Here is a 128199-nt window from a genome sequence, read left to right on the forward strand (position 1 = left end):
CACAAACACACAAAGACACGGCCAGCGACACCTTGTGACTGATCGTATGAGTGTGGATGTGAATATGTGTGTGATTGTGTGCATGTTTGCGAGTCTGTGTAACTGACTGACTGTGTGTTTGTGTGTGAGTGAGTGTGTGATTGTGTGTGTATGTTTGTGCGTGAGTGTGTGATTAGGTGTGTATTTGTAAGTGAGGAAGTGAGTGTGCGATTGTGTGTGTGTGTGTGTGTGTGTGAGTGTGTGATTGCGTGCATGTTTTTTGATTCGGTGGAATTGACTGGTTGTGTGAGTTTCTGTGTGATTGTGTGTGTGTGTGCGCGTTAGTGTGTGATTGTGTGTGTGTGTGGGTGCGTGAGTGTGCTTGTTTGTGTGTGTGTGTGTGCATGAGTGTGTGATTGTGTGTGTGTGTGTGTGTGAGTGAGTGTGGGATTGTGTGTGTGTGTGTGTGTGAGTGAGTGTGTGATTGTGTTTGTCCTTGAATGTGTGTGTGTGTGTGTGTGTTAGCATGAGTGTGTGACTGTGTGTGTGTGTGTGTGTGTGTGAGTGAGTGTGTGATTGTGTTTGTCCTTGAATGTGTGTGTGTGTGTGTGTGTGTGTGTTAGCATGAGTGTGGGATTGTGTGTGTGTGTGTCTGTGTGTGTGTGTGTGTGTGTGTGTGGTGAGTGTGTGTGACATGACACGCCGTGCCTCATGACTCTCCTATAGAGTGGCCCAGTGGCTGCCCTGCTGCTCTCCTCTCTATTAAATCCCATTGTCTGCGCCCCGCGTACATCCTCTCACATTTCTTCCTTTCACAGGCCGTGTGACCCCTGGGGGTGGGGGTGGGGGTCAGGCGGGGAAGAAACCTCCACGTCTTCCCCTTCTATACGTCCACTCCCCCCTCCTCCGCCTCCTCCTCACTCACCAAACTCAGTCCCTTCTTCCTTTTCAGCCACCCTCAGGGCTGTGCATGTGGCCATTGTCTGCTAAGGACAATTGCTGGAGCTGATGGGAGTGTGTGTGTATGGTTGAGGTGGGTGGGGGTGGGGGTGGTGTGGTTGCCGGCTGTGGCAGGCAGGCAGTGGTGGTGCAGAAGGCAGGTGGAGAAGCCTGTCTGAATGCTCCAGCTGCATGCACCAAAGGGACCATCTGCTGCTGCTGCTGTGGCTGATGATGATGATTGTATCTGGATAGAGATGAGCCACCAACCCCACCCCCAAGTCTGGTGCAACGGGATGAAGCAGGCCATCAAGCTCTAGATCAGCTTAGCCCGGCTAAGCAGAGACGACCACTCCGGCTTGAGCTGGGAAACTCTGAGCCGCCGTCGACACACGGCGGCCGAGCCCTCAAGAACAGCCTGGAGATGTTCTGGTGCGTTCCATTTGAACTGGGAAGCCAGAGTTTTGTGGGTTCCCGGTCAGAGGTTTGAACTTCAATGGATTTTCGACTTGGAAAGTTGGATGAACCTCACCAATCCAAACTTCAGAGTCCAAGATGGCTCTTCCATGTATCAACAAAAGTGAAAGCTGTTGTAATATACTGTTTATTTGCACTTCTGTCTTAGTTGGGTTTCATGAAATCAAGGAGGGGTATCCTGGAGTTTTAGGACAAAGTAAATGCCTGTCGAACCCTGCTGTTTGGAGGACATGTTAATTTTTTAGGAACCCACCTGACCACAGTCGTTAGTTGATGGCTTGACGTTTCAAATGCTAATAACAGTCAATGGTCTGAGGGGGGTTTGGTACCAAATTACTGTCAAACCTCTATCTGTGGACACGTTGCTACAGTGTTTTTATGTTTGAAATACCTTGAAATGCATTATCATCAACTGCTATTGCTAGCAATTGTCAACAATGATTGTTTTTTTCAACTGGCTGTACGGAAAGACGGTCAAGTTGGGTGCCTGGTCTTTCCCATCTCTGACCTCCGAGGTAAATGGAACTCAGCATTAGAGCGCAAACCACCCATGGATGGTACTCAGTCCCAAACTACTGAGGAGTAACATGTGGTCCTAAAGTGCTAGCCATGGCCAAAACAGAAGCTCAACAACATCTGTCCAAACAAGTGCATGGCCTAGAGAGCATTCCATTATAGCACAGCCTGCCATTAAACTGCCTAGCGCAGTAGGATAGCCTAAATCAGGGTAGGTTCAACCAATAACCTCCCCCTCTGACCTACAGACCTCTTTTGTGAGAGTGTTTGTGTGTGTGTGTGTTTGTGTGTGTGTGTGTGTGTGTGCAAAGGGGCATCTGATCCATGAGGTCGTGATGACATCACCACACTCAGAGGCACAATGGCTGTGCTCTCATTGAGGGGAAGAAAAGGTACTCATAGCTCTTATATCCTCCAGTCACCCTCCATTTATAGCACAGTGCATGCACCGCAACAAAGTGTATTCACACCGCAGCACTCTGCCTAAACATACCAGCTATCAAGCCACGCAATCCTTTCTCACTCTCAACTATGGTGTGATTACGTTTCGTTTCCAAGACAGTAAACGGGCTCCGTAGCCAGTTGGAAAAGCGTTAGCTTTGATGTACATCTTTAATGTAACACGTGTCGGAACATCCAAATATAGAAATGAGAAAATAAAATCAGCTGACTGCGGTCATGACCTAGAGGAGAATAACTGCAGTTCTGCAGACTCCACTAACTGTATTTTTTTTTTTTTTTTTAACAGACAAAACAGCTTTTTTAGTCTGGCTTATACAGTATGTTAAGCTTGGCTTTGCCATGACAGACAGGCTACATTATAATTGCTTAGCTGCATAATTTGGTATGAGCTTGATCATCTCAACTGCCTCTTAGGTCTGCACTATTGTGATGTGGGGTGCAATAAGGGGGTGTGCGGACCCACAAAACTGTTTACTCTGCGTCTTTCCCTGATCCCCAGCTACCACAGGCTCCGGGTCAGGCTCCCTGGGCTGCAGGGCTCCAGGGTCAGGCGGGTGAGACTGATCCCTGATCAGGAAGCGTAGGGAGACGAGGGACGGAAGGAGGGTGGGGGTGGGGGGTTGGGGTCTGATCCGCACCCCCCGGCGGTGCATCCATCTGGATAGGAGCTCGCTCATCGCTTTGACACTCACAGCAAGACTCCGTCTGGAACCCCAGAGATCCTCTGCTCTGTGAAACACCCTCCCTACCCTCCACTCCACTCCTCTCCTCACTCCATACCTACCTCCACTGCAGCCTCTAACCCCCCCACCACCACCTTGTTCCCATCAACTCCAGGCCTCCAGCTGAGGCCCCCTTGACGCTCCATGTCGTCAGCAAACAGCGCCTCTGAACTCTCTGGGGCCACAGAAAGGGCTTTTCTCTGACTCTCTCCTCCAATCCCCCAAACAACCCCTCCAACCCCTCGCCCACCTTCTCCCAGTGCAGTGAATACACATTGTTGCATTGTTCCCTGGGCACATACGCACCCGAGCTCATTTAGTCATCCAAAAAGTGGGTTAAGGGGGTAAGAGATCCAACAGTGGGCCGTCACTCGCTGTCCCCTCACCTCCCTCCCCCTTCCGCGGGGGTCAGGGCTGGGGGTGAGTGTAAATCTCCACGGGAGATCAGGATAACCCCATGTTTAAAGTGGGGTAGGGCAAGGGTAAGCTTAGCCCTATTAATGTTGTATGGAGGTCTGTGCACTGAGGAGTGAAGATGCCCGTTTGCACCTCGAGTGGCCATTTCTCATTTGAAAAAGTTTACAGAAACTCTCCAATTGAGTCATGTGTTAAAATGTCTTGAGTATGAGAAGTATTGGAGACAAGAGTTAACACTGACCAACCTCCTGCTTCTGTGCGCCCCTATCAGGTATAAAAGAGAGTTTGTAACACTTAACATACATTTCATTCTTTAAAAAACAACAAAAATAAGCTACAAAGTCCCCCCCTGTAAAAACGGACACAGACAGTCCTTTTGTTAGTGTTTTATGCTTTTAATGTGACAGGACAAGACCATAAGCACACCCACATTCAAAATATTCCTGTCCAGCAAATGATATTTGCATGGCCCTACACAGGCCCTTCTGTATGTACAACAAGGGAGACTAGAAACAAGTGACGGAGGTGGGGGTGAGGGAGTTCAGCACCGCACCCACACACCAACGTCCACCCGCTCTTCCAGAGCTTAGGAAGAAATGAAGGGGAGCATGTCTTAGTGCACTGCTTGCATATATTTTTCTTTTTTTTCTCTTCTTCTTCCACAGGGCTCTGAGGGAAAGATGCAGAAAAAGGCACAATAGCACGCCCCCTTCAGGTCAACTGCATCTCCTACATTTCATAATAACAGTCATGGTTTTATTTCTTAAACCCTTCCTCCTCCTCCTGGAACACACAATCCCAGAACCGGTTTGTAAATGTTAATGGCCCAGTCCCTGGAAGACACAATCAAAAGTCTTGATCGTCTGTTAGGATCAGCTCATAATTTCTGTGTAAGTATATAAGGAACAGGTTTGTGTATAAAGCGCACCCTTCCATGTGTTTAGTGCAAGCATTCTGTGCATTAGGTAAACAAGTAAACTGAAGAACTCTGCTCTACCTCCTCAGAGGGGTGTGACTCTTTTGTAGAGTGATTGTTGGTGTTGTTGTGCAGCTCTTTAAGGAAACCAGGTTATTTGTTCCATTAGATTTGAACTGTGTTTCTTTCACAAGCACCTCCTGTAAATGTAGGGGATTACAGTACAGGACGGACGGGATCAGCCATGTTAAGAAAACCAAAACAACCCCCAAGCAGATTTTGGGTTAATTTGCCATGTAGTTAGACATTTTATATTTGTTACACACTTAAGATTTACTGAGATTGTCAGGATATACGTTTGATCTTTAATCAGGAAAGCACCAGTGTATACAGTTAATGCAGCATGTCAAAGCAGAGCACCTCTTTCACCACATCAAGACTCAAATATGAAATGTAATGAGTATAAGTGCATTCCCCCAGTGGGAACGACCAAAAGTAAACTGCATGGAAGGTGTCTCAAATGGTGTTGTGAAGGTATGAAATGAGTATGTGAGGATATAAAACTAGATTGGTTTCCACCTGTTTCAAAGGATGCCTTCAGTTCAACAGAGTTGGCAAAACACAGATGGCCATGCTTGTCTTAAAATAGTTTTATTTGTGAATTTACACAGATTAGCAATACATCTAAAAGCAACTCCATTAGATAACCATTTATATAAGATTTCACATATCACAGATAGGCTTGGCTCCAAGTTGCATGCCAAAGCTAATTTGTATTTTTTTCTCCTTTAAAACAGAAACAAAAGTGATGGAAAGAGAGGCATTAGTAGAACAAGGTGCAAACGATAAAAGAAAAAAAAAAGCGAAACGGAAAAATGAAATAAAAAGAGAGAATGCAATGCACATTCATTCATCTGCCATTTTGTGCTCGTAAATGGTGAGTAAAAAGCTTTGTGCTCTGTAAACTATTTTAAACATACTGCAGTACAAACGGAGGACTGAAAGCTTAAAATAACTTGCAATAGGGAAAAAACATGGTATGAAAGAGAGAGAAAGAAAAAAGAAAGTAGTACAACTGGATCGATTTTAAAACATGTTAATGTCAGGAACGCCTTTCTTCGCTCCCAGACTCGACCCAACGCTCGTCCCACCCCCACCCTGCCTGCCTTATAAAAAATTCAAATGTTTGCCTCCATCTCTGGCCCCGGCTTTGGCGTTCGACATGTATGGGATCCAGCCGGGGGCCTCCTGAAAGCCACATGCTTATTTACACAGCTTACATGTCCCTCGCTCCCCCTCCATCCCACCCCACCCCGTTCTCCTGCCCTCTGGGTCCAAATCCAGGACTTTCACATTGCTGGCTGGGATGTCTCCATTGCTGGTTTGGCCTGCCCACTCCCAACCCGCTGACTGACCAACACTGATTTAGAGGATAAGTGACAACCTACTTTCTTTTTCTTTTTTTTAAACGGTAGAGTTCACTCTTGGGTCTCTGTAATCCCGGACGAGCTTTTGGTAGATTATTTTTTTATTTCCAGATATTCAGGGGAAAAAAAAAAAATTCAATCAGAATGAAGGAACAGATGGAGGGGAAATTAATAAAGTGTAACCACGTCTCTCCCAGTTGCCATTGCCATTCATTTCACGATTTCATGATTGTAACCCCATCCGCTCAAAATAGTACTTGAATGTGGGTACAGAGGAACATAAAAAAAAAAAAAAACAGTTGAAATGACAAAATGGCAGCAAACTAAAACTTAGGGTCTCAAAGTTACCATGGCGACAGAGAGAAGTCTGTGGCCTGGTGTGGTGCCATTTCATTGCAGTAAATAACGTGTGGCTTCCACGTCATGCAAGTGACTCGTAAGAGTTTGATAGTGGTCTCGTGACCCTCCTGGTACCCCTGCCCATCTCTTCCTCTCCCTCCCTCCCTCCCTCACTCACTTTCTCTCTCTCTGTAGAACGAGCAGGAAGATTGTAGCTCAACCTTTGTCTTGCAATTATACATCCAAAAAAAAAACAAAAAAAAAAACAACAACAACAACCTTGATATCTGTATGGCTCATTGTAGGAAGAAACACGCACAGGAAATGGCACTCCAATTCGATTCCATACGGAGACCAGAGACTCCTGCTTCACACTTCCTGGCTGGTGCTTCCACAGTGGTTGAGAATGGTGACTGTACTGCTAGTTTATAATGCACTTTCATATGGGATAGAGATTTGTTTTTGTTTTGTTGTCGTTTTGCTCTACATAGTTGTTAACAAATACATATATTTTATATAATTGGATGCTTAACACACACACACTCACAAAAAAAAACACTCTCTGTTTCTACTCCCTTTCCATACACCTGAAATGTCGTTCCCCAGTTTCTCAAACTTTTCATGTCGTCTTTGCATCTTCTCTGCTACTGACACTTTCTATCTTGCCTTCCTCGCACCTCCTTCAATGGTGAAACCGCCTACATGCACGAGTTTGTGTTATACACCATTATAAAAGTGCAGAACAATACAAAAAAAAATACAAATACAGAATCAAACATTAATTCAATGCATCCAGTTATCATATACCTCCAATATATGCAGTTTTATTGTCTGAGCTACAATGATGAGGAGCCCGGCATCACCGAAGCCATATAAAGTCCAAAGAGAACGAGAGCGAGAAAAAAACGTTGACCATTTTAACTCTCAGTAAAAGCAAATTGAGTAAAAACTTAAAGCATCTAGCAAGAAATCAGAGATGAATGTTTTTTTCTTCTTAAAACAAAAAAAAAAATCCAAATGCAGGATGTAAAAATGATGAGATTCCATTTCACTAAAACGTGATTGTTTCTTTTTTCCATTAAGTTTGGCAAGAGGGGGAAAAAAAAACAAGTGGGGAAGCTGATTAACGAGACTATACAGGATTGTGAATGAAGTCGGAGTGCAACAGGATGCGATCCCAATTCTGCCTCCAACCTAACGACCCTTTATGACCTTTTAAAGGTACAAACCCATTTAATCTCTCTCGACAAGAGACACGGGTGAAGACAGGGTAAAGACGGAAATAGCAGACAGAAAGGATGAAGGGTATATAAGAGGAAGAAAACACAACAAATCATAAACCCTGTTTAAAAAAAAATGTCTCAAACTGATTCCAGTGACTTTCGCGTCTGTGGTGTAATCGCTCACCCTTTTCACTAAAAGAGAGAAGAGCCCAGAGCACTGGGAAGCAGACCATGATTGACAGGACTCATATAAACAAAATGGCTGCCAGCCACAGAGGATGAGTTCATGAATGCTAAATCGCCGTGCTGTGCAGCTTGTTTGTCGGCCATAGTGCCCGCTAACACTTAAGGCCAATCATTACGCAGCGGGGAATCACACAGGTGGAGATAACCGACTTCTAAAGACTGCAAACGGAGTTCCTCTTGCAGGAAAAGCCAGTTTACCGGCTGATATCCTGTCTCCCCCCCCCTCCCCCCCCACTCCCTAGAGAGCTTACTTACAAATCCCCATGATTTCTTTGAAATTCATCCTCTTACATGATTCCTCAGAAAATTCATCTTCATTCATCTTTCAACTAGAGTGATTAAAATCAGCATTCTTTTTGTTTTGCATACAGTGGTGGGATTCTTCTCTCTTTTCCCTTAAAAAAAAAAATGTAATGACTTAAAAAAACAAACAAACACAGACAGAAGTAATGCGTAACACACAGAAGAGAGAGAGGACTCAAAACAGACCCGGCTGGATGGAAAGTGAAATGCTGACGACAAAAGGGTAGAATTTGTGTGTGTGTGTGTGTGTGTGTGTGTGTGTGATCTCTAATAATAATTAAAAAAAAGCTACCAAATGAACCGTGAAGAGTGGTGGAAAGTTCTTGGCATACAAAGACTGGAAGAAATAAATCAAAATAAAAGCTTCACTGCCACAGGTCACACCCACTACACACATTTCAGATTCCCATGCCTGAGGAATCAGCCTGACTCCTCCATCTCTCCGCCCCCCCTCCTCTGCTGCACTCCTAATCTCTAAAAAAAAGGTGTGACGAGGGTGCCCGAAAAAGACAACTTGCCCTCACCTCACTCACTCCCTTCATCCATCTATCCCACTCTTCTCTCTCAGGCTTCCACCTTCTCCTTCTTCTTGTTCTTCTTGAGGAAGGACGGTGTGCGGAACTTCTTCTTCTTCTTGTTGGGGGACTTGGAGGGTGAGCTGTCGGGCGAGAGCGCCTCCTCGATCTTCTCGCCGGTCGGCGGCTTCAGGCTCTCGGCGCTGGTGGTCAGCTGACTCATGCGCTTGTTCAGCTCCTCCTCCTCGTTGCCGTTGTGGCCCTCGCCCTTCCCGTTGAGCAGCGGGCCCGTGTGGTTCTCTGTGGGTCGGGAGAGAACGGGACAACATTAATACGAAGTGCATCTGGAATGAGAGAGAGACGTTACAGTTTTCCCGACCTCTAGACTTAAACTACACTAAAAAATGACAACGACTACAAACTCAAGCTACTCATGATGTCTCAGCTGTGAGGCAGCACCTCCGGCAAACATCACACCCTTCACGACTCACTTGAAATTAATAAAAATATACTCAGGCCATCTGCTTCCAAACTCTCCACATATATTTTAGCATTTCGAATATCTGCTTCCATTTTCTCCACACATAGTGCAGAATGCAAATTCATTTCTATTGTCTGAATTAATATCCTTATACCCTTCTGCGTATCCCCAGTGAAGTACTTCAAATCCTCTACTCTGCTGATACGGGTTCTGTTCCTGCACGGATTAGGGGCAAATTACCACCGCATACGAGTCTAAGCCGTAATTGAGCCGAAGCAGTGGCTACGTATATGCATTAGCGCCTTCATAGTATCATATTATGAACATAATACATCTTCTACAGTATTATGCTCTGTGTATTGAAGTTTTGATCTCAATGGGGGCCACTAGTGCTTTAACTGTTAAATGGAGGGGAGGTGCACAAGGCAGAAAACTCGGGAAAAATCCTTTCATATCTAATGAAAATACAGAACTGACATAAGTTGGATAGTACTGCAACATAACTGTAACTGTACTGTAACATACTGTAATACTTTGTAATAAGTGGATATATACTGACATTAATGTACTATTACTGACAATCACAACTGAGGAAAGTGTTTTCATATAATGACAATCTACTAATCACAGCTCTACCCTCGTCTTTCTCTGTCATCGACGAACTAAACAACCACAGATCAGCCGTGACCGTAGAGGACGATGGAAGGGGGACAAAGAAGCCAAGCCTGATGACACGCCAGCGACAATTACTACAATGGCCGTTCCTGCTTATCTACAGCAATCAAATCAATTGTCACTAATTAAGAACAGACACAGTGAATTATGTAGGAGAGACAATGCCCTAAGGCTAACTTGAGATGGGTCTGATATTATGCTTCCTGTTTACAAAAGGAGTATTTATATTATTTAATTACTTCTTATTGTGACCTTTCAAAACATTGAAACAGTGAAAGACCCACTTGAGAGCCACTTGGAAGAGGGCGCACTGATTAGATCCTATTTTGTTAAGAGGGGGAGTCAACTAGGGCAAATAATGTCACTGGTCATGTAACCAAGAGAGAGGAGAGGAGAGAGAGGAGAGAGAAAACAGAAGAGATGGAGAGAGAGAAAAGAGAAAGAGTGAGAGAAATAAGAAGAGATAGAAAAATGGAAAGAGAAAGAAACTGACTGAAAGAGAAAGAGAGGAGAGAGTAAAAGAGAGGAGAGTGTGCGAGTGCCAGAATCAAGACCAATAGGCTACAGGTTGAACACAGAAACCATATGACCAAAGGAACAAGTCAGAAGGTACCTAAAAAGGAAGAAGTGCAGAGCTGAAAAAAAAAGCGAGAGAAAGGAAGGCCGCACTAAACCCAGAGCGAGGGAACAGGATGTACCTCCTCCTGTCTGTCTCAGGGCTGCCACAGCTCGGTGTGGCCCCTTTGATGTGTCACAATGCCACAGCGCCACATCAAAGGCTGCTGCACAACAACAATTGACACCCCTCTTTAGGGTCACCGGCTTGGATTGTTTTGACCCCGAACTGTGTCATTAATAGAGTGGAGCCGCCGTATGTTTGTGTTTGTCCTGAGCCTGGTTGTGTGTGTGTGTGTGCACAATTATGTTTGTGTTTATGTCCTGATCCTGGTTGTGTGTGTATGTGTGTATGTGTGTGTGTGTGTGTGTGTGTGTGTGTGTGTGTGTGTGTGTGTGTGTGTGCAGACTTGTGTTTGCAGAGGGCTCAACTCAGGAAGTGGGACAAACCTCTCATCCTAGCTATATTGATCCCTGCTTCTGAGCTGCCAATTTAAGGAAAGGTTTTCCCTGATAGACTGGGCTTTAGACTGAAACACCACTAACTTTGCCATCAGAGCAAAGGCTTCTTCATTCCTCTCCTTGCGAAGATTGCGCAACTATTTCGGTTTGACTCACAAAAATGTAAACACCTTAATATATTTTTTTTTTAGGAAGTGCTCTGTACTCGCCTTACCCCAAAATCCAGCCAGTCGAGTGTCAAAAGTTTATACCTCAGCAAGCACTTCTGCTTTGTGAAGCTGACTACACAGTTGCATCAAACTGATTTTGTAGTTTTGAAACTACTTCTTAAAAAAAGTAAAGGGCTATCATTAAGCCTTGTTACTAGTGGACTGTGCTATGTTTCAGTAGAAAAACACACAAACACATGCAGTTACACAAACACAGACATGCTCGCACAAATCTAGCCACACTCGCTCTTAAACACACACATCGTGACTAAATATCTAGAGGACCCAGCCCCTCTGTCCAACTCCGATACCTTCTTTAGCAGGAGTGATTTGTGGAGACTGAGGCAAGGAGAGAGACTGGGAGAGTGTGGACGCATCGTCGGAGGTTAGCTGGTCGTGCTCACCATCTGCAGGAAGTGAGGAAGGGAGTGGGGGTGCAGGGGTGCAGGGGTGAGGGGTGGGGGAGCAGGGGTGAGGGGTGGGGGACAGATTAGTGAACACACAGGTTAGAAACACAGAGAGAGGAGAGAGAGAGAGAGATAGATTGTGTGTACTATCAGAGAGAGAGAGAGAGAGAGAGAGAGAGAGAGAGAGAGAGAGAGAGAGAGAGAGAGAGATTGTGTGTACTATCAGAGAGAGAGAGAGAGAGAGAGAGAGAGAGAGAGAGAGAGAGAGAGAGAGAGAGAGAGAGAGAGAGAGCGAGAGAGAAAGACAGCGAGAAAGAGCGAGAGAGAGAGAAAGACATGCACATTCACAGCGGTTGTGGTTAAAGTCTGCTCTGATGAGCTCAGTGGATGCAGACTGTGGGTGTGAGTGTGGTTTGTGGGGATGATGATGACAGAGGGAACCTTTGAGATGCAAACAAACACAGCAGATGACATCAACCCAGATTAGAAGACGACAAATCAACCTCATGTGCTCGGGGAGGTGTGCGTGTGACAGGGTGTGTGTGTGACAGGGTGCGTGTGAGTTTGGGGGAAGGGGTGGCAGGGCAGGTCAGTGACAGGATTAAATGTATGAGCCTCAACGGTTTGTGGTGGTGGAGCTTGATGATGCCGGCCAGTATTTGGGGAGCATTTCCTCCAAGCGTGTAGGGCCGTCACATAAGGCGCAGACACAGAGTGGACTAGAGCATAGAGGACGTGGCGGCTGCAAGCCCATTCCAGAGCTCTGGAGTCGAGGAGGCGGTGGATGTCCAGCTCACCCCGTCAGCATCACAAGGGCACAGGAGGGGCAGCTCAAACTGATCAATCCTTCAGATCTCAGATCTCTCTGTGACACGTGCTGATGGCAAGAATCCAGCTACTACACTCTTAGTGTGTGCGTGTGTGTGTGTGACAGAGAAAAGTAATTAGGCATGTTGGTGCAGGAGTATCAATGGACAATGGTATCAATGGTGTGTGTAGCAACGGAGAGAAGAAACACAATCGCAGGAATACTCGTCTTTGTGATACTGTGTGTGTGTGTGTGTGTGTGTGTGTGTGTCAGAGTGTGAGCAAGCATTTATATCTGTAGAGAGTAGAGTAGAGGACGCATACACTAATGGCATGAGTCCCATCTCCTACTCTCTGTGATTGAATGTGTGTGAGTGTGGGATATTAGAGTGTGGATATATGCCTGCCTATCGCAATGCAAAGGAGCACATACACACACACAAAGACTAATGGCATCCATCCATCTCCTGAGCGCTTTGATTGTATGTGCATGCATGTGCTACTCAACATTGCTACACACAAACACACACACACACACACACAAACACACACACAATCACACGTTACTAATGGCCACCATGTTGACCCCGAGACGTTTTCCCCATACATGCTGTATTGATCTCCCCCTCTGAAAGGCTCTCCTCCCTGCTGATCTTATAATTACCATCGACTGAAGACCGCAGGGGTCGAATAAGAAGCCTTCACATACATGACAAATGCAGGTAGCTCTTTCAGACACATGAACAAACACACACACACAGATCTATTCACCCTATAGCTTTATATAGGGCCTGTGTGTGCGTACGTGCCTGTGTTTGGAGCCAGGCAGTCATTTATAAGGGCTATTGTGTGATTGACATGACAAAATGGAGGCCCAACCAAACTCAATTGATGTGTGTGCTGAATCCCGGATGTGCAAAGGTTGCTGTGGTGGCGTACTCCTGACGGCATTCTCAAAGACCATCAGAAGAATCTCGGGTGTGGCCGTTCAGCACGGACGGAATCTCGGTAGAGATGGCTGCCGGAGATGAAAGGTCACAGACATCGGGCCAGGTCTGGGAGCAGCCACACAGACACGTGAAAGACCAGGCAAAACTAGACCTAGTGCGTCAAACAGGCCAAACTGGAGCCAGTATCTCCAAAGTATTCTTTCAAGCCTTTTTTCTCTCCACTTGTTTGTGCAGTGTGTATGAGGAGGCATCACAAGACCTCATGATCAGACGATTACAGGAACAATGCCACTGATAAAAGCCTTCAGGGAGGGTGGGGCCCAACAGAGAGAGGAAATGTGTGATCACATCGGGTTCATATGAGAATGAGCAAATATGTGCAAGTGCAAAACTGTGCACACTTTTGCTGGTTTCTCCAACATTTCCTATTCTACCTTTAACTGTACCTTAAACTTCCTACATACATGTAAATGCAAATTCCTTTACCTATAAAAGCGTAATACATCCCAATGTTACCATGCATGAGTGGAAGTGAATAATCTCTCTCTGTTTGCTATTAAAGTGTTTCTATGACTACCAGTGGGTGACATCTGTTATCACGGACATCATTATTTGTGGGTGATATGTGACCTCATTATCTACTGCTTGACCTTCTGCCGACCTCTGACAGAATGACCTCTGCCTGAATATCTCTCGACCTAACTGGCTTCGGGTGGCTGTGGCCGGTGGATCCTGTTACTGGCCAGTCCAGCCCGGAATGCTGGATGAGGGAGTCACTCTGTTTCACCTCGGGCTCGGGTGCAAGTTTTGTTTTCAGGCAGGGTGATGTCATGCGCTGGTATCTGTGTTTTGAGCCTGAATGAGTGGCGTGTCGTGGTGTGGTGTGGTGTGGGTTACTCTTCACACATAAACCTTTTCTCTGTCTAGGTGCAAGGTCTCCATTACCCTGACCTTGGGTCCATGCATCATTTATATGAAGGTGTGTGTGTGTGTGTGTGTGTGTGTGTGTGTGTGTGTCTACCTGTCTGTTCTTTCAAAAAAAGAAAGACTCTATATGTGCATTTCATCATGGGTGTGGGCACATGTGTGCTAACATCATGGATAATACTGATCCAATGAATCTTATGTGATAATAAATGGCATTGCTTTAGTGGACTGGATGTGCTTCTGCCCTTGTACACATATGTGTACATTCCAACGTTTGTGAATGTTTATCCCATTTTCTAACCCCAGGAAAGTGCATGTAATGTATATGCAGACTATGTACCCAAAGTTACACTTAGAAATGTGTGGGTATGAAAAAAGTGTGCATTCAACTGAATGTTCACATTAGTGTGTTCAATCTCATGGTTGTTGTTACACATTCTGTGAGTGTGTGTGTGTGCGTTTGTGTGTGTGTTAGTTTTAGAGTTGAGCGTGTGTGTGTGAGAGTTTGTGTGTGTGTGTGTGTGTGTGTGTGTGTGTGTGTGTGCGCGCGCATTACCGGTGAGGCGTTTGCCGTCCACGTTGTCGGTCAGCTCGCTGAAGGGGTTTGGAGGCAGCGGCCCTGTCTGCTCCTCATCTTCTCCTGTGTAAGGCTGAGAAGGACGGGACAGACAGACAGGACAGGACAGGACAGGACAGGAGAGGAGAGGAGAGGAGAGAAGGGACACAAACAGTGGGACAGGACGGGGGGAAGACCAGAGAGGAAGAGTCAGTTACTATGAGTAGCAATAAACAGTCAGTCAATGTGATAATGTCTTCTTCTCAGAAAGCACACACCTACATCTCTGCATACAAACACCCACTCTTCATGCTTACAGTTAGTGTTGAAACTCACACCACTGCACACTGGGTCATACACACACACACTCATGTCAAAAACATGGAGATCCATGTTAAACAAAAAAAAGACAAATTGAGTGACAAATCATGACACTTAACAGAGAAGTGCACTACAGAAATAAAACGTCCACATGCGACAATCTGCGTCATACTCATGGACAGACATGTGGCACTCTCATCTTCAACTTACAACCTTGCATAACTCTGGACTCAGTATGAAAGTGAAAACTAGGAAAAAAATAAGTGAAGACCTCATGCAATGCTGTGCTGATCGTCTAAGATAGAAACCACTTAACTCAGGAACAGAAAATACATGGAAAACTGGGCTGCAATCAACATACACAGTGAGTCGTTTACCTTTACTGGACCCTCACCCTTCAGACACAACACACACACACACAGATTGCAAGAAGAGAAGAACAGGGAGATGTTTCTCTTATTTAAAGTTCATTAAGAATCATGAGCAGTACTTTCTTTGAACCGTTTCATGTGCATCCAAGACCATCAAATGCCATTAGTGCCCTGTGGCATGACCGAGTACTGTAAAGCAGCACCACCTTGTGGTGAATAGTGGGACTGACATTTCAGAATCTCAAAGGCCATGATGCTTGCTAGCTGTCCTCTATAGAGTATCTACTTTATTTTAAACTCACCAATATTCAAGGGCACCTACAGTACAAGGATGCATACAAGTTACAATCAATCACCTGGCTCTGGCTAGGTTCCGAACCGCAAATATGACTGAAAATGTCCTTACAACCCAAGCAGTACATAATTTTCACCAATCCCCAAAGCTAGCTTCCTTTAACCCAGAAGTGTGACCTCAACTTGCCAACTGATGCGATAAAACCTATCATCTATAAGCTATGGACCATCCCTGACCAAATTCACACAAACATCTCTTTATACAGTACTTCACTCAATTGCTTTGTCCAAATCAAAAGCATTACGGACACATTTCCAAACCAATCACCTGCTCATGAAAGCTACATGAGGGATTGGAGCAGCATGAAAGTCTCACAAACAGGAAGCACTCGTCTGACTGTGCTGGGTCTGAACACTCCTGCGGATGATGGCGTACGATTCTAAGCAAACTCCCCACACCGACCTTTAGGACATGGTTTTACTTGTGCTCACATCCCAGACCTCGGAAGATGCAAACCACGTTAGAGTATTACGATCCACACAAAGATCAAGGTTTTAGTAACCAAATAAGACCCACACAAATGCAGAACACACATTAGTGTCAGGTGGAAAGGGGTCCTAGGGGAATTAAAATCCACCCTGTTAAAGTTGGAGTAGATCTCAGTGTGTGAAATTGCAGGCTCAAGGCTACTGGTGTCCCATTGAGAGTAGATCTCTTTCGAACCCAGAGAGCGGGATTCACCCTGTTTGGGCACTCACCGGCGGTCTCTCGATCACGATGCCCGCCAGCTTATGGGACTGGGGCCCTGCTGTTGTCATGTCGTATCTGTTCTGTTCCCGGATCTGTGGGGGGGTGAGAGAGAGAGAGAGAGAGAGAGAGAGAGAGAGAAGGTCACAACAAACAGATAATCAGACACTTCAAGGGGTGGGGGGGGGGGGGGGGGGGGGGGAATGTGACACACAGTCAGGCTTGTGATTGGATGGTGAGGGATGAGAGGCGGTGCTGATGAGGGACTCACTCTGTTCCTCTTCTCCTGCACCTCATGGGGGTTGGTGTTGAGAGGGATGAACTGGTTGGCGTCCTCGATGCGGATAGGGGTACCACTGCTGAGGCTGGAGTCTTCAGATTTCATCCACTGTGGGAGAACAGTCATCATTTATTAGTCATCAGTTACTGCTAATTTGATATTGATTTACTTTACATCATCATACATCTTCTGATTACTAGCTACATAGCAGTACATCTTCTTCAGGGCTTGACACTAACTTTTTGGCTTAGGAGCACTGTGCTCCTAACCCAGAAAAATTGGGAGCACCAGCAAATATCTAGGCGCACCACTATAAAAAGTTGGCCAAACCAAGTAATACTACTATTGATCAATGTTAAAAACCTGGAATAACATGTTTGAACAGATTATAAAAGGAAAGGCATGACCTTGCTTAGGCCTACATTGATAGGTGGAAAAGAATTGCATGTTATTTTAGGTGATTTAGATCAGGGATTCCCAACCTTTTCGACTTTTCGTATTTGTAACAGGTCAGGGCCCAACAGACACTCCGCTTATTTTAGTTTATCTATATTCCATTAGGCTAATTTAATCTATAATCCATTAATTCTAATTAATAAGCGAACATCCGCACCTGCTACAGGTGGAAGCCTAGAAATTAATAAAAGAAAATCTAACTCTAGATATTGCATCAAAATTGTATTGTGCACCAAAAAAACAACATACAATCAAATACAGAACTTAGTTGCAGTAGGCCTAGGCCTATTTGTGCACAGCAAACAAGCAAGGAAATAACACCAGAATATACCCAAAAGATAGCATGCACTCAAATCAAGTGATAAAACATGCAAACAAGACCACTCAGCTAGGCCTAATTAAAATAGGTGATGCTTCAGACATGCAAACAAATAGGTTCAAATAATGTTCAATACAATGATTCAAATAATTGGAAAAATGTATTTAAATCTGTGGATGCAATCTATTATCAACATAAATAGCACTTCCTGGGCAGTAGTTCGAATTGGTAGCTCTCCACAGAAAGGCATGTCCTCTTGGAGAATAACACTCCAATAATAACGCACAAAAACTGCTCAAATGCAGCTTTACTGACGTCCGTCGACTCGTCTAACTTGTTTTAAAAGGAGCGGGCTGCCTTTCATCTGTACGTGATTGCTGGATGTCGCGTCTCCAAATGTCGATTCAGATTTGAGCGCCTCAGACAGCTTTAAAACGCACTCAACACACTGCGCTTGGGCTCAACCTCCATTCACAAAACCAAATACAATTGAATCAGGGTTGTATTTACGCTGAATATTAATTGTTTAGGTAGTAGTTCTTGCGCTTAAGAAACTTCTCAATTTCTCCGCTAATATCGCCACAGACTGGTCTAGTTATTTTCCTAGGGAAGTCGTGGAGTGTGGGTTGGCGACCATCTAACCTGGGACTGCTTTATGTCGGGTGCTTTGCAATAAGGTGATCACTTAAAGACGAGCTGCTTCTGTGCTAGCTAAATTTAGCTTTCAAATGCTCCATACAACTTTAGTTTGGTCGGTTGTTCCGTCATTTTGCCTCTTAAAGGCACCCAGTGCAACTTTCGAGGCCTACGTCTTTTTTACACGTAGTAAGTTTCAATAACTCCATACCATTACATACCGACATTCAAGCAGCAAAGATGAGACGTCGTTGTGTGGTGAGAACTGATAGAAAATCGATAACAACAACAATCGCCGCCATTTTCTTTATTTTTTGGTAACCTACAATAAATAAAGCAGGTTCCAGTCAATGGAAAAATGGCTTCTCCCCACCGGCGATTGTTGTTGTTTACGATTTTCTATCAGTTCTCACCACACAACGACGTCTCATCTTTGCTCCTTGAATGTCGATATGTAATGGTATGGAGTTATTGAAACTTACTACGTGCAAAAAAGACTAGAAATTGAATGTTTATTTTTCATTGAATGTTTACATAAAGTTGCACTGGGTGCCTTTAAGTAGAAACTTTCCGCTCAGCTCTCCCCATCTTCCACTACCGCTTCGTTATCTCCTGCTAAATGACTGCAGGCAACGTTTCGTGTCGTGGAAACGCAAACCGAAAGTAAACAAAGTTGCGTTACCTGCGTTAAAATATTGTATCGCATTAAGCCCGTCTACAATAATATAATAGATTAACGCATTAACGTTGATAGTCCAAATGAATATTGTTGTCAAGTAAAAATCAGTTCTTCTTGGAAAATTAGTGGGGGAAAAAAACACCCTGAAACACGCAATTTTTGCCTATTTCTATAGGCGCAAGCGTGCGACTGTGATTTCAAATCAAGTCGCACGGCCAAAATTCCAGTCGCACACATCAGTCGCACTGGCAAGCCCTGTTCTTTGACACCAGAGCTACAGAAATGTAGAAAGTCTAATGATTGGCCGATGCTGGACATGGTATGTTAGCTTTTATATATACTATCTTTGCATGGATAGTGCAGTTTCCTCTGTGGCCACAAGAGGGCAGAAGCACATCAGAGTTACAGAGGAGATGGGAAGTGTCAGCTCTCTATTTGTTTTGGTCTCGCTCTGTGTCAGCTGAGATTGTCAAAAAAATGTTTCTCAACCTCAGCTAGGAACTGTAAGACGAACAGCCACGTCACGGACTGATCTAGGAGAGCAGTCGGTCCCAACAACTTCACTTGTGGCTCTGGCTTGTTTGCCTTAACAGGGGACTGAAGACACCCCTAAGGCTATGGAAACTGTTGAGACACACTTGTTTCTCCCTGGTCCAGTGACACCCACACAACAATATAAACACCCAGTGGTGAAACTCATTGTTTACCCCAGACAAGGAAGTAACAGACACCTAGTAATGACTCTCTCCTGCCTTTTGTTTTTCCTGGAGACAAACATGCTGGTAGAGACTCAACTGAGTGTCATTAGCAGTCAGCAGTGAATGCGGCAGTGACGCAGTTCTTTGTTTGTGTTGATTTCATCAGTATGGAAACACAACACACAACACTCTGTGTGTGTTTGTTTGAGATTCTCTGCATTGCTATCGGCATACTGAGAGTATGTTTAATTTATTTCAGTAGCTATGGCACTGGGCTACTGGGTAGGTGCCAACTTCACTTACTCAAATAGATCAGGCATCACACGAAGCCAAAAATGTAATGTTCATCAATATCTCTCTTGTATATCGATCAGCCTTGCCTTTTAATGGGGCTTCTGTTCTGACTTCAGGTCTTTAATAATGCCAAAATGAGACTAGCAGCTCACCCCCCCCCCCCCCCCCCCCCCATCTCTCCCTTAGCATGTGTGTGTGTATCAGTCTCTCCGAGTATGTGTGTGTGTGTGTGTGTGTGTCAGTCTCTCAGTTTATGTGAACTGTGCTAAGACTAACTTAAGTAAAGCACCCATGGCCTCCTCATCTCTCCCTTAGCATGTGTGTGTATCAGTCTCTCAGTGTGTGTGTGTGTGTGTGTGTGTGTGTGTGTGTGTGAGTTTCTAAGTGTGTGCCAGTCTCTCAGTGTATGTGAACTGTGTTAAGACTAACTTAAGTAAAGCACCCATGGCCTCCCCATCGGTCCCTCTCCCCTTACCTTTGTGCGTGGGTTGCTCTCGGAGCCGTTGCTCTCGCCGGTGTTGACCTTCATGTAGCTGTTGGGCGAGTTGAGCCAGCGGGTCTTCTCACGCTGCTGCCGCTGCTGGAGCAGCTTGAAGGGCAGCCGGGACGCCGCCTCGTCCTCCTCGAACGAGAATGCCGTCACAGTGGCCGGGATCTCCACCTCGCTCTTGTGCCGCGGCTTGTCCCGCACGATGGGGTGCCGGTAGGCGAAGCCCGTCCGGTAGCCCTGCGGATCAAAGGAGAGGAGAGGGATGTGAGGAAGGGCTGTGTGATTAATACGGTAGAGGTGTGTGTGTGTGTGTGTGTGTGTGTGTGTGTGTCCCTGTCCCACAATGAATGAAAAGCAAAGCTTTTAAGGACATCGAAGAAGGGACAATGGAAAGTGTCATTTTAGAGGATTTCAGATACACATCTAAATGCACTCCCTTCACAGAAGTTGAAAAGAGAACACCTATGATATAAACGAAGAAATAAACTATCTACTTCACCGTTTCAACACATTAGCGGAGGGCTTTTTGGCCTTTGAAAATCAAAATGGCAGTGACCGAACATTACCTCTCTGCCCAAGCTGCATCCAAATCAATAAGAAAGTCGTTAATTACTAAGACGGACCGCAGGAGAGGAGCACGCCCGGGACCAAAGGGATTTCCATCACTCTCCTCCGACAGAGAAAGAGAGGGAAGAGTGACGGCAGACTATGGAGGGAGGAAGGGAGGGAGAGACGTGGAGGAAGAGATCTATAAACGAGCAATCAGCTGACCGCCTGCCAGATGGATTTCCCTGGGCCTGCCCCAATTAGTGCTCCCTAAGAACTAAGTCAGCTTGGACCGACAGAGAATTATAGAGAAGGGGGGGGGGGGGGGGAGGATGAGAGAGAGATGGACAGAGAGTGAGAGAGGAAGAAAGGGAAAGAGATATAGAGAAAAAGAGTGTGTGTGAGAGCTCAAGTGAGATATTCCCTGACAGGTGCTGCTAGTTTTACAGTCAATCAAGCACAGCAGCTGACCTCTGAAAGCACAGGGGCCGTTTGCAACATCTGGCACTGATTCTAGAAGTGCTGTGGTGGACACACACACACACACACACACACACACACACACACACACACACACACACACACACACACACACACACTACTGTGACCCAAAACATGTGTGAAGGGTGTTAAACACCACACTGTGACAGATGGCCAGAGGGATTCTGTTGGTCACAGGAAGTGACAGCGAGAGGACGAGGGTGGGTGATACAGCCGATGGCACACAGTTCTTGTGCCACATCCATTGAACGGCTTACACAACAGGTCACACGGGCACCAGCTGTAACGTGTGCGAGTGTACGGGCTGTTGGTAAGTAGATAAGAGCATGTCTGATTTTTTATGAGTGGGGATAGGTTAACATTACTGTAGGGCATTTCAAAAAAAAAAAAGTAATAACCCAAATGTCTGTCAGCTTAGGAGGGTGTTAAAGACTTTGTTTTCATGCGTCTTGTTTGATTACTGTAAGCTTGTCTGGGTGAGTAATTGCATATGTGTGTGTGTGTGTGTGGGCTTGCATGATATGCAGGTGTATATGAGCACATTTTCTTCAACAGACCTGAGCCAAGAGAGATGGAAATATATGTGCAGTCTTTTTAAGACTATTTGTGCAAACAGGAACATCCAAAGATAGATATAGTATACAACAGGCGTGAATAAAGTGATACTGCACCAGGGTGTAATGTCAAAATGATCGGATTACTTCTAAAAACTAACAGTTTGGAGTTTCCATATTAACATTACAGGCCCTGCAGTAGGAACTCAATGGAAGTCAGTACACCTTTCATCACAGATTCAAATCTTTTATATTTTCAATACCAGTGTCTGCTGCTCTCTCCTGCATGGCTTTGTGTTGCTCTTCCTTTCTCTTTAAAAAGTCTATAGGATTTAAGTCAGACGACACACTTGGCCAGGTCATAGTCTTCACTCCTTCCTTTCTTTAGAAACTCTGGTGTTATTTTGGCAATGTGCTTTTGGATCATTATCATGATGAAATATTCCTATTCTGTCCAGCTTCTGAAGAATGGGAGTCTTTATGCCAGCCAGTATTTTGGTAATCCACAGGCATTCATGGTGCCATCCATGCATGTCATCTCCGACAACACCTGTATGTAAACCTCCCCAACACCTTTTGTACTCATGCAGCCCCATACATCACACTTCATGCTTCACTGGCAGAAAGCTGCATTCACTGTGGTAGTCCTGGCCAGGTTCATACCAAGCATGCTGGACTCCATCTGAGCCAAACAAATGTATATTGGTCTCATATGACCACAGAATACGGTGTTTTGTGTCAAAGAGCAAGCAAGGTTAATTATTTACCTTCTCGGACACCTTCTACAGAGCTAAATTGTGCGAGTAGTGCACTGGCCATGCCGTCATGAGGTTGTCATTTGTGTGTAAGTGATCACAGGTGTATTCACTTTTGTTGGTGTATACTGCATGTATATTTGCAGTCATGTGCATATTTTCAAACATTTTAAGGAATATGAGCAAATTTGTGTGGCTGTATATGGGCGTATGTATGTGTGAGTGTGTGAATGTGTGTGTAGCAAGGTTCCACTCACCAGGTTGTCCAGCATGCGCATGAGCGACTCGAACTCCAGCTCGCCCACCTTCCACTTGTGCTGGCTGCCCATGTTGACGCCGGCCACGGCCACGCCGTGCGTGCGCTGGTTGTACTTCTCCTGGTCCAGCACGATCAGGTTGTCCACGCCGCCCGCACACGAGATGGCATTCACCTGCGGGGAGGAGAGACGACGGGTCACTTCAACTGCGGTGATTTTAAACTGGTCACTTCACCTTCTGTGTTTTCTAAACTGGTCACATCACATGTAAAGCCAGTAATGTATTTGAATGTCCAGAGAGGGTGAAATAAGCAAAGGAGAGAGAGAGAGAGAGAGAGAGAGAGAGAGAGAGAGAGAGAGAGAGAGAGAGAGAGAGAGAGAGAGAGAGAGAGAAGGACGGGACTGTGACTGGGCAATGTCAATCATGGAAAAAAGGAAATAAAAACAGTGAAGGTACAAAAACAGTGCATAAAAACAAACAAAAACACTGTACACCCACACACACACAAACATGGATTCGCTAACACTGTACGTCCCCAGAGGGAATAATGGGATCGCGGCTCACGGACATTTTTCCATAAGTCAAACATGTAACCAGCGGGGGGTGTTTATTTTTAGCTGCGTGACGGAACCATGGGTTAGAGGCTTCGCAGCGCAGATTAATGTTTTTGTTGCACCCTGGCTCCGAGTCAAATTGGGGCACAGATTAATGTTTTGTTGCACCCTGGCTGCAAGTCAAGTTGGGATTTTGTATGCCTATTACATGGAAGGGGCGTACACACCCAGCCTACTAAAAATGTCTCCCACACTTTATCCCGCCTCAGCGACGGCAGGATGCGCTGAAAAAGCAGGCAGGCAAGTCCTTTACCGTCTTCCCTACGTCACACTTCCTGTTGTCTTCACTGGTCAAGCCCGCCTAATTAAAAGTCCCCGCAGGAGTCTCCCGGCGCCCATTATCAAGGCAAATCCTGACATAATCCGCAGAATGCAGATGTTTTGGGAATGTTATTACGACCGCTGAAATTTGGATGGGGCAGGTGGGGGAGAGGGAGAGCGCCAGGCATGGTTTTATGAGGTTGTAAAGACAAGAGGGAAAAGAGGAGGAGGAGGGAGGGGGGGTGGGGGTGGAGAAGAGGGTGGAGAGGAGGGGGTGGGGGGTGGTGGTTGGGTGGGAAACAGCTGGAGGAGAGCCTGGCATAGAAAACAAACAGATTATATAAAGCCCTCTCTCTGCTCCGAGCCAAGAGAGATGAAAACAGAAACATAAACACGCTCTGCATGAACTGTAACGGGGGACATAAAAAAAGGGCCTGGGCTGTTTGCTGGATGAAGGGGAAACAAAGTGATGAGCCGGTGTAAGCAGTGTGTGGGGTGGGGGTGGGAGAGTAGTGTGTAGGTGTGTGTGTGGTCGCCTTGGAATACGCAGCCTGAATGTGTATACCTAGTCTGTGCATGAGTGTGTGTGTGTGCATGCATGTTTGTGCATGCATTTAGTGGAAGACTGGTTGGAAGAGAAGATACATGCATGTCTTACCTGAATTTCACAAGCAAACTGGGCGGTGTAGATGTAGTGAAAGGCTTCTTCGATAGTCTCTCCAAGTGCCACCACTCCATGGTTCCTCAGGACCAGAACCTGTACATAGACACACACCACAACTTTGAGTGTACAGGCCCAAACGCTTCAACCATCCCCATAACACCAGCACAGAACCGACAGTCATCCCCATAACACCAGCACAGAACCAGCAGTTAATAGGTTATGCCTGCGGAGGACACACCCTGGTAAAACACCTCCATTTTACTTAAATCTTCACTTTATGTGGCACTTCATTAAGACAGACAGGCTACGCCCCTAAGTGGCCATCATTAAACAGCAACTGCTAACCAGCATGCGTTCCTGCAGCTCAAGATCAAGGGCAGGGATTCACCCCCCCCATGGAGCTCACATGCTGAGGAAGACATGTATCTGTACTAAACTGGAGAGCCACTGGGATAAAAAGCCTTTGCTAAACACATGTAAATGTAGCCTGCACAGTCATGTGAAATCAATCATGTTTGAATGGTAAAGAGCAGTGAGGTGTGGTCCTCTGTGTGCAGTGAGGTGTGATCCTCTGTGTACAGTGAGCTGTGGTGGTCTGTGTGCTGTGAGACCTTGGTAGAGGGGCCCAGAGCCTTCTGGAGCTCCAAGCGCTCCTCCTGGTCGTCAAGGCTGCCTTGGTAGTTGTAGTAGGCGATGTCGCCCAGGATCAGAGCCTCTTGGGATATGGGCAGAATCCCGCACTTCATGGAGGAGACCTGAGGGGGGAGCCAGAGAGGGAGGTTACACTCAGAGCACTGAGGTGCACGGGGTAGTGGTTCTTCGTAGTGCGTTTAGTGATGGAGAAGTTTGAATTAGGGAAAAATAGAGAGGTACAGACAATCTGAAATATGGAACAAATTGGCATAAGTGACACATCTGTAGTGGGGTTTTAATTGTTTGTAGGTCTGTCTTCTTTAAGACAATCAACTGACTTCTGACTCCGATGTGAACTACATTTCCCAGCATGCCTTGCGGCGTCGGGTGTGTACTCACTGCAGCAGTGGCTGGAGTGTGGATGTGGATGATGCACCGAACGTCGGGCCGCATGGAGTAGATGGCTGCATGGGGGCTGAAGCCGGCGTAGTCGATGCACAGGTTGGTGGAGCCCTGGTCCACCACGTCCCCGATCATGTTCACCTTTACCTGGGGGAGCAGATGGTTAAACATGAGGGGCAATAAAAGACACCGTCTTCAAGAAGACCTGGGCGTTCCTCCTTCCAATCAATGAAGCATTGCTGACCTATATCCATATAAAAGGAACTTGTGTCAAGTGCCACACCTGAACTACTTGTGATCATGAATAGTATCCCCTCTTCATACAGAAACAAGAGGAAATAAGCTATGTAGATATGAAACAATGTAGAGTTCCATCATAATTATTGCAATTTTCTAAAAATATAACCAATGCTTGCTTATTTCCTAAAAACCTATATTCACATACACTGCTGAATGGCAGTATGTGTAGGCTGTTGGCAAGTGCGTAGCAGTTGCAACAGGCTGCAACTTGGCAGCCGACGCAGCAAATGCCAGGCAACCAGTTGTGGATAACAACATTATAGGGGAATCAGCTCTGTTAACCGGTGACATCATGCTGTGAGGAATGAGTCGTTTTATTACTGGAAATGGGAACAAAACCATCCAATTGGGTTACGAAGTGGGCCGGATGAGTAATTCTTGACCAATGAGTGACAAGGCGGCGGGCTGTGTGGGAGTGGGCCTGCCTGGGGAGCAGACGCTGATGTGGATAACAGCAGAACCAGGACCAGAACCTGTCATCGGCCGCCTGTGAAACTAAAGCCAGTGGAAAGAGGGGAAGAAAGAAAAAAACGGAGGCCGAGTGGAAACTATCCCCCTCCACATGGCCGACTCATTTGAGCTTTGTGCATCATATCTTCTCTCTGGTAATTTGACATGGGCCCTGAGGCAAGGGTAGTTGGATCCAGCACAGCAATGTTCTCTTCAGATCAATTTGCATTCATTAATTGGGGGCTTGTGACCCAAGACATACATGCTACAAGGGTAGTAGCCTTAAGGGGAAAAACTACAAAAATGGCCATAAAAACAACAACATCCTGAGGCATTACCCATGATCAAATCACGACGGACGATTCTGCTGTAGCGGACTACAAAACAAAATCACTTGTGTTCAATCACATCAATGTTTGAGAATGGAAATCTCCCTCTGTATTAAAAACATTTCAAGTGGTGCCACTTCACTGGAGTTTAGAAGATCCTTACCCTCAATAGCTCGGCCTCACGCACAGAGTGAACCATATGAGCAACCCTCAGGGAACTCACTCAGTGTGGACACATGTGTCCAATTTCCGATTTCAGTCCGATTTAAATTGGATATTGGACACATGTGTCTCCCCAGAACTAGATTCATTGTGTCCGACTTGAGTCCCACTGGACTCCGATGTAAACCCCTGGACACATGATTCGATTCCGCTGGTAATTGGACTGGGCGCGCATGTGTCTCTCGTATCTGATTCAAATTGGACAACAACAACTTTTGAACGTGCTTGAGATCGTGCCCACAGACATATAACTGCATCATATATAATGTATATGATATGATAAACGCTGCTAGACGCTCAGTTCTTGTGCTCCCTCTCATTCACGTTGAAATACTGAAAGCGAAAGTGAAACTTTGAAACTGGAACGCAACTGTTTGGGACAGAACGCTAATTCAGTGAACAAATATTTTCATATTACTTTCCACCAGTTGTTAGTCATGTAATCCATTCATATCGATGTGAATCAATCAATACTAATACAACTTTAACTGTGGTGTGTTTTTGTTTCATTTCACAACGTATTTACTGTATAATCAACGGTAGCAGATGTAAACATTCCGCATTTGATTTGAACTGTCGCAAACACACACACTCACACAGCTGCCAGAACGCCTGAAAGTTACGTCACATGTTGATCCTGTAACCGACCACCAATGCCGCCCTTCAACTCTGCTTCGCTTCTTTGAGCCATCAATACTCTGGGCCCAAATAGCTCCGGGGTCTGCATGCTTTCAGTACAATCCAGTTCAGCAGAGCTGAGGCCTAAAAATACACACTCAAACTGCCAGTGACGAGACGCTGAAACACAACACTGGTGACGGACAGGCCAAGGTGACATTCAGAAGGAGAGATTCCCCGCGGGCGCGGCCGATTGGTGGATTCACACACACACAAAAAAATAAATCCCTCAAGGGCCCCCACGGTGCCGGCCAATCACAGCGTTCCTGTGTTGTTTTCACAACCATTCACCCCCCCCCCCCCCCCCCCCCATCTCATTCCAAAATACGAGGTGTCGTGTAACCCAAGGCGTCCCGTCGGCAGGGTGTGGCACTTGCAACTCGCTTCAAGCTGCATTTGAAACATTTTGTCAAACGCCGCACCAATATAGGCTCACACATACACATACCATAGAAAGAGAAACCATCACACTGTCCCTGCTTTTTATTAATTCAAGTGGCTTCTGCTTCGTTGATAAAGTCGGCTAAACATCTACTGAAGTACGGCGCTAAATGAAGGGTTTATAAGGGCAGTCAACTCTGCTGTAGTGGATGAAACAAACATGGGATCAGTTCTTAAAACCATTCAAAAAAACGATGATTAAAAACTAATCTCCTTGTTGCAGTGGGCTAGAAAGAGAGAGAGCAATAGAGGGAAGGAGACTGAGAAAGAAAATGAAAGAATTACGGATGGGTGGGGGGGAGGGAGGGAATACGGAGAGAAAGAAAGACGGTGGCCTTTACAGACGTCTGCTTCCTGCTGGAGCCCTTTCCCTCAACTTACAGGCAGACAGACCGTGTTAGTGCGACCAGACTTGTCAGCCAAAGGTTACAGCCAGACCTTGGAGTGACCTTTTCACATGATGCACTTTAACAGGCTCCGACCAAGGACTTACTCAAGGAGAATTGGGGTCAGGACAATCTCAAGAAAGACAACTTGAGTTCAAATCCATAAAAAAAACACAAGACCGTGGGCTGCAAAATGGACCAGGCCTTTCCGTTCTGTTTAGTTTTTGCTCAGAAATGGTTTTCTTTTGCTCCTGAAACATGCACTGCTACCAGCGAGCACTTCATCTACTTCCAGCCATTCAGAGTTTTGATAGCAGACAGCGGCGAGAGCCGGTCGCCTGAAAAAAAATATAAATGACATCTGCCCAGAATAACAAGTCTAGCACAGCTTCGACCAAAAAGGGAGGTCTGGTTTGGTGCTGCACTTAAAAAAAAAAATGGGGCCGAGTTGAAGTGAACAGAGGGGTTCATTCAGCAGTGGCCCAGATCTCACTCCTCTGGAGCTGTGCCCGGTCGCTGGAGCAGCATTCGTGCGGAGGGGGAAACAGCCACAGGTGATGTCAGCTCTCACCTGTCACCTGAGCTAGTACAGGTATGTGCGCCATCACACTGGTGCACCTGACAGAGGCAGGTGCTGCACGAGCAACAAAAAAAAAAAAAGAAAGAAAGAAAAAAGAAAACAAGGAAAAAAATGCAAAGACAGCCGGTGCAGGGGTGGGTTTGACCTTAACTGACATGACAGTATATCAAACATGTTTGTCTTCGCTACGGAAAGCAGGGGTTAAAAAAACAGTTTGAACAGAGAAGTTGAGTCAAGGTGCTAAGGGAAGACTTTGTGCCAGACAAGAGGCGGATTGTATTTTGCCAAGGTGTCTAAGAGCACTTAGTAAACGAGCAGCTTAGTGCACAGCACTTACTCTATAGAGTTCATTCATGTTGGAAGGGTAGCGGGGTTGGGGGTGGGGGGGTAGGTACAGAGGGAGACCGAGACAGAAAGGGAGAAGAGTGAGACGGGTAACAAAAGAGTGCGAGACAGATAGACAGAGAAAGAAAAGTGCCTGTCTACTTCATTACTGTGTTCTCTCAAGCGGCAGTGACGGTATCCATTTCATCTGCATTGGTGTCTGGAGGAGCAGTAGCAGCAACAACAACCAACGGCAACAGAAGAATTAAGTCAGTTAAAGGCCTGGCATCCAAGGAGATGAATGAAATTGGACTTGTCTTTTGTGGTTTGAAAAAGAAGGACCGTTCCGTTGCAGGCTGACAGTGAGGACAGTGTCCTCTCATACTCAGGAGATCGCCCTGGCTGTGCCTCGGCCTTACAATGAGAGGACGGGCCAAAAATAGAAGCCATTAGATGCCATTCGGTCTTTTCCTGATTTAACTGTCACAGTGGATGATTTAGGCACAAGTCTGCTGTATGTCATAAAACTGGACCAGCATCACACACACACACACACACACACACACACACACACACACACACACACACACACACACGCTCTTACCAGATTGGATGCGGAGGCCTCGGCAAAGGACAGTCCTCTGGGGAGGATGAGAATGTGGTCTTGCTCTTTGCTCACCCGCACCTTTGGAATGCCAGAAAGAAAATTATTAAATCGGCAACAAAAACCACAACAAATCTCAACTGAGTCACGAGGCATGTGATGGTACACCAGTGTAAACAAAGCTGTTAAACCCAAAGCAAAGACATCTGTCTGCACAGGTTCTATTGATTCAACTGCAAGGCTTGCTGTCTTTGTGAAGAAGGCACTTTGCAAGTGTCAGTCTCTTGTCTCGCCATATCTGCAGGGCACAAACAGGTGCTTTCTGCTGCTCTCAGTAGTATATTCCTTGGTCATTTTAGGAGATGCATTTACACTCTTACTCAAGTCATTATTTTTGATGGGTACTTTTTCTTCTACTTGAGTCATTATTAATATGAAGTAACAATCATTTTACACACAGCTTTTGCCTACTCTAACCACCTCTGGGGACCGCTCGCTCGGTCAGGGATATGAGTGGGAGAGGTTTGGAAGGGTTTGGGATGTTTGGAAGCTCTGCTGTCTGTGCGGAGGAGGCTGGGTGACTCACCGTGACGAAAGAGGTGGGGAAGTGGGCCCAGCTGAAGAGGTCCACCAGCCGGTAGAGGCTGGCCAGCTTACAGCGGGTCTGCTTCTCGCCCTTAGCCAGGTTGGTAGACTCGGTCCCAAACATGTCGTTAATGGGGGTGACCATTGCCAGACCTGCAGCAAACAAACAAATAAATAAACAAACAAACAGATAGAATGAGCACAAGGGGTAAGACACCATTAAAACCTCTGTGAATGAGCACAATGAGAACATTGACTGATGGAGACATACTTCCAAAAATACACCCGTGAAGAATCCGCAGGACAAGCTCTTCGTAACATTTAAGATAAAAAGGGGGAATTTCACATTCTATGACTTGAGTTGGGGAGTTCCCTTATCTATGAAAGGGTTTTTGATGAGCTTGAGCAAAGACCTGCTGGACCCTTAGCTATAAAGATATTAGACATGAGCGCAACAGGGATCAGCGGAAAAGAGAGATGAACGCACAGCCTCTGGAATTCCTATTGTGGTCTGATCGCAGATGGCACATTTCTTGACAACAGGAAATGAAACAGTTTCAGAAGCATCTGTGGCATGTCTCAACACAATGAGGACATTATATTTGATGCCACAGTCTTATCAGTAGAACTCATGTCATGGTAGCAACGTTACCGACCACTTATATTTATTTTGTACCGTTTCCAAGAGACTGGTGGAATGGTATGTCGGGCCTCAGAGAACTGTTTGCCTAGCTCTCTTCGCTATTTGAGAGTGTACATGTGTGTGTGTGTGTGTGTGTGTGTGTGTGTATATATGTGCACAAGGTCCTACGGAGGTCCAAAATCATTTCACAGGGTTGAATGAGAGTTTAACATGAAAACTATTGCACCAAAATACATCCTCATTATGAGCAGCAGTAGAGTGATTAAGTTATACACAGAGGGTGATTAGAGACTTCCTGTCAGATAATGCTGTAAACAGTCCTTTGCATCCCTAATAGGAGGGCACCTGACCCCTCCCACTCAAACCAAACCAAGTTATGTTGTTGTAAATCGACTGGTGAATATGAATTAATACTGAGCACATCTATAAATGTCAGCACGAAAGGAAGTCTGCCGCCGTAATGATCAACTGGTTGCAGGTAAATCCATATCAGTTAGCGTGTCTGGCTCCAGTACATCGGGCTGCAATGGACTGGGTATTGACACAGATGTTTTCCCCATTTCCCCCCAATGCAGAGAGGACAGTGCTAATTTCCCCCAGAGAGATCCAAGCAATGGGTTCAATGTCAGGGAGATTTTTTGTAAAGCCACCCCCCAACCAACAAGAAGCTTATCTTTTTAACCTGCTAAATAACGCGCTCCATGAAATTTAATCAAGTGATTTACTGTACTCGTGGATTGATTCCCTTTAATAATAGTGAGTGAAGAGCAAATAAAGTTAACTCTATATTTAGACATCCATTATCAAACAGTGTAATGAAGTTACTGGGAGTCGTTCCCAAGGTGAGGGGCAGTAAAGTGCGTGGCTTTGTTAAAAGGTAAAGGGCACAGTTAGTTTTCCGCCCGGGAGTTCGAGGGAGGAGGTTTAGCTAGACGTGATGATCCCAGGCATACATCACACAGCCAGAGGGCCCGGGGGTTTCTCTGTGTACGCGGTGAGTGTCGGGCTGCGGGGGGACACGATTAGTTCCGCATACCTCCACTGGAATGGGAAGCAGACTTCGCATGTGGAGAGACGGAATGAGTGTGGGGTTTGCAAAAAAAAAAAAAAGACATAAGGAGGGGGTAAAAAGGAGAGAGGAGAAAGGGCAGGAGGCTGGGAACGGGGAGAGAAAGGGGTAGGAGCAGGCAATGTGGGGCGGGGTGGGTGGTTGGGTGAGATATTCGAGGCCTTTCCTGAGTTGGCTGGGCTGGATAACTGTGTATGTCTGCATGCCTCTCTGTCTATGGGAACACTCTTTTCTTCACACTTTTTTAGGAAAAGAGCTTTATTTGATTTTTTTGAATTTGTTCTTTTGATACAGGTAGTAATTATGTAGTGGGAGGGGTTAGGGTCAGGGTGGAGGCAGCCTGCCTTGGAGATGGGCCATGACGACGGGCTGTACCAACTGCAGGCACTTACTGAGGGGGGAAGTGGAGAAACCGGCGATGGAACTGGCCATGAAGAAGTCAGCAATCTGCCGCAGGGCTAACAGGCCGGTAGGGTTATTGCCCTTATTCTGCTGCTCCTGAATCATGCTCTCCAGCTCGTCCTTAAAGGCCTGTGAGTGTGTGAGAGAGAGAGAGAGAGAGAGAGAGAGAGAGAGACAGAGAGAGAGAGAGAGAGAAAAGAGCAGATTAGAAACTTGGCAACCTGGACATGACACACACACGTGAGCACAGACACACACACTTTTAGGCTGGGCTGCAAAGCTACTATGTGTCACACTAATCCATGACCCAGTGTGCCCTGCAGGCATTCTCCTGTGCTGCTTACCAGAGGCTCAGTGTGCTGTGAGACACACACACCTGCTGTAAGCCAAAGGGGAAACCTGGTGACCCAGTGCCTGTGGATGCTTGGAGTGCTCACACACACACACACACACACACACACACACACACACACAAACCAGGTCAACTCATTCCAGCAACAACACAAATAACAAGTCATATTTGTCTTGATGGTTTCAGGAATTTCTTGTTTAGAGACTTTGGGGTATCCCTAAAAGAATGTATAAAGCAATAACAAAAAACACCTCTAGCTTTTTCACAAACCACCTAGCTTTAAAAACCTCACTTCATGTCATCCTAAGCTTTCCCGATGGCTTCTTTTGGCTCAACTCTCGAACATTGTGGGCTGTAAAATATTTCCAATTGTGCTGTGCCCAGCTGAGATAACACACACAAACACCACGCCACCCCATTCCCTCACGCACCAAGAATCCCGGCAATGATGTCCACTCGGTCCCAAAAGCTCTGTCAAAACATAAGCCCCAACAACAACGGCCTGAAATAAAACGCACATTTTTGTTGAGCCAAAAACGTCAGTCAACTCACAGATGGCCTCAATAACAGCAGAGCAGCGTCACCCCCACCTTGAGCGGAAACGTTGACTCACAGCGCATCAAAGTGTGCATCCTGATTACTGAGGACCATATCAACTGTATGGCTAGCCCTTCTGACCACAGTGGGGTCAAAGACAGTACAGAGGGTATTGCTTGTATGCTTTCAATGAAAGCACCGGCTTATCGTTTAAGACTTAAACTTAGGATATCATTTTTGCTGACTAAATCAAACCGTCAATTAGGAATCGGGTTGATGGTAATGCTACATTGAAAGAGGTTGGACTCCGGATATCAGATGAACAGATAGTAAAGACGGAAAAGTAATTATAAACAACCCAATAATAAATCCAAAAATAAACAAACTAAAACTAGCTGGAAGGAGTCGAATAAACCTGCCTGAAAACAGAAAGAAAAAAAAACAACAACAACAGAAACAAACTTAATTCCCCGACAAACCAGAACTGGCAACTAACCTCGTCTTGAGTGTCAAAGGTAAGCACTGCTTTCAACATGCTGTTGCTCGTGAGAACTGAAAAGAGCAACTTGTATATTTAAATGAGTGTCTACTTATGAACCAAAGGAATTCTGAAGAAACCATACCTATTTCTTCACTACAACTCCGTTGCACTAACAAATACGACCTACCATTTCCCCCCCCCAAAAATATTAGCCTATTATGACTATTTCATCAATACTGACCGAACTACTTGCAGTCATAATGACATTGACAACTACATACTTAGCTGTGTAAGATACATTCACACAGATGTATTTCCTGTTACTTTCAGTGGGAGAAATGCAACACAGAACTAAAAACAATGCTCTAACCTGGAACAGTGGAGTTTCATGGGTTAAACCAACTTTCAGACGTATAGTAAGAGGCCATGAGCATGGGACGTCATGAGTCACACACACACCAGACGATAAGAACAGAGCAGTGCCACACAGAGCAGTGCGTCATTGTCTAGCTGAGGTTTAATCAGTAGTAAACAACCAACCAACCAACCTACCACACAGGCAGGACTGTACTCGACAGGCAGGATTACATGGAGGATGACCGGGGGTTAGAACAGGTGAGCGTTGCCGGGTGACAGAGTTCTTTTAAAGTAAATATTGTGTCTGGTGGACACGCCCCTCTCGGTTGGATGACACAATGTGTTGTGGCGGTATCACAACAAAGAGCGTGAGCTCAGTGGCACAAAGGGCTGTGGCTTGAAAGTGGGTCACAGGGCACATCTAACAGCCTGCGCCTGCATTGGGGAAAGATGCACACAGAAGTACACTACAGTGCCTTTAATAGCAGACACACACACACACACACACACAGACACACACACACACACACACACACACCCCCCCCCCCCCCACACACCACCATCCACCACCCATGTGAGCGTTCATGATGAGGGCCTACATCGTGCTGCGATCACTATCCATGTTTTCATCCAAGATGAGAGAACCAAGTCCAGGCCTTTCAACATCACTGACCTGATGCCAACCACTAGCAGTGGATGCAACATCTTTTTTTTTTTCCTGGAACACATGCATACACACAGGAAGCAAGGACACAAGAGAGCAACACGCTCTGACACAATGACCTGTGGCGTAAAAACAGTCTTTCAGTGTTACACAAACAAACATCATCACCCATTCCCTGGGCTATCTTTGGCAACATTCCTACAGTAGGGTGAGATGTGTTCTCAGGCGTTGGCCGTTTGTAAACTTCCATTTAAATGCTTCATAGAAGCTGCATGAAAGGCTGCATGCTTGCGCATGTGGTTCCCTTCCATAAAGGTCTAGCCTCATACCACGAAGCAGCCTGTTGCACAGGATTCGGGCTATTTCTAGTCTCCTGTGAAAGGTGGCGATTTAGCAATGGCTAAAAATAACAATTTTGAGGCATCATTTTGTCATGCATTAGTTTTATGCTACCAGGTTTGGCCCGTGATCTTTGCTCCTTGCTCTACTGCAACAGCAATTACACCCAGTCCGGACCCTTACCTATCTAGCCCTTACTAATGTATTGTTCCATGACTTCTCCCCTAGCGCCATCATACCATCTCGCTCTCTATGACTCTGTATTTTGTGCCCTCATTCAGTCTGTTGATGTGTTCTCATCCACAACTACAGAAGCGGGTGCCAGACATTCACAGGCAGCTCGATGCCCGTATCCATGGTGATGCCAGCCAAGCACACAGAGGGATGTTGGGCCCTGGAGCCAGTTCAGGACAGAGGGGTGTTCTCAGTGTGTGTGTGTGTCTGTGTGTGTGTGTGTGTGTGTGTGTGTGTGTGTGTGTGTGTGTGTGTGTGTGTGTGTGAGAGAATGTAAGGACATATTAAAGAACAGTGTACAGGGTTTCTGTGCGAGTGTCTGAGGAAGTTGAATATTTGGGTGTGGGATGCCATCTGCTTGAGACTATGATTCTGGGCCGAGTTTGTGTGCAGACATAGGAGGAGAGTCTCGAAAAATGAAGCCTCTAAGCTGAGAGGAACGGTCACGCCACTCTTCGACTTAAAGAGAGAGTAGGACTGAGGGAAGGATTTCCACCCCCCCCTCCCCCATCCCTCCCCTCTCTCCTTTCTTTTCATTCTGTAGGGGAGAGCTTGCGAGTGAAGTGCTCTCGTGCATTTCAAGGAGATTACAACGTCCCATCTCTCCGTGCCTTCATCATAACGGATTAATCTCCCCACCACTGGAGAGTGGAGAGCACCATTATTCATATTTGAAAGCCGCCAAACCCCCCCCAAAAAAAGAGAAGTAGTGTCAAAATGAATATTAACGCTCGCGGGACAAGTACACAGGGATGGGTTCTGTGCTGTGTACGTGTGAGTGAAGCGTGTGAACAGTGGCCAGGCATCCTGGTGCCAGCCTCGTTAGCTAATCTAGGCTGAAACAAACAGCAGAGCCACGGAAATCAAATTAGGGATCGGGTCCTGAGTGGAGAGTGACAGTGAACAGGGTTCCGCTCCACTCCACGTGTGGAATTTGCAGTCCAAAGATAAGCCCACCCAAAAAAAAAAAGCACATTGCACGTGTGGGTCCGACTGATGGTGTGATGCTTGCGTCGTAAGGACGTTTTAGCACCATGCCAGGGTAGAGGATGGGCCTTTGTGTGTGAAGTGGGGGTGCAAACTTCTGAAGGCTGGGTAGAATGCTACACAGAACCTGGCCTTTACTTCGCTGACAAGCTTTCTTTTCAGCCCTACACAGAACAGAGTGTGAAAAAGAGACGAGGCGTTTGGAAGAAAACTCGAAATGGATGAAAAGCCTTCACTTCTAATAAGCACCTTTAAGCTATGAAGATCTACTATTTTCTTTCAAAACCGAAGCACAGTCACGTGCACTAAAAGAGAAAATAAACAACACTTTTAAAAACTTCCTATTCACACACACACCTTCATATAAACCTACTGACATAGGAATATTCTACTGCTGATGTTCAGATCATGGAAGAAAGTTGCTATGTAAGCAGCCAAAATAATGACAACTTTTTAAATGAACTCAGACCACAAGTCTTAAAGCGGCTTGAATTTGCCTCCAGAGTATTGGAGGACAGACGCCGTTACTGTGCTGTTGTCTGCATGATAAAACACCTCAGCTGGAGAGCCTGGCGTAAGATGTGAATGAGATGAGTCACGGGTCGGCCCTCTGTCTTTCATGTCCTCCACCCCAGAGGATTGTGGGTAACAGTGACACAGCCAACAAAAGAGGGGGGGGGGGACAAAAACCACTACGAAAACAAGTAAAACCACTTAAGGGGGTACGGGGAGGAGGGGGGGTTGAGGCTGATGCTTCCCATGCCAAATGAAAATGCAGTTTTCGACTCGAAGGACAATCCCTGACCGCAGCGCTAAGGAGCGCCAGCTGTGACAGTTCTGTCGTCTGCAATCATCTCATAGATAAGGAGCATGTGCAGTTTCACCACTGAATCTAAAGGTGTGAGTCTTCACTGGCTTAATAATTGTATTGTCATATAAAGGGTCACGAAATACACATTTAAATATAAATATAAGCACTCAGATTTGAACTATTTTCCCTTTCAACTTTTTTATTTAACAGCAGTTTTTTTATTTAGAAAACTCACATCACATAAAAAAGCTGTCTTCTTTTTCAAAGATAACTCAGCAGTAGTTCTACATCCAAGTTCTAAATATTTTTCCTTTCATTGCATTGTAAATACAACTTAGGTCTACAAGATAATTCAGTCACATAATAAGTCAGTCATATAATAATCCATAATAATATAATAAGTCCACCAAAAGAAGAATGAGAGGAGCAGTCACTACCTCTCCCCAGGGTCAACTAGAACACTGTGTGGTCCGAACACCAACGGCTGTATGAGCTAAATCAACAGGATTAACCCACATTTGAAAACTATACGTACGCCAAGTTTAATAATTCACATAGTGGCCAAGGCAGCATATCCACCTACAGCAGACGCCCATATCTGTGTGAATGGCAGCCTATTCTTCCCCATCTGGTGGTGCGATGGAGGGGTTCAGCTCGTCCTGTGGGGTTCTATTTATCGACGTCCACTGTGGAGTGTGTTCTCTGGTTACTCTGAAGCACCTAATGCACTGACACACACACACACACACACACACACACAGTCCGGTGGTGTGGGCATCATAGTTGTGGTATGTGGTTTGATCGTGGGAAAGCCAGGGCGACCGCAGGGCTAAATTGCTGTGATGGTGCGGAGCAGCCTGTTGACACATGCAACACACATGCAGGGGCATCTCTCTACCAGACCCTTCAGACATGAGTCATGATCTAGCCTCATCTGAAACACTCACTCAAAACATACACTCAAAGAAACACTAGCCTGTTTTTGTTTCTTTCCTAAGACTCCTTTTGAATTGTAGTTTGTAGCTCTATAATTTATTCAAGGTTTTCTGTCTTCGTGGTAACAGTGCCAGCAAGGGACGGAGCCCACACACGCACTGTTCACTAACATCACGCCACCTCACCAAACTAAAGATGCACACCCCTCCACAAAAATGCCCACTCATCCAAACTACTGCAGAAATTCCAAGAAGTGTTCAGTATCTCTCAAAGGACACAATTCCCTTCCAATCAAAGTTTTGCTGGTCCCCAATTAGCCCACAATTCTTTTGTTCTGCATATTTCATAGGCTCTGAGGAGCGACACAGAGAGGGAGAGACAGCTGTGGGAGAGGACAGACAGCAGAAAGCTTCAGCTTTCCCCTATTGCCGGCGCAGGGTCCGTGAGTGCGTCAGTATGAGAGCTCTGGGACAAGATGCACTCGGTGTCGTTATGGCGGTGCTTAGGGCCAATGCTCACACACACACACACACACACACACACACACACACACACTGCATATGGCTCCTCTAGGACGTCATCACTGTCAAATAAAAATGCAGCGCTCCAGAGAAGTACGTCCCAGCGAGACTGCAGCGTTTACGTTCTTCAGGAGTGAGATGTTTTGGGGGGGGGAGTAGACAACAAAATAAAAGGAAAATGCGAAAGAGAGAGAGAGAGAGAGAGAGAGGGAGAATGGAAAAGGGAAGAAGGCAGGCCTTGAAACTCAGGGAGCATAAATTATCCAGGCCAGTTTTGTCAGAGTACAAAATTTAAAAAAAATTATATATAAAAAAAGTTATCCAAGCTCCCTCCAAACCCAAGAGCTCAGCCCTGTGTCAAAATAACTTCTGCACCGCTGACAGTGTTTAACGCTTCAGATCACTAAATCACTTAAAGCCCAGGGATAGAGCGAGCAGGAGGGAGGCATCAGGGAAAGACAAAAGGGACAGGCAGAGAGAGAGTGAGAGAGACAGAGAGAGAGAGAGATCTGATCGAGAGTGCGTTTTTACACAGAAACACTTGCACTGAACTGTATTTAAAAGGATGCACTATTCAGAAGTCGAGCTAGATCACACAGACACTATGGGCAATTTAAAATATAGTCCTTCCTTAGTTGGAATGTCTATTAAAAACACAATGGGCTGCATAAGACTATGGCCAAGATTTACTGAGCTAAAAAACTGACAGACAGAGAGGAAATGACTGCTCTAATTACGCTGCCTGCTACCCACGTCTGTTGTGTGCAGCACGGTCCCCTAGCTAATCATCCAACTCCCACTTTCTCCTCTTCCTCCTCCATGTGGTCTTTACAGCTGGTGCTAAACACACAGCTCAAATCACTGGCAAACATCAAATACTGATGTAGCATCGAGCTACAGATTGAGGCCTAGGCTATCTAAATATGAATGCATTAATTCAGGGCAATGACTATGTGGACAGTCCCTGCATTGGCCTGTCTACTGAGCAGCTGTAATGAATGTAGCCTACATGCCAAAGACAATCCAGTTCATGTAAACATGCTTCACATCTGAAATACATACCAGGAGAAACCCCTAACTCCCCACGGGTGAATAATCTCTATTCAAATACTAATAATGCACAATCCTAACAAGGTCATTAAGATCTGAGTCTATGTGAGAATTGTATTTATGTCTGATCATGATCATAATTCACACAGAAGGCCTTTAGTACAAATAACTGTCTCATTTTCTTGTCAGTGTTTATACTTGTAGTGCATTTCACACAATTACAGACAGCAGGTACACACTCTCATGTGTACGGCTTTCTGTGTTTGACCACACCTCAATCTGCCAGTGTTCAATAAGCTTATCGTGTTGCGTACATTATTTGATAAGTGCAGCCCCCACACACACACACACACACACACACAGCATCCCTTTGTAACAAAGCCGGCGCATGAAAGAGGGCGAAGCAGAGCCAGAAGAAAGAGACGGCAGAAAACAAACTGTCAGGCCAGCTGTGAGGAAGTGTTGGGTAAACTCAATTGAGCAGAGGGTGACGTTTCAGAGACATCCGGACTCATGTGATAACTCACCATGGAGAGCGGGAGAAAAACACACACACACACACACACACACACACACACACACACACACACACACACAGAGTAACAGAATCAAAGCATTGTGAAACCATCTGTGGAGACAACGCCATGGGATACATCCGTGCACTGGGCCCTTTCAGGACAGCTTGACTAATCTGTTTTGCCCTCACTGCACTCATATCTCTCACACACACACACAACTTGCACATACTCGTACACAAACACTCTGCTCATTCATAGCTGCACCTACAGAAGCACACACATCCATCCACCCCGAGCCCAGGTGCAGCTCCGATAGCCGGGCCCCTTGCTGGCGTGAGTGGTGTGGCAAATTAGATTTTTTTTGGGCCCTAGATTCCGCCGTTAGCCTGTGAGGGCAGGCCAGTTGGTCCACAGCACGGCCCTCTGTGTCTATATTAGTCTGGACTTAAATATAGTGCTCAAGCTTCAGCTCTCTGACAACATGTCATTTAGGGAAATAGAGAGCCTGGCACATAGCAGAGAGAGAAAGAGAGACAGACAGAGAGGGAAGGAGGGGAAGAGAAAGAGAGAGAGAAAGAGAGAAAGGGATAGAGGGGAAAGAGAGAGAGATAGACTCAGAGAGAGGGAAACCACTATGGATGAAAGGGTTTGATGTTGACTAACTGGACATGGCATGAAATGCCCTCATGCAGGATTCACACACCTGCTTGTGCTCTCGTTCTGCCTGCATCCATTTATTATCTCTCTCCCTCTCTCGCACACACACAAACACACACACAAAGTAGACAGATACTACTCTTAACTGAAATTAAAGTTGAGGGATCCCTCTCTCTTACACACAAACACACACAGATACTACTCTCCAAGAACACAAAGGTGTCACATCTGGCCAAGAATGCATCTCTATCCACAGCTACGCACATGCACGCAGAAGCACACACACACACACACACACACACGCACGCAGACGCGCACACACACACACAGAGACAGCCCTGGGCAGGTGTTTGGCTCCCGGCTGCAGAGACAGTTGGTACATAGCTGGCCTGCATCTCACAGCTTACATTCAGCTCTGTGGGGACAGAAGGCCACGGTCCTGCTGTGCCCTTACCCACCGGGCTCCTGTCCCCTAACTCACCCTCACCACAATCCTGCCCTCTCTACATACCCTCACCATGCTCCTGATCACTCTACATACCCCCACCACCCCCCTGCCCTCTCTACATACCCCCACCACGCTCCTGTTCACTCTACATACCCCCACCACCCCCCTGCCCTCTCTACATACCCCCACCACGCTCCTGTTCACTCTACATACCCCCACCACCCCCCTGCCCTCTCTACATACCCCCACCACGCTCCTGTTCACTCTACATACCCCCACCACGCTCCTGTTCACTCTACATACCCCCACCACGCTCCTGTCTACTCTACACCACGCGCACGCCAGGGCTACCTGTCAATTCGTACGTCCCCGTGGCTTATATAAGCAGTCCTTCACCGTCTCAAACACAGAGGCCTGCAGAGTTCCCTGAGAGGGCACCTATGTGTTACCATCACTAGTCACGATCTGAAACATGCCGACTCACAGGCACTACTTGGACTGTGGAAAGTAACACTTTGCAACATTTTAGCAATTTGCCATTTTTTGAGGTATGCTACTTTTGGCATCATCTTCAAATACATTCTTATGGAATATGGCCGTGTGAAGGACAGATGAACACAGCTGTCGCTCCTACTAGCCGTCCAGGCTATGCACAATGTCGTTCTGTTCTGTTCTGACCCTTGGCCTGGAAGTAGGTCGGCACCACTCAGCGGCCTCTGTTCTTTGAAATGGCACATACGTCTGCAGCAGTCTCTCTCACTCACTCATGTTAGTCTCCGCTGGAGTTGCTGCTGTTATCTATGGAAAATAAGAGGGAGCTTGTCTCGTATGTGTGAATGTGTGAGGGGCCCCTGACACTTTTCCATCACGTATGGGGGAGATCATGTGTTTGGACAGTAATAAGTCAGACGATCGTGGACAGGCATGTGGATCAAACATGGCTTGTGTAGCCGCTTGATGCTCGCGTTGGGGCGGTTTAAGCCTGACCTTCTCTCATGCACCAGAGATGCCACAAAGCTGACCTTTGCCCTGACGGAGAGGTCCCACCCTGACCTGTGGCTTGGGTCATGAGGGTGACATTCAAACGACTCGATTGTGAACATGAGCTGCAGGCGAGGCTTGAAACGCTGAAGCACATGCTCACTTTGCTAAATCCTGTTACGGGGGAACTTAATTAAACTTATGTAATCAAAGGCGCTCCATACATGTCGTGTCTTCGTGTTAAACAAGGGATGTAGTATGCGTAAGCTTTAATGAGGTACCAGATTGTATCTAGGCATTCAATCATGTTTATGGTTACACAGCCGATAGCACTTGAAAGTGTGTGTGTGTGTGTGTGTGTGTGTGTGTGTGTCTCATGGGTGTGGCTGGTGGTTGCATTAGGGGCTTGTGGTTTTTGGTGGGGATTGTGCACGGTTGCCAGGCACTTGCCACATCCAAGGTCTGTTCAGAATTGTGGGTTCCTCTTTCAGATACTCAACACTAGATTTGGGTGGAGAGCTACTCAATTTCCTTCCTTCCTAGCAAATGGAGGTCTAGCGAGGGTGTGAAATAAATGTTTCTGAATCCACAGTCGTGCATTTCTAGGCCTGATGTGTCCAAGAGTCAGCCCTTATCCCTGTTCAGAGGATTTATATGTAAAAGACAATCCCAAGTTTAAGGTAGAAATGGGATAGCTTTCGAATCTTCGTTTACACACACACACACACACACACACAATGAATATTTCCATTCCAACATGATGGCTGAAACTTCCTCCTTGCTTTTCTCTCCATAGTGCCAAGACGACATTATATCTGGATGTTTTAATTTAGCAGAGGTCTTGCACAGCGTGGGAACATCTTGCTCTGGGTCACTGGCTGCACAGCTGAGCCAGTGCCCCATATTACATCTGCTTACTGAGTGAGACCAGTAGACACTGAATAAAGCCAAAATGCACAACAACACTAAACTATAAAATGAGTTCCAGTACAAATCCAGCAACACCAAGGAGACTAGTCCGCCTGTATTTAGAGCCTTTAAATGGACCTAGAGTGTTATTTCTGCTCTGTAAAGAATGTGGAATAAAAAAAAAAAAACATTGTGAAACGAATCCATCCTAAAATCTCTCTCTCGCTTTCAATGACCGTCTTCTGAACTTTCGGGACATGGGACACGCAGTGACTGACAACTAATTGGGAATTCGCAAGGATAACTTTTACCTGACACATTAACAGGTATTGAAATGTAACAGTAGGTAAAAAGGAGCTTCACACACACACATACACACACACACACACACACACACACACACGACTGCTTGAGCGTTGTGCGTCACTCACTGGACTCTGGAGGATCTGCGTGACTCTCTTCTTCTGGTCCATCATGTTGAAGTCCTGCCGCAGGTCGGGCGACATGTTGCGCGCGCGCAGGTACTCCGGGTCGTTCTGGTCCACGCGGTCAAAGTAGCGCTCCTTGGGCGGCGCCGAGCCGGGCCTGTCGGTGAGGGGGGCTGGGGGGGTGGTGACCACCCCCTGCGTGGCCTCGGCACTCATGGCTACTCCTCTCGGCTCCTCTTGGCTCGGCTGCTCTCGCTCGCTCTCTCACACAGGCCAGACGGACAACACCACTCTCACCAAGGACGGCTCACTGGACTACACCTGAGGTGAAACAGGGGAGAGACGGAGGGAGAGAGTGGGGGAAGCATGGAGATGGAGAGGAATACAGAGAGAGATGGAAAGACAGAAAGAAAGAAGAAGATGGGAGAAGGAAGATAGAGGGAAGTGATGGGAAAGACACAGAAAGCGGAACACAAGGGGTAGAGGTAAACAGAGTGGGGACAATGGAGACAGGAGGAGATTGAAGGAGAGAATAAGAGGGTGAAAGGAAGAGAGGGATGTTGGAGGGAAACACAAAAGAGAGAGAGAAAAAAAAAACTGTTAGCAATGCTGTGTAAACAAACACTAAGCAGCAGGTGACAGCACTGCCCCCCTTCCACACACACACACACACACACACACACACACACACACACACACACACACACACACACACACACACAGGGTGACAGGGAAGCAGATAAGCGTGTGGCTGTCAGATCAGGAAGGAGACGCCCTGACAAACAATCCCTGAGGGAGATCTGCTCATTTGATAGTCAAAACAAACAGCCTCCCCCACTCAGTACTAACAACTGAAGCGTTTTATGCCCTCGCTCACACTCAAATATACTCAAAGTTAACTTTCCACTCCCAATGAAGCACACACACACCCACGCACACACACACACACACACACACACACACACACACACACGCACAAAGCCATCACTTGTTTTCCCCACGAACACAGATCTGATGTGCATAAGCTGAAAGCATATAGGCTGCATCTCCTACATGTGACCTGATGTGGCTCCAACAAACACGGAACTCGGAACACTACACAAAGATCTTATCACACCCCACCCCAAGGCCTTTACCCCAACACCACCCTGCCCCTGCTGCCTAACGGTGTTTTTGAAGTTCTGTTTGACACACCGCAGACAGACAGAGGGGTTACATGATGTGTCCACTTTCCAGTGACCAGGGGCGACTGATGTCTTGCCAGCTGCGTGGGGTGGCTGGAGGGTCAGCCAGTGGACTTTGTGCTCGTCGTGTTTGGGCCAGTGTCCTGTTTTTGTGCGGATGCCAAACCATCCGATGCGGTCTCACGCATGTGCGTGTGGTGGCGGAGGAGAGGGAGGGCCGAGGTGTGCTGAGGTGTGGTAAGAGGCATTGTGGGAGATCCATATGGGGACGGCAGGAGAGAGGTGGGAGGCATTGTGGGAGATCCATATGGGGTAGGCAGGAGAGACTATGCTGAATGGATGGTAAACATACCGTAGGTACTTCAACGAGAAGGCTATGATTTACTCCTCAAGATGACCCCTGCACACACACAAAAACTATTTCACAACACAAACTGTACTGAAGACACTTTGTGCGACTCACTTTAAGCACTCCTTGTTTCATGAGACACCACGGGGGGGGGGGGGGGGGGGGGGGGTAGAGAAGGAGAGAGAGGAGTTATGGAAAAGGAAAAGAGTAAAACAACAAGACTTGCAGCTGCGACTACAATGCATGTGCTTTTTATAAACTCCAACCGAGTTACCAAGGCTACGGAATGGGGCCTTCACCTTAGCCCCCCGCTCACCCTCACTCTGTCTAGCCATCTCTATCCCGCTCTCTCTCTCTCTCTCTCTGTCTTTGGCTGTGGAAAAGGCTTAGCCTTAGCCATCTTCCCCCACGCCATCTTTTGCCATCCCGAGGGTGGGGGTCGGAGGGAGATCTCGTCTCTGCCGTGCCTAGCTAAGCTGCTCATTCAGGTCAAATGCCACTTAAAAGGATGTTTCAGATTAGACACCAGCCAGAACTTCCAAAGGGAAAGATAGACCTTACTTTACACTGTAATTACAGACAATAAACAACGCACTAGGTCGAAGCGAGGAAGAGATCTTGAGATGGAGGAATAGGAGGATAGAGTCATAAGCTACTTACACAAGGAGAGGACAAGGTTTGTACCAACCAATTCACAAATGCCATCCTTACTGCACAGTATTACTACTATACTGTTCCACTGGCAATACTGTACTCTTGCGAGAGAAAGAAAGAAACAGACATAAAAAAAGGGAGAGACAGAGGAAAGAAAAGAGGGGAGCAAGAGAGAAACAGGTGCCTTTAAGCCTGAAGCCACTGTGAGATGAGAGAGAGCTGTGAAAGTAACAGATGTATAGTTACAGTTCACAGCAAGTCCTCTGTGTGTCCAGCTGACCAGAACAAGGCCAGTGGCCAGTTAGATAACAGGCTGACACCTCACACAGGCTGCATACATGCTCTGATCAGAGCGAAACATTCTAGTGCTCGACAAAAACAGACTGAAGGCTGTGAGTGTGTGTGTGTGTGTGTGTGTGTAAGTGTGTGTGTGTGTGTGAGAGAGTGTGTGTGAATACCCTCTTTAAAAAAAGGGATGACACTTAACAGGTTTACTGAGCTAATGTGTCCATAATGGACAGAATAACACGCATGCCTATCGAAAAACAGCAAACACTTAACAGACTTCCCGTCCAAATGCAAAATAGGCAGCAGCTCATGTGTACAGATAAAAACAAACTCGCTCAACAAGAAGAGGCCAAAAATGTCATGTACCTGCTACCTTCTGCCTGGGCTAAAGACCTGAATGCAACAGGCTTTATCTTTTATCAGCGACAAACAACTTGACATGACACTGACTCGCTTGCTATTATGGAAGGCTGGATAGAACTCATGCCAGCACAGCAATCAACTGCATGGACACATGCAAATCTGACGGTCAGATTCCATGTTGATCTGGAGGCAGCATCATCTCCCTATTGATTCTCTGTGTCAATGGCATTGAACCCGCCGCCAAAACGCCACCGAACTATTGAGTGCTACAACTCGGCTGCTGACAAAACAGATGCAGTCACGATTCCAACCACTTGGTGATTTTCAAATTGGGACATTTACCCACGACAGATGAGCATGTCAAAACCATACATGTCTCCAAACGCTAACTGATTTGCAGAGAAAGCTATTGTATTGCAGCTTTGAGCAATCTTACATACATCTGCCTGTATCAACCAAACAGGGAGAACTGGACTTTTTAAGACTTCTCAAAGGCCGATACCATGCTTCTTTTCCACCGTTTAGCTGTTGGCTGCCTCCTTCACCTCTGTGTGATTGCAGTCGTGGCTACTGAGTGCAAGCAGCTCCAGTTGGACTGATTACTTCCAGGGAGAATGCAAACACTGGAGGCTGGGATAAATACTCTATTCTAAAGGCTCAACTGATGCTGAAGCATTAACACCTGAACCAACACCACCAGTCTTTCCTTTTTGGTTCATTTTTTTTTTTTTTTTTTACACCAACACAATTAGACTGTAACTCACACACAGAGACACACACTCACGCAACAGAAAAAGGAAATTATGGTCTGAACTGTGGCAGATGGGCAGGTTACATAATCCAATTCTCAAACTCCAGATTATAGAATGGTTTGGCATAGTGGGGGGGGGGGGCAAACACAGGAGTAAATATTTGGATATGCCCCAGGAAGCAAACCATGGTGCTTTCCAGCTGGTACTTCCTTAAACCAGGAGGATGAGGACACACCAGAAGACATTCACAGTACATGTCCAGTCACTATGCAATGGGCAGCTACCTAATTATCAAGGTTTGGCTCCTACATCTTGAGGCCCTCAAACTTGCCACTAAACCATGGTTGTTCTCTACTGTCGCACCAAACTAAGGCGTCAGGAGCTCGTTCACAACTGTGCTTCCCAGACAGCCTTGCCTGTTTCCCGAATGTATAGTCATGTGTGGGATCCCTAAGGACCAAAGACGTGGCCTTGGGTCACCTTAACGATCTACGGTAGTAACACATGCAGAATACAGAGTGGATCCCGGGAAAGAAGAGTAAGAGTGGAAAGATCACAGACGGCAGCAACTGAAAGCCAGGAGGAGAGGCGTGTGGCAGTCTGGGTTTCTTACACATGAGGACTGCTGGCTGAAGGACAAACCTCTGCCTTGGACACGTCAGCTGCTGTGCCCAAACACAGACGATGTTTACAGCAGACCAGCACTTTGGCTTTTGTGGTCTGTCTCCACAGTTCCACCATGTGGGTTATGATGGCACATGGGCTGTGACACTGCGCCTAAGGACCGTAGCGGAGGCAGCTGATGAGAGCATCGCTGGGGGTGCTTTAAAGGGTGGCTGTGAGAGATAAGTGGGGGTTTGAGAGACACACGCAACAGCAAGGGTGGGGGGGGGGGGGGGGGGGGGGCATGTTACCACAGAACCAGAGGACAGTCACAAGATCTCCATGATGTGGCCAGAGCCCTGTCAATGGCTCATTGTGTGGGAATTCCTTACTGTTAGCCCCATGAAAAGAGGGAAAGTGTCTCTCCCTCTGACTATGCATTTGTGTGTTTGTGGTGGTGGGGGGGGGTTAAGCATGACAGTCAGACTGGGAAGCCTTGTGGTTCTGGACCTCAGGGGGAATCCAGAAGCAGAGCTGTTTTTGAACTCCAGCTCACATGGCTAAACCCTCCAATCTCAATGGCTAATGTTGCTCTCCCGTCTGGACAAGACCTCTGGCTGCAAGGTTTCAATCTCTCCCTTCCCAGAAAACTCCACTCCTTTTCCCTTCCCACTGATAGACGAGAGGACCTCACCCTCTAGCTGTCTAGCAGATCCCAAGCCTTGCATTTCTCCTTCAAAGTGGGTGCTGCTTGCATTTTAGCCCGCAGCCCCTATTTATAGTGAGTAGATGGGTTTAGGTCCAGTTTCAAACCCGATGGCAACAAAGCCAGGAAAGAATCCAGGCTAATTATAGCAGTAAATCTACTGCTGTGCACACCGGGGGCGTGTGCTTCGAAAACAAAAACGAATGGAGAGTAGGTGAAACACTCAGACGCATCAAGCCAAACAAAACATTTAACGTGGTGGAACGAGTGTAGTAACAAAACAATATCACAGGTGCGTATTCGGAATATGTGCTCTACTAAGGGAAGTTAGTAGTCTGGTACAAAACGGAGTCGTGGCTAAAGATTCACGGTAACTCCATGTGGGTTATTCGCCCCTCCACGCACACGAGAAAAGCGTCAACCATTCTTCAAAAACGAACCGCTCGTTTGTAAAGAAACGACTGCCATGCTTTGTTTGAACAACAACAACAGCGAGTTGAAATTAAACTATTTGACCACATTAGCATTTTACAGCAAGCCTAGGGTTACGCGTATTAAACACAGCATACGCAAAAAAAAAGGATATTAACAAACTGACGAACAAAAACACAAACCTGTTCCACAGTGCTGCGTTTATCTCATGAAACTGGCAACAGAGGCTTCAGCCCGGCGCACATTGTTTCTTCGTTCAGTCCAGAGCCCTCAAGTTAACTCCGGAGGGAACGGAGAAGCGGGGAAGATTGATAGCAACACAAACCAACCAAAATATTTACTTCATTTCCCAGTACATCCTATGCGACAACACAGCGGTTGGCAGATAACGGGTTGGCTCCGTTTTCTTTTTCCGCGGCAGTTTTCAGTTTTTATCTCGTTCAATCCAGGATACTCTACAGTAGACTCCAGCAGCTGAGAGTGAGCGTGCGTAGAGTGTGCGAGGGAGCGGGAGAGCGCGCGTACTCAACTGGGTGGGTGTGTTTCTATGGCAAAGAGCTGACGAAATCACGTGACTCTCTTAATCCATCCCACTTCAAAAGCGCTCGCTGCAAGCTGTCCAATTACAGGGCAGTTCCCGGGCGAAGCACCACCCCCTGCGTGCCCGAATCAGCCGGATTAAAGGTCAGTGTTTATACTACTTCATGCCTGCCAGCTCCATATTCTCCTGCTCTCACTCTTTGAGAGGATGCATGTGTTCAGACATACTATACAGTCAAGTTACCAATAATCATAAGTTTATGAATACTTTAATACTACTGTACAAATACTTGAGTAATCAACCACGGGTCCTGTTAAAACATTAACAATTAAAAAAAAATAAAAAAAACGTTTGTGCAACGTCCACTGTTCCTTCATCTAGGATTGTTACCGTGGGCAAACATGATAACTACACTGTTACTTCTTTATCAATGAGGACAACCTTCAAAACTATTCACCTGATAACCCATACAAGACCTTTATTGTTTGGTGTGTGTGTGTGTGTCAGTGTGGGTGTGTCATTGTAAACATACTGTAAGTAACAGCTTGGTCTTGGTACACACTGCACACTGGGACACACACCCACACACCGCACACTGGGATACTGCCATTTCCTTCCTGCTGTAATGCAAACCCAATGCTTTGTCTTATCTGTAGGGCATGTGGAGTGTGTGTGTGTGTGTGTGTGTGTGTGTGTGTGTGTGTGTGTGTGTGTGTGTGTGTGGGGGGGGGGGGGGGGGGGGGGGGGGGGGGGGGGGTTGAGTGTGCCATTCAACAGATAGGGTGTGCCCACTCAAACTAAACAATGGCAATGTGCAATCTAGACAGTCGGGTTTTTACAATTATTATAAACAGTAGCTCAGCAGAGGCGATGGCCGTTTAATGCTGAAACTATACATGATATAGATCACAGTGGGTGTTGGGCAAAAAAAAAAAAGGAAAAAATGGACAATAAATGAAATGACGCTAAAGCTGGACACACAGCAGGGACATGTGGTGGAAGGATAAGCTGCTTTTGAGAGATGAAATGAACGAAGGACAACATTGAGCCGCCAGGCGGTCAGGAAAATGCCATTTGTGTCAGCAGCGTGCACTGCCAGGGTGAGTGTGCTATGCTAGGGTGCTCTGTTACACAGGGTTCAATGGTGGGGCTCTTGACTGTCCTGAGAAGTGAAGTGTTGTGTCGGCAGATTGTGTCGGAGAAGAAACCACACAGGCAGCACAGGGGAGAAGGAAAGAATGCATGTGTGTGTTTTTTTCAGAGTGTCAGAGATATAGAAGTGACAGGGTGTGTGTGTGTGTGTGTGTGTGTGTGTGTTAGCAGAGATACTGGAAGTGAATATACATGTTAATGCATTTGAGTGCATTAGCGGATGGTGTGTGTGTGTGTGTGCACTGCACACATATGTTTGTGCACCTGTGCACACACACATACACACACACACACACGAGAGGGGAGGCTTTGCCGATAGCCCAATCTAAATCTCTGCTATCTGACCTGCAGGCTCACTCACATTTAAATCACACTCCCAATCCACCACACACACACACACACAAACACACACACAAACACACACACACACACACACACACACACACTTCATGCTTATCATGACAAACCTATAAACACACACTGACATCTGGTCGTACCGCACCCACACCAAAATACAGTAGTGGTAAATCACAGAGGCCACTCTGCTGACATTCAAATTCACACAGCTCTCTGCCTCCATTCCCAACTGCACTGTGTGAACACTGCAGATCATCTGGCTAAATGACAATCCACTCACTCCTCACCCCTTGGCAGATGACTGGGGCTTGCAAGTTACAACCCCCGCCCGCCACCCAAAACTGACCATCTCACTGACACTCATGGGGGGGGTGGGGGGGCAATGCCAACGCATGTGGCGATAGGGCAGTGCTTTCCGGAACAGTCATTCAGGCTGGCACTAAAGACTGGCACTGGGCTCCGAGACTAAGGGGCTACTGTACTCCTCAGCATTCTGTCTGTTCTCCCCCCACAATCACCCCCCCGCCCCGAGCCAGCCCCAGCTGACACCCATAGCGCTGTGCCCCCCCACCACCACCACCCTAAAACAAAAGGAGCCCAGGAGAGGGAGCTGCGATCGATCAGCCCAGCGAGTGAATGCCGCATTTCTGAGATGCGGCAGGCAGTTGGCCGAGGTTACGGCAGCCCAGGGAGCCTCTGAGAGGCTTCAGCCTGGCACACGGCCACTAGAGTAGAGCTGCGCACAGGACTGCTTCAGATACTTCAGTCCTGCTTTCCTTTAGACTCCTGCAGGACACGCTCGCCCCGCTTTCCTGCTCTTAGAAATACGAGGCATTGGAATGTGCCCGAGTTCGCTCATGCTCAAAAAGATCATAATTACTCATCCAGACGTTTTTGAATGCAGCCAATTTGTCTCATCAGTTCGCACATTGCTTGTCTTGTCATTTCAAAATTGATACCCTCAAAAGTTGGAGGGGGTTGTTGAGGAGGGTTTTCAGAACTGAGCAAAAATGTGCATTTTAGCAGTAATTTTTAGTTTGGATGAAACTTTCATTTAAATCTTACCTTCAAAAAAAAGCTAACGCTGAAGTTGGCAAATCACACAGCCCTCGCTGACTGATCCAAATCCTCGCTCCTCTCTCCCCCCTGGCCAAACAACCCGGGGCAGCTTCCAGATCTATGTGGTGAGGAGAGGAGTGGATTGGTTCTGATTTAATGCCGTGTGCGAGACCATAAATACAGTTTTCCCTCATGCGTGTACACTCCCTCCATTCCCCACTCCATATCTCTCTCTCCCAAGTGCCAATTTCCTACAAACCCTTTTGCCCCTCTCTCTTCCTGGCCGTGATGTTATGTAGAGATAAGGTAAAGTTCAGGAGTACCTGCTTCCATGCATAACAACACTACATCATCCCTCGTGCTGTTCCCACGCCCGCCTACACTGACAGGCGGTGCTGTGACGTTACACACTGATATGGCTGATGCAAAGGCCTGGGAATGCAAACACTTGACCTCATAAAGAGAGGGCTCCATCTCCTCCTCTTGGCAATAAGAATCGCAGCCAGGGTCGAGACCCGTGTGGGGAGCATGGCGTTCTTCCGGTGCTTTCGTGAAAAATACAGATCCAGGAGGTAGAGAAAAAAAAAACAAAAACACACACATCCATGCAGGGCCACCCAAATCTGGGTCTTGCCTGACTGATTCATTCAAGTTTTTTTTGACAAACATTAGTTTTACGGGTGAGAGTATTTTAGCGAGCTTGGCATTCAATGATATGGCCATGCTGTGGGTGTGCGAGGGCTGCAGAATGTCCCAGAAGGTTGTAAAATCCTGTGAGACATATTGATTTTTACATCAAGCCATAAAAGGTGCCTCTCCTTTTATGTCAGTTTGAGGTGAGGCAAGACAGGAGACTTTCGCAATACTAAAACGTCTGACCGGCTCCATTAGTTTGGCAGGTCTGCACCACACACATTCATACACACCTATATATCCTACAGCTAACCCCAGGAGATGCAGTATCTGAGACAGAAATCTTAAGCCTTTAATCTGCAGAGGACAGAATTGAACATAAAACACTGAGATGCCCAGGTCATTGCCCAACAACCGAACAAGGCAGTCAGTGTGTGTGTGTGTGTGTGTGTGTGTGTGTGTGTGTGTGTGTGTGTGTGTGAGAATGAGTGAGTGAGAGAGAGAGAGATAAGCTGCACAAGGCAGGTTTGGCCCTGCAGCTAGAAAGAGCAACTTGAACCTGAGCGTCTTGTTTGCTCGTTCAGGCTGGCTAATTGACAACACCTCACTCAAACATGAAAGAGTGGACTTCCCCTTGCTGTGCTCAGGCGTGCACGCCATAGATCTATACTATAGAAGGCTTAACTGACAACCTTTTTGACTGATTAGCAACAGTCTTGGAAAATCCATTGAGGCACCAAAAGATACTACCAGCCCCTAATAGCCACTTGATAAAGTGCAGATTTGTGATGGCCGTCATCAGGTCCTGAATGCCTGCATCAGGACCAGGCTTCACACATTCCATATGTGCAGTGAGCATGAGAAATGGAACAGATTAGGGAGAAGGGTTGAGACGTTGTTTTGACCCCTGCTTGGCTCCGTCTTGTCTCCATCTGGACGATGACAGATAAGAGATGTGGCATCACAGCAACCAGTGCGTACAAACAAACTAAAGTCTACCTAATTGGAGATCGAAACAAAACCGCCCCATTTTTTTGTTTTTTGCAGTTTTGCATTCTATCTTGTCAAACAGGCTGCCATTGCATAGGGTTCTACTGCACACGTTATCCTTGTCAGCAACCCACAGTCCATTGAAAAAAGAGCAAAGATTTGAGACCTTCTTGTAATCACTTTCTAAAATGTGGACAACTGTCACAACCCTTATTCCGTTCACTCCCTTACCTTTAACTCAATGTAATGCTGCTACTAAAACCTCAAATATGACGAACACACGAGGACTACGATGTGAGAACTAGAATGTGAGCGCTGCAGGAACTGCACCTGACCTGGTCAAACACTCAGGAGGATTTCCCATTTCCTTCTCGAGGTGCCATCTCTGGCAGAAAAGGTCCGGATGCAGCTTGGTGGTGAAGTAAGTGGTGGTGAGCGATGGGACTGGCAGAAGGAAATTTGTTCAGGGGTCAAACGGAGGTTCTGTTTAAAGGAGCAAGATCAAGGCCTCGTGTAGAGTTAGCTGATGACGAGGCAAGGCCACTTTTGAAGCGCCACTTTTTACTGAGAGACACTACTTTCAGTAGATCAGTTTCCGGTTTGGATAGCTGAACTAGCTTGGCATATAACTGCACACACACACACACACACACACACACACACACACACACAAAAATAGACTCATGACGTATTAAGACACTCTTCTCTCACAAAAAGAAACTACTCCCAAAGGTAAATCTCAGACCTTTAAAATCCCTGCTACCATCATCAGCACATCAAACGGCTAAGTGGGAAGGAAGTCCGTAAACTAACAACTTCTGTTTGTTGTTCCATTTCTGCTTATCTAGATGTGAGCCAACTCCGTTTCCTCCAGGTCAGTGCCTGCTACATTTCCACTTTGTTTCCCCCTTACTGTTGCTTTGGATGTCTACATAACAGTTCACTCATAAGCAATCTTTCAGTGGAGCAATGGATGACCAGTGATTCAATGTCAGTGGTTATGATAGTGGCAACCCTGACAGACAAGAGCCATACATGTTACATACCCACAACGCGCACGCGCACACACACACACACACACACACACACACACACACACACACAGGTGCTAAATCACTCTGCAGACACCTCAGACTGCCAGAAATGTATCAACCCAACCTGTTTGTGTAGTACAGCTTAGTTCACTGCAGGCCACTGCATCTTAAGTGATGAGATAAAAGAAAAAAAAACACACACACACACACACACCTGTGTATAGTTTCGTTAAGTGATTGTTGTTCCTGTGAGTCACAACCCCACTGTCTTGCACCAGACATTTCACTGTTCAGGAAGAAACTGTTGAAACACGGCACAACACCATTCGGCCCAAGTGAGGGCAGAACAATTGGATCAATTTACATTCCCAAGATTCTGCCTTGTTTTGCAATCATGTGTGCGTGTGTATTGGGGGCATTTGGGCAGTCTGAGAGTCTGAGACCCTGTATCCTCCCAAGGCCGTCACTGGAACAAACCATGAACTCTCATAGGCCATCTAAGAGATGGGAGATCTAAGGGAGAGCAATCCTAATGTTGTGCTTTTGCTCTTAAATGCATATTTCTTCAATGCATATTTCATCTAAACACATGTGTTTAAACATCCAGCCTGTGACTCCTACAGAGGCCCAAGTGAGAATATAGCGCTGCAATGCATTACATAATGTCACACTCCTTAAAATACCCCCATCGTAAGGTCTAATATTTTCCCTATGACGTGGCCGTGGTTATCCAGGGAGCTGGTGTAATGGTTAATGTAAACTCCTCACTCTTTGGACTGTAGACACACTGGTTTGGATCTGTGCTCCTGAATCTTAAACTGATAGGGCAAAGAGTTAACGGCAGGGTCACGGGTTCAACTACTAGGAAGCACAGACACGGACAAAATGTATCTTAACTAGATTGAAAGAAGCCTTCTTAGTACAGGTCCTGGGGAAGATTTGTATGCGCTTCATTTAGCGGAGAATATCTCAACTGTTATATGCTAATATTACCTCCCTGAACAACTTGTGATGTGTGCCAAAATCTTTATCCGGGACGAAAGTCCTGAAAATGACCACTATAGTTGACACTATAATCACACTACAGGTGAATGGGACTTTTTTTTCCTTTATAGATACCCTCATAAATTTCTACTAAATTAATCTTTAACTTAATAGATAGACTTTTTGTATTACACTTAGTCTAAAAAATAATATTAAAATATGAAAATGAGGCGATATCTCATTATATATGCGTACAGTATAAACCCTTGAAGCTACATATTTTCTTAGGTGATCACAATGTTCACAATGGTCAAAGAACAGTTACAACTATTACCTATTACATACAACTAGCAACATACAGGATACCGCAAGACCTCCAACTGTCCAATGACATCTTCATTAAGAACCGACCACAAATATGGCAGGAGTTTTCTCCTATATGTTTAAGGGGAAAACAACCTATCATCTGAAGACTGATGTAGTCTTTCAAATTCTGCATAACATCTTTACCGAGGGCAAGGAACCAACACCTTTTCATGTTAATGTGGCTCAAGAAGTACACAGTCTGTTGACCTCGCTGAACGTATTATCACTACAGTAGGTAACAACAGAATACCTCTCCCTGCTGTCCCAGAAGCATCAAGCCCATTAAATGGGGCATTGGATAACTTTGACCACAATGAAAGCACCCTGGCAGGAACAGGCTTCACACATGATACCATCCTTGTACTCTTCCAAAATGTTCCAATCAGTGTAGAGAAACCATCAGCGGAAAGTGAGATCTCTGCCAGGTCCGTTGACACTCAGAGCGACCACAATAAAGCTTCTTTATTGCCAAAAGATTATCAGGATGGGGCCAGTAAAAGAGCGCGGGGAGAAACACACTGACTATAAGGTATCAGAGCTTACTCCAAACACAAAGAGCTCCACTATTGAAGCTTCAGAAGTCTTAGATATTTCAACAAAATATTAACAAAATATTAACAACTGACGGCTATGCCAAAGCAACCGAGTCCACCGAGTTAATAAATTCCGAATATTTTTTGTGGATTGTCAATCGCTTCTCCAAAAAAGTTACACATGAGAGTGACAGAGACCCAGAATTTACAGCTGTGAGAAGTGCAACTGTGAATGCCAACTTTCATCTAACCACCAAAATTCTTACCCCCATCCTTCCTTATCCAGCAACAACATTTGATGCAATCTTCCTTACAATGATTCATTTTCAGGATGTGCTAAAACAGAAGGGAGATGCCTATGGTGGTTTGTGGCCCGACGAAGGTGTGTACCGTATTGCCAAGGAAATCCAACTTATGAAACCAGACCAGTTTAATAATATATTCCTGGGTCTAGGTGGGTTTCATATGGAGGACATTGTATTGGCCTGTCTTGGTACATACCTGGAACCCTCTGGAATTTGGGTTGTTCTAGTTGAAACAGAGTGCTATAGTACTGATGTCATTAAGAACGTGATCTCCGGTTCTCAATATGCTAGGGAGCATTCCTCTCCAAATACCCTGACAGAAAACCAGAGATATAGGCACTGCAGGTCAACTGGAAGTCCCAAGAGCCTACAAATGAAGAGTGGAACACCAAAAAGGGGCTTTCTGACACCATCAATGCAGCCTTTCAAGACTACCTTAAGGAACAGGCATTGTAGTCCCAGTCCTTTAATTACTGGAGCTCATATGTTTATGACCTGTTCCCAATTTTGAGGGATCTGACCAATTCTCTGCGCTCTGGAGACTGGATTCTCTACCTCTGTGCAATGGAGAGGGCAACTTCACGGTTCTTCTTTTTTTGGGAGAACAAACTACTGTCGATGGACACCATTATTCCTGCAGGACTGCTATCAACTGAAGGAGAAGTTTCCACACCTCTACAACTCAACCATAAATGGTGTATTTGTTGTGACCAGGCACTAGAGCAGTGTTACAACCGGCCTGCCAAAGTGAGGGGAGGGATAATTGGGGTCACCAGGAAGAAGGAAGCAGCAGCTCTTTGGGGAATCATCAAGCAAAAAAAAGACCAGTATGTTGATCTCCTAGAGATGAGGGATCATGTTGGAGGAGAACTCTTGCGTCATCATGTCTTCAACCCGAGCACTACAACTAAAATCGTAAACATGGTGCAACACATCGAGGAATATCTCCTCAAGGTATGCAGTCCTTTAAGAGACCAGGGTACGCTTAAGAATGTTCTCACTGGAGAAATTGCTCTCATCATCATACCCAGACCTGGATTCCACCAGTACCTGGACCTGAAGTGTTACCTTGCAACACAGAAACCTGCTGTTTTGTATTTTTCACTTTAAGTTAACGTTCCAATGATAATAGCAAGGTTGGATATAAAATGTCTGTATATCAATTAAATGCTTGTGTTTGTATAAAATTGTATTTATACCCCCCCCCCCCCCCCCCCCCCCCCCAATACACACACACACACACACACACACACACACACACACACACACACACACACACACACAGCATCCACCTTTGACATCTACAGACACAATTAGAACTATCAAACCAGAATTCTTACACTGTAAGCATTGTGATCACCTAAGAAAATCTGTAGCTTCAAGAGTTTATGTACGCATATTTAATGAGATATTGCCTCATTTGCATATTTTATTTTATTTTTGAGACAAAGTGTAATACAAAAAGTATTTCTATTAAGTTGAAGATTAATCTGGTAGAAATTGACGAGGATATCTATAAAGGAAAAAAAAGTCCCATTCACCTGTAGTGTGATAAAAGTGTCACCTATAGTGGTCATTTTCAGGACTTTCGTCCCGGATAGAGATTTTGGCACACATCACACGTTGTTCGGTGGGGTAATATTAGTCTATAACAGTTGAGATATTCTCCGCTAAATGAAGCGCATACAAATCTTCCCCAGGACCTAGACTATCTGGTATTGTAGTCAATAAATGGAAATGTACATACTGCAATATGCAATACACATACTAGAGATGTACTTACTCGCCTTAAGAGTTGAAGAAAATGCCATTAATAGGTCATGGGCAGACCGATGCTCAGTAGCGAGTAGCTTCAAAATCATGTAACACTACAGGCGGTCATCTTCCATTTTGCCATTAAGCCTACATTCCAGCACAACGAGACGTAAGCGGGGTGAAAGAGTGCAAGTATCCTCTGTAAATATCCTTCTTACCCAGCAACACTGTGGCTTTCAGCTGTGCCCTGCACAGACGTCAGGGAGCAGTGGCGCATTAAAGCGCCTTTTCAGGATCACGCTGCACCAACAAGTCATGATCTCCAATAAATGAAAGAATCATGTTTGGCCGAATCTTGTGTAATTACTTTTTTTAGGGGTATGTTCTGTCTTAATTTTCATGCATCGAAAACTCAAAGCAGACTCTGTGTGTGTACAGGAGTGCTGAACACAGGGCCGTTTCATGAGCGGCTCTCAAATGAGGGTGTCAGATATGAACACAGAGCACAATTTGTGCCAGAATGAAATTAGTTGTTTAACTAGGTTTTAATATGATCAAAAATAAACATGACTCAGGTTCCCAATCATAAATTATGCAGCTGCCTGCTATACTTATTAAGTGTACCTGTGCACTTTGCAAGCTCAAAATAGCAAGACATGGCTCCAAGCAGTGGCACAGATTTTTGGGGGCAAAGTCAAAACATGAAAAAAATGTTTAAAAAAAAAAAAAAACATCAGTAAAATAAAAGCGATTCTTAAAGATAAGCTAGAGTATGGGGATATCAGAACGATTCCGAAACACACAGACTGTCAATGTGTTCATTAATGTGACAATTTGCCATGTGTGAAGCAAGAACACTCTGGGCCTGGTGGTTTGTCTGTGACCAGGCCTATTGACTGCTTGGTCAAAGGAAGGAATTGAAGGGGAGTTCACTGGGAGGAACACAGCTCTGTAACCATCTGTTATCTGACACAACTGTAACATATGTGCAGGCGGGGAGCAGTATCTGGGGTGATGTAATAATGCACGGAGCCGAACACTTTCTCACACAATTCTCCATGCGAGCCCCCTCCCCCCAAAACCCCCAACCCCCTGCCCTCTCCTCCAGGCGAGCACAGAAGACACACAAACACAAGGGGCCCGTGGTCACTATCGCTCGTTCCCATGGCAACACGAAACAAACAGTCAGTGAACGTAGCAACCCCACCCCATGCCTGGAGACAGTAAGCATCATAGGAAGGCTTTTTTTTCTTTTTTCAAACATATTTCGTCTTCTCTTTCTCCACATATGCTTCCCCTTACACACGAAGCCCTCATTCACAAACACAACGTCTACAGAGTGCATATGTGCAGAGAAACTATACTGCACAGGCCATGTGTAACCATTTTAAGCACACAGGACATGAAAATGATTAGCATGCTTACAGGGTGAGACATTCTGATCCTTCCCACAGATTTTGTGTTCATGCTTCGGCAAACAACAGCCTGCTTATGAAGAACCTGCTCCTCTGGATGAGAGGAAAGTTGTCAAAGAGACCCCCTACGCTGTGGCACGATCCTGACCTCATCACCTTGTTTCAAGTGTGCAACATGAAAGTCTTTCTGTATGTGTGTGTGGGGGGTTGGGGGGCAGAGAGGCAAAAAACTTTGCCTGCTTTTTGGCCTGAGGAGAGCAGTGTGTTTTTCAATAGCATGAGAGCTTATATTCCAAAATACATCAACGGCATAACAACCAACCCCAGAGAGAAGGATGGAGCGAGTGAATGAGAAGAAAGAAAGGGCAAATGAAAGGGGAAAGAAAGAATGAGTGAAGGGAGAGAAGAGAAGGCTTATTCATTTACCCTCATTGTGCACCTTGATCAAGTGACCAGTGAATTAGCTTGGTCAGCAGATTCCTGGAGGTGCTGTGGTCTCTGAGTGCCTGGCCTGTGTGTAGGGGGTGAAAACGTATCCATCACAACACACACTCCTAGAAAGAATGGCTTAGATGTTCGCCTTTGGAGTAGCATTAAAGGAATACACAAGTTGTGTGTTTGCTTTTCTGTTTCTGTTACTTCTCTATCTGTGTATCTGTGTCATAAAACTATAAAAAATAAAGTGTAAAAAGAAAAGAATACACAACTGAGGAAAGCCAGCAGTAAAACAATCCTCTGCCTCGCCAAAGATGTCCTCTTCATCTCTTCAGACACAAAGTCTTTAGCAGACCATTTAAATTGAAAGTTCACTTAGGCATGTGGAAGTCATGAAAATACAACCACAACAGATGGCAGCCACTCCACAAACTTTGCGGCTCATACATTTAAAAACTTGAAGATTTAGCATAACAGTAAAAGAATGTGTTTCAAAAGCAGACCAACTGGAAGAGATTCAGCATCGACTGCATACCATCAACATCAACATCAAATTTCAAACAAAAACCAGCAAGAGACATTTATTGGTGCTAAAGGGGTTTGCCTCAGCCAAGTCTGGATTTGGCCCAATCCTTAAGCATCTCTCACAAGCACATCTCTTCAACTCATTCAGGATGTCATTGGCTGGCTAATGTCAGAGCAGGACTTGGGGCCTCGGAAGGCTCCTCTGCTGTTTACGCCATTGTCTCCAGGCCAGCTCTCAGCGCTCTCGCCTCGCAGGAAGTTATGTGGAGATCAACAGCGGAGAAAGTGTTGGATGGCTGTCAACTGGGGCCAGATTTGCAAAGCTGATAGCCACTAATGGCGGAAAGTTAAAAGGCGAAGTGTCCGGGGGGCGTAGACAAAATCTCAGTCTTCAAACACAACCTCAGAATTGTGACACATGATGGCATGTTTGGGAGGTGCCATTAAAACTGGCACTCATCACCTTCAGTGGCCATCAAGGTCATGTCTGATGATAACAGTTTAAGTTTATAGTGTCCAATCCCAAAGGCTCCATTCCCAGAGAGGGCATCACATCAGGACCGCACCACAGGAGCAAACGGCCCAAGCTGCACTGCGGACCCTGCCAGTGGCTGTCACTTGTCTGAATGAGCAACTCCCTTCGGGGTCAAGTCAGAGCATGAGAAGGGCTTCCAGGGTCGGCCGCCAACACCAGGCTCCCATCGGTGGGGGTGGACTGGCGTGTGTATATGTGTGTGTGTGTGTGCGTGTGTGTGTGTGTGTGTGTGTGTGTGTGTGTGTGTGTAAGTGTGTGTGTGTGTGGTTACTGATGGTCAAAAGAAAGGATGGCGTTTCCAGAAGGGCCGACTCATTAGAAAGATGAAACAGTCATCACAGTTAATTACAGTACAACCCAGGCAAGCTCATGGCACCTAGGATTGGTGGGTGGTAGTTATGGCTTTTGAGGACAAATAATGGAGAAAAAGCCATGGAGTGTGTCTGATAAACAAAAAAAAGAGGAGGTATGAAAAAGAAGGGGGAGATCAAGGTATCATTACTGTTTTTGTGAGGGAAATCAGACCACCCAGTGGTGGTGGAGGAGAGGGGGAAGCTCACAAACACAGGGCATCCCTGCATTCCTGACATCAATAAATAATGTAAACACACTCTGACCTATTTTTGCTCAGCAATGCAAAGCTTCTGGCAACCAGCCAGAATGTCTTTTTTTAGTCTCACATTTGTCCCTATTCCACCTGCCAGAGGCAACCTCTAAACTTCAAAGATGGCTAAATCTCTGACAATCTGACTGATCCTTACAGAAACCTGAGAGCAAAAAAGGGAATTGCTTTTGAGAGGTCACTAACTAACATTCAATTGTGAAGCAATTGGGGGAAAAAATATTCACATAGCTTATCAGAGACCAATTAAAATACCTCGTCAAATAAGAGAACATTACAGACTCCACTAAAGTCCAATAAAAGAGCCATCAAAGTTTTATCTTACCAAAGGTTCTTTTGTTTTGTTAAAATCACTGCTGTACTACTGTTCACATACTGCCTCACAAGTTGACTAAATATCCAACAAAAGACAGGGAGATATAGATGAAGAGAAAATGAAGCAGAGAGAGATATAAAAAGAAAGGTATAGAAAAGAAAGAGAGCGTGTGTGTGTGTGTGTGTGTGTGTGTGTGTGTGTGTGTGTGTGTGTGTGTGTGTGTGTGTGTGTGTGTGTGTGTGTGTGCGCGAGAGAGACTAACTGAGCGACTAGCTTGTCAGCTGTGTGGTGACAGCGTGGGGCTGTGAGGCCTGAAGGATGCAGGATGGCTCTGCTGGGCCAGCGCCGGCTCTCAGCCAGCTGATGAATGGTGGACAGAGAGAGAGCGAAAGAAAGAAAGAAAGAAAGAAAGAAAGAAAGAGAGGAAGAAAGAAAGAAAGAAAGCAAGAGAAAAAAAGAGAAAGTGTCGGGAGGGGGGACTTCCTGTCAGGAAACAGGATCCAGCTGGGGGACACCGGCACCAGTCCAAGAGTGTCCGGCTCCGCTGGGACCACATGCTGGCCCTTGGGACGGACAGGGGAGGGGAGGAGGACAAGGGAGGGGGGAGCCAGAGGACGAAGGAACGAAAGGAGGGAGGAAGTCACTATTGGGGTGACCACCCAGGGGAGTTTCCTCCATACGAGCGCATATCGACTCTGGGTGGAACTTCGAAGAGTCCGTCTGGGATCTTATTTCTCAGACGACTCATAATTCTTCTTCTCATAAATTAAGATTGTCCTGTACTTGATGCGATTGCATGTACAGTTGAGTTATGGGTAAAACTATCCCACAAGGAGAAGACAGCAAGACACCAGAGAGTTAACATGCCAATGCCAAACAGCTCCATTTAGCACACCTGGGGGGAACAGAAGGATTTGGAATTCTTTTTCTGCCCTTTTCTCAAGAAATGCAGATGCCATAAATCAACCGCTCCAAGTCCTGGTGAACGCTTTGGCCCCAGGCATCCAACAGTCAGATCTGTTTTGAGATATGTCATTCCCCAAAGACTACCACACACACACACACACTCTCAGTCACCCAATCCACCACTACTTCCACATCAGTGATTGTTGGGTGTTTAAAGTTTAAGGTTCAGAGTTCATTTTTCTCCAGCTGTTTCCCCTTAGCCAACTCACCTCCTCCTCCTCTCTCCCTCTTTCTCTCACACACACACAGGGGACAGACTGGGGCAGAACTTCAGGAAGAGAGCAAGGGTGATTCATGTCAGCCTTCTAATGTCGCTCCACTAGTACCATAAGAAGAAGAATTCACTATTCAGTGGAAGCTTGAGTCCTTGGTTTCAACGAACAATGCTAGGATACGGCAATAGGAATATGACACATCTATTTCCTGAAACGTTTTTAGTCTGGAGGTTTTCCCATATACTTGCTGAGCTAGATGGTAACCAGGGGCCTAATAAATCAGAAGCTGGATCGGTGGACACACTGATACCTTTGGGGTGATGAAGAGGTCTGCAGACACATTCTGAATACAATTTCATCTGACAGAACTCGGGGGCCCGTCACGCTCACCACGGTTACAGATTCTGGGACACACGTTCTGCTTACAAATCCTCCGTCGCTGAGGATACGCTTTATCAGACTAACCAACAACAAAGGGCATTATGCAACAATCTGGGCAGCCGTGAGAATCCAGCTACAAACCTTTAGAGGAAATACGACCGCACGTAGGGGGAGCTCCCTTTAAAGCGTCAGGTCATCTTCTCGTCAAACTTGTGAGAGATTAACTTCGTTCGGCGTGGAAAATGGGCTATATAAAGACACACCTAAAGGACACATAGTTGCCCGACATATCTCAGTGTCACCAAGAATGTGCGTCAAACTGCGACATATCCGTGGCCGAGATGTGAGAGGGAGTGGGAGTGGAAGAGAAAGAGACTAAGAGACAGAGAACGAGAGAGAGAGAGCGCAATCGAGAGAGAATGAGAAGCAGTTGAGAAACTAGAAAAAAAACGTGACAGAAGTCAGGAACTACGAGAGGAAAGATTGGAATATGAAGACTCCGAAGAGAAAGGGAGGGAACGATGGAGCTCTTTTTCTATTTACTCAGCTATGCAAACTAAGAACTGGGCTATGTGCCACCGGAATACCATGCTGCTCAAGACTTTCTTTCAACCCCCACCTCCCCCCACACACACACTGTGGGTGCAAGAGAATATCTTAAGGCCACAACCTGCAGGGGCCTGGCTCTCCAATATTGCACCATCCCTTCCTCAGTCTGGCAGCCAGCGCTCAGACACAAAGAGCTGCTAATACAGCAGCCTGCAGGGGACTGCGTTTCTGGGGAGACACTGCCGCACTGCAACAGACTAAAATGCACTCAGTGCGATATTGGGCAGCAGGGCTCTCTGAAAGGCACCAACTGGGGCTGTTGAAATCTCAGACAAGCCAAGTAAGAGAGTGGGGAGACCAAACAGGGTGAGGGAGGGAGTAAATGGTGGAAAGCCAAAAAAAGAGCAAGGATGGAGAGGGAGAGATGAGCGAGAGGGTGGAGACGACAGGAGATTCTTTCGGGGTGATGCAGATGGTGACTTTTGGCCACTGTTAAATCCATTGTCTGTCACACACACACACACACACACACACACACACAGGGTCTCTCCCTGCTCCCCTTCTTGTCTTTCTCTCCCTCTCTGCTCAAAACATCAGGGCCTGGTCTTTGGAATGTGTGGGCTGAGCCCTGACATCAGTCCTTCAAGCTGAGGCCAATATCCCTTCCCACCCCAGGAGGGAGGAGAGAAGGGCACCAAGGACTGGCTTTATTACTCCTGGGACAGGCCATACCGAACACTGCCATACTTCCTGTTGAGTAGGGAAAGCACCTGACTGCCCCATTAGCAGAGAGCCACTTCAAAAGGACTTTGACTTGCTGCTTCAGAGTTTCGGTGGAGCTACAAATTAGACTGGATGACCCACAGCTGTGGGCAGACTTAATTCAAAGATCTGCTCGCCAGCTGGTGTTAGCAATAGACTTTATCATCAACAGTTGGATTATTCCTACGACTGGAGAGGCACATTTTTGTTTCTGCAGTCAACACAACTGCAGTTGTTATGAACATCCATAAAGAAGACAGGCACTCTATTCTGTGTGATATTTCTCTTCCTAAGTACTGGGAGAATTCAGGTCAACTGTTTTGATGCAGACACGGCCCCTGATTTGGAAGAGAAGTAGAGATGCTTATGACGAAGACCTTGTTACCATCTGATCTCATGTTTTTTCTCCTTCTCTCTTGCCCAATTAACCTCTCCCTCCCTTCCTGCCTCTCTCTGAGCGCTGCATGACCCCCTCTCTAGCAGTCTCTCACTCTGCCAACAAGTCCATCTATTCCACCCATCACTGGGAAACCTTTGCACCGGTGTTCTTGGCTGAGCCAAGAAGCTTGTCCTGTCTTTTGTTTTGGGCTGAAGTGGAGAGGCCTTTCAAAACTTACGAACCCCAGAGCCTGGTCAACACACCAACCCTCCCACAGTCCCGCTTCTCCCTCTCCGTTTCCTTCTTGTGCTTTTCTAATCTCTCCTTTCTTTTTCCCCAGTCTCTCTGTTCATCAGCTTCTCATCTACCCTGCTTCTCTTTTTTGTTGTCTCTTCTTCTTTCTCAAACCCAAATATATCACAATATCACAATCACCTCTCTAGGTGAGACAACAGCATAGTGCAACCTTGTCATGCAACATCTTTAACTCCACAACGCCTCAGCTTCTACTCCTTACTTTTCACTTTCTCGCTCTCCCTATATCTCTCCCTCTCCCTTTCCCTCTAGCTCTCCCTCCATCTCTCCCCCAATCTTTCCCTCTCTCTCTCCCTCTCTCCACAGTGAAGGACAGTGCACCATTCCGTTGGGCTTCTCCCACGCATGCGGAAAAATAAACAGGCATGTGCACGTTCTGGAGGAATTTTAATGACTTCCATAACTGGCCTGTTACCTGCCAAAAAGAGCGTTATAGAGGGTTCTGGCCGAGCGAGGAATAATTAAACGGCTCGGGGAAAAATAAAGCAGGGCTGGTGGCCAAGCATGCAAACAAGGCTGCCACACCCACTCAGGGCTCTCAATTTCCTTCCTCTTTCTACTTGCATCTCTTCAGATTCTTCTCCTACTTCTACTGGCTCTTCTCTTTCTACGCGCGTCTCTTTAGATTCTTCTTCTCCTTCTCCTTCTCCTTCTCCTTCTTCTTCTTCTTCTTCTTCTTCTTTCTATGCGCGTCTCTTCAGTCTCTTCTCCTACTTCTGCAGACTCTTCTCCTACTTCTGCACTCTTCTCCTACTTCTGCAGACTCTTCTCCTACTTCTGCAGACTCTTCTCCTACTTCTGCAGACTCTTCTCCTACTTCTTCACTCTTCTCCTACTTCTTCACTCTTCTCCTACTTCTTCACTCTTCTCCTACTTCTTCACTCTTCTCCTACTTCTGCAGACTCTTCTCCTACTTCTGCAGACTCTTCTCCTACTTCTGCAGACTCTTCTCCTACTTCTGCAGACTCTTCTCCTACTTCTTCACTCTTCTCCTACTTCTTCACTCTTCTCCTACTTCTTCACTCTTCTCCTACTTCTGCAGACTCTTCTCCTACTTCTGCAGATTATTCTCCTACTTCTTAAGACTCTTCTCCTACATCTACTGGCTTTTCCTCGTCCCCTCTTTCCCATTCCTCCTCGGTCCTCCTTAAACGTTTAAAATATTTACCGTCCAGCCATTCATCACCTTATCGGTTCTTCACTTGTCTTATCCGACCTCCAACATCTGCTCTCCTTTAGGAAACCTCCACCTGTTGTCCCACCTCAACCTCAATCAATCATCTTTCTTCTCCCCTCCTCTCTTTCTTCTCCTCTGCTCTCTTCTTCCCTCCTCTCTCTCTCATGCCGTGGGGCCATCTGAGAGATCAGGTCTGGAGGAGGAAACCCTCTGGAGGAGAATCCTCTCCATCTCCACCTCCCTCTCCTCCACCACTAGATGCAGCATTACCATGCTCCTTCTCAGAAGCCCTCTCTTATCAACCGTACAAATGAGGGGAAATTAGTTCTTTGAGTGAGCTGCTTCAACAAACACGGCAGTCCTTTTAAAAGCCTGCGGGGACAGAGCCTCACAGGAAGACGCCTCTCAAAGAGGAGTGGGAGTAAGAGTGGGGGGCGGTGGGGCTCTGGAGACTCTGTGCTGAGGATGGGTGGTCTTCAGTGTGTGTGTGTGTGTGAGTGTGGGTGTGGGTGGGTGGACAACCATGACTTGGTTGAAGTGTAGAATATGGAAGCAACAGCTTAGCCTTTCGATGAACCGTGAAACTCTGCGTGCTGTACCCAGACCGTAGCAGGAAGCCTTGGGTTTCCACCACGAGGCTCATCCAACAAAACCACCCACATAAAGAGAGAATGCCGGGTTAAACATCACGAGTCACACTCACGACAGTCTGCGAGTCACTGCATTCCACTAAAGCAAACAAACGCTCAAGAGACGGGCACTGACCTTGGCACTGGAGTTTTCCTCAATTGACAATGCCATCCCCTCAGACAGAAAGACAGACACACACGCACACACACACACAGCCTAATAAGCAACAGAGCAGCCACAAATAACTCTGCTGACAATCAGATGAATGTCTAAAAGACAATGACCACACATTTGTCTTCCTGAGCTCCTAACATCATTGCTGAAAAAAAAAAAAGTCTCAAAAGTGCCATAATCCGTATCTCCAATAAACAAGGCTGGACATACACAGTATAACAAGACGAGACCTCAAGTTTGAAAGTCACCATATCTAATCTTCAGGTTTTCAGTTTGCGCCTGAAGACTGGTGAGGTTGAGCTGTTGTGCTTTTACTACTACTTATTCAATTACTTTTTGTGTACCGAGTGGTATTATTTCTCATTTTCAGGTCTACCAAATCATGCTGTTTTAAGCCGGTGATGCAGCGGGAACACCCAAGCACACTCTGAATAAATGTTTGGATTTCCAAACCCCACTGCAGTGTTTTTCTTTCTTCTTCAAACCAGACCAGCTGTGGAGGAAATGACAATGCTTGGAAAAAAAACTAAAAACCCAGGGCCAACCTCTGCAATTAATAAACCTTACCCCCCTACTCGACTCCATGTCTCTCCCTCTCTCCATGTACAGTGCATTCAGAAAGTATTCAGACTTCTTCACTTTTTTCCATTTTGTGATGTTGCAGCCTTATGCTAAAATTGTTTAAATCGATTTTGTCCCTCATCAATTTAGACTCAATACACCATAATGACAAAGGAAAAACAGGATTTTAGAAATCTTTTATGACAAACTAAATATCACACTGTTCAGTATTCCCACCCTTTGCTAGGACACTTGAAATTTACCTCAGGTGCCTCATGCCGCATAGCTGCAGGAAACCAGGCACTGCTCATCAGCTACCCAAAACCATCCCATCAGTGAAGCATGGTGGTGGCAGCATGAAGCGTGTGGGGGTGATGTCAGCGGCAGACTGGACGCCTGGTCAAGATTGTACTATGCAATATGCAACGTTCAGTTTTGCTCTCTGGCGTATCCTTCAGAAAGCCTGGTCCAGAGCGCACAGGACCTCGGACAGGGTCGAAGGTTCACTTTGACAATGACCCTAAGCTCACAGCCAAAACAACACAGGAGTGGCTTAGGGATAAATCTGTGACTCTCCTTGAGTGGGCCAGCCAGAGCTCTGACTTGAACACAATTGAACATCTCTGAAGAGATCTGACAATGGCTGTTCACCGACGGTGCTCATCCAACCTAACAGCGCTTGACAGGATCTGCAAAGAAGAAATCAATTTTTTTTGCTTGCGTTAAATGTAAACGATTTTAGCATAAGGCTGCAACAAAACATCTGAAAAGTGGGTCTGAATACTTTCTGAATGCACTGTACCCTTCTCTCTCTATCTCGGTCCTTCTTCACTCAGTCTCTCTCAGTCTCTACAAACCTGGGCGTTCCCTGGACAATGAGATCGAGACTTGACTCTGAAAAGTGATACATGATATGATGAAAAAATGGAACATGTGTACACACTCACATGCAGACACACACATGCAAACACACACACACACACACACACACACACACACACACACAGCTACACAGCATCTGCTGTAATGCTGGAGGAATCTGGGCTGACGTCTTTGGGGACCTCGGACTTAAATGGGAGCCAGATTTTTGGGGTGTGGGTGTTGCAGAGCAGCAGATCTCTTTAGCGCTGGGACTGGTAACCTCTGTAACAATACCTGCGGTCCCTCCCCCCCCCATCCTGTGTCCATCTGGGCTCCTGCCAACCAGCACTCCATCCGGTCTCGTACCATGTGTGTCTGCTCACGTAAAAATATACAGTCAGGACCACTCAGATTCTTACATTTTTGTGAGTGAGTGAGTGAGTGAGTGAGTGAGTGAGTGAGTGAGTGAGTGAGTGAGTGAGTGAGTGAGTGAGTGAGTGAGTGAGTGAGTGAGTGAGTGAGTGAGTGAGTGAGTGAGTGAGTGAGTGAGTGAGTGAGTGAGTGAGTGAGTGAGTGAGTGAGTGAGTGAGTGAGTGAGTGAGTGAGTGAGTGAGTGAGTGAGTGAGTGAGAGAGTGAGAGAGTGTGTGTGTGTGTGTGTGTGTGTGTGTAAGATTATTGTGTCTTAAATCCACTCTGAGTGCCTGGTCCTAATCTCCTCCACAGAGAAATTGCTTTTTCATATTCCCATAATGGGACTAGGGAGAGGATTGAGGGGGGAAATGCAGCTTCCACTGCCTGCCAGTCACAGTGAGTTTTAAGAGATCAATACAGGAAGGAGACAGACATAAAAAAGGCACAAGGGCAGGTCCTCCTCCTCAGCCCCCCTCCCCCTACTTCTGTCTCTTTCACTCACAAATGCCAACTTCTTCTTCATCCAGCACTGAGTGCACTTCCTTTTCATCTCTTCTCCCTCCTTCTCTTAGTCCCCTGCCCTCTCCTCCTCCCCCCCCCCTCCTTCTCCAAATATCTGCAGATGGGCTCCAGATTGCTCCATGCGCTCGATAAGGGCTTTTCATCAGAGCTGTCAGCGTTACCTGCTCCGCAGTTTCTGAGCGCGCTCAGTGCGCCACTGCAGGGTTCTTCTCACGCCACTCGCATTCCTCCTTTTCAGGGGGGATTCTGAGTCTCATTTCCTCTCCCGCCATTCTCCTTCAAAGAACAGGCCTAATGCTGCCTGCCTGCACAAAGCCCCCGCAAATAAAAAGAAAGGATGGAAAAAAAGAAAGAGCGAGAGTGAAAGAAGGAAGAAGAAAAGGAAGAAGAAGAAGAAAAGGTGCGGCCTCTTAAGGGACTAAAGGGGATGGTTGTGGAGTGAGGGAGTGAGGGAGTTTGGGTGAACCATGACGAGCTGCCATTTTCCCCTCTTAGCAGATGGGGAATGTGTACGATCAGATTTCTTTTAAGGCCAGACTGATCTGATCAAACTTTAGTAATCCCTCTGCACTGGGTCCTGCATGAACCCCCTGGACACCCGCAGGCCATTTCAATGAGCCCACTGCCTTGCTGGTGTCCCACCGGCCGTGTCCTGGGGGACCGCTCTCTAGAAGGTTCCCATTTAATCGAAAATGGATTTACCAGACCCATGAATGACAGGACATTGGACAGAAATGTGACCGGCTGAAAATTCAGGCCTACTGTGCCATAGATTAACATAAAGATGCAACCAATGTGGGTACCACAACATGGCTGCCAAGGGCCAAGGGAAGCATGCCTAAATATAGGAATGGCATTTAACATATAACCTTAACACAAAAGTTAAAGTAATACACAGCTCACCGTGTCAACTACCCTGTGTTCCTAACTGTGCTTTTACTACTGCCTAATACTCAAAAGCTATAGCAAGTCTCTATTTGTCACAGGCTAAGCTAGTGCCTTTCCAATAAACGTGGGATTGAGGAGGAAACGGAGTGGGCAGGAAACTTCAGCCGATGAGGCCACGCCAACGGTATGCAAGCCTTTACTCCAAGGGTCAATATTTGCCCACGTCTGAGACACAGGCTTCCATGATGTCAGTTTTTTTTTCTGTCGTATAGAGATTCTTTTAAAAAAGGGCAGCGAGAGCTAGGATCAGGCCTCCAGGATCTCCACCGAGATATGGGGTGCGTGGAAAAATGGGAACATCCATTGTTATCCAGGAACTCACAAGGCCAGGACACGTAAAGCAATATCCTTCTTCCTGTATCCTCTCTTGGTGCAATCATTCCTCTCCCAACACAATATATTTGCTTATCTGTCTTGTTAGAAAAAAAATAGTTTACAAGAACTGGTGGAGACTGCCGTCACTAGGGGAATGGATTAAGATACAAAGGGAGGGAGCTTTTCAAGCCGTTAAGCAACAGGTCAACAACTCCTAAGAGAGAAGCGATGTCTGATGCAATGAGTAAAGACAGACAAAAATATCATAACAAGAGGAGGAAATGAGGATATCTGGCATTGGACAACTGCAGCTTTAAAACGATATTTAAAGAGCAAAACGCAAAAATCACTGATGTTTTAATTATCGGCGAGTTTAGAAAGGCAAATGCAAAATGTCTTTCAGTACCTTTGGTGATCTGGTAGTCTACATGACGAATAAGCCGACGCTTCACAGACTGATTACCTCACCACCCTCTGCAAGTCAAAATGGCTGCTCTTAAAGCGTGACGGAAAGCCAAGAGTTTGTTTGTTTGAAGGGGTGTGGAGAGTGGAGAGCAGATTTATGAAATGGTCCACCTGTGGGTCAGCCTGCCGTGGATTTGAGGTCAGAATTAGGAGAGGACGTCACTAGAGGCGAGGGAGCGCCCTGCCCCTGGCTAAAACAAAAACAGACAGACACCCACGCAGGAGACACACCCATAGACACACAGACCCCCCAACCCTATCCACAAATCACTGAGCCAGTTGACCATGCATCAAAAACCGTCCTCAGCCAAAACTTGGTCGTACATTTTGCAAGATTCCTCCATCTGACTTTTAATATGCTCACAATACAAAGCAAGGACATAAATTAAACATCTCCTCAGAGATAAATAATTTAGTTGAGCAGATGAGAGCAACTTTTGGAATGACTTGACTGGGTAACATTTTAGACACTCAGGAAGAGCACAATACCCTTGAGTGGAAAGATCTAAAAATAATAACATTGAGGATATGCTCTGCATCTTTCATTGTAGTACAATAACGTTGACACGAGAGTGTTTAAAATGTAAGGCCATTTAGCATGCTAACTTAACTTCATCTGACCCACAATTCTAAAGCCAAAAAATACTTACATACATATATACATACATGTATGGAAAGAAAAGTCTTTTTAGGTTAAAGTGACCCTTGAAATGTTGATCATCCAGGAATTACCCATTGTGAAAACATAGTTTCTAAAGTTATTTTACCACATGGGCTAGGTAACACCTGCAATCATGCAACAAGTATGCAAGCTTCTCATCACAGCCCCATGTTTTAAATCCCTCTTTCTGACCCAACCCAACCCAAACACATTTGGTTCCATTTAATGGCGCTCATTATTCAAACATGACTCAATTACACAGGGCCCGGCTCCGAATCCCTCCCAAAATCCCCCAAACTCCCCTCACTTGTGAGAGAAACAGCCGAGGCAGGCTCTTAAGTGAGAGCTCAACTCACCCCTCTGAACGATTACCACAATAAAACTCTGGATGTTCAATCACATACTCACACAAACATACAGTATAGCAGTGTGAGTGTTGCTGTCTGTCTGTTTGTGTGTGTGTATGTCTTTCTGTGTGTGTGTGTGTGTTGCTCCCCATGCCTCTGTGAATGTGTTGGTTAAGTGACTGTAACGGAGGCGAACAGCTGGAAGCCATGCTGCTGGAGTGACATAACTGCGGGCAGCCAAGCCAAGAGCTTTGAGCACAAACATGGCCGCCAGCGTGCATATTACATAAACCCCGTCTGATTGGCAGGCGGCGTGAGTAACACTCATCATATGTGCCTGCAAGCCATCTTCGCCCAGAGATCTAAGGGAATAGTGAACCGACTGACGACATCCAACATGAAATGAGAGGAATTACACTGGACATGCTGCAGAGCTTGGAGACGTAAATTAAACACAGAATGTTTGTGGATCTTGCAGAGGGATTTTTTTTTTGTGGCACTTGAAGATTAAAGACGAGATTGAGGGATGTAAGTATGAGGAGAGTGATGAGTGAGGGCCGACATCTGTAGTCGAGTCGTCAAAACTACACCAGGCCTCGATTTTATCCTTCGGCTAAATCATAAAAAATAAACTGACCATTACGTAAAATACATTTTTAAACATTTACAGTTGAAACACGACATTTAAGGGAAATATACCACTGGGCAATTTGACCAATTACATTATATAGGTCTACTTCCACTGAGCCTATAAAACTGCATTTCTTCTCAGCCTGCAGGATACAGCATGCATGGAAAAATTGCCCAGTTGGTTGAATGCGCTTTAGATAAAGAAAACTGCATTCAGGCCAGATAGGGTAGAATGTGGTTATCAGCTGATGCCTGATGTTGAACTTGAACATGAACTGTTTCATTACAAAAGCTTAAAATTGCTTCAGCTGACAGTTCATTCAACTAATAGAAGATGGCATGGCTGAATTAAAAAAGAAAAAAGAAAAGAAAAACACACCAACTATGCAAGTGTGTATACTTGAATCTTATCACTGTCACATTAAAGCTTACAAAAATATATGTCTGGCTTTTAAGCTTTAGGGATATAAGTGTAGGCTTAACTGGCGACGTGCTCTCTGAAAGCCCTGTAGAGTAAACTGATTTACAGGTCTTGCCGGAGGACATAAGCGCCAGCCAAGCCACACTTGTGTCTGTAACTGAAGTGAATCGAGAAAAACAAGAGACTTCCCTCAAAACTATAAATTCAGAGTGGGCTCAGCAGGATGCTACTTAAGTCCTCTACCATCAAGTAGTCAACTCCCACTAGGGTAGAAGACTGCAGGATAATGACTGAGGCCGAGTCAAGGGGATTCTTATGGGAGATCAGAGAATTCCTTTGGAATGGGACAAAAAAGGAGAAAAGATAGTCTTATAGAATTACATTCTTATAGATCATTTGTATCATCTGTAGATTGTCTTGAGTGTTCGTATAGTATCTTTTTTAGTTGAATCAACGTCTTGTTCATAACAGTCACTGAACAATAACAGAATTACATTAACTTTTTCGCTGCGTGGTGCTGGCTCAAATTGACTTGACTGTTTTGTTTGTTCCAAGCGAGCTGAGGCGACACCAAAAGCTGACGTGAAACTTCTTCAGACTACTCATTGGTGAGAGAGAATCGTCTTTAGAATCATCATCACACACGCTAACGTTAGCTTACCCTCTTGCTTAGCCTTTAGGTAACCAGTTGCCTTGTCATCTGAGCTCTGATTTTTCTTTTAGCACTCTTTTGCCTAGCTGCCCTTCTTCTGAAACAGAATTTGTGTTTTGCTGTGACAAAACTGCCACATACAGACAACAGGGCAGTTTCATGCGGTGTCGCTATGACAACCAGCTACACTGAGGGGGGTTACTAAACTGCAGTGGAAAAAAAATGACCTGGTACCAAAAGTGAGTACAGTGGAGTTGAGCCGGTACCATGCAGTGGGAAAGCAGCTGTGGCGGACAGTGCTGGCAAGAGGGGTTGGGGAAAGGACAAATGCTATCATGTGGACAGAGCCGTTTTCACAGCAAGTTATCCTCTGAATGAAGCGCATTCATCTGAGACCTCACAAAACAACGAAAAGAAAGACTTGCCGCTCTCATCTCTTCATCACCACTTAAGCACTCTGTCGGTAAACAGAGACCTTTGAAAGACAAATGGCCTCTTTGACAAGTCCACTTAGCCCAAATCTTTAACGTCTGATCCTTGAAGGCGACTGCATGAGGGAGGCCCAGCGGAGAGGGAGGGGCGAACATCCTCTGACGTCTTGCCAAAAGAAAAGCGGTGTTCCTAGTATCAACCCATCAAGGTCACACACTGCCCTTAGAAGTTCCGATCCATATACGCAGGAAAAACAACAACAACAACAAAAACACTCAACCCTTTTATATCCACTGTAACTGCTTTAACTGATTAGATCTGCCCTTCAGGCAAAGATGGGGTTGAAAGGGACTAAAGCAGTGATTCTTAACCTGGGTTCGATCGAACCCCAGGGGTTCGTTGAGTCACCCTCAGGGGTTCGGCAGGGGTCAAGACACACACAGTATAGCCCGGTTCACACTAGCAATGTCGGCCCGTTTTTATACATACCTACGTTTTGAAGAAAACATATTTTATTTTTCAAATTACTTAGGGTTCGGCGAATGCACTGATGAAGCTTGCAGGGTTCAGTACCTCCAATAAGGTTAAGAACCACTGGACTAAAGGGTCCTCTATTGCCCCTCGAAGTTGCTCAACCACCCACACACACACACACACCCACACCCACCCACACCCACACACACACACACACACACACACACACACACACACTTCCACTTTGCGTTACCTGCTTGGATCTCTGTGAGGGTTACAGCCCTCAGGCAACAATGGGGCCAAGGGGAACTACAGGGGACAAGGAAAGAGCAGCGCTTCCCTGAGGCAAGGCCGTCTGAGATCTCTCCTTCCAAAAACACAGGAGCCGAGCCAACAGGAGGGGCTCCTAAGCCCTCAATCAACAACTGAGTCATCAATCTAATCCAGGGGTCACCGTGACCGCCAGGGCAGCCAACTAGAAGGCAACTGACTTTAACAATGGCCACTAACCAACCGCTTGTCTTACATGGATGCAATGCTGCATGAGGAATAAAAACATGCATAAGATGCTGGACAAGTGTTAATATATAAATGCCTGTCTGTCTGGAGGACATTTTCACAAACTATGCAACAATCTGATCACTCACAGCAACAGCCAATCAGAAGTAAAGCTCAGCACTGTTAAAAGTTCTGTAAATTCCCTGAATGAAATAGTGAAATAAAGAAATTGCAAAAACACCAACCTTATTTACACAACGAGCTTCATTCACAAGAAGAGCAAAACCCTTTGCTCCTGCCTTGTCCGCTTCTGTCCCTCTCTCCTTCTCACACAAGATACTCAGCAACTCCCTCAGTTTTTTTTTTTATTTTATTTTTTTACACTTTTCCTTGTCTTGATCGTGAGCAGGCACCAATGGCTGGCTCTGCCTGGAATCAAGCCTCTTTCCAGCTCAGGGAGGGAACCTTTGTCTTCCTCCCTCTCTCCCTCTCTCTCTCTCTCTCTCCCTCCAAAGGAAAAGAGGTGAAGAGAGGGTGGGGGAGGAGGAGAACAAGTGATAGCACACACACACAAACTTTATCTGCTTGGCAAGAGTAAAGCAGCTTAGGCTGTTGAGTGGTGGGAGGTGGATGCTGCTGGTGGTGGTGGTGGCAGTGGTTTGGTTTGGGGGTGGGGGGTGTGGGGGGCACTTACCACTGATTGCAATTCTCCAGACACACATATGGAGAAGCTAAGGGCTTTTTCTGTGAAGGAAACATATTTTTTCAAGCATTTATTTTCATTACAACTGGAGGGAGGAAGGAGAGGGACTGTAGGGTTACAGGACTGCAGAGCCCCTCACTTTCTTGCTTTTTTAAAAGTTGGCCGCCGCCCTTCTCTCTCCCTCACTCTCTCCTCCTCTTTCAAGCCCGTCTTCATGGGTCCCAAAGGATTGGCGAGTCTGAACAATAGGCTGTGGAGGAGTACAAAAAAAAAGAAGAGAGGAAAAAAAAACAGACACAGCTGCTTTCAGAGTGACCGGCAGTCCAACCCCCAGCCACCCCAGTGTCCCAACTAACCCCCCTCCCCCCCCACACACACACAGAGTCCTTCCCAAATCTCTTCAAAGCCCAACTGTGGGCTCAAGTACATTTCCTAGTGTCCCTCATTCTCATTAGGAGCTGGACTTTCTATGGAGAACTGAGGGGGGGACCGAGCACAGGGGTTGAAGCTCTTGAGGATATTTTTAATGTATTTTGGAGGCCCACTCCCGACGTGGCCATAAATTCACCTCACTCTGATGAGCTCCTGGGCTATGACTCTGTAGGGGCTGGCTGTGTGTTCATGCCTCATTTGTTAACACAGACAACCGGAGAGCAAAGAGTATAAATAAGACGTTAGGGGAAATGTGTTTATTGCGCACACCTGTGGATCAGACGTCTTTGTAAAAATGATGTTAATTTTGCCATGCACAAAGTTCTGGATGGAACCAAAGTACTGTTTTGACTTTTAAAATGTGCTAACACACACAAGGAAGGCTGAAAGGAATTAGGCCCACATCTGTAAATAAGCAGATCCCACTTGCTTGTGGTGTTTTAAAAGTTTTTTGGTGCTGGGGTATGGTTGCACTGAGGACAATTTGTTAACCGAAGCCACACAAAGAGACCGAGCTGGAGTGACACTGAATTAGCATCTGAATGACTTGCTCTGTGAACCTAGTTAGAAGAGTCAACTTCCATAAATGTGTTCCTCGATTTTGATCTTGACTTCCATTTCGTTACAAAAGACACTTTCAGCATTTCTTCACAAGAGCCTGAACTCTCAGAAATGGCTACGGCGATACAAAGTGACATTTCAGCATCTAAGATTCCAAGAAACCTCCAACAGCCTTCTGGGAATAGCTTGCTTTGTAGGCCATTGGTGCATAACCTGACCTTTCTATTGGTCCTACAATGGCCACGTTTATCACCTTCCAATTGCTGTGCCCTAATCCTCCTACCCTTTGCCTGCAGTTCAACCGAGAGTAACTCTAATATGCAAGGATGGCAAGTCAACTACCAACACATAGCAGAAACTGCCACTAAATAAGTCATGGCAATAAAAGTCTGACTGAATCTTCTTCCAGTCAGTGGCCTTAAAATGCCTCTTTAATTGCAAAGTGTGTGCAAAAATCGTTGAAGGATTTGACAACTGCTGACGCAGAGGGGGTAAAAGGGAAACCATAATCATAGGTGGGGAAAAAAAACAAAAAAAATGATGTCTACACTTTTTCCCTTAGAGGTTTTCTAAACCGACAAGCTTTCTTAAGAGCTACCATTTATTTAATGTGTAGAACGCTTCAAAGAAAAAAAAAAAGAAAAATCAATATCCGATCAATTATTCAAGGGGTACACGAAGAGTCTTAGACAGGGCAGAACGCCCCCCAACATCTGTTCTCATGAGGAAACCCAAAACACTCTCGTCTTGTTCCACCAAATGCAATGTTTACGAGGCTAAAACCAAACATTGCCATGGGATGACCTACCTCCACATTAAAAATGTGGTTGTTTGTGCCTTATCCAGATACCACATACCAGACTGGTATAGCCTTTGTGTTTGACAACACCCTTGCTACCTTCAGGAGGAGTGAGCTAGACTAGCATTAGCACATTCTTCTGTGGAAACTCTCTCTGCATACAGCAGTCTTAAAATGTGTGGCAGGAATGGATTATTTAGTATATCCACTGCTGAAGCTCTTAGGACAGAGAGAATACAACAGAGAACAGAACGGGGAAAGCAGGGGGGGGGAGGGAGGGAAAGACAGAGACAGACACACATATATGGACAACCAAATTAAACATCATCATGCTAAACAGCACACTATAAGCATGATGTGTAGCACCAAAGCAATTACAGGCTGCACACACACTATCTATTGAGTAAATGCATGTGGAGACTTCAAAGCAGTCTTTTATTGACCTTACAAAGTCGAAGTCTTTGATGCATGGAGGGTAGACATGCTGTCATTTACGGCTCTAACAAAGGGCTTTCTGTTAGATAAAGGCTTTGTGTTTTCAAGCAAAGTTCATAAGTGCGTACAACTGAAACCCACAATAGAGGAAAAGTTCAAGTTCAAGCCGTTTCCATGAAGCACGTTCACATTTTGAAACTATAGATGACACTAGAATACTGAAACTACAAATAATAATAATAATCATTGGTAGTAGGCCCCGCAGTAGCAGTAATAGTCACAGATAGGGATGCACCGATACCGATACCAGTATCGGGTATCGGGTCGATACTTCGTTAAAATACTCGTACTCGTACTCGTTTTAAATTACCGATACCAAATACCGATACCCAGTGTTGCGTATCAACGCGTGTGCTTTCTTCTCCTCTATTGTCTATGCCTGGCAGGTGTGAGAAGGCCGAAGTTGCATAGAGGCCGAGAGCGGTATTGCAGACTGATAGAGATTTTAGAAAAAATATAGCTGGTGTGGGCAAAGTAGCTTCTAGGGCAACGAAGTAATTATACCTTAAACACTGTTGTGAACAAGTAAGGTCCACGTTTGTGCACAACGTGACGGAAGTTTATTTTTGCGTTTTGTCTGCCGTGGTTTGGCAAACAAAACCATATAGTAAGTTAGTTTGGCTAACGGAAGCAAGCTACCCAGCTAGCGAAACCGTTAGCTTACGCAAGCCACCTCCACACATCGTATCCAAGCTGTTATTGAATCGATTTTAACTTCAAGTTCAACCTCAACTTAACACGTACGACCTCCAGTAAAGGTAAGTGCTATATTTGGCTATTTTATGTTTTGCAGTAAACTTAGAACTGCTGTTACATAGGCAAAGTGTAGGGGCTAGCCTACTGTCATTAGCGACGCTGCGCCTAAAACATATGATTGCCATTTGCTACGGTTGATTGACGGGGACGGGAATGTATTTGTTTTCTCCTCTTTTACCCGGACGCATTTAGGAGGACATGTCAGGGTAAAAGAGGACGTCTGCCTTGTCTTGTGTTTCAGTTGCTCGATGTTTGACTGTGTTAGGAATCTTGTTGACTTGCTAGTTTGTCATAAACAGCCGCTAGCAAGTAGCCGCTAGCAAGACATCACGTTAGCGATGTTAGCAAGGTTGTTTTAACACTCTTTGATGCTAGTATTACGTTTTTTTTTCTTCGTTTTTCCGCTTGATGCTGATATTAAGTGCTCTTGCGTTAACTTCTTTGCAATGTTATTGTGATCGCTATGTTGGCTAGGTTAGCCCAGTTAATTGTCAACATTCAACTCTAGTAAGAAATCGCTATACCGTTGTGCTGCCTTAACGGCGATTTGGACTCATTTTAAGATAAATGATGACAGGAGTAAGGCACAGTGTAAGATCTGCACTGTTACAGTGTCGAGGGGCAGAAAGGAAAGTACTTCGTTTGACACAAGCAAATTTGATTAAACATCTGAAGACGCACCATAGTGCAAAGTTCACTCATGCCAGTCGCGCAAGAGACCAAAGCAACCAATCTGACGTCTTGCAAAAGAAAAAACGCGCACGCACACAGACAGAGAGAGAGAGAAGGGGAGGGTTGTTGATCCTTTTGTAACTGAACTGTGCTCATGTTCTTATCCAGGAATAGTTCTGTTCACTTTTTGTTAAGCAGACTGTGTTGTTAACTATGCAGCAAATTGAATTGCCATCTGTCTATATTTACATTTTGTCTAATGTGATGATATTGACTCTTTTTTTTTTGTTAAAACCAGAAAGCTCTGTTTATTTTTGGCTTGGGATAGCCTTCTGTTAATGTTGTACTATAGGCTTGACATAACCTGCAGAGGATAAAATAAAATCTTTCATGGAAACCAAATCTTGGAAGTATCGGTATCGGTAATCGGTATCGGCAAGTACACAAATAAAAATACTCGCACTCGTATCGGTTTGTAAAAAAGTGGTATCGGTGCATCCCTAGTCACAGAAGAATTATTACTGTCCATGGTTCTCAACTGGCTTTCAAGTGTCCTGATCTCAAGGAAACATTTCACTGGTTTGGACCCAAGCTAATTGAGGATGTTTCATATTTCAGCATTTGGCCCCAGTCGGCATGCTGTGGGGATCAGTATCTGTCATAAGTGGGACCCCTTGCCGTTTATGGTATGGTAGTCAAATATATGGTGTCTCTTGCTTCTATACATATGAGCATATATCCAGATGTGTGTAGGTGTGTGATAAATGGACAAACTCAGAAGTAAAGACTTTGGTCACGATACAGCAACATAGGGAGAGTGGAATAATGACCTGGATGGATAAATGCTGGGATAGGGTTCATTGCCCGTGGGTGTATTCAAGGCAATATTAGGCTGAATGAATAATTGACTGTGTGATCCAACCACTGATACCACAGCTCTTTTTTCATCCACGCTGACCACAAGGTCTGGCTCTAGAGTTTCAGGTCCAATGCGGTGTACGAGCAGAGCTGGGGTATGCCAGTGTGAAGAGTCTCATGTCTTGTGAACAGCCTTCACTGACCTGTGTCAGCCAGGCAAGCTATATCTGTAAAGTGGCATTCCTCAAGTGGTGATCTGCCAGCTATATTTAGTGCCAGCCAAAGCCACTCTTATAATCTGAATGCTAAAGACACCAGACAGACCTACATTCAGAAGTTAAGGTGACATGAGTGAAACAGTGTTCTGATCATATTAGTGTAACAGTATTGTGGTAATTTTAGTGTAGTTTTGATAACACTGCCATGCCATATTTGGAGCAAGAAAGCTAGCAGACTTTAGAAAGTCATAGGTATCTCAAAAAGGGGAAAGACTGGGAGGTAAGATCTATCTCTGCAACCTTCCAGGGCTCTGTAATCACTCGCTAAAATTCCAATATTGTAAAAATACCTTATCCAATGAGAAAGATGAAATGGACTGACAAACACTTGTATGTGCTGAAGGGGGGTTAAGCTCCCATGGTGGCACTTTAGCAGTTTCTCAAACCATAACCATCCATCATTTCAAACAACGTTAGGTTTAATCTTTTGGAAACATGAGAAGAGATGATAAGGGCATTGATTCTAAAGTTTGTTTTGTCACAATGCTAAATGATCAGCTAATGATAAGGAATTCACTAAATAAACTAAAAGCAAAATAGTGTGCAACTTCCCAGCATGATTGTTGGGATCAGTTGCAAAACTCTTCCCTGTTGAATTGCGAGACAGGATAGTGAAATTAAATAAACTGCAGATTTTTCTTTGGACAAAGGACGTGGGAGAGAGATATCTCACTAGCCGGGGAAAGAGAGATTGCACTGAAATTGTAGTCGTTGTTCGTGTCTGATTGCTTTGCCAGACCACAGAAAACAGACATTGACAGAAGATCTTTATCTTGAATAAACATCCCATGTCCCAAATATGTACTAAAAGGTACAATTCAACATCATTCATTACGAAGATCTAAGAAATGGCAGCAGTGCATGGAGAAGGAAACATAACACAACATGGCTGAAATTCATCTCTAGCTTCCTCGTTCCAAAATAAGACCAACACCTTCAGCTTTACTAAAACTCAACTCCCCTGCCTCTGCCTTGACGTTAAGGGCACTCCCACACCTTCTTATCAAGTGAGCAGAGGAATCAGTCATATCTTGTCCTGTGGCTGAAGCACAAAGGGTACACCCCACACCAAGCCCCAGACTACTGTTCAATATCAAAGTCAAGTCCAGAAGGCCCCTATGAAATTGGTTTATCTGTTTTGCCAAATTTAGTTTTATTGTTGGTTTCATAAATTTGATCATCATCATCAAATCATTTGTACTCAGGACAAGGCTACTGTTCTTTTACACACATTGTTTTATCTCGGTTATAGCTCTTTGTTGGAATATGGTAGGGATTCTAGGCTAGCAATGCTTGTAGATTACAGTAAACACAGTTTAATTTACAATAAGTTTTCATTTTACAGAATGAAACAATTGCTCACATATTTACGGGGAGATTACCTTGTGGTTTCCGGTTAGACGACTTGTGCCTGGTCAGTAAGCCACTTGTGTAATGATAGAAGAGGCAAGCCTCTGCCTTGTCAGTTTAGTCCACTGCATACCATGAGTATAGTTTTTTCATGCACTTATTGGGGGGGGGGGGGGGCTAAAGAAGACTACAGATTCTGAGTATAGCACTTCTAGGAAACAACTTCAGCGCACAATACATTTGATTGTGGTGAGCCATCTCTTAACTAACCAAGACATTGAAGACAGAGCAGAAGAATCAAAATGACTGAGATCCAGAAGGTGGCCCCGGGGGCCCCCGCACGCAGTGTGTGCTGGGAGGGGCCTGCGGAGTTACAGTCAACGCCTATGTCAGAGTTGTGCAACTTTTGTGACCGGATGAAGCACAGCAAAAAGGCACTTAGGAGCACTTAGCACTTCAAAAAATTAAAGAAAAGAAACAAAATGTCTGAAAAAAAAACTGACGAAACACTCCAAAAGGCCAAGCAAAGACGTGACCAGACAAGAACACTCAGGGATGTTGACTTGCTTGATCAGGATCTTATAAACACCAGAAACGAGGAACGCCTTTTCATCTTATTGGAACTCTTAAAACAAAACAGTGTTCTATTCCAACTTTATTCTCTAGCCTCACACACGAAAACAAACACACAGACCGTCTCCAGCATCTAGCACACAGCTAACACACAACTAGACAGCTGCTGCTCATCAGGGAAACACCCCTCTGAAGGATCTACAGAGCGAAGAACTCTGTTCGACCCTCACACCACCCAGCACATCCCAAACATTTGCCCCTCCATCCTTGTTTGCCACCACCCAGCAGATCCCAAACATCTGCCCCTCTAGCAAGCAGCAGAAGCAAAAACAGAGCCACACTGTTTTGCAGAACATTCTATAAGGCTGAGCTCACTGGCAGGAGAGGACTGATCGAGAACAAGAGAATGTGCTCTCGCTTTATTGCATTAAGTGTACGGGGTCAACAGCAGAGAACGCGCAGATTCAGATGAACCGATGGGGTGAGAGAGAGTAAGAGAGAGGGAGAGAGAGAGATAAGAAAAGAGATAGCAGCATGTGTGTGTATGAAAGAACATTCAGACAGAGTAGTCTCTCTTATGAAGGAGGAGACAGCGCTGGGCTGCCAAGATGTGTGAACTTGACCCGAGTGGCACATCCCTCTGCCAAGCCCCCCCTCAGCCCCCTGCTCTCTTTCAGTCCCATCTGTCTAATATAATTACCAAAGATATTCCAATCATGCTACACACTTGGCTGAGGAAGCCTTTAGCAAAGGGTATCGTCTTCATCAGCACCCACCGCCTACATACCCTATCCAGCTTTTGCAGCACATTGCTGTTTATTAATAAAACTACCCTGGCATGCTGAGGTATCATTGCCCTTCACAGGTGAAGGCGTTAATATCTGTAGGGAAGAACAGAGTGTTCCGACTTTAAGTGCGTAAATACAGTATGTCCGTATACATACATTGCTGAAATGCTGCCTACATACTTTTACCAAACAAAAAGTACAGACTTCGAGACAGCATGCCGTTACAGCGATTGATAAAGTCAAAAGTCAAAAGACTAAAGTCCACCTTTGAAAATCTGAAGCCAAGCAAATTACACCGCAAGTGGACCATACATCTCCTTCCAGAGTTCCTTGACTGTAATGAAATGTAGCCATATTTGAAAACAAAATCCCTACCTTCTACAGATAATCCATGGGGGGTTTAACTATGAGCTGATTGAAACCAGCTTGAGAGAGAGAGAGTTGAGGGAGCAAGGGGGGGCTGCAGGGAGAGCTGGAGGAGAAGAGTGGGAGTGAGAGGAGGTGTGTTTGGGCAGAGCTCCAGGTTCCATGCATCGTTTGTTTTCACGAGATAAGATCCAGAGTGAAAAGCCCTGGCGATTAGAGGCGAACCAGCTGGAGGGGGCCCAGGGCAGAGGAGACGTCATCCTGGGTCAGGGGGGCCAGACAAGGCGTGGAGGGGGGCCCAAGCCACCCAGCTCCCTGCCTCAAGCAGTGGTCCCGGCCCAAAACATAGCCACTTCCTATGTGAGGTTTAACCTGCAGATTACACTTCATTTCACACCTGAACTACAACATGCATGGAAGCAGGGCTTGCCGGTTGCACTATGAGGAGACAGGTCGCAGAACAGCAGAGCTCCCTGCTTAAACTTTCAATATAACCTTTAAAAACGCCACTAAGGCCATTTTTGATCATCAAATTTAATTTACAAAACATTACTTTTCTATTGAGAAGATATATACACAGCATATTGTCCGAAAATATGAGCAAGCACAGATCTTCGTCCACTGCTACGCCAAGAACCACTGTTGCTAGCAAAGTCGCTAATTGCTGAATTGCTGAACTGGGCAAACAACATGCATGGAAGCAGAGGCAGATGGGGTTGAATCACTTTCAAACAGCAATATGAGACGAGTGCAAACAAACCATAAACTGCTCGCTAATTTGTAACACCCAACTAACTAGCTTCGGGTTAGGGGGAAGCCAAAATGAGCAGCTGACAGTAAGGTTGGTTAAATCTACTTGTTATGGTGTTGTGGTTTTCCCTGGTCTGCACGTCTCGACAAGGTGGAGTGGGCGTGGTCGCGGACCTCGTCTCTATTGCCGGGCGGGACTTTGCCCTTTATAAAGCCGGCCCTTCCCAAGATGGAGGCGCTCACTGTTCTGGAACTGGCGTGCGGTCTGTTTCCCCAGGACCACAACCTGTTTTGGATTACGCTTGGACTAATTGGCTCACATCCAAACTGAACGTTCGGAGACTTTTGAATTGAGACCTTTACGGGTGTTACGCCTTTTTTCGTTGGCCTACTCTTAGTTGCTTGGTGGTTGTTTGTGTTTGTCTGCACTTTTTTAGTTCAGAGTTAGGCAGTGCAGGTAAGCCAGTTTATGCGGAAGACTCACCTTCTTTTTCATTTTGACGGGAGCCAGGTAAGCTGCTGCCATTATTTCGTTTACGAAGGCTTTTTGGTTGACATTTTGTTTTCCATCTCTTCCTCTTTTAAGGCAACCACCACTGTGTTTGTTATAATAAAAATTACTGTTTACCCGCAAACAAGAGTCGTGGCCTTTTATGTTACGGGACCTTTGGTTCTCAGGGTCTGCCGTAACACTACTGTATACTTTATATACATCAAATACCAGCCTACCTCACAAGCTTTTTCAACAGACACAACTTCTGTGTCACCACACCACACCCCCTTAGTGCAGAGTTACTGACCCAGAATGGCACTCAGGAGTTTGGCAAACAAAGAATGTTTTGACCAGGCAGCTCGATGCCCCCGTGAGACCAAGGTAAAAGGTGAACCACAAGCAAACCGCTACAGCTTGCGGTTTGCCACGGTTGCTAAGCAACAGTGGTACCAACGGTGGGGGCACTGACTTTTTGCAGTCCGGGGAGAGAATGGTAGTTTGGCAAGTGTTTGCAGCAACCCAGAAACTCTTTGTTAAGGTGGTAGGCATCTTTTATGGCACAATAGGGGAGAGAGCAAATCTGCAAAATCCCACAACAGAAGCGGAGAAAGATCTCACAGGCACATTCTACAAGTGTAAAAATGTCAAATTTAACTACTTTGGTTAATGAAACTTGTGTTAGGCTGTCAAAACATAAGACTAGGAAGTACAGGTGGCAGTTACAGCTGTGGAATTGAGACACTTGTGTAGAGATTTAAAAAGGGGACTCTTCCTGGCCACACACTTGTTTTAAGAGAAGTACATAGAAAAGAGAAATGTCTGAGAGGGGTAAGTTCAACGGTCTTTACTTTCATATACATGTCATTTGGCTCTCGGTGGAATCTGGCTCCTCAAACGTAAGCCATAATGTACGCCTTGAGGAAAAGTTTACATAATAGATTTCAAGAAATCTGCTTTTCGTTTTACTCCCCATAGCCATGGCAGAGTGACTTTAAAGAGAGAAAAGTTATTTGATCCAGAGCACTGGCAGTGTGGCGCTCTTCTACTAAAAGGTAACACTATGCCAATAAACAATACCGGAGTGAAACTAGATTCACCTGGGCAATTCACCAGCTCACTGAAGGCAGTTCACTCAAATGTGGCACAAGTGATGGGCAGAGAAAAAAATCAAACATGTTTGATTTTGTTGTGAGAATCACCAAGGGCTACCAAGACCATCAAACCCCTCAGCATGAACTCCGAGGTTATGAGAGTCTGATGATGCAACTGAAGACTGACTGCTTTTACAGACTTTCTGTGAATATTCTGGACATTGTAGTTAGGCTGATGGCTGGTTACTACTAGGCGCTGATAAAATGTGTGTGGTGCTGCGAGATTAAATGCTACCGTACAAACAGGAAACATGCAAAGCCAAAGACTACTACAGCCATAAAAAAAGATAAAAGAAACTGAGTTGCAGTGCAAACTCTGCCAGGTAAAGCTAGCAAATCATACAGGTCAGTTCAGACCGAAGACTTGTGACAAGTCGAGCTGCATCTACTGGAAACTAGCAACGAGCTTTTGCACTAGCTGACAGGCCAGCAGTCAGTGGAATTTTCTTTGTGTGACTTTCCTAGCATTTGCTTTTCGACTGATGTAGTCAATGGTGTTCTTGAAATTTCATAAGTAGTACTCTGTCTCCCCTCTGACTGACACTCTGCCATTATGCATTATGTGTCTTGAGTGAAAAGCTGTGAGGTAAGCATTCTAAAAGCTTATGTTCTCCAATTCCATACCAGTCTTTTGCAACTGAAATCAGACGGCTTGTAACGACTTGCAATGATTCATTTACACCATTGCAACTTGTCACAAATCTTTTGTGTGAATTGGCTTGAGGTTTATCACAACTACATCTCTCCCTCTCTGCCTCTCTCTTTGTGTGTGGGTGTGTGTGTGTACACACACATTTTTGCTTGAAATGCCCATCCCTTATATTTATTACTTTATTTGTTATTTGCAGGGGTTCCCCAGCGATGAAGTTGAGCCGTAGAGCAGATGAATATGCACTTTAAGGAGCATCAGCAAAGAAGTGCAAAAATGAAGGATGGGTTTATTCTGAAGTAGAAAAGAAAAGTATATAAAATATTAAAGTACCTATAAAACGGCCACGCCCCCAGCCCTCCCCCAGGTGACATCACCCATCACGTTGTTTCACTGTAGACATAGTCATATGCCAATCTGGCATCCCCCAAACCTCCTTGACATGATCGAAATGACGGCTATGAATGAGCATCACCCGTCATACAATTTGACCACATGATAGAAGTGTTTGGCAGAGTGAAAGTGAAGGAGAGGGAAGCTTAAATACTTCAACTGCGCCGTCACTACACATATAAAAGGCTTAACCAGGCACTGTTACGTCTCCACCCCACAACTCAAATGTTCTTTTTGAAAAGTCTGTGGCCACCTCTCCCAACCCCTGCAGACTGCCCGCCTGTCTCTGTCCTCTCAGACATTAGTCACATAACACTGCCTCAGAGGAATGGAATACATTAATCACACTGCAATGAGCAGAAAGGATGGAGGGGAGAGAGAGAGAGAGAGAGAGAGAGAGAGAGAGAGAGAGAGAGAGAGAGAGAGAGAGAGAAACAGACAGACAAAATATATTTTACAAAGTTGGACATCACTCAAGCAAAATAAAGATATTTAGAAAGGATTGTTTTTTTTCTTTTCGTGTTTTTTTCAGAGAAGCTCCGTCACAGCTCTTGAAATGCCGTTTTTCACTTCATTCTGAAGTGTAACTTTCTATTGGATTACCACACAAAATAAATCCTACTTTTCATGTAACTCCAATAATACCTGGTAATGGCTGCTTATGTCAGATTATAAACTGGGAGCCCCTAAAACCGATGATTCCTCTGAATGTGACGGCTGGAATTTGTTTTTAACGTGAAATTAAGACAGATTAATTTTGTCTGAAGAGACAAAAATTGGAGGTAAAAGTCTTAGTACAGGCAGTGGCGAAACCAGGTCGGTGACTGGCGACGGCGGTGTGTGCATGTGTGTGGGGGAGGGGTGTGCGTGAAGGTTGAGACTACAGTACCCAATGAGATATGACACACTCAGAGCCGCGTCAGCTCCAGACTGTGTTGTTCAGCCACCGCCACTGGCAGCTGGGCTTTCACATGCCCAGTCACTGTCACACGGCATCAACTTCCCACGCTGCCATCGTGTGTGTGCGACAACAAAGCAGAGCAAACAGAGAAAAAACAAAGAAACAAACAGAGAGATGCTGGCGGTACAAAAACACAAACAGAGAGATGCAGACCATACTATTTGTAAATGTGACTATGCAGTGGTGGACACTGGCAGACACCCAAAGAGCTATTAGTTTCAGGAACATATTATTATTATTATTTTTTTTTTTTTTACAGTCGACACCACTGCAGTACCGCAATCCCAAGCAGGTGTTCCGAGTTCTACTCCAACCAATTATGCTCAGTCTCTGCTGAAGAGCTACTGCTGCATGAGCACTTGCAAACCGCAACTTCAAGCAAAGTAAATGTCATCGGCTTAACCTTAACCTTGCCCGAGACCCACTGTCTAGAGCAGGGTGGCTTCCTGTGCAGGCCCGCACAGGAGGCTTTTACCCAGCATGCACTGCAAGTGTCCTTTGAGAGGTGTCCTCTGGAACATTCTATATGAAGCATCACAATGGGAGCTGATAGTATGTCAGTAACGATTTCACACGTCGCACTGTCGACGGAAAAATAGCAATGTCGACTTGACATTTGCAACCACAACAACTTTATTTTTTTGCACCAACAAGAATTTAAAGAGCTTCAGCCTCCTCCGCCACCATCCTCCAAAATTAACTGAGGATCCCCTAAGAGAGCACCCAGAGATTGGTCGAGGCCTTAATCCAGTAATCTCCAGAACTCGTAAATTGAGTTTGTGGAGTGAAGCCACAGATCTCTCCAGTCGAAGAAAAAAAAACTATGTGTAAATTAAGCCGGCACACATGGACAGTCTTGTGGTGGGATGTCCTTGGGAGTTTGAGCAATGGTAAATAAATCATGGGGAGTCTCACATGATGGTCAGGATATTTCTCCCAACTTGCCACAAACAGGGAGAGGCGGGGAACACTGATTACCCAATGGGACAGCTTCCAACAGTTTAAAAAGTGTCTTGGCAGGCAAAATATAAATCCTAAAAGACTTCTTAATCTTGCAATTTGTGTAAGTAACCTCCACCCTTAAACTTACTCCAACTGTCCAAAAATGTTGGCTGCATAATAAAAGTTTATTTTTCCCCCAAACTTTACAACATTGTGGAGAGTACCACAGGAACAACCTTGGAAACGGTTCAAAAATATCACACCCATCTGAGCATGTCTAAACATTCAGGTTCTCAGCAGTGATAAAAACGCAGTCCAAAGACCGATACAACGGTCAAGTATCAGATCAATTATGTTCTTTCAAGGATCTTCCAATATAAACCACAAAACCAGCATCATACAGATCTGCTCCACAGACCGTCTTCAACAGGATAACCATGATGCAATCTTCTCCTATGTCCTTAATACAAAACGGGCGTTAGTAGTGCAAACCTCAAATGAGGACTATCCCAAGAACATGCAACCGTTCTAATGTGACACAGCATCTTGACCAGAGCATTGAACACATGCCAAATGTAGGTTGGCAGAGGCTCAGCGGATGAATACAGGGTTCCTCTGCAGGGGAGATGCTGTAAATAAACACTAACCTTCTGGTCAGCTTCTCCACCCGTTGTCCCCTTTGCGACACCCGGCTCACCTGCAACCACAAGAAAAGATCAGCATATTACAGGTCAAAAAAGCAAAAAACATATCAGAACAGGGGTTATTAAAAGCAGTCAAACATAATTTGTATCCATGTCAAGGTATGAGACAGTAGAAAATTCAGTACGTGCTCTTGAAGGATGTAATTAGCTAAAACAACACACAAAAAAGAAATGCCTCGCAGGGTACCATCCATCTCTTTAAATGAGTAGGTAAACGCACTAATGATGTCACTCTGCTCTGTAATCATCAAGATGTGAAAAACACAGGTTTGCAGCTTTAGGTTCAACAGAAAATAAGAGCAGGAGACACTAAACACATTCATATGACTTGTGTTTGTCTAGCGTTGGAGTCGCCCCGTATGGCAGATGGACATTTGGTCTGAGACTGGAGTATAAAACCCCGGAGACCACAGAGGTGAAGAGGCAGTGCTCCATCTTATTCCTACTGCCTGACAGAACCTGCATGCCACTTTGCCCAAGGGGGTTTATGAGGGCCTATGGGCTTGACCCCCCAGCATCTCAAATCAGAGGTCTTTGTCGCAAAGGGAGGCTCCCCTTGAAATATCCCAACATCCCCAAACAGATGCTGGGCCTCTTGGGCATGCCACAGAACACCCATCTCCAACCACCTCCATCATCTGCACCTGTGCAAATATACCATGGCCCCACAAAACGCCGTCCAAACTTGTGTTTCCCTGCTCAGGAAATTCTCAGTGAAAGACAAGTCTGCACAATTGAGACAAATTAGCAAGGTCAAATCAAGGTCCTTTGACAAATGCTCCAAAAGTAGTTGATGCAGTTTTATGCCAGACCGTGATCTTTGACTGGAATTCGAAGTTAGCATCCTAGCATAACTTTGGTGCTGTAGGACAGGGTTTCTCAACCCATGGGCCGCGGAGCACTATCATTGGGCCGCTAAAATGTTTCAGATAATTTGTTTTCCCCATTGGTGGGCCACGGACTGAGTAACTGATTATAAATTGAGAACAATATTAATTAAGGACGTCAAAGTTAACGCGTACATCTATGATATTATTGTGGCGGAGATTAATGTGATACACATTTTTAATGCAGTAAACGCAACTTTGTTTACTTCCGGTGTGCGTTGACACGAAACCGGTGGTGCCTGCAGTCAGTTAGGCAGAAGCGACCGAGACGGTAGGGAAAGATGGAGAGCTGAGGGATTGTTTGGCGGAAAGTTTCTGTTTAAGAGGCAAACTGACGGAACAATCGACAAATCTAAAGTTGTATGTAGCCTAGCATTTGTCAAGCTGAATTTAGCTGTCACTGAAGCAACTCGTCTTTAAGTTATCACCTTAATGCAAAGCACCCAACAGAAAGCAACCCCAGGTTAGATGGTCGCCAACCCACACTATTCTAACGATTTACCGTCGAGTGGCAACATTGTGTTTCGCATATTCCTTGCTTGACGGCGAGAGAGCAGGAAACATATACCATTAAACAACAGTGTCTAAAATACACGCTGTCTGAAGTGATTACTCGTAAATGTATAGGATTCGACGGACGTCAGTAACGTTGCATTAGTGTTGTTTTTGTGCGTTATCATTGGAGTGGATATGCTTTTATGTGGACAGCTACCAATTCAAACGACTGCCCAGGAATGATTGGTGCTATTTATGTCGATAATAGATTGCAGCCACAGATTTAATTCATTATTTAAATTATTCTAATCATTATATTGACCTATTTGAACCTATTTGTTTGCATATCTGAAGCATCACTTATTTTAATTAGGCCTAGCTGAGTGGTCTTGTTTGCATGTTCCATCACTTGTTTTGAGTACATGCTATCTTTTGGGTCCTGACTTGCTTGTTGTGCACAAATAGGCCTAGGCCTACTGCAATTCAGTGTGTATTTATGTGGTTTTCGGGTGCACACAATTATCACATACAATTTTGATGCAATATCTAGAGTTAGATTTTCTTTTATTTCTTTCTAGGCTTCCACCTGTGGCAGGTGCCGATGTTGCTTTTTCTCACACATAACAATCGCTTATTAATTAGAATTAATGGATTATAGATTCAATTAGCCTAATGGAATATAGGTTCGCTAAAATAAGCGGGGTGTCTGTTGTCTGTTTGTTACAAACACAAAAAGTTGGGCCTCGGAGTCAAAAAGGTTGGGAACCCCTGCTGTAGGAGATAGCGATGCCTTAGGATAGACCTAAAAAGCCCATTTGTTATTCTGACATAAACACAATGCTACAGTTCCACCTTGCCTACAATGACCATAGGCATGCCATGGTTACCGTTCTCACTGAAAGACATTTCCCTCGAGGCTAGCCATCGGGACACGCTGAGCACATAACTCCACTTTGGGATATTTGGCTAGCTAAGGCCAGCCCTGACTACTTAATTAAGGAAAGGAGAAAGAAACGTGAAGGGCATGGCCTCTCTCTGGCGATGGAATGCTTATGCAATGGAGAATCATTAGTCTGATTTTCTCAGGCGCCTCAGACGAGTCACTACTGCTGAGTCTTGCCAGTCATTTGACATTCCACCCTCTACGGGTCATTAACCTGTGCAAACCCTCGTCTTCGGCTTGAGCGCAGAGCCGCGATACTCCTGGCCAAAGACCTTCTCTTGACCTCACCTTTTGAATGGTAACTTAAACAAACAGACAACAGAGTAGTCACGCACGTCAACATGGTGGATTTGATGGGATTGGCAAGGCTATAAACGATGGTGGTTCTGTCACACAACAATCATTGTTTGAAAGAAACAAAGCTTTATTTAGGTCACAGTACAACTTCTAAAGACTTTCCGACGCCTATTTAAGGATCTCATAAAAGGCAGTTGTGACCGGTCAAACTAGGGGCAGGGAGCCAAAAATCCAGTCTCTATGATGAGCCATAATGGACAGTAAAATGGCCCAATCTTTAGTCGGTGCGCTCCGTATTGATGCTTTTGAAACGTGTATGACACATTGGCAGGCAGCAGACAGGCCAGCCCCGGAGCAGATGGCACAAAAGGCCTGACGGGACTGGACTGTAATTGCAGGGGAATCACAGCAGAAGCTAGACAGGGATTGACAGAGTGTAAAAATCAAAACCCATCAGGGCAGATGCCCTCCGGGACACATGACTTGCTGTTCATTAAAGCAGAACCTACACAGATTATGGACAACTGAGGGAAACAAAAGAAAAAAAGAAAAAAAAAAACAGGACAGCATTTTCAGGGCATTTCATTGTATAAATGTTTTGTTGATATTTATCTGATTTTATCGAAAACTCCTACAAAACACTAAAACAGAAACTGAAAAAAAAATCTGGCAACTGAGAATACATTTACTTTGTAGGCTTAACACTTCACAGATTTCATAGTTAGATTACAATATTCACTTCAGCATTTCATCAAAACTATGCAGATAAAAAGCCCTACAGATTTCGTAATTTACAGTAACAGTTGTTATCCCCACATGCCTACCAAAACAAAAACAAGACCTTTGACTCCATTCTTCAAAGCCATTACGTAAAAACGAGACGAATTATTCACAAAATAATTACAGCAATCACTCATTGCTCAGAACAATCAAATCACAGACAAAAAACAGAGCTGACCACCCTGGCAGAGGTTTCCTGATAGCAGCAGTTTTCAGCAGGCTGATTCTGTCTGGGTTGCAACTCCACATTAAAAGGCTCCTAATCTGGTTTGTGTTGACTCTGCTTAATAGCTGAAACCAGGGGATGGCCTCTCTCTTAGTTCCACCATCCATCTAGGTTACATTCAGACTCATTCAGGCCCAGCCAGCCTCTGCACTGCTGTCTGGCAAACAGAGCGTCACAATGGGCCTATGGCGGTGCAGACTGGTTGTGTGTGAACCAGGGCTGAGGGGAAAAGGGGGAGAGAATGAGGGGTGGTGTGTGTGTGTGTTTGTTTTACAAGCGCGTGTCTGTAGATGCAAAACACACAAACACACACACACACACACCTGAAGAGACCTACATTTTATGAGCCTCTTGACAAATGAAACCCTGTTGTGTGCCATAAACAGGTCATTCTACCGCTCCCAGAAAGGAAATAATCACTTAACCCAGCAGGAGTCCTAGGTCATTGCTTTTCACACGGGCACGATTTGAACTTGGACTTGGATTTCCAACTTGAATGAGCAGAAAAGGTAGAACATTAACTAGTGAGATTCATTTTCATAGTAGAGGCAACGCAGTAATGGACTGATGGAGACTCGAGGGAGAGGTCAAATGTGGTCATTGGTAGGTAAAGTGAGAAACCATTGGTTGACCAAGCAGTTAGAAGGAAAGACTAACAGCAGCCAAACCATCAAATATGGTGTATTTTCCTCACAGTACGCTAAAGTGCCAATCACTGGTTTTGTTTTGCTGACTGACTCTAGGAAGACATAAGACTTAGAAGGCGCGTGCATGGGAAAGACAATCTGGCATCTGTATTAGTCATCTACTAGTAAACCAGCTTAGTGAAAGGTGATCAGCCTGCAGAGAGGCTCACACCTCTGTGAGTTATTGTGACCCTTCTCCGATCTTAAGGGAAAACTAGGCATATGGACTAGGTGGGAATTCTGAGTTATTTAGCAGAGTGTTATTTAGTCTGAGTATTTTAACAGTGTGTTATTTAGTCCGAGTTATTAAGCAGTGTGTTATTTAGTTTGAGTAATTTAACAGTGTGTTATTTAGTCTAAGCTATTAAGCAGTGTGTTATTTAGTTTGAGTAATTTAACAGTGTGTTATTTAGTCAGAGTTATTTAACAGTGTGTAGGCTATAAGATAGAGATAGAGATAGAGAGGCTATGTGGTGCAGACGGAGATGGACTGAGTGTGGAGGTGTATTAAGGCCAGGTCTCTGGAGTGATGACACAACAACAACGCTGCACGTCTTATCTCCCCAGCCACTCACCCGAGTTGTGCCGTCTCCCATGCTTCTCCCGCTCACTCCGTCTAGCCCCCATTCACCTCCACCTACTGTCCTCCCTCACTGTAAATCTGACATCCTTAATCTGTGCCGACGAGCATTGGGTGCACTCACATGGGTGCACATCACAAGCACACAAAGAAAACAGCTCAACTCACGTAAGCAAGACGAGATGGAAGGCATCGCCCGTCCATCCAAACCCCCCCTCCCCTTTTTTTAAAAACAAACCAGCCTTCCCTGCCTTAAAGGCAGATATATGATAATCAAGTTGCTGTGCTGTCTGACCCTTAATGCAAATTTCCACTGACCCCGCCAGGGCCCTGTAGCCATTTGATCGGGCATGTTCATTCCTGCCAGTCTGCTCCTTGGCTGGGTGCCACGGTTGATGAAAGCATCTGAAGTGGCAGATTGGGAAAGAGGAGCATTAACCTCAAATGCTGCCTGACTGCACCACGTGGGGTTTCACAGACACGTGCGACTTCCTCCAGCCATCGTGTTGTGAAAGTGTCACCACACAGAGACACACCCTATGGCAACTTGTAGGTGGCCACACGAACACGGCCACACAAACACGGTGAAAATAGAGTTTTTGCAAAAAAACAAGATGTTTTATTGCGTTTTAGCCTTTCGTTCACACAACAATAGCGTTTTGCGTGTCAAAATGCATGTTGGAGTGACAGTGGAGACTTTTTGAAAACCCATTGTCGTGGTGAAAACCAAGCTTTGTGAAAACGATTACACAGCTCCAACTTCATCCACATTTCATTCTCCATGAAGCTTCAGGCTGAGCTGCGCCCTCCAAAAGCCTCCACCACACCTTCCAAAGCCTCCACCACACCCTCAGTGGCAATGAATAGAAAATGTATTTCTTATTGTCAGTCACATCAGAGTAGTCAGCCAATTTGATCCTTTTCTACGAGGACGTAATCTATTGGAAACACCAGTGGCCAAAGCCTTTTCTGGGTTTGTTTGATGTAAAGTGGCGCTAGAAACTTCAGGGTAGGTTCAATTCAGTTAAGATATTCTGTTTGTCCAAACCACATTTTGCATTTATAACTTGCAGCATAGATTATGCAAGAAATGTGATTTCACTTGTTTTTTGCGTTTCCATGTGGACGCAGATGAGCTCTCAAAATGCAGCCAGGTGGACGTGAATCTTTTTGAAAACGCGAAGGAAAACCATTGTTTTCAAAACACTCCATTGTCATGTGGAGATAATGATGAGCCTCCCTTCCAGCATTGTACCGAGCAACAGAGACACCCTTCAGCAACTCTTAATAGGCCTTGCTTCCACTGCTATACCGACTGAGGAGCAGAATTGGATTCTGAAAACAGCCCCCACCCTCTCCCAGAGCTGCTGACTCCAAGCAAAGCTGTTAAGAAATAGGGATGTCAGTATGTTCTGTGAAGGTAATAAAATACTGCCACAAGCAAACTTGCACAAGTATATCTCTATTCCATCGCAGAGTTATTTGTCTCATTAGTTTTCTTCTCGGTGGAGAGACTTACAAATATATAACTTCTATAGAACAAGGGAAGGAAAAACAAAAGCATTACTTGGAGCCCAAATGGGTTAACAACATCAGTTGTGTCACTTTCTCCACAATGGGAATGAGGTCACCCCTCAATGATCTCAGCGCTGTAGCCACAGAGACCCAAGAACAGAGAAACAGAAACAGGAGGAAATTCTTATGAGTGAAAAAACAAATGCAGACTAAGCCTACATGATCCCTGACATACTCATCACGAGGCGCCAAGGGACGAGTATCACTGTCCTGAACCCCCCCTTCATCCCAAACACCATACCGAAAAACAAGGAAACCGAGTGTTGTCCGATTCGCTGATGCTGGGGGAAATGAATTCTTCCTCCACTTCCTGCCATGAGAGGGGTGGGGGGGGGGGGGTCTGGGACATGTGACGCACAGGGAGCCTGGAGGCCTATCTGTCCCTTCAGCACACACATCCTCATGGAAACTCTGATTGGCGGAGGTGGGGGTTGAGTCTGATAAGATGCGAGTCTCTCCTGACACCATCTATCAGTCTCCTAGAATGGTCCGGCACCCCCACCCCACCCCACCCTCTCCAAATGTTCCCCCCACAACAGGGGCCTGAGAAAAGGACGTGTGAAAGCTCTGTGTACCGTCCTCTCCTGCCTACAGGAAGCACCGGGTCTCTCCTGGGCTGAGAAGACCACTCCGTATGCTGTGCAGCTTTCAGGAATCTACAATAACATGAAAACTGAAAGATAAATGTGTGTGGACAATGGTTTAACTTGACACTCAGGAGCAATTTATGCGACAATAAACACTTTGACTTGACTTGACTTTAGGGCTGCAACTAACGATTATTTTGGTAATCGATTAATCTATCGACTTTTTTTTCGATTAATCGACTAATCTAACGATTATTTCCATAAATTTAAAAAATGATTCAAAATGTTGGAATTTGAATTTCAAATGTATTTGAGTAACAAGTTAATAATACAAATGTAATCATCATAATAAATACATTTAATAGTAATACAAACTAGAAAATGCATTTCCTGAAGGAAATACCAGTGCATGAAATGCAAAGGTTAAGAAAGGAAGAAGAAAAGAAAGAAGAGTGAAAGAAAGAAAGACAAAAGGAAAGAAGAGTGAAGAAAGGAGAGAAGAGTGGAAGAAGGAAAGAAGAAAGGAGAGAAGAGTGAAAGAAGGAAAGAAGAAAAGAAAGAAGAGTGAAATAATGAAAGAAGAAAGGAAAGAAGAGTGTAAGAAGGAAAGAAGAAAAGAAAGAAGAGTGACAGAAGGAAAGAAGAAAGGAAAGAAGAGTGAAAGAAGGAAAGAAGAGTGTAAGAAGGAAAGAAGAAAGGAAAGAAGAGTGAAGAAAGGAAAGAAAAGTGGAAGAAGGATAGAAGAGTGGATGAAGGTGAGAAGAAAGGCAAGAAGAGTGGAAGAAGGAAAGAAAAATGGAAGAAGAAAGGAAAGAAGAGTGGAAGAAGGAAAGAAGAGTGAACAAGAGTGCCTCTGGATGAAGAGATAAAGAGAGAGTGAAAATATTGAAAAAAGGAGATAAAAATGGAGTGAAGAAGAGAGATTGAGTGTGAGAGAAAGTAAACTGAGAGAGAAAGATGGAGAGATTGAGAGAAAAAAAAAATAGAGAATGGATGGTGTCTTTATGTACCTAGTTACAGTTAAATTGAGAGGGACAGAGAGGAGAGATTCCTTGGATTTGGCACAGGTGTCAGTAAAGCACAGGTGCAAGCCAGTTTAAAGACCCTATTATGATGTCATAATGGCCCAATGTAAGTCAATGGGAGAAATTTTGATTAGTTTTTATTTAATATCTTAAAAAGTATAAAGTTTAGAAAAGTGAAAAATACATAGCATAAGTGTCGTTTACAAGACCTACGCGACAAAGTTTGAATGAAGTTTCTACGTTAAGCGGTTCGGGCTGAATTAATCGCAGAAAAAGGTAACAAGAATAACTAGAAAATGCATTTCCTGAAGGAAATACCAGTGCATGAAATGCAAAGGTTAAGAAAGGAAGAAGAAAAGAAAGAAGAGTGAAAGAAGGAAAGAAGAAAGGAAAGAAGAGTGTAAGAAGGAAAGAAGAGTGAAGAAAGGAAAGAAAAGTGGAAGAAGGAAAGAAGAGTGGATGAAGGAAAAAAGAAAGGCAAGAAGAGTGGAAGAAGGAAAGACAAAAGGAAAGAAGAGTGAAGAAAGGAGAGAAGAGTGGAAGAGGGAAAGAAGAAAGGAAAGAAGAGTGAAAGAAGGAAAGAAGAAAAGAAAGAAGAGTGAAGAAAGGAAAGAAGAGTGGAAGAAGGAAAGAAGAAAAGAAAGAAGAGTGAAATAATGAAAGAAGAAAGGAAAGAAGAGTGAAGGAAGGAAAGAAGAGTGGAAGAAGGAAATAAGGAAAGAAAGAAGAGTGAAAGAAGGAAAGAAGAAAGGAAAGAAGAGTGTAAGAAGGAAAGAAGAGTGAAGAAAGGAAAGAAAAGTGGAAGAAGGAAAGAAGAGTGGATGAAGGAAAAAAGAAAGGCAAGAAGAGTGGAAGAAGGAAAGAAAAATGGAAGAAGAAAATAAGAAAGGAAAGAAGAGTGGAAGAAGGAAAGAAGAGTGAACAAGAGTGGCTCTGGATGAAGAGATAAAGAGAGAGTGAAAATATTGAAAAAAGGAGATACAAATGGAGTGAAGAAGAGAGATTGAGTGTGAGAGAAAGTTGACAGAGAGAAAGATGGAGAGAAAAAAAAATAGAGAATGGATGGTGTCTTAATGTTCCTAGTTACAGTTAAATTGAGAGGGACAGAGAGAGAAGAGGTTCTTTGGATTTGGCACAGGTGTCAGTGAAGCATACTAAGGCAGAAGGCAGTAACTTCTATGTTAAAGCTCAGTGGTATGATAACAATGGAATAATGACCCTATTAATTAATCAGTAGTAATACTATTTCATTTATCACAATTACCAATACAATGATTATCACACACACACACACACACACACACACACACACACACACACACACACACACCATTGAATTATCACATTAAGCACATAAAACAATGAACTTGAATTGTTACATGAAACACATAAAACATCTATGTCAGTCCATTGGGGTGTGTGTGTGTGTGTGTTTGTGTGTGTGTGTGTGAGAGAGAGAGAGAGAGAGAGAGAGAGAGAGAACGATAGAGAATGAGGCCCATTTTCCCCCTCCACATGCCCCCGCTCGCCAAGCGAAGTTACCCGATTTAGATGCACCTTTTTCGGACTAGCCACAGGCACTGGGTGGGGGAATAGCCCGATAGCTTAGCATATCTGCCATGCAATTCTAATGGCTACCTAGCTTGGTATGCTAACTGTCGGTAGCCTATACATCGTGAAATCAACCAAAATACTGATGTCACTGGCTTTAATTTGATAATGGCATGTTAGTAGTACATTTAATATCAGTACATTTGTTTAATTACTGCTGATATTTTACAAATACGTCAAAAACTCATTTTTGACCAAACTTGAAGTTACGGTCTTTTGCCTTAGCACGGCAGAGTAAAGCACAGGTGCAAGCCAGTTTAAAGACCCTATTATGATGTCATAATGGCCCAATGTAAGTCAATGGGAGAAATTTATATTCGTTTTTCTTTAATATCTTAAAAAGTATAAAGTTTAGAAAAGTGAAAAATACATAGCATAAGTGTCGTTTACAAGACCTACGCGACAAAGTTTGAATGAAGTTTCTACGTTAAGTGGTTCGGGCTGAATTAATCGCAGAAAAAGGTAACAAGAATAAGAAGAAGAAGAAGAAGAAGAAGAAGAAGAAGAAGAAGAAGAAGCCTAGGAATAACAATACAGGGCATTTCATGCACTGTAACTAGAAAATGCATTTCCTGAAGGAAATACCAGTGCATGAAATGCAAAGGTTAAGAAAGGAAGAAGAAAAGAAAGAAGAGTGAAAGAAGGAAAGAAGAAAGGAAAGAAGAGTGGAAGAAGGAAAGACAAAAGGAAAGAAGAGTGAAGAAAGGAGAGAAGAGCGGAAGAAGGAAAGAAGAAAGGAAAGAAGAGTGAAAGAAGGAAAGAAGAAAAGAAAGAAGAGTGAAGAAAGGAAAGAAGAGTGGAAGGAGGAAAGAAGAAAAGAAAGAAGAGTGAAATAATGAAAGAAGAAAGGAAAGAAGAGTGAAGGAAGGAAAGAAGAGTGGAAGAAGGAAATAAGAAAAGAAAGAAGAGTGAAAGAAGGAAAGAACAAAGGAAAGAAGAGTGAAAGAAGAAAATAAGAAAGGAAAGAAGAGTGGAAGAAGGAAAGAATAGTGAACAAGAGTGGCTCTGGATGAAGAGATAAAGAGAGAGTGAAAATATTGAAAAAAGGAGATAAAAATGGATTGAAGAAGAGAGATTGAGTGTGAGAGAAAGTTGACTGAGAGAGAAAGATGGAGAGATGGAGAGAAAAAAAATAGAGAATGGATGGTGTTTTAATGTTCCTAGTTACAGTTAAATTGAGAGGGACAGAGAGAGTAGAGGTTCCTTTGATTTGGTGCAGCTGTCAGTGAAGCACAGGTGCAAGCCAGTTTAAAGACCCTATTATGATGTCATAATGGCCCAATGTAAGTCAATGGGAGACATTTATATTCGTTTTTCTTTAATATCTTAAAAAGTATAAAGTTTATAAAAGTGAAAAATACATAGCATAAGTGTCGTTTACAAGACCTACGCGACAAAGTTTGAATGAAGTTTCTACGTTAAGCGGTTCGGGCTGAATTAATCGCAGAAAAAGGTAACAAGAATAAGAAGAAGAAGAAGCCTAGGAATAACAATACAGGGCATTTCATGCACTGTAATTAAGAGTGCAAATATGCTTATAAAAGTAAAGAGAAAGTGCAAATAAAGTTTTAAAAGTAAAGAGAAAGTTTTAAAAGGAACTCAAAATAGCAATCAAGCCTCTGCAAGTGCAACATAACTGAGCTGCAGGTGACATTCAAATTCAACATATGAAAAAAAAAAAATCCACAATCTTTTGTTTGAAGATTGCTAAGTGGAGGGGGTTATCTATTCAGAACAAACGAAAATACAGGCTACTCTGATAATTCACTGATTTACCACATTGCACTTAACATAACTGAAATAGCGTTAGCAAGCATCCTCCATGAGACGTTCTGTTTTCAAACATTTAAACCTTACAATAAGTTATAGATATACAGCCGCGGAAAAAATTAAGAGACCACTTCAAAATTATCAGTTTCTCTGGTTTTACTATTTATTGGTATGTGTTAAAGTAAAATGTACATTTTAGTTTTATTCTATAACCTACTGGCAACATTCCTACCAAATTTCAAATAAAAATATTGTCATTTAGATCATTTATTTGCAGAAAAATGACAATTGGTCAAAATAGCAAAAATGATGCAGTGTCTTCAGATCTCGAATAATGCAAAGAAAACAAGCTCATATTCATTTTTAAACTACACAATACTAATGCTTACACATAGGAAGAGTTCAGAAATCAATATTTGGTGGAATAAACTTGATTTAAAATCACAACTTTCATGTGTCTTGGCATGCTCTCCACCAGTCTTTCACATTGCCGTTGGGTGACTTTATGCTACTCCTGGCGCAAGAATTCAAGCAGCTCGGCTTCTTTTCATGGCTTGTGACCATTCATCTTCCTCTTGATCACATTTCAGAGGTTTTTTTATGGGATTCTGGTCTCGAAATTGGGCTGGCCATGACAGGGTCCTGACCTGGTGATACTCCATCCACACCTTTACTGGCCTGGCTGTGTGGCATGGAGCATTGCCCTGCTGGAAAAAACACTTCTCAGAGTTGGGGAACATTGTCAGAGCAAAAGGAAGCAAGTTTTTCTTCCGGGACAACGTTGTACTTTGCCTGGCTGAGGTTTGTAAAAGACCATAAGGATTGAAAAAAGCGGACTGGAGGGTCTTCTAGTTCGTCTTCTCTGATGAGTCCAATTTTCAGCTTTGCCCAACACATGGTCGTCTGATGGTTAGACGGAGACCTGGAGAGGCCTACCAGCCAGAGAGTCTTGCACCTACTGTGAAATCGGACTCATCAGAGAAGACGAACTTAGAAGAACCTCCAGTCCGCTTTTTCAATCCTTATGGTCTTTTACAAACCTCAGCCAGGCAAAGTACAACGTTGTCCCGGAAGAAAAACTTGCTTCCTTTTGCTCTGACAATGTTCCCCAACTCTGAGAAGTGTTTTTTCCAGCAGGGCAATGCTCCATTCCACACAGCCAGGCCAGTAAAGGTGTGGATGGAGTACCACCAGATCAGGACCCTGTCATGGCCAGCCCAATTTCGAGACCTGAATCCCATAAAAAACCTCTGAAATGTGATCAAGAGGAAGATGGATGGTCACAAGCCATGAAAAGAAGCCGAGCTGCTTGAATTCTTGCGCCAGGAGTAGCATAAAGTCACCCAACGGCAATGTGAAACACTGGTGGAGAGCATGCCAAGACACATGAAAGTTGTGATTTTAAATCAAGGTTATTCCACCCAATATTGATTTCTGAACTCTTCCTAAGTGTAAGCATTAGTATTGTGTAGTTTAAAAATGAATATGAGCTTGTTTTCTTTGCATTATTCGAGATCTGAAGACACTGCATCATTTTTGCTATTTTGACCAATTGTCATTTTTCTGCAAATAAATGATCTAAATGACAATATTTTTATTTGAAATTTGGTAGGAATGTTGCCAGTAGGTTATAGAATAAAACTAAAATGTACATTTTACTTTAACACATACCAATAAATAGTAAAACCAGAGAAACTGATAATTTTGAAGTGGTCTCTTAATTTTTTCCGCGGCTGTATGTTTATGATAATTGCTGCTAGACACTTACTGTTCTTATGCTCCCACAGCCCGTTCTCTTTGAAATACTGTAGTAGTACTTCTTAAACTACTAATAATTGACCATCATTGAGAAAAATGACAACTTTTCTGTTAGCCATATCTGATATGCAGCAGCTGCTGCTTAACCAAGCTTTGTTTATTGTTTCCATGGTAACATGAGCCATCTCAGAATAATTCGCTTTTCGCAGCTATTTCGCACTTCCTATATGCAATTCCGAATGAAAAGTACCGGTAGCTCTGTTAGCGTCTGCAAAGAAAAAAAAAACATTTTTTTTTTTTTTTTTTTATATTATATGACGCGTCGACGACACAAATCCGCGTCGACCATTTTTCACAATTGACTTAGTCGATTTCGTCGACTAATCGTTGCAGCTCTACTTGACTTTGAAATCGGCCACTTCTGCTCCAGAGAAAGGTCTATCAGGTGTGTGACAAGGCCATTTATGAATTGTATAGTAAGGGATTCTTTTTTTTTTCATTTCTGTAATTTTTAAAAGTACTTCTTTATATACTTGGAAGGACAGTAACAATGTTTTGCTTAATCGAAAATAAATACCAGAATGTAGGTCTTTGCAGTAGGTACCAGCACGGAGACAGAGAGAGAAAAAGAGATGGAGAAAGCACCCTCTTGTGACAGTTGAGAGCACTGGGTTCTTCCTGACTGGGAAGAGCACTCCAGAACTGGGTAGCAGATGGAGAAGGATATATGAAGGGGAGACAACGCCTTTAAGTTTTGTTGCTGCTGTTGTCTTTTCACCAACAAATAGGCCCACTTCCAACAACAAGTGAGATTGTGGGCTAAAAAAGGGGCAATAAATTAGCCTCTTAGCACTTGACACACGCACAAAGTGTGCAGTGAAAACAAACATCACCTTGTTCTAGCGCGCCAAAATTAAAGACACAACCATAGCCACACTTCAACCTGAGAGAGAAAAAAGAGAGAGAGAGAGAGAGAGAGAGAGAGAGCGCACCCCTGAGGTTATGCTAATTTGAAAATCTAGCAACCAACACACACACACGAGCAAGCGAGAGAGCCAGTGAAAGACATTTCACCGACACACAGACATGATGGCACTTGCCCTGATCTGTCTAGCTGCTATCAAGGCCATGTCTTTGGGCGCTCAGATCAGGCTCCAGTCAGAAAGCCTGTCTGAGGCTTCTGATACAGCATAGGCGCCCTGGGGTGGCGAAACAACGATTCGCCGTCACCTCAATCTCAATCAGGGCCCTGATCACAATCAATCTATTGACGAAGATGCTATGAACCGTAACAGACATTACACTGGAATTGATTGCCGGAGACAAATGCCAAATCAATTTCACACAGTTACTGAGTGGTAGGATGCTACCAATGAGAAACTCCGGATATCAATTATCAGAGCGGGGGAAAGTTCTCAAAAGGATTTAATTGCACAGGTGTGTTTCAAATGTAGCCTACCAACTAACATTCACATTGAAGCAAATGTAACAATGCAGCTTCCGGTGCCAATACTTCCTCTGGTGTGACAGGTATGGGTTCAGGATCACTGCTTCCGGCACAGAGATAAGTAATGTTAGAGAGCTCCATGCCTCTTCCCACCTCCTCCTCTTCCTCTTCCTCTGCACATGCTCAGTTGGTAGCCAGTTGGAATGTCCCGGCTGCACCAATAGGACCCCTTGGTGGCTAGGATAAGGTGGGGTCGCAATGCCCGTCGGTCTTCACATGCCTGTCACACGCCACAAAATCAATCAATACAGCCAGACAGGTCATCCACTTGGGCAGTCAGCTGTAACTCTGCACCCAAGACTCGAGATCCCAGGACAAGGCTGGAGGCATGTGGAAAATGAACACAAATAGGCATGCAAAAAAACAGCACGGCAAGAGAACAACACATAGAGAGTACGAGATCGCCACTGCCAAGAATATCCCCCCGGGTGACGTGTTGTTTGGACTCGAAGCTGGGAACAGCAGAGTTAACAGAATGACTAAATGGGGCCTGGGTTCCCCACCAGCAGACCGCAAAGGTTCCCCTCTCCCCACACTCTTTTGAGGGGATCTCATTTCACTGTATGCTGGCGAACATGATAGTTCCCCATCCACTAAATGTGTCCTGTCAACAGGCATGATCTTACCACCAGCATCCAGCTAGCCACAACATAGCCCCAGCCACCCGCTGCCGCTTCAAAGGCATTTGCTGGAGAGGAATGCACTTGATCCGACTGTGGGCTTGGGCGGGTGTCAACATCGCCGCTAATGTTTCAGGACTTATTTCTGGCACCATTTAGTTGCATCTGAGGGACGCATCACTGTCCCTGAAAGTGTTCCATGGTGACATGTTTATCTAGACGTCTGCTGGGACTCATCTGTCTAAGACGGCCTCACGCACACGTCAGACGTTTACCCTTAACCTTAAGTAGTGTTCGCATTCATCCAACAGCAATCCAATATTCCAGAGAAAAGTGGTGATTTAAAACAGTTGATGATAATGTACAAAACAGGAACCGAATGCCGGGTGTGTGGAGGAGGTCACTCTGGTCCTGATGAGCTGTTTTATATATAGAAGACTTTTTTTTCCACAATCAAACTATCCCAGCAGCACTTCCTCCACACACCCCTGTTGGCAGGTCAGTTGGGTCAGGCATTAAGCTGTGGTAATCATCACCACACACACACACACACACACACACACACACACACACACACACACACACACACTGAAGTGGCATATGTGAATGGAGAGCACACCTCGGGAGGCTTGGCTTGCATTCCAGGGAAACCCGAACGGATCTTGCCGTAGGGAAGGGATGTGCCATTAGTCGCCATTCATTACCATCACACACGGCGCTATTGAGCCACGATGCACTTTCAAAGAAATGGGAAAGAAGAAAAAAAATTCACAGAAGAAAGTGACAGCGAGACAGAGGGAGGGGGGGAAGAGAGTGGCAAAGAAAGGAGAGGGAGGGAGGGAGGCCATGTGTGGTGAAAATCTGGCGGCGGCTCTGCATCAGTACTAATCTGACAAAGCCTAAACCGTCTGTCTGTCCCAGTGCCGCAAACCAAACCCCAACCAGCAGAAGCCAGCATTGGTCAAGCGTCAGAGCACCCCTCTTTCTCTCTCTCTATCCCGGTTCTCTTTCTAGTCTGACGTTCACGCCTTTCCAGGTTTGAGACCAGACAGTTTTCATCACCACTGCTTGGACTGTGTCGCTGGAACTGGATGAACCGCAGCCGACGCTGTTGGTGCGCCTCATGCGCCAGCACCCTATTCCTGCGCCACAAACAGCACCGAGCATGCTACCAAACCAACACTATTTGTGTAACTACAAGGTAATTACAAGCTGCCTCTACCTAGAGATGTCAATAAAAAGTGTCTTTTGAAGGTTCGTAATTTAAAGGCGTCTTCGTTTAACAGTGCCCTTGCAGACCACAAGGAAAAAAAAAAGTGGGCCGACTCTTTGCCTTTAAAAGCGCTTCTTGTGTGCCATCCAAAAGCAGCTTTATTGACTTTGGCCGATTTAGCAATGACGGAACCCTGTAGTTATTCGCTCCATGCTTGCCGTTTTAATGCGCGACTGTTAAAGCATCCAAACGACCGGGGACCCAATAAAGCGAGGGCCAAAGTGAATTGTGCCACGCCAACTGAGAGAGGACAATGCCATATTTTCAGGCAGAACAGAGACCATGTCTTTCTGTGGCATACCATAGAGATAGAGGGTTGGTACCATAGAGTTTTGGCAGCACACCCCCCCAGGGTAACAGGCAGTGCTTTGGGAACAACAGCATAAAGAATAAAAAGCAGACATGGGGAACGGTGCCATGAAGTCAGAGACAAAGATTGGGGTGGGGTGTGCGGGTGTTCACAGAAAGATGTCTGTGAAATAAAACAGAGACCCAGATCCCTAAATAAATGATAACCTACAAAAGCTGGCTTTAGAGTAGACCTAGATGAACCTAGATAACACATAAACACACACAGACACACGGCACAGAGACTAGCCCATGTTGGAATGATTTTACCCTTCACTGGGAACATGAAATGACAGTAATTGGGCTAATTAAACTCCTGACCTGGAACTCATCTATTTATGCGTGGAGCCAGGCCCCGAGGCGTCGCCCTCACTAAACAGAAAAACATCACTGGGCACCGACCCCCACCATTCTAAATGTCCCATGTCTGCCTTTCATGTCAAACAACACTCAATAGGAGGACAGACATTAATCCATTGTTTGTCCACAACGTAAATACGTATATTTTTGTAAAAAAAAGTGCCCAAAAGACATGTTGAATGCCAGCAGGCAACTTCCCCCAACTTATGATCATGCTGGCTACTGCTGTTAAAGAGAGGGGCTTTAAGATCATACATCCAGACTTATTTCACTGTCCAAACTTGTTGTCTTCCTATCACTGTTGTTGGTCAAGCTCTGACCCGGAATCACCTTGGCAACAGCCTTCCAGCTGTACATCAGAGTACTTTCTCCTCCGTAAAGGAATTTCATTAGGCTGTCCCCAGAGGTAGAGAGAGAAAGAGAGAAAGAGCCTACCAGACACATACACACAAATGTAACCTTTCTCCACCTTTAAACTTCTAACATCAATAGACATCCATCTCAGAACTGAACATTCACTCTGGCAGTCCCTCAAACTCTTCCTACGGAAACAATAAAAAGTCTCAACTCTACTCCATATTCGAACACAACCAAAGAGTCCGGACGATCTTCAGCCCTGCAGCCAATGACGTCACCCAGGCCGGCTCCACCCACATACGGATAATAAGGTTATTATGACCCTAATCCCACTCAGATCACTGGCCTTGGTAGTGCTACAATACTGGATTCATATAATTCAAAACAAGAGCTGTTGTATTATGTGTCATTCCCACTCACCCTGAAAGCTATTTATTTATCACCATTTTACTGTTATGGGGTCATGTGGGAATGGAAGCTAAACAGTAAAGCTATTCTATCCCTGGTGACATAGCAACATTAACGATAATTCTCTGACATGGCTCCAGTTGGAATTGGAACCTCTGAATGAATGTGTTTGAGAAGGACAAGGGGGTGAGGGGACTTCTCCACCTTCATGCACTACATCGTAATCAAAGTAAGCCCCTGCCCCTTTAATGTCCCATTATTTCTATTGTCTATGTGAATCCATTAAACGCCATCCACAAGCGGTTGTGATCACTTTGATTGAACCCTAGACTGCCCTTTACTGGTGATTTTGAGAAATTAAACTTAGCTTCAGGCAATGGAGCCAACCGTGTTTGGTGGTCACTATGGTGCCTTGTTGCTATGCTAGCTTACAAGTAAACTTTAAAATGACCTTAATTGGTTTAAATGGCCCATTCCAGAGGTCCATTTGCATGAAATAGTAAATAGCTATCAAGCAGTCTCCTCAATATAACTTAAGGAAAAGTTAGAAACCCTTAGGGTGTCTGTGCAGCTTCGCTGCTTGGCCCCAAAATACATAGGTTTTACTGAGCAGCTAATGCCAAAGGTTGAGATGGTTCTCTAAGCTAGAGATAAAAAGGTTAGTTCATAGCTACGTTAACTGACATGAGACCTTGCATGTTCACATCTTGCGGAGGTTTGCGCTATGTAGTATGCCATCAAATACAGTCTGGTGGGAATACACGACACCCGCAAATGTATTGTTATGGAAGACCAAGTGGGAATGAAAATTTGTTAGCCATCCTGTTTCTACCTGACGCATTAATGGATTTCGTATGTGAAAGAGGCTTATGTCCCACCACCCTAGCCCACCCCACCCCTTCCAGCACAGTCCAAATAAACAGGCAAAAACTGATGTATATTGACTTAATAGAGCTGGAATACTATGACGGCTTGTTCTAAGGAAATGGTAAATTAATGTTGGCCTATGGCGGGAAACATACCGATGCAAAATGTCCTCTGGGATTATTCAACATTATTCCCGGGGTGTTTGAGCTTTGCTGGGGAGCTAAGTGAAACATGTTTGAGCTGGAGAGGTCCTGTATAAAGGGGACGGACGGCGCAGAAGAAAAGGGTCTGACACAGAGGAAGGAATTAACTACAGATGGAACTACAGCCAGAAAGAAAAACAGGGGGAGAGGAGAGCCAGTGAGACAGAAAGAAATGTAACCCTGGCCGAATAATAAAAACAAACATCAAACACCCATACGCGAATGCAGGCACGCACACACACACACATACATTCTCCTCGTAGAAAAAAAAGGGGGGTGAGAGAGAAAAAAAAAAGAACCTTTCCAGTCCAAGCCGCAATCAATTTGTAGTGCAGAAAGAGACCGTGGACCATGTGTTTTTGATAAGTTTAGCTGAGAAGAATGAGGTAATGATGAGGTCATGTTTGTCCTTTAGACAGGTTCAAATAAAAGGGTTTGATGCTTTCTAAATGGTTTTAAACTCCTCCCCCTTACCCTCCCACACATACATACCCATACGACCACACACTTGTGTACACACACACACAAAACTTGTGTACACACACACACACACAAAACTTGTGTACACACACAAACACACACACACACACACACACACACACACACACACACACACAACTTAAACAAAACTTGTACAGGGAAGTCAGCAAAAGGCCTAAAGGGCGTGTTATGACAAGACCAATTCCTTTTCTAGGAGATACTGTTCTCAATCGCAGTCCATCTTATCAGCAAGAAACATTTGGCAAGCCTGCATTCTTTTTTTCATGTCGATCATCATGTCCCAAAATGATTCCAGGTGATAAAAGGGTCAGACACTGGAGCCATTTGAAGCATGTCTGTATGTAGACTACTTGCTCATCACCATCAATTACAAAGACAGTTATTGGTGTCCACGTTGAAGTAACAATATAACACACAGATAAATAAATACAGGCACTGTGATCAAGAAAAGAGAACTGCGCAAGTGAGGTGTGTTGTGTTGAGAAGATTGTTTAGCCGCCCGATTAGAATGGAGATCTCTGGTGTCTAAGGATTTTTGAACTAAGTTGTAAAAAAAATGATTAAGAACTGTTCTGCTGTGAAACAGCTTTACACAGGCTGGGTTTTCAGTGGGGTAATAAACCTGTGGTGACCTGTTGCTCCACTGATTCGAAAAATGTATAATTCAATAGGGACTCCTTATAAATCACTAAGCACTGCACTGTGGGGGAACATCTTCAAAGTACTACCGCCTCCACCACCTTTCTCCTTCACAGTGAAACCTGCTGGCCAAAGTGGACCTTCTTTACGGATAGACCATTAGTCTAAAACCCCTGACAGGTGTTGAAGTAAATATGCAACACAATGTTCCGCGTGATTGTGCATCGATCAGTGGTAGATCATTCTGACAGATTAATGAGTTGTTCCCTACTCTTTAACCTAGAGCTTATGATGAGGACTTCGAGGGGGGGGGGGGGGGGGGGGACAAAAAGCTAAATCGTCTGTTAAATGTATGCGACCGTGCAAAAATTATAAACTGCACACCAAAGACATTTTAGTTCTACTTGCCTTCATCAGGTTCTACAGCAACTGTTAAATATTGTTATTCATCTCCAAATATCCTTTACTTCAGCATGAAAACTTCAGCATAAAATCTTTAATTTCCTAAATATTCTAGCCCATTTTAATCAGATTTCAATATTTTACTAATGTTGGCTACAAACCAGTGCTGCAAGCCTTTTCAAACTTATATTTTATCAAGAGGAACTAATCCTACTTCCTTCAGCCTAACCTTGATATTAATCTCATTAAGTTAATCAAAAATACAGATGTTCTACAACTCAACTCAAATTTTTTAAATAATGTAAAGCTTGTGTTTCGCAATCCCATTGAGCCTACGGCAACCCTGCTACAGTTCCTCTGTTTCGAGAAATCATGAAATTAGTTTATTAAATACATTAGTTGGCAGGTCTAAGGAAAGCACAACCCAAAGCACATTTGTGGAGCTCAACAGTCTGAATGCCTGTTGGTGCTGAAGCCAGTTCATAGAGTCGCTGTTGAGCAAAGCCATCTTGGGAAAGCCTGTTGTCTCCTAACAAAGTACTAAAGATTGTCTGAATTACGATCAGACCTTTCTAAGAAAGCATAATTACTAAAAATGATAGGCACAGGTAGGACTTGTAAGTTCAATCATTTAAAGTTACATAAAACTCTGAGTGCAAAAAATATCCCTAGCTCTGACCAAGACATAAACTGTGTGGTAACTGCTTAAAGACTGACAGTGTCTTGGAGTTGTATAATGATGGATTTCAAATGGATGCCCAGTATCCACAGCAGCAGTATAGAGATCAGTATTTGCAGTGCAGAGCGCAGTGCGCAATGAAACCCGCACACTGAGAAGCAAAATCCTGCACTGGGAATTGAACTTGCCTCCTCAGAGATGGGTAGCATGCAGATATGACCTGTGTTGGGTAAACGGCACAGTCCTGCACCCAACTCAAACATGCAACCTGAGACGTGGGAGGCAGGCGAGCATGCTAGCAAGGAGGCTAAAAGCCGTAGGTGCTAACGTCTGTTACTAGCGCGGGTCTCTTAAAGTGTTGGAGAGTAAGGCTTACCTCACTGCACAGCTTCCATTAGAGAAGGTATTCTTGCAGGGTGCCCAAAACCAGAGGCTGCCAGAAACCGCAATACAGCCAGTACAGCAGAGGTGAGTTGCAGTGCGACAGTGGGCGCAGCAGCAGCAGCACCTGAGCCAGAATGCACCTGGAGCGCTCGGAGCCTGAGGCAAAGGAATGCAGGCAAGAGTGAAAGTGCGACTGAGAGTGGCATCCCAACCTTCACTGGAGGCAAGGGAGGAGGAACAGTTGCTTCCTCAGGCACAGCGCCAGAGCAGCAGACATTAAGTTGAGCCATCTCAGGCTCTGAGCAACTACACTATTAATGAGTCTTTTATAAAAACAGCCTGAGTGGTAAAGAAATGGAGGGAATAAAGAAGGGGGGAGGGGGACACACAAAAGGAGATGCCTGTAGAAAATAAGGGAAAGAACCTTTACTGGATGAATTAGCATTTTCTTTCATCCTCAGTTAGGGCTGGGGGCTAAGATACAGTCAACGTTTCCACAGTTAAGCCTCAATGCTGGTCAAATGAACCGGTTGTGTGAGTAACTTTAAGCTCCATCTGTCGAACAGCCCTAACCCTTAACCTCTAAACTCCAAAGGGGTGCATGCAAAGCACTTCAGAAATGATTACCTTATTTGTCATGGCTGTGGCTTTCATCTCAAGGCAGGGAAAGCAGAGGGGAGACCCTCCGAGAGTGAAATCGGAGAGGGAAAGGTGGTCAGGAGATTAAGCTTGAGGAAAAGATAGCAGAGGGGGGGTGGCAACTAATTTCCGTGGGACAGAGAGATCTGAACTCAATTTCATGGTCACTAATACACACAGTGCGATAACACAAATGGCATGACATGTTATGCGATGCAGGCACCTTGTGGTGGTGCCACTCCAAAGCCTGAGAAATCACATCCTCTTCAGAATGAAAAGTCACAGCACACAGGAGGCATGTTCTGCTATGTGTTACATACACAAACACCAAGTACACTTACATGCGTTCATTAACTTAATTCAATACTGGCATCTGCTGCAGTTGTTGTTCCTTTGCATGGGCGAGTAAGTACGGTATTGGGGTAGGCTTTTCCGGAAAGGGGAGTTTTCTAAGGCTTGATCAGGCTATAGGGAGGTGGGTTAGCTTGGCTCCATGACAGGGAGAATGTAACGTTAAGCCTCATCTATTTGAGGGCCAGCCAGGTGCCTGACACGCTTCAGTTAGGGCTGACTTTGTTTTGCAACAGAGAGAGAGAGAGAGAGAGAGAGAAAGAAAGAGTTACGGCCCTACTGTCCGTCTTATGATTATCATATATTTAACGTGCTGGGAGAGTAGTGGTACATAACTTAAGTTGAGAGTTACTGTGCTTATGTGATGCAAAGAGAGCGCGAGAGAGATTTACATTTTAATTGTCTTACATTTACTTTTAATGAGGCCACCGCGCGGCTGAATTACTCATTCACCGTGGCTACTGGCTACGTGCGACACCACTGCTCTGGGCGGCATTCCTACACACATGACTCTTATGGCGAAATGCAGCATTGTCCTTTTTAATCTAAAGGGCAGGCTACTGCAATCCATTAATGTAACCCCCACACTGTAAACTCTCCGTGCATGCCATGAACCAGTCTCTAGCAAACACACACATCCAAATGTTAACTCGATGCTTTACTTTAGCTCTGCCTCAACCGACCCGTGTTCTGCTGAAGCCACCGGTTGCCATGATTACATTGACTCAACACTGTGAGGCTAGCTGCAGAACAGCTCAAGTAAGCAGAACAGCAACGTAACTATTTGGAGAGAAAAAGTCGCCCTACACAAGAGGTTACGTTTCGAAATTCTGTAGATAGTTGGTTTCACAAATGGTTTAGCTTCAGCTGTAAGGAATGTGGATTCATTTGAATAAACTAAGTTAGCAGGGTTGGCTGCAAGTTCGTCTCACGCATCTAACGTTAACATTAAACACGCATAAGTCACTATTTAACGGTTGCATAAATTAAACAACCTAATTGAAATACAAAAATGTGTTCAACTGATGCACGCTGTTAAAGACGCACTTACCTCTTAAGACACAACGACTTTGCGAGAGGTTTGAATCAGTTACTTTCATTCAGTCCAGTCCACACAAGGCAGTGCGCGCACACAATCTGGATTCTTCTTCTTCTTTGTCCCGTTTTACGGCAGGCGGCATCCTTACTGTTGCGTTGTTGCCACCTTCTGGATCAATCTATTACGCCACCATGCTTAAATCCTATTAATGAAGCCATTGTCTTTTGAAAATTTCAAAAGCCATATTTTGCCCCTTTAGTTTCATTTCTAAAATACTTTCAACTGATACTTCTATCAAACCAATCTTCGTCATTTCAGTACATATCCTCTCTCTCTGCAGTGTACTTCCTGAGTCACTGCACACCAGTGGTGTAGTGGTCCTCCCTGGAGAAGTGGGTATACTCTTCATCTTGATTTTGATTTTAAGCAGCCCATACAGCACAGGATAAATGGCCTGTTTTGAGAAGTGGGTATACTCAATGCTGACTAAAAAATAAGTGGGTATACATACTCCGTATACCTGCGTATACCCTGGACTACACCACTGCTGCACACCAACACTTCATGAGGTTGGATCTATTCTGTCCATCCATTGGACTGCCACAAGGATATCTTACAAATCTACTACACATTATACATTCGGGACGTTTGATGTTATTGTATATATCTCCACACCCTGCAGTACAATAGCTGCGCCTGCAGTACCTGTTTCAGGATCCTTTGATTCATTATTAAAGGTAAGAAGATGCTATGAGATGTATCTTTCTCAGCAACAATATTTTTGGGTTGTGTGTGTGTGTGCGCTTGTCAATCCTATGTCTAATAATTTGATTGTAGTGTTTTAATTTAGAGTGTTTTGTGCTTCTGCACGTATGTTAATTAGGTTTCCTCCGTAGGGAGGTAACCTATTGTTATTGTAGGCAAAAATTCTTGTACCATGGGAGTCAATGGCAGCCCATAGAACCATATGGTAACTTTTTGTGAAATTTGGCACACTCATTGAGGACAGTCCCTTCTTCATTGACACCAAGTTTCATGGCTCTCATTAGACCACTCTAGCGCCACCAACAGGCCAAAGTTGGACTTGTTTTAACACACGCAGCTTTTGAACCGTATGACCGATTTTCAAAAATGAGGTACCATTGGATTCCCTGGATCAAGACGAATAAACGGACCCCGCTCCGCGAAAGCGTCCGGTGTATAGATCTTCCGCTATTTCCGGTTTTATCAAAAACCTTTGAAAGCCTTCTCCTCCTACAATTTTTGGCAAATATTCTTCAAAATCACCAGACATGATCTTCAGACCTAGCCTCACAAAAGTTATGGAAATAATTTTGATCCTCACAACCGTTTGTCCGGTACAGCCACTCAAATTCAGCTGAAAAGTCGCCAAACAGGAAGTGAAGTCATATCTTGGCAAATCTTTGACAAATCAACACCAAACTTGATATGTCACTAGAAGACACTACAACATGTTGCCATGTGCAAAGGCAACTTCATATCTTCAAAATTGATTGATTTAAAGCAAATTGGATAAATTGTTAACGCTAAAACAATGCTTTACACATCAACAGGTCAAAAAGTGATACTCTGATTGAATCACAAGTTCATGTGAAGACACTTGAGAATGTTTAGAACACAAATCAAAAAAAAAATTGACTGTAAGATGAAAAGTAGATTTTTGGTGAATATTTGAAATACGCATGGTTGAGTAAGAGCTAGGGTGATTCTCAAAGGAATGTGTGCCTTTGCGCCGCGTGGTTTAGACACAGTGACGACACATGGTACCCATAACAACGCTGGAAGGTGAACAGACAACCATTTTGTCACTGAGCAATGTACACGATTTTTTTGGAGTCTAGAAGATTGTCATTTACATTTGACCGTAAGTAATGGAAGCATGTCTACTACTGTTTAATTTGTATGTTAACCTCAATACAATTGAATTGTGTTTGTATTCTCGGTTGCTGTGTAAAGTTGAGGTGCTGAATTAATGTGTGTTCGTAAGCAATGGGCTATGTCTTTTAGCATAGCAAGGTATAAAACATTTTGACTTGTGGGACGGCGAGTGAAGTTAATGTAATGTATATGCATGTACAGTTAGGTTATTTGTTCGTCATGTAACTAATTGTGTTGTTCAAATTTCTGGCGGACTTGGGCTGGGCTTGGTTATTACTATGTTGAACGCTGATTGGGCTTGGACAGAAAAGTTCGGCCCCGTTCATGCTGTGATGTTCATGTGTTTGCAGAGGTAATTGTGTAAGCTTTAAATATTAGCATAGTTGCAGGGCTCGACTAGAAGGCAATTAACAGAGGCAATAGCTATATGTGTTCAGAAAGTGATTTAACCAAAGGATAGAACTTTGACACAGTTCGTTTGCGTTGATGAATGAAAAGTAAAGCTTTATTGACATCTTCCAGCATCGCTTTTTGGTTTCGTATTGTATTGTGGATGTTAGATGTGGTTTCGTATTGTGTTGTGGATGTTAGCCTATAATTAATATCTTGCAAAGCAGAGATAATCTTCCAGGTTCTCTATCCATGGGGGGGCAACTATCTCAGCGTATATGGCAGTGACGTAGTTAGGCCTAGTTCAAATTGTATGTGGAATGTTGACAAGCGGCTATGGCTTGATAATACAGTAAATTACGTGTGAAATGAAACTAAAACACATCACAGTTAAAGTTGTATAAATATTCATTGATTCACAGCTATTTGAATGGATGACATGACTAACAAGTGGTCGAAGAGTAATTTGAAAGTATTTGTTCAGTGAATTAACGCGTTCGGTCAAACAATCGGTCACCTTTTTTGTAATGTTTACATAGCCAGGCTACCACACAACTTTCATCTGAAATAGCATGCTATGTCGCAACATTTTTTGAATTTGACAGAATATTCAGTATGGAATGGCAATATCAGACCAGTATGGTTTTTAGCGGTTGACATTATTACGGTTTGACTGCTTCTTTTGGACATATGTTTTTTTTAGGCCAAGTGGAAAAGAAATGGTCTTTGCCCACTTAGATAAGGTAAAACTCAAACAAAATAAAATGCCATTTTGGTTTTATGGGCAGCTTGAAGGTTGTAACGACAGCCCATCAATTGTGAGCTAGCCATTTTGTTGATAACTAACGTCAGTTAGTTGTATTTAATATTTCACTGGGTATTGCAGTTGTTTAATTAACTGAAATAATTATGAAATGTTATGTTCTATTTGCCATTCACTTAAGCAAGTTACAGTATTGGCAAGCATTGATAGCATGAATCTATTGAGAGACATGACACTTTGTGTGAATAAAGAAGGGACAATTTTTCTATACAGTGACAAATTGTCACAAAAGTACATTTCCCCCTGGTTCGCAATGTTTTTAGGAGGAAACCGCCATCGCTGCTTGCAGCTATATTATCTACTTGTATTTTCAGTTGGCAATTAAGGGCCCGTCCACACGGAAACGAGATTATCCTAAAATGGGCACATTTGTTGTCGGAGCGACCTTTCGTACACACGAACACGCCGTGTTGGGTCCCCGAATCCAGTAATTTTTAGATCCAGGCTCCAGAGTGGATTCATTTCGAAACGCCTGCGGATCCGTGTTCGTGCAACCGATCCGCACATTTGCACGATGATGTCATTGCCCCAAGTGAACGCACCGCCTCGCAACCTCAGCCTTAACCCTGCTGCGTCACTTCATAACAGCAACAACATAAACTTAAAAAGTTGTTAAGAAGCTGGTTAGGGTAGGCAGGGACGTGCACAGGGGCTAAGGTTGCTCGAGCAACTGCCCATTTGCCCTACTTGACTGAAGTTGCTCCTCCAATGGAAATATACATTTTATTTGAAATAGTATTATGGCTTCAGAACTTCATGTATGCCTAGATAAAATAATCGCAGAATAAGCGTCCAGGGGACAGAGGTGTCGCGGAGGCAGTTAGTGAGAGTTTCAAGTGATATAGGCAAAATATGCGTGCAGGTAAGTACCGTTTCCGAAAAAGGGCCTAAACTCCAACGATAAATGAAATTCTATCGCCTACACTTTTTTCTCAGAATAATACTTAGTGAAAAAGCCAAGTAAAAGATACTATTTCAATCTAATTCATCCAATCCCATAGTTACCTGAGAGTGAGACAAACCTAATATGATGTTGCAGTACTTTAAAAGTTTAAGATTATTATTTTTCAATACCACACAATACGTAGCATATGCAATTGGGGAAAGGAGTGAAACTAGCATACTTAGAAAACACAGGTTTCCATCCAAAAACTTTAATTTCCTTAGAAAAAAAGCCTCTCCCACAAGTGGCACTGCAGCAAGTGCCAGAATACCTACTGAAACAGTTAACATTTCAGCAAAGATACTATAAGATCTACATTTTTCGTTTCAATACCTAGTTTTGAAGTATCAAATATATTTCATAAAATGAATTTAGATTATATAATTGAATATGTAGCCATTCACATGTTGCACGTTTTGACATTTTACATTCTAGTCTGAAATACATGCGACGACATTATCGTCCTCAAAATAGGACCTAGTGTGTTGTATTAATATGAATGCCTTAGTGTGGTTTTCCTGTTTTTTTAAGCATCTTTGTCTACCCTGTACCTGTAAAATGTGTCTGGGTATATAAACGCACTCAATTGATCATTCTTTATCTGTGGTTGGCTTGATTATTAAACGTTAAAAACGCCAAAGATACATCTTAAACTGAGATCGCTGCAGTATGCATGTACCAGATCCAAATTATTGCACCCTAGTTTAGTTACAAGCAATTCTAGATCAATTTTAGAAATCTGTAGTACCAATAACGGACACAACGATAATTTCACATAGCAAGCTTCTGCATGCATCGGCAGTACCCACACAACAACAGATCGCTACACACATGATTGACGACAGCAAGCGCCAAGTACGTGCTGAAGTCCGTCCTTGTTACATACATATCGTAAGCGCGTTCTGCTAGATGCAGTGAAGGCTCACTATAAAGGCAAGAAGTGGCTAACGTGAGGCTATGCTTCAATCTATTTTAAGGGGCACGGTGTCTCTATTCACATTTGATTTACACGTGTGCACAGCTAATGAGCTTACTGAGATTTTACATCCATACAATTACGTCCATTGCGAGAAATGACAAGAAAAAAACAGCAAGTAGGCCCTACGCCATCCTAACATCAGCTTTTAGAGAGCTTCAGCAATTAACCTAAGTGATGGCAGCATCAAAGTAATTTCTGACTTAACACGCTTAACATAACCCACCATAAAAATGTGTCATTTCATCCAAGGCATATTTCATTAAATGTTTCTTTCGCCAGAATGCAATAGCAGTTCTGACTTGCAATACGTCAACAGCCTCACAGTTTATATCCATATTATGTCTCTAATGCCAGAAAGTGTTGGTGATCTTGACGACATTGTAGGCAACGTTCACGTAAAAACCTACATAAATTCAAAATCTAATTTATCTCAAATATGACGTGTTCATTCCGACTACCCATGTAGTCTAAGCGGCACAATGCAAAGTAGCCTACACATTTCCCTATCCAATCATGCCTGTACACTTAGGTTACTTACCAAAGCCGCCTTCTTTCCCTTCGTGCGTCTGACATGACACTGGATGAGATACTCCCTCAGGAGAACCTACCCTACTGCAGCACGTTCAGTGCCACGATCACCTGAAATGTGTAACTTTATAAACGACGAGCATTTATATAGTTCATACAGTTCAAGGTATAGTTAGATTAACCGATGCATATGGTTTGGGGAAGTATGATCACGTACGAAAATACAAACTCTGATTTTTTGGTTAATCATTTTGGAGGACATTTAAATCTTTAAATACTTGAAAACAAAAATGACATTAAGGCATTATCGTATTCAATCTTGGATTGCAGTCCCAGAATATTTTGGGTCAACACATTATATAGAAATGTTTCCACCTAGTGGTGAACTTCAGTCAATACAGGAAAAATATTTTTTAACCTCCTCCGTTGCACGTCACATGAACCTGTTGAAATTTGAGTTAAACTTTTGCAAAAACCCATAAAATGGGAGTCTTCTGCTTCAGTTCCCAGAATAGCAAATATCACCATTGATTGTAACTGAGTAGTAACCTAAGCAATGTTCACAACATTTTAGTAAAGATGATAAAAGATGCATGTTTCAACCCATTAGTGTAAACATGCGCTCGGTAAAATCCTTAAAACGTCGGGTTACCAACGTCAGGGTCCACACGTAGAGAATTATAAAGTAAATCTTCATTTCATAAGGAAAACAAGTACACCTCAGCTATATAGTTTTTTGCTCCATTGCTGCAGACAGTGTTTTGACAATTTGTCGTTTTCAGTGTAGACAGTGTTAACCAGTCACCCCACTAGATGGCGCTGCAGTCCACAGTGTAGCTGATCCCAGACCAATCACTGACATGTGTTTAGAGATGCACCATTAAAGGACATGCATCGCGTCATCTTAGTGAGGACATACATAGCGTTCAGCTACAACAGTATATTTAAAAGCTTCTAATCATTTTCACTCTCACTGTACTGATACACTGAAAGCCAATCTGTTGTTTTGAACCCATTTTCTACATTATGAAGGTGTACAACATGCGCATTTTTTTTTAATTTAAGGCACAACATCTTGAAAAGTTTTTCATTCATTATTTTTTTTTTGGCTTTGTTGTGGAGGCAAAATGAAGAAAACTTATTTCATCTTTCTTAGATAAAAATATGGCTGAGGCTTTGGAGCATTCTTCTTTTACATGACTCATCTTTGAAGATGATTCACCTATGCAGACACTAATTCTCATGCTGTGGCAGTTTTTAACTGAGCATAAAACCAAGGGCACTTATATTTAGAATGTCACATTAGGGGGCTTTACCTATACCTTGTCATGACTGTGCTTGTTGACAATCTCAATTTATTTCTTCATTAAACATTTGAACTGACTTTGGAATGTGATGTATAAGAATTACCCTCCTCTTATTAATAACAAATATTTATATTGAGGGATATATAAAAAAGGTTTCTTTGACTGTTTCTCATACTATAGAATACCACAGGCAATCAGCACTATGCCACACAGCTATGGCCAAAAAAAGCCAGTCAATCTGAATACTGAGATTTCAAGATAAGCTATGACTGTGGGTGCACCCTCAAAAACTCACTCATAAGAATTAGAGATAGATAGGTAGATAGGTTTCGTTAATATATCAGCCATTATTGACCCCCTTTGACACTTATTTGTGTTATAACAGTGTTGCCAATATTTGTCCAAAAGCACCTTATTGTGTTTGCACTATGTCTGACAATTTTTAATTGAATCAAAATCAAACTACAGCTTTTTATATTTTATTCTTACGTTTTTTAGTAACACCAATTTCTGGAAATTCCTTGTAGGGAACCATAGCTTCAGCAGACAATAGGCGCAATAGACAATAGTAACATTGGGCAAGACATTTACTGAACTTTTTCTTGCACAGGTTAATCAGAAAATAGGTGGAATTACAAGACCATACTCACTATTATAAATCAGTCAGCCACATTAATATATTGCCTGTGTCTCACAGGCTTCTGTGGTGATTCATGGCTGTATTATGGTATTATGGTAAGGCTGTATAACCTGTTTCACCGTGCAGTGCGGGCACATTCCCTAGCTGATGTGCCATGACCAAGTGCTGGCAAGTTCGGTTTTCCACGAAGACATAAGACGTGCAAACTGTGTAGCCACGTCCTTGTGGTGGAGACACTCAGGCGAGAGTCAGTCACGCCTAATGCGATTCTGAGCGATTCGTCAACTCATTCCTGCTTGCTTGTAAATGTCCTGGTGGTCCCAACGGGTTCACTATCACCATTGTCATCGTATATAATCATTATTATTATTATTATTATTATTATTATTATTATTATTATTATTATCATCAGTTTATTTTTATTTTTCATTCATCATTGCTCATAATGATGATCTTGCTTCGTTTGTTTCTGTGTCTTCCTCAGAATAATCCTCACTGCCCTGTTCTGCTTTTATAGCCTTCAGGTCTGCTTTTTCAGTTCAGCCAAAATAGTCATCTATCCCCAAGCTGCTCAACCTACATGATTAAGGGCTCAGTGCGTAAGCCATCTATTGTGCCATGATAGAAGCCTTGTTCCATAGAATGCAGTCATGTTGCAGTTTTTTATAGCAATGTTGCAATCTCCCTCTCTCACACCAAAGTAGGTAAGAACACATAATGAGTGGATCAGGCGTTGATGAAACAGGCTTAGGATAGAAGGGCTCTCCTCACCAATGTTAAGGTAAGTTTCTATCTATCTGTCTGTCTTCCTATCTATCTTTCTATCTGTCTATCTCTCTGTCTATTTGTCTATCTATCTATCTGTATATCTGTCTATCTGTCTATCTGTCTGTCTATCTGTTTGTCTGTGTGTCTGTCTATCTCTGTCTGTCCAACCAGTTAGATGGAGGTCTTTTAAGCTCAAATATGCTCCCTCAGCCATCACAGTACGTAGGGCACAGAGCATAGCTGTGTCCTTTGATATGCTACTACTGGGCGCTGCCTCCCGTTCTTGTGGGTCTCTACGCAATCAAAGCGGACGGAAATAGGTCCGCTAAAGCCCACCTGACTGAAGTGTCCACTCCAACCTGATGAGGAGATCCTAAAATAGGTCCAGCCACAGCCCCGAATAAGCAGTTGCAGCCCCACGTCAGGTTATTTTTAGAACAGGAGGTAATACTGTGTATCCCCCCTCATCGGCATTAGACAATGAGGAAACAGGACAAAGAGGTACGGGTAAATGAGGAAGGAAAAAACAACAAAGAAATAATGACAGGGTAGGAGAAGAAACTGTTCCGTGTCATCACTTAAATGTGACAGTTCAATGCACCTTACAATTTTCCACCAATCCACCAAATACCACACAATCCCACTGCAAGTGTCTACTGTGACGACTGGCTGCCCTGCCTACCTGGCTGATGGCCATCCCAGCCAGAGGGTTGGGTCCAGAGATCCGCCTGTGCCTCTCCTAGCCTGTCCCCTCCTCTGTCCCTCTCCCAGCCTGTCCCTCCCTCTGCCCCTGTGGCTATAGAAGAGGTCTGGAGGCTGCTCCCCAGCCACGCTGAGCCTGGGTCTGCAAGGAGTAGCAAGCTCTCACACTCTCACACACACACACATTCTATGCGCACCATATACACATGTGCACACACTTAGCAACATCCTTTAACATGCACAAGTGAATACCCAGTCACCTTTCCTCTCAGAGGCACATGTAGCTGCGTGCATACACACACACACACACACACATAGGGGAACCGAGAGGGCCGACAGTGCACAATCTATGCTCTCTGCCTTAAATCACAGACACACACCAACACACACACACACACACACACATTTTGATCGCTCATCATGTGCGTCACTTATGCTCTGCTGCTGTTTGCTCTGTGGGGTGAGTACTACCAGGGTTTTGGACCTAAAAAAACCTTTAAATTCTGTTATAAATCTCAGTTGTGTTGTGGTGCAGGCTGCTGACCTGTTCTAGTAATTTAGCATTAAGCATGTTATGATGTGAGAAATGCATGATCAGCATTTTTGTCCAAAATTAATTGAAATATATGTATATATATATATATATGTGTGTGTGTGTGTGTGTGTGTGTGTGTGTGTGTGTGTGTGTGTGTGTGTGTGTGTATTTATATATATATTTCAATTAATTTTGTTCAAAAATGCTGATAATGCCTTTTTGTTGCAGTAATGCACCTTTCTCATTTCTCATATGTTTTTTTCACAGCATCATGTGTATCATACTTTAGATCCTTGTACACCTTGACATTTCTGAATATTCATCATGAATGACTGACATTTGGTCCAAATTAATGCATTGTGTTTCCAATAAGCTTAACACATGGTTAGGAGGTGGTTCCTTTAATGATAACTTTTGCACTTGCCTCCTGTAATACTGTGATATTATCTTAAAAGTGTTTGAAGTGGCAGGGAGAGAATGTACCAGTGAAGGAAAGGGTGTTTCACTCTTGAGGAATGCAAACAAGGAAACAGCAAGAAAGTTTCACCTTATTTGTGAAGTGCATGCAAAAGAACCACAGCCAAGTTGCAATCCTTTCAAGTTATTCAACTAGGATAATTTTGCTTTGATGTTGTTTTTTGTTTTGATTTGACACAAAAATGATGCATGCCTGAACCGTTATTATAGCTACAATATATAGCTTATATTTGCCAACCGGTGAGAATTGTTATTTGAAAAAGACTATCTCATAAGGGCCTGACTGAGGTTATTTCAGGTCAGATCTCAAGATACTATCTTCTGAATGTTTCCGCAGTCTTGAGAAGATTTGCCCCATTGTTGCATGTTTCAGTTCTGTGCGCTCATTTCAGGGGAAACACGAGAACGCACGCATTGAGTGTATCACTGAAAGCCCAAATATGAGTGTATATCAGACCAAGAGAAAAGTCTGTTATTATAACTTGCAATAGATATTGGCATTTCTATACACATAATTTCTTATTCACTATGAAAACATATGGCTTTTAGGCATCAGTCAAACTGCAAAGTGATTTTCATACATTTTGGAACGTAAATTTTAACGTAATGTAGATAGCACTGAAAAAAATTCCAACAAAGTAAAACCACAAAATATTGTCCTTCTGTCGATCCTGTAGCTTAGTTAGGGTGTGGCACTGGCAACGGCATGCTCATTGGTTGGAGTCCTCAAGTAGCACACATACTGATATAATACCTTAAGTGTCCTTTAATTTGCCTTGGATAAAAGTTTTGCTGTGGAAATATTGATATCAAATAAATGCTTATGTCTGTGAGGCCCTGGAACCTTTAACCTTTACCATACTTTATCATACTGACATGTAAATGATGCTGTTCAGATCAAAGCTGAATCATCATTCTTTAGTCATTCACACCAACCCTGCTCTGATCTACCTGCAGGCTCAGCATGTTGCGTGCAATACCAGGCCGAATTCAACATGGCTGGTGTTATGGGCTCAGTGCAATTTGATTCCGCTTCAGCGAAAGCAAATGCCAGCCTCAACGGGACGGGAACATGTGGCGCTCTCAACCTCTCCTTGTCCGTGTTCCCGGTCATGTATGGCACCTATCAGCAGCCTTGCCTGGAGACTCTCATCGGTGCAAGTGTCTTCGATTTCTCCATCCCCTCACCTGTTTCAACAGCCAATGTATCTAGCTTGTTCGCCCAGATGTCAAACCTAGACGCTCTGTCACTGACGGTGACCACGTGCAGCGGAACCAAGTCATGCGCTGTCGTCAGAAGAGAGGCACAGGTGAGGACCTGGCGGGCTCGTTTCTTCACCCCTGTGGCAGGTGACGTATACTTTCGGCAAATCGCAGAAGTGGAAGGAGCCACGGTTCTTGCAGACTTGTACTACGTCCAACAAAGCGCTGCCAACCTCGCTAATGTCAGTGTGCGGCTGGTATCAGCTAGCTCAGCAACTAGTTGCGATGCTCTCCTTAGCAGCAGCGGTGACCCTACGGGTCAGACGACACTCGGAACACTGAGCGTCGGCTCTCCTGTCACAGCTGTCAAATCCCGGCTTCACGTCTCAAGTTTCAATGGCGACACGGCGCGCTACGTTCTCCTCCACATGAGTGCCACCAACAGTTTTGAATGCGCCCAAATCCGCGTCCTAGAGGAGAAGGTTGTTGTGTCACGGGTCAACATGAGAGGAATAAAGGGTTACTTTATGTTTAGTCAGGCTTGTCCTTTTCACACCACCATGATTAGAGCGAACCTGACCAACCTGAGAGGCCTGGTGGGGCCATACCATGTTCATAACTTTCCCCTTCCGGAGACAAGGTCCCCCCCGCAGAGTCGATGCACAAACGACAACATCGGCGGTCACTGGAACCCCTTTAATGTGAATGTCTCAAGCCCTTCATACCCCTCAGGACCAGGTTCCACCCACGACCTCTATGAAGTGGGAGACCTCAGCAGCAAGCATGGTTTCCTGACAGAAAGGAGGGAATTTGAGGGTTCCTTTGTGGACTTTAGCCTGCCACTCTTTGGGCGAAACAGCATTGTGGGCCGGTCCATGGTAATCCACGAGCCCACTGGCGCCAGGTTTGTCTGCAGCAGTATTGGCTACCCCGGCGCGGTGACGGTGGGAAGGGCCGTCTTCCAGTACCCTGTGGTAGGCACCGTCCTGCTCACCCAGCTTACCAGCAATCCCGACTCAGACGTTTCTATATTCCTGGACCTTTCCTATGGCGTCCCTTCAACTCAGGCCACCCAGGGCCACAACTGGCACGTCCACATGTACCCAATCAGCTCAGCGATAGATGACAACCTCTCACGATGTGGCACAACAGGTGGTCACTGGAACCCTTTCAACGTAAACACAACTGATGGCAATTACGCAACAAACTGCAGACCCAAGAGCCCTTTCGCCTGTGAGATTGGGGATCTCTCTTCTAAGAACCGCCGCCTGGACCTTGGGCCTAAGGTGGGTGTATTGGCAGCAAAGAGCTTTTTCACTGACTCCACTCTCCTGCTCTCTGGGACAACATCTGCCATTGGCCGGTCGCTCGTTATCCACGCAGAGAATGGCGGAGGGCCCAGGATCGCCTGTGCCAACCTGACCCTCCTACGCTTCCCTGCAGCGAACGCCGGATCCTGGCTAGGAGGCGGTGTCTCAACCGGCAGCATCCGCTTCTCCCAAGACTCCCCCCAGGGCCTGACCAAGCTCAATGTCTCCCTGTCCAACCTCGGGGAGATTGTAGGGGGTTACCACGTCCACATCCTGCCCATCCTAAGTGGAAGAGAGCCCTGCTCCAATGACAACATCATGGGCCATTTCAACCCTTTCGCCATCAACACCTCGACTGACCCACTCCCAACTGTGGGGACCACAGATGAGTATGAGGTTGGGGACATGGGTGGGAAGTTTGGACTGCTGACAGACCTGGATCAGCTACAGGACATCTTCATGGACAGTAACATGCCACTGACTGGGCCAAACAGTGTCATAGGGCGGTCTGTGGTTCTTCACCACCTCAACGGATCAAGGTTAGACATAGTCTCCTGCCTATGACTACATATCTCTGCATTAACTAGTCTCTGTATTTAACATTATCTTAAGGAAACATTTGAATGGTTAATTTTGGGTTGTTTTTAGTCACGATGACAAACTAGTGGCACGGATATTATGAATGTTGTAAAAAGTAGAACTAGGCTAATTCTGGTAGCTTTGCTTCCTTTTTCAGTTCTCTGATGTCTCAGGTTAATCCTGTTATTTGAGAGTGTTGTGGAGCTTAAAAGGGAAGCACCGACAAAAAATAAGCACATCCCTGCCCTGTGGTTGAGGCCAGGAAAGCCCTAGCAGAACTTTGCAGACAGCCAGGATCATGTTTCAGTGCTAGCATCCTCATTGGATTTGATATCTGAAATACCAGCCAGGCGCTATGTAGGCACACAAAGAAGATAATAGATAAGATAATCACTTTATAGTGCTGGAGTAGTTATTGTGTTCTTCCTGGTCTGATCTTCAGG

The 128199-nt window shown here is 44.7% G+C and overlaps 1 protein-coding gene across 4 annotated transcripts; it reads right to left on the reverse strand.

Annotated features, from left to right (window-relative positions):
• Positions 1–6369: 6369 nt before the first annotated feature.
• add3a (adducin 3 (gamma) a) lies at positions 6370–114698 on the reverse strand. 4 transcript variants are annotated; one of them, XM_080837971.1, is made up of 15 exons: positions 114686–114698; positions 90820–90869; positions 43571–43888; positions 32348–32486; positions 30245–30396; positions 29659–29739; positions 25342–25491; positions 24921–25064; positions 24304–24402; positions 22770–22943; positions 20142–20393; positions 16576–16692; positions 16316–16399; positions 14571–14664; positions 6370–8781 (listed from the first exon to the last, which is right to left on the reverse strand). In XM_080837971.1, exons 3-15 carry the CDS (start codon positions 43781–43783, stop codon positions 8531–8533), a joined length of 1950 nt encoding a protein of 649 aa, XP_080694097.1. In that variant the 5' UTR covers positions 43784–43888; positions 90820–90869; positions 114686–114698; the 3' UTR covers positions 6370–8530. The 4 variants fall into 4 exon arrangements, with proteins under 4 accessions (XP_080694097.1, XP_080694096.1, XP_080694095.1 ...); XM_080837970.1 differs by lacking the exons at positions 90820–90869; positions 114686–114698 and adding an exon at positions 76448–76519; XM_080837969.1 differs by lacking the exons at positions 90820–90869; positions 114686–114698 and adding an exon at positions 49081–49405.
• Between the last annotated feature and the right edge of the window lie 13501 nt (positions 114699–128199).

The sequence above is a fragment of the Sprattus sprattus genome (assembly GCF_963457725.1).
Source record: "Sprattus sprattus genome assembly, chromosome: 1".
In the NCBI taxonomy this organism is placed as follows: domain Eukaryota; kingdom Metazoa; phylum Chordata; class Actinopteri; order Clupeiformes; family Clupeidae; genus Sprattus; species Sprattus sprattus.

What these genes read in the sequence shown, in the direction of transcription:
- add3a (XM_080837971.1), bottom strand. Translation starts at nt 43,783, where the DNA reads ATGAGTGCCGAGGCCACGCAGGGGGTGGTCACCACCCCCCCAGCCCCC. An exon ending in CGCAGATCCTCCAGAGTCCA is followed by an intron (nt 32,487 to 43,570) that starts GTGAGTGACGCA and finishes ACACACTCACAG; the next exon opens with GCCTTTAAGGACGAGCTGGA. An exon ending in TGCAGGAGAAGAGGAACAGA is followed by an intron (nt 16,400 to 16,575) that starts GTGAGTCCCTCA and finishes ACCCCCCCACAG; the next exon opens with ATCCGGGAACAGAACAGATA.